General features: G+C 37.7%; 1 protein-coding gene, 1 non-coding gene and 1 pseudogene across 5 annotated transcripts; 2 read left to right on the top strand and 1 right to left on the bottom strand.

Moving 5' to 3' along the window:
* The first annotated feature begins 21,394 nt into the window (after positions 1-21,394).
* Positions 21,395-121,412, top strand: TLK2 (tousled like kinase 2). 4 transcript variants are annotated; one of them, XM_074343444.1, is made up of 22 exons: positions 21,395-21,750; positions 23,579-23,664; positions 56,787-56,858; positions 57,712-57,781; positions 58,783-58,826; positions 59,550-59,645; positions 68,817-68,984; positions 80,616-80,711; positions 82,135-82,227; positions 86,351-86,461; positions 87,594-87,730; positions 93,421-93,573; positions 97,464-97,530; positions 98,585-98,682; positions 100,308-100,389; positions 103,962-104,053; positions 108,798-108,887; positions 111,353-111,522; positions 112,715-112,853; positions 116,403-116,514; positions 117,983-118,090; positions 120,316-121,412. In XM_074343444.1, the coding sequence occupies exons 2-22, from the start codon at positions 23,584-23,586 to the stop codon at positions 120,487-120,489; spliced, it is 2,253 nt and encodes a 750-aa protein (XP_074199545.1). In that variant the 5' UTR covers positions 21,395-21,750; positions 23,579-23,583; the 3' UTR covers positions 120,490-121,412. The 4 variants fall into 4 exon arrangements, with proteins under 4 accessions (XP_074199545.1, XP_074199546.1, XP_074199544.1 ...); XM_074343445.1 differs by having other exon boundaries at positions 23,582-23,664; XM_074343443.1 differs by lacking the exons at positions 21,395-21,750; positions 59,550-59,645.
* On the bottom strand, positions 38,528-38,634 carry LOC123617157 (U6 spliceosomal RNA). The gene has a single exon (XR_006725262.1). It is a non-coding gene; the product is annotated as a U6 spliceosomal RNA (small nuclear RNA).
* LOC123617155 (U1 spliceosomal RNA) lies at positions 81,081-81,235 on the top strand (annotated as a pseudogene).
* Positions 121,413-121,896: the final 484 nt, after the last annotated feature.

Below are 121,896 nucleotides of genomic sequence, written 5' to 3' on the forward strand. Positions count from 1 at the left end.
CATCTCTGAAGCATTTCAAAGCAACAGAAACAGTCTATTCCATCTTCCTAGCATCTGCCTTGGGCTTTGGGCTTAGGTATGAAAGTTGAGCCTTTTCCTGCCCCCTGCTAAGCCCTGTGACTTTTTATCTGTCAAGTCAACTTGAACTCCGTTAAGGACTTGGATAATTTTTTCAGCCTTGAAATCAGTAATTATGGGCAATTAAACATGGTCCAGGTAGATTAAAGTATGACCTCGGCGCTGCTCATAAAACAAAGATTACCTGGACTATCAGTCTGACTCCAAATGGTATCTTTATACTCTTAATGCAAGAAGAGTGCTGTGCTGGCTGGGAAGGTAGTTCCACATGTGAAACTGCTCAGGAAGTTGTGTGGTTTAGATTGGAGTCTAATAGAGAACTGTTTCTGAAACTGACTGATCTTCCTAAGTGGTGTTAATTTGGCTGAGGAGATAAATTCAATGTTGTTTGAAAAATAAGAGGCAGTTTAATTTGAGACAGGTGCACTGGAGCTATTGGAGAGGAGCTGTGTTCCTGAAGGCGGTGGCCAGGGTCACAGTATAACTCTGTCACCTGGAAAGCATAGGTTCTTACACCTCGGAAGTGATTCACCTCTGGATTTTGTGTGCTTCATCTTGAGCCTGGCCTCTGTGAATGCTTCAAACTTATGCTTTGCAATGGGTCTGCTACCTGCCTTCACGTGAGTTCATACTCTCTTGGGCTCTGGCTGGGAAATTAGGGCCTTGGAAACTTAGTAGGAAAAGGAAAATCTAATGTACTAAGACATCCTGCTTTTCTCTAACTGATTTCCTCTCTTTGCTTAAAGACACTACTTTAGTAGTAGTGGGGACTTCTATCTGTGGCTTGAAAGATGAGCTCAGGACAAACAGCTTCTTTCACTCTATTCACAAAAGGCCTGTTCTTTGGTTTGTGGCTGCAGCTGCTATTTTCAGAGCTGGGCTGCATCGATGCGTTGCACATTTTTATGTGCTTCTTAATTTCATATGCAGGGTGATTTGGGAACCTGGGTTGAGAGGTGGAAGGAGTGCTGGTGAATTTTGCAAGTAAAAACACTGAAATGGTACATCACTGCCACCTCAGTTTATTCCAATGAATTTCTGTGTTCAAGATTGGACATCGTCTCTTTTTTTTAACTTTTTTTTTAATTGAAGTCAGTTTACAACGTTGTATTGATTTCTGGTATACAGCATAATGTTTTAGTCATACATATACATATATTCTTTTTCATTATAGGTTACTACAAGATTTTGAAAATAGTTCCCTGTGCTATACAGAAGAAATTTTTTTAATCTATTTTATATATAGTAGTTAATATCTGCAAATCCCAAACTCTTAATTTATCCCTTTCCACCCTCTTCCCCACCACCCCCATCTCCACCCTCCTGGTAACCATAAGTTTGTTTTCTATGTCTTTGAGTCTGTTTCTGTTTCATAAATAAGTTCATTTATGTCTTTTTTCAGATTCCACATGTAAGTAATATGGTATTTTTCTTTCTCTTTCTGGCTTACTTCACTTGGAATGACAATTTCCAGGTCCATCCATGTTGCTGTAAATGGTATTATTTTATTTTTTTGTGTGGCTGAGTAGTATTCCATTGTAGAAACATACCACAATTTCTTCATCCAGTCATCTGTCGATGGACATTTAGGTTGTTTCCATGTCTTGGCTATTGTAAATAGTGCTGCTATGAACATTGGGGTGTGTTTATCTTTTCGAGTTATAATTCCCTCTAGATGTATGCCCAGGAGTAGGATTGTTGGGTTATATGGTAACTCATTTTTAGTTTTTTGAGGAATCTCTATACTGTTTTCCATAGTAGCTGCACCAAACTATATTCCCACCAACAGCGTAGGAGGGTTCCCTTTTCTCCACACCCTTTCCAGCATTTAACCAGTTGTCTCTTGACTGTAGTCAGTGAAGTGCACTTCATGACCAAGTTACAGGACACATAGCCACAGTTAGATTCCATGCTCCACTGGGGGGACCCCAAGACATAGGAGCCAGGAGACTTGACCAGGGGTTCAACTTGTCATCTTCACCTTGAGGTAAGCCCCAAGTTGCATTCAATCATTGGTTCCCTGCCTTCCTGTATCTGAGTTTGAATTTCTCCATTAAAACTTAAAATATCCTTAGAAGGAGCCATACTGTAAAGCTTTATCAGCAATAGCATGTTAGAGAAACACCTCCGGGGGAGGAGAGGACTGGAGAAAGCCCTCCCATACCGTGCTGCCACGGAGCCCCCCTCGCCCTCCTTGGCCTTGCTTCCCATTACTCAACGTTTATTACATGATTAAGGCTGACGCTCAGTGGAGCTCACTAAATGATGAATTCCTTGGAGGAACTTTGTATTCTCAACATTTAGCAGAGTAGCAAGCACCTGGCCCATGGTTGTGCAAAGTACATGAGGACTGAATGGCTAAAGAGCTGCTTCCTGCTCTTCCCCTACCTCCAACAGGCACACACTGACACACAGTTTTATTTAACACCTGAAGGCTGTGACGTACAGGGCAAGTAGCAGCAGCTCAACCTGGCTTCAAGAAGAAAACTAATCGTGGAAGGACACAGAGTGTCTCATGGACCCCCAGGCAGCAATGTAGAGGGAAGGGGCCTCAGGGGAGGAGAGGGAAGTGTGTACTCACCAGCACTCCCCAGTCTGTCCAGGGACCTTCCCTGCTCCTTGGTCCACTTGTCTCTGTAATATGCGTGTGTGTGTGTGTACACATGCACGCACATTTAGGAGTGAACGGTGCCAGAATGGGTTTACAAACCAAGCAGAATTCCCAAAAGGCATCCACAGAGCACCATTAGAGGGGAGCAGGGAGGGGCCCTCTGAGATTCTGAGATTGGGTTAGGGGGCAGCAGAGAAGACCTGGAGGAAGTGAATCCTGTCATGGGTTGTCTAGAGGCAGAGCCTTCAAGGCAGAAGGAGCAGCCACTGCAAAGCCCTAGGACCACGGTAGACTCCCGTGCTCTCCACCCCAAAGCCTGGGCAACACTGCATCACAAACAGAAGCTTATGGGACCATTCGCTGCTCATTCATGTAATAAATGTATCTGCCTTTAGCACATTTTAATAAGAGTTATTACCCAAATGCACTCAAATTCATGAGTTAAGGATGATTACTTTCTCCTTCAGACCCTCAGGTTCAGGATTCAGATTCTTCTCGGTTCCTTTAGCAACTATCAAAATTATGAAGTCAGCCCAAAACACAAGAGTCTGGTACACAAACCAGTTATTGATCTGTGATCTGAGACATAACGGACAAGCCAAGGGGATCTCCCCAGGAAAGGAAGCTGCTTGAGAAACTGAAGATCAGAAGTTCTTAAGAATACACCAGAGCCTAGGAGTTGGGGGCACCAAGAGAGGCTTCTGTCAAGCCCTGTCTGCCTTGAGTCCCCCACCAGCACCAATGAAGCACCTGCTGAGCAGACCTGTAGTAACGCTACGTGGCATTTGTTTAGACCTTAATAAGGTATTTTAAAAAGCTTTTCATATGTTTAATCCTCACAGCACCCCTTTGAAGTATAATTATCTCCTTTTTACAGATGAGGAAATCTAAAGTTCAGGGTTTACCAAGGTCACACGTCTAGTGTTAATCGTAAGGTAATTAGCCTAAGATTAAGGAGGGGTGGTTTGATATAAATGATATTTGACATAATATAGGGGTTTAAACATGCTTGGCTCCAACTGTGCCTGCCCAGGGACACATCACACCTGCTCAGAGGTTAACCCTGAGGAAGACTGAGGGAGGCTCTGGTCCCACCCCAACCCCAAGCCTCCCAAGGGAAAAGAGAACACTGCAACTCTCAGAAGTGTATTATAGCTGTCAAAAGCCCATGAAATCAGCTACATAAATTCTGTTGGTTTTGCAACATTGTACAATTTGCAACATTTTTTATCAAAATATAAAATTTTAATCTACCACCTTTACCCTGTGTGTGGGTGTCCTGCCTGTGAGGCTCAGCTCAGCCTGGGGTGAAGAAAGGATCCAGATTCTACACCTCATCTTCCCAGAGTCTCTGCCAGGCTGGGGCCAGTGTCGTGGGCTGTGTCATGTTGAGTGGCACTGGGCCTGGCCCTCAGAAGGGCCCATGCCAGCTTCAATGTTCTGCTGTCCCCATCTTGAAATTCTTAACAATTTTTTAGCAAGGGGCCCCACAAATTGTGCAGCCAGTCCTGCTGCTGGCTTTTTCTCTCCTTCCTCCCTCTTTCTCCTTCCTTAGAAAAGCACTCTCTCTTGACTTACTTATCTCTTCCCATCTCAGCTGATCCTTGACTGCCCAGGCTTGGGCCTTCTCACCCAGGGCAGGACCCACTACCAGCCTGGGCTCTTCCTGTCTTTCCAAGCCCCTCTCCCTCTCCTGTCTGGAAGATGGGCCTTCCCGATGTGCCAAGACTGGACCCCTGATGACTCATGGCTCTTGCTGGAAGGGCCCTTCACATACCCAATTTCCTCGTGGCTTGCCTTGTCCTCATTCAAGGCTCCCCACTCTGAGACCCCTTTCCTGCTGATGCCCTTGACCAGTGTCACCACCGCCCCTCAGAGCCCTCCTACGCCCCCACTGACTCTTTATTATGCGGCTTTATCTTCTTTATGACATACGGAACTATTCTCACTTGTTTTTTGTCTGCCTTCTGCCTCTAGACTATAAGCTTCTTGGGTTCAAAAGACTCTGTCTACTTTGTTCACAGTTGTATACTCAGTATCTAAAATGGTGTCTGGCTATTATTTGGTGCTCAATAAATACACACTGGGTGGGCGAGTACATAGAATGCCACCCAGGTGCTGGGTCCATGTAGAGATAAAGCATCAAAGTGAGGAAAAGTCAAGTTCTGGCATCTTATCAAGCAAGAAGTGGGGCTAGAAGTGGAAGCCCAAGCCAATAGCCCAGGGCCTGTGGAAGTTGCCCCCTAAGGGTTTCTCAGGAGCCATGCACAAGTGGGGAAGAGTAGGGAGTGAGAGCCCATAAGGGAGCAAAGCTGCCCAGCTCCCTGAAGGAGGAGGCCCCCTCAGGGCGGTTTCAAGGTGCAGAATGAGTTTGAGGGAAGCCAGAGCCTCACAGTATGAAGAGTTTGCAACAGAGGGAAAGAGCTGATTCACTTTGAATGTTTAAGTGCCACCCACACTTGGATAATTTCCAAATCCATGTCACGAGCTAAGGATCTCACTTAAGCCTTGAACTAGTTTATCTAAATACTTCCCAATGTCTCTCTCCCCTAGAAGGCCTGCAGGCACCTAAAACTCAGTCTGTGCAAACTAACTCCTGAGAGCAAAGACAGGGGTTAAAATCCTGGAGTCACCATTTCGTTTGTTCTTTGCATCATCTTGACCCCTACCAGAGTCCTCTGATTCTCAGTTTCCTTGACTATCCATTGTGTATAAACAAAATAATCCTGCAGCCCTAACAGCACCCATAAGTCAATCCTGACTCCTCGCACAGAACAGCTTTGAATGGCAATCTCTGGGGGCTACTCTGTATTTACAAGACTCATTTGTGTAAGACACACTTCATCATATGTTTGTTGCGTATTTAGCAGCTATATAGATGGCATGTCTCTTGGCAACTTCTTGCCTGGAGAGAGTAACCATGTGTTATTGAGTGAATCTTGATAAGACTGTAGTAGGAAGCACTAATTTGCATTTCTTCTCTAAGGTCTCAAAGAGCAGTGAAGGAAGATAAAACCTTTGGGCTTTCAGTGAGTTTCAGGTTGTTGCCTTTGGTCAAGGTCAGCTTCTCAATGAGGCACAGGGCACATTCTCCTTTGTGGTGCAGTGACTTGAGCCCTCAACACTTGAGGGACCCTTGAAAATGTTTTAATTTTGATTTATTTTAAAAGCAGGATAAAAAAGTGATCATGAAGGCAGCCTAGATTATATTTGTTTTCACACCAATGTTTGTTTAAAAAAAAATTTTTTTTTTCTTTAATGGAGGAAAAAGCCCATGACCATGAAATCAAAAGTGGCCAGGGCCCATGCAAGTCACAGTGTGACCAGGCCTTTAGGAGGCAACAGCCTCCCAGATGGAGGGGCAGAGTTGATGGAGGTAGATGTGGGTGAACCCCTCACTCTATCTTCCCCCTCTGCCCAACTCACTCTGTCTCAGGGAAACATATTTGTGGAGACAATTGTGTCAAGTCTCTAGCATTTCTATATGCATCTAACTGGGACAAGTAGAAGTGGGTGAGGAGTTTGGAATGGTGGCATCTATAGCATTGAGAAACAAAACAGCATTTTTACATTTATCCTTATGGATATGATTTCTATACATTGCATTTTCCTGGAGCACAGAAAGGCAGGACTTGTCGGGAGGATGGCACAGAGTAGGTGACCCTCGGGCAGGGTCTTGGAAGGTGAAGAGTTTTACAAGCTGGATAGGGATGGGAATGATGGTGTCTGGCCAAAGGAATGAATTTCACAGACTCATTTACGGGGGAAGAGCAGCAAACGGACAGGATCCTGGTTGTTCTGGAAGAATGGTGCAAGGGACAGTTCTGAGTGTCTCGGGAGAATCAGAAATGTCTTCGTCAATTCCTCCCAGACAGCTTGGAGACCAGACCACAAATGCCATGCTGAGGAGTTGGGGCTTTATCTTGCGGGTAGCAGACGGCCAGTGCAGAAACTGAAAAGAGAAAAACAGAATAATTACATGGACATTTAAGAAAGTTTCCCCAGCAGATTATTCGGAGAGATAATCACAGAGCATAGAAGTGTGTAACTGGTCCGCCTTCCCAAGCCTCCAATTAGAAAGGGAACCAGTGCGGTGCCTGGCAGCCATGTTTCTGCTCATGTTCTCTGGCCACAGATGATTGGACGAGAGTGTGCACGTGACATCGGCTAAGCCAATCAGAGCCCCTCCCGGGAGGTTGCCTGGAGAGGGCGGTAGGAGCCCGGGGCGGTCTGCCGCCATGCCGGCGGAGGAGAGGGCAGCCATTGAGACCCAGGCAGAGGCGAGAGCCAGGACGAACAAAAGCCCTCAGGTGGGAAAGCCCCCGCTTCGAGGAGCTAAAGGGAAGCCAGGGTCTGGTCACTAGAAAGAATGGTGAGGAGCCTGGAGAGAGCCAGGGCTAGACCTCCAAGGCCTCATAAACCCTGCTGAGTTGGAATGTTTTCTCATTACAATGAGAAGCTGTTGGAGAGTTTTAAGAGAGGGAGTGGCCCGACCTGAATGACAATTTTAAAACATGAGCTCTGCTGGAAAATGGGCTGTAGGGGTGGGGCAAGGGTAATGAACAGTTTGGAGGCTCCGCGCTATGCAGGCCGCCCATTATGGACCAGAAGTCCGAGGAGGCAGGGAGGATGGAGGGAGCGGGAATCCAGACGGGACCCAGTGGTTGGGGGGGCTGGTGAGAGAAGGGTGGACTTAGGACAGATGGTAAGTGAGGGTAATACTGTTACTGAGACGGGAGAGAAGGGAAGACGTCAAGACCTTCTTTTGGACATAAGTTTGGGGTTGTTGAGGGCACGTCGCAGGGGAGATACTGAGAAGAACGCAGTGGGTACATCAGTCTGGAGTTGGGGGGACAGTCTGGGATAGACAGCCTCGGGTGCTGGAAATGTGGGTAGCAGCGGCATGAAGATGGTGTTAAAGCCAGGGCCCCCGGTGAGACCACCTCCTGGGAGCTGGAGAGGAGGGGCCCAGCACAAAGGCCTGGGGTCCCTCAACATTCAGAGGACTTGTAGAGGGGAAGGAGGGAGGACACTGGACGTGTGGTGACCCAGAAGCCCAGAGGAGACTGCCCAGTGTGAGTCCCTGCTGAGGCCAGAGAAGGACCCCTTAGATTTGGTAATGAAGTCACCCTGCACTTGGACACACTGGGTAGACTGCTGGATCTGGAAGTTAAATTGGAGTGGGTATCTTCCTTGACTGAAACCTGGATTAAAAAGTATCTATGCAGGACCTTTGAGGGGCAAATGAGAAAATCTGAAAATGGACTTCAGATTATTGTATCAGCATTTAACTTCTTGGTGTGATGGTGCTCTGTGTTTATGGAAGAGAGAAGCCTGGTTCTTAGGTATTTAGGGGTGAAGGAGCAGGACGCCTGAAACTTTCCAGGGTTTCAACAACAGACTAAACATATGTACGTGCATATATTGATATATATAAAACATAAATATATCTATTTTGTATATATAAATTATATTGCTGTTGTATATAGGTGTGTATTAGAGATAGAGCATATGTAGCAAAATGCTAACTGGAAAATCTAGGTGGAGGGTATTTTAATACTTCTTCAACTTTTCTGCAGGCTCAAATTTTTCTCCCCAAAATGGGGAAAAAATTAGAATGAAGGGCAGGTGATGAGGAAATGGTAACAGCAAAGTTTTCAAGGAGGGAAATGGTAAAGTAGCTGGAGGGAAACATGAGGTCGAGGAAGGGTCGTATACAAAAAATTTTTTAAAGAGAGCAAGTGTATATGTTCACAGGAATGTTCCCATGGAAAGGGAGAGGTTGATGAAGTAAGAAAGGGGTGAGAGGTGCGGGACGGAGTCCTTGGGAAGGCCTGTGGGTGGCCCTGGGCTTGGAGGGGACACTGCGCTGCGGTGCTGCACTGGGCCGTGGAGTCATGGGTTGGGGCATCCACGTCTGATGGCTTCCTTTTTCTTCACGAGGTAGCATCTGAGGCTCTTGGCTGACAAGAGTCAGGAGGGCAAGTAGTTGTTTCAAGCAGATTGGGGCACAGAGCCAAGAAAAAACTGGCAAATTTGTTGTTTTGTGTTTAAGATCTGAATGGAGATTATTCATCGGCTTAGGGAAGGAGCCAGCAGAGGAGAGCTTTAAGTCCTTACACCTCTGCTACTTGGTTTTTCCATCTGTAACATGAGGCTGTTGAACTGGGGGCTCTCAAAGGACCCTGCAAACTCCTGTTAACTCAGGGTCCTCATGACACTTGATGGGGAGCTTTTACTGAATAGCATGTGTTTGGTGGTTTAAGGATTAAAGATGGCTAGTAAAAGTTGGACTCTTGCCCAAGAGGTTTCTAATTGAGGGTAAAAACCAAAAGATACAGAGAGATACTTGAAAGGAAGACTGTTTAAGGCTTGAGGGCACCCCTGGGGGAGCAAGAGGGTGGCCCAGAGGTCACTGGGGCTCTGAGATGCCTTGACGATGACTGGGTAAACGCAGTACGAGATCCCTTTGAGAGAAAATTCTGCTGTCTCCCGGCTCTCACTGAAGCTGGCATCGCACAGCGTGAAATGAAACAGCACATTAATGTGATTAACACTGAATAAACCTCCATGTGTGAGCAAATATAGCATGAAGTGGGTTCAGGAATTTTAAAATATCTATTATTAAAGACAGCCTGCAGGGCTGCAGTGGCATCTGATGACAAGCCAGAGGCTGCTACCGGCATCTTACATCCCCGCAGTCCTTTCCTTGGGCAAAGTGCGTTTGCAGGCTTCTATGCTACTGCTCTCTCCTGATCCTTCCAGGGGGATTATCACCACTACCCGTTTCATAGATGAAGAAACTTAAGAGCTTTGTCACCAGTAGGTTTCTTAGATGGTTGAAGGAAGAGACCACGGGTATCACCATCAGCTCCCCAGCGGCTGGCAGAGCATCAGGGAAAGGGAACGAGCCTCTCAGCCCCTGAGAACCAGCCCGGCGAGCCACGTGTGCTGTGCTGGGACGTCCACGTCTGGCGTGCTTTTCAGCCAGGCACTGTGCTGAAAGCTTTACGCAGATGGTCTCACTTAGTCTTGATGACAACCCTTGGCTGTTGGTATTATTAACCCCAAGAGGAAACTGAGGGCAGACAGGTTAAATAACTTGCCAGAGGTCACCCAGCAGAATCAGGACGCAAGCTCAAATTTGTCTGAACTGAAGCATGTGCTCCTGACTGCTGAGCTGGACGTTGTCTTCCAGGAGAGCACGTGTGCTCTTTTGGAATTGTTGCAGCCACTGTGCCTGAAAGTGGTTAGCACAGTGCTGAGCACAGGTAATAGGCCATCACCAATGTCGTGACTGTTGACTGAGGGGCTGACAGTCTGAACGGATGAATGAGTAGAGCTGTGAATTCCTGTCTTGTGGGGTCTTTCTCTTCAAATTGAAGATTTCCCCAAAGCTTATGAATGCTCAATCTAATTAAGGCAAAAAGGCATCAGAGAATTGCTGGGCCTTTCCTTTATTAACTGTCAAGTCCAATCTGTAGGCTGTTTACGTGCCAAGGTCAGAGATCAGTCTTTAGCTGCTCTCCTTTCATTCATCTGGCAAAGCCCAGAACATAAAGTTTATTGATGCAAAACTGATTGGCAGGCAGGGGTAATGAGGTGGCAGGGACAGGGAATATCAGAAGGAGTTCTAAGCCACTCGGGTCAGTCCTGCTCCTTTGCCGTGCTAACTTCCTGTGCTCCAGGTTGCTGGATCATAGCTCATAGCTTTCCACACCATGGTCAGGATGAGCAGCAAATGCCTGGACCTTGAGAAGTGTTCACAGAGCTCATCAAGATGGGGAGGAGAAGGAGTCCTTTCTCCTCGTTTTGTCTGTTAGTTTGGAAAGGAGAGAGAGAGAGAGACACACACAGGAGGTTAGGTATGGATGGTCTTGAAACTTCACAGATCAAAGGAATTCCGGTGTAAGCCTCCATCAGACAGGCCTGGGAATTAGGAAGAGGGAGGTCATTGTTACACCTGCAGCCTTCGGCCAGCCCAGGACTAAGTGTCTTACTGTCTTTGGCAAGCTCCTGCCGGGGCCTCCTCAGTGCCCACCCGGGTAGAGAGGTGGGGAAGCACGCATGGGTCCACACCTGGCTCTACTTGGCAGCGTGCTCAGGATCAAACCAGGATGTAGGCAGTAAGTTCCAAAAGAGGGAGGTGGACCCAGGAGTTGTGGCTCATGTCATGTAAAATGGGGGAAGGTCCCAAATGTTACTCCTTTTTATCAGGACCAAACTGAATTCTGTCCAATGTGAGAAGCCCTGATGGCAGGTCATTTTAAATGCCTACTTAGCCTCTATAACTCAGAAATAGTGGTTTTCCACTGTAGTTAGCTATCTGGATGTAAACCCTGCCCCCCCACTCACACATCACAAAGTTAAATAGTCCATTTAGAAGCAAAAAAATAACAAAGTTAAACAAACCAAACCCCCAACCCTGATTTTATTTCCTTAGAAAACAGTCCAGGTTCAAGGTCTAGTCTGAGCAGAGAATGACGACTCTGCTGGTCTGTTTCTGGACAGGCAGCAGGGCAAAGTCCTTTTCCCTCTTTTCCGTGGCAGGGCTGGGCCCGGGTTGCACAGAACTCCAGAGAGAAATATCTACTGAGGAGCAGGACCAGACCCAGGGCTCCCGTGGCCGTGGCCCCCTTGAGTTCAGTGATGATTAATGAGCACTCGCTGCTGTCAGGCCCTGGGATAGGAGGGTGATGAGGAAAGGATCCCAGAGACCCACACACAAACCACTAACTGTAATAGAACATCACAAATACTGTCTTTGCAGTAGGAATAAGTGTTTTAGGTGTACAGAGAAGGGAGAGGGAAAGGCTTCAGTGGTTCTCAAAGTGGTCCCCAGACCTGCAGCAGCAGTGTCACCTGTCACCTGCGAAGTTGTTAGAAATGTAATGTAGGCCCCAGCCAAGACACACAGATTCAGAAACACTGGGGCTGGGGCCCAGCAATCTGGGTTGAAAGACGCCTCCCCAGATGATTCTGCTGTGACCTAAAATTTGAGAATCTTGCAGGGGCTGGCAAACTACTCTGCCTATTTAAATAAAGTTTAACTGGAACATGGCCAACATCTTTACTTACATATCAGCCGTGGCTACTCTCTGGCCATGCTGGCGGAGCTGAGTCCTCATAACAGAGACAGTATGGCCTGCAAAACCTAAAATATTTACTATCTGGCCTTTATGGGGAACAAGGAGTGGGGTTGGAGTGACCCCGAATCCCCCTTCTGTGGCCAGTGCTGCTAGGGCCTCTGGTAGCCATGCTTCGGTCAGCTTGGGGTGGACTCAGCTCTAGTTTGAGGACTTCCTGAAAACGCTAAAAAGTCAATTTTAAGCGTGATAAATCCAAATTAGTCAGCACGATTAGAAAGGTACATTTTTAAAAAGTCAAATGAGCAAAAGAAGTCATAATTCCAGGAAACCCTAGTTACTAGCTGCCTGTGCGGCTAAGGATTGTGCTTGATGCCTTAGGGAGCTAACTCTACCCTCTAAGATGGGCATGTATCCCCGTTTTACAGATGAGGAAGGTGAGGGTTGGAAGATGAAGTAATTAGCTCAATTCACAGAGTCCAGCAGAGTAGAGCTTGGACTGGACCCAGGATCAGCTTTGCTCTTAGGTCAGGCTCTCTGCCTCATACCCCACCTCTGTTTTCCCAGTTATAAGATGGAAACTCCTCCCGTGGACAACAGGGGCACCTCCAAGAATCTGTTAACATAACATGCACAATTTTCGTACTTTTACAGTGGAGAAGACGAGTCACCAGGGGCTGGAGCATCCAACCCAGGCCTATATCCTGGGTGTCCAATCCTGTGGGGAGCAGGGCGAGGGGAGGGCAGGAGATGTAGGGCCCACAAGGGTGCAGGACCAGCTCTCACCTGTTCTAGCTGAATGGGGCAGGTGAGACCATGCAAAGGCTGAATCAGTGCCAGTTGTGATACCAGCCTCTGGGCAGTGTGACCACCAAAGGCCTCCCAGTGCAGCCCCACAGCCCACAGGTCGTTCTGTCCAGCTCCTAGGTTGTCATTGTGGGGTATGTATAAGGGGCGCCCCAGGGCAGAAGGACTTGGTGACTTAGGTGAGTCTTGTGTTCCTGTGAGAGGAGAAAAGAGCCTATCAGGATACCTCCTGCTCTGATACAGGAGTGGAACCATCAGCTGATCAATAAGATGCTAATTATGTAATCAGGCTGGGGAACCTGTTACTGTGTGCTTGCACCATCAATGCTGGTGATTCAAAGAGCAAAACTAAAATCTTGTCCTGCTACCATTTAAGAAAACTGGGGCTGAAACTGTCTGGGTGGCTAAAACAGTGACCAGCAAAGTCCGTTCCCCACCCCTACACACAGTATCTATTTTGGCTTCCAGATATTTTGTTACAATAGGAAGACAAAAAAACATTCTTAACAAACAAAAGAACTTGGTATGCCAAACTAAAGTTAAAACCTCTGAAGAAAGCAAGCCTTTTGAGAAGACTAATGATAAATTGCTTTCTCTCATCATCAGTGCCCATTTAATTATTTTAAACAAGCATCATTGGAGTGTCTTCATGCCAGACACCACATGAATCCTGAATCTCGGTCACCTCATACCGTCCTCGCATCAGCTCTGAGGGGCAAGCCATATGAGCAGCCCCATTTTACAGGCGCAGCAGCTGGGGCTCTGGCGGGGGAAGGACACTTGGCTGAGCCTCACCAAGCATGCCTGGCGGAGCTGAGTTCTGAAGCCAGGACTTGTGACTCTGTGTCTTGTATTCCTTTCACAGAATCACATTTACTCTGCAACTAAATCTGGACTTAGGAGAGAGCACAGGGAGACCAGGGAAACAACAGCCAGAGTCTGTGGATAGCTTCACATTGAGATAGTATTTTTTGGGGCAGTGGTTCTTGGATCAAATGGACCCACCCTCCCAATGATAACGGATGCTGCATAGATAGGCAGTCGAGGCTGTAGATCATGTGCAGGGCCAGCTGTACTGTCCTCTCGTTCCCTGTTGCAACTGTTTTAAGGAAAACTTGCCTAAAACTTGTTTTAGGGAAAACAGGCTCAGTCTCAAACCTGAGCCCCTGCCAGGATACCTGCAAAAATGGAGATCAAAACTTGGAAGGCTCCACAGTGATGGAGGAGAGCAGCCACCTGCAAAGCAGCAGCACTGACTAAAAATGGGGGGGTCCAGATTTCTAAGAAAATGTCATCCTATACCATGTGGTTTCAGAAGAGGTGAGTCCGAGAGAGGGGAGCTTTTTAAAGCAGGGCTTTGGTGTCTTTCCATGAGAGAGACAGACCCAATGTCCTGTTCCTGTCCTTTTGGAAGATAGTGCCCTATTTCGAGGAATTGGGAACAGCAGCTGAGTACAGCTGCACACAGTGGAGCCATTAAGATTATCCCCTTTCTCCTTGCTCACTGAGGAGTCTTCCAGTTGTGATTCGCCTCCCTGAGTAGCTTTCCTGTGAGGAGAGTCTGCTGACCAGTGTTGCTACTTGGCAGTCACATTCCCCTTTTAAAATGGACAAATTGGCATCCAGGGTTGAATTCCGTTCTTGGTATTTTGATGATGTTCTTCCTGAATTGGATTAACTAGGGTAAGGGGAGCCTGAAGAACTGAGAACCAGATTCTGGGTGGTGATGAGTTTGGTAAGAGTCTGACCTAAATTACTAACCAACTGCCCATGTCTAAGCCTTCAGAGGAAGCAGAAGCTAACTGCCAGGTAGGAAAGTTTTGGAACACAATAAATATGGGGTAATGAAGCAAGAAACCAGAACGAGATGACAGAATGTTAGAGTTAATTGACCAAACTAAAGGAGCAGGTGGAACTGGAGAGGACCAGGAGGGGCAGAATTGAGTCCTCGGTGCCCCTGACCCAGCCCAGCAGGGCAAAGGGCAGTGGCCCTGGAGCCGGACCACCTCTCAGAGAATTCCCCCAGCGGCCCACGAGCTGTGACACCACTGTGCTCCCTCCTCCTCTTCATCTGCCTGGTCGGCTGCCCTCCAGGTTGAAGGGATTAAATGTGATAATGAACATGCTCTTATTCCAGTGCCTGCCCCATAAATGCTCAATAAGTGCTTTTTGTTATAATCCTTACCCTTTGGGATTAGGCATTAAACACAGGCTCAAGACATTGAAACTCACTACAGCACAAAGCACCTTGTTATGCCGAAGCCCTGGTGAAACTCTGGTCTGCCTGTGTGCTCAGCTCTGCTCAGTGGCAGGCACTTTTCTCACCCTATCGTGCAAACCCCGCAGGCCCAGAAAGACCCTGCAGCTGTGCCTGGCAAGCCGGCCTCCTGCAAACACGTCAGTTCTGGCCCCAGGCCGTTTTCACTCACTGTTCTCTGCCTGGTAGGCTCTTCCCCACAACAGTGACAAGGTTTGCACCTTCATTTCATTTAGGTACTTGCTCAGATGCCACATAATCAGAGAGCAGCTACCCTCCCTTTATAAAGTAGCATCCCTGCCACCACTGGGGTCTAGCACTATGTGTATGCCCGGCTTCCTATTTCTCCATAGTACCCGTCACCTCTGATGTATAATTATGTGTTTATTGTTCATTTTTCTCACCAGCATACACATGAGAGCAAGGATTTGCTTTGGGGCTCTGCCCTTTCTTTTTATCTATTTTTATTTTGTTTTTTCCTTCCAGTTTTATTGAGATATGATTGATACACAGCACTGTATAAATTTAAGGTGTACACCATCCTAATCTGACTTACATCATGAAATGATTATCACAATAAGTTTACTGAACAGCCATCATCTCATATAGATACAAAATGAAAGAAACAGAAAAAAATGGGCTTTTCTTGTGATGAGATGCTCTCTTTTCGCACTGTCCTTCTCACTTTCTTCTGCTCAAAAGCCTAGCATGGTTCTCTTGAAAGAGCCTGGAGGTTCTTCTCACTCTATCACAGAAAGGCAGCTACTTGCCAGCTCTATACAGTTATCACACATATGCAGAAGATAGGACATACTTCATGCAATGTAATAACATGTGTCTGCACCTGCTAGGTATCTGGTGGCAAGTGTTCCTGGTAGAGAGATAGTAAGTGCAAAGGCCCTGAGTTTGGAGCAGGCCAGTGAGCCTGGAGTGGAGGCACTGGGGGTAGTAGTGTAAGAGAGGATAATTGCAGGGTTTTAATCTATGGAATGAAAGAATGGAATTGATATTTGTTAAAATCAGTCAGCTGCAAGGAGCAGGTTTTGGATGTAAGTTTTATGATGCTTTCAGGTTAGAAACACCTGCCATGAATCCAGCCAAGTGCTTTACATACATTACACGGATGAGGAAACTGAGGCTCCAGAATCATATATCCTTGGGTCTCAGAATGTTTATATAGAAGGGCTGGGATTTGAATCCAGGCCGCTTCTCCAGGCGTTTATCACCCTGAGAAGCACTGGTCGCTGAAGAAAGAGCTGAGAGAGGACTTCCCTGAAGTTGGAAAAATCAAGACCATTTTGGATAAATCAGTGAACTCAGACCTTTCCAAATTCTGGGATACCAGGACACTGAAGCCCTTCTGTAGTTGGACTGACAAGTTTAAGGCAAATATAAGGAAGCACCACATCATAAGAGCGTTGGGGCGACAATCTCTGTGGCCTTTGTGAGGTTGCTGGCAAATCCATTTCCACGTCTATTCAGGCTATCACATGATGCAACAATGGAGTGAAATGTGGAAAATTCGATTGAGGTTATTATCACGGGTTACACTCCAATTTTTTATATTTTTAGAAATTTGCTCACTGTACTTAGAAAGCATTCACAAAGAGCATTCGCTACTAATGTAACAGACAAGCCCTTCAGAGCCTCAATACCCTGTGTGGTGCGCAGACCAGCAGCAACAGCATCACCCGGGGGCCCACAGAAATGCAGACTCTCAGGCCCCCCCATTCCCCCAAGATGCTCAAGGGATCTGTATGCTCAGTCCAATGAGAAGCCCTGGCCTAGAGCAGGGGTTGACAAACTTTTTCTATAAAGGGCCAGATAGTAAACATTTTAGGCATTGCTGGCCTGTCACAACTACTCAGTCCTGATAATGTAGTGAAAAATCAGCCTCAGATAATCAGTAAAGGAATCAGTATGGCTGTGTTCTAAAGAAACTGTATTTATGGACACCAAAATTAGAATTTTGTATGATTTTCATGTGTCATGCAATACTATCTTCTTTTGATTTTCTTTCAACCATGTACAAATAAAATTCATTGTTAACTCAGGCTATACAAAACCATGCCCATCTTCTGACTTGCCTTTCTGGGCCAACCATCCCCAACCTCCTACCACTAGCCCAGTGATCCCCTTTTTCTCCTCTGGGCACGGGGCCTGGGCCCCCTTTCTCTCAAGGTTGATTACTTAAGCCTAATATGACAGGTCAATGGAAGAACAAAGATCTACGGAATATACTTTGCCAGTTTCCACAGATGCAATGTGTTTACTGTTGTTTTCTATCCTGACGTTTTCGGAGGAAGATCAATATGGAGGATTCGATAGTCAGGGGAGGGGGCTTGTTCCATTTAAGTGGCATTTATTCTCTTTGCCCATCTATTTGTCTATTTTACATTTCAGCTGCTGAGAAGAAGGAACATAATGCAAGGAAAAGACAACTGTTAAAAAAATAACACTTGGGGAGGGAATTGAAAGAGGAAATTAGAGAAGGGAGGTGCTCTCCAGGAGAATAAGAAGATTGTTCTCGCATAAGTGGGCTGTGGGGAAGAATGCATGACTTGATACTGTGTCAAGGAGACTTTCCCAGGAAGAGTTTCTGAAGCAAGTTGGGCAGAAAGAGTGTATGAAAAACCAGAGATAGGAGGGTGATTGGCAGAGAATCTTATGAACACTGAGATCTGAAATTTTTTAGTCTATACTGTACTTTCATGGCAACCAGGTGCTTTCCCATTTTGTTAGGAATGGGGAAGAAGGGAGGAAACAACATTGACTAGATACCTACTGTACATCAGGCACAGTTGCAAGGCATTTCCCATCACGTTTGCAATTTAATTAAAGTCATTCATGGAATGAGGTATGCTGGCCACAGTTTTCAGATGAGGAGCCTGAGAGGTGAAGAGACAGGATTAAAACCTGGTTCTGTCCAACCACCAGTGCCTGGACGTTCTACATTGCCTTACCTAGCAGAACTTATAGTGGAAATGTTGCCTTCACAAAATTCCTTATTTCTTCGCACCATTAGAAACCCTCAGTTCTCAAGGGTGTGGGAAGAACATAAACAGACCAGATGACTTACATCTTCTCTACTCTCCCCCTAACAAATGTAAAGAGACATCAAGTCCTTTTTCTGTTACAAGGCAAATAGCCCCATAAACAACTCAGTACATTGACATCCTGGTTTCCGAGGTTAAACTGTGTGGTGCCAAATCAATCTAATGACAAATGCATACATCCTTGGCAGAAATTTGAAGTCTGGGGACCATTTATTGAGGGATTACTCTGTCAGGCACGATGTTACCTCTTTTTTTCTTCAACAGTCCTGTGAGGTTTTAACACCACTTTATGGATAAAGAAACTGAGGCTTAGAGAAGTTAAATATCTTGCTTAAGGCTACACAGCTGGCAGAGGCAGGGCCAAGATGACAACCAAAGCCCTTGACGAGGAAGTTTGTCCTCTTAGCCACCACACTGCAGGCTCCTTTTAGAAAAGCTATGAGTTAAGGTCCCCAACCACTGTCAACCTACTCAGTAGTAAATGCCACCATTTTTTACTGAAGACAGGGGATATTATGAAACATTCAAGAAGATGTGGACAATCATTAGTGTGGTACAGGTGAAAGGGCAAAAGGGAGCTAAACTACTTTACATCTCCCCAGTGTCTTTCTCAGAACACCTCTCCCTGAAGTACCTGAAACCACTGACCAGCCAACCAACAAAAAAACCAGAGTGTTGGTTCCCAAACCAAATAGGAAAATACTGAATACCCCTCCTGGAGACTGTCACCTGCATATTATATACTTTAGGCTTTAGGTATTACTGAAATAAAGGATTTCACTTAACTTTAACCCAGAGTTTCCCAAGGACCAATTACACCCACTCCCTTTAAAGCATGTTTTTTATGCTTTAAACCTGCAGAGCACACATTGGGGAACACCAGAACTAGCCTGAGGTATGTCCAACCAAGCTCCATGGTCCTCTCTGTGACTATGAACATGAACCTGGAGGACTTGTCTTACACTACTCTGAAGGCAGGAAGGACCACACAATCAACATGCACATCTAGATAAATCCACGTTTGAGCCTTCGGAAGCTGACAGTAATTGGGACTTTGCATGGGGAATGTCACCATTTGCCAGCCCATGACAAGTTGAGCCTCACAAAGTTGCCCTGTGATCAAATACACTTTAAACAAGTTGGTTCATGAACCCAAGGTTAAATCACATTGTAAGAAGAACCATCAGACAACAACAGAATTTATTTTGAAATTATCCAGCTACTGTTCTTTTCCCTGTTGATATTTGATATTTTTACTTATATGATGCTTATAATAAATAGAAGCACCCCATCTTTGTGGTAAGCAAATTTATTAAATTCCTAGGAGCAATTCCTATTGGGATGAGTGTTAAATCTGGAGTAGGGCTGTGAACAGACCTATGACAATGTAAGTTCTTTGACAGAGAGAAATGCACTAGGCAAAGAGAAACTAAAAATCTCATCTTTTTCTGAATTTCAAGATTACTTTTATTTTTTAAAAAATGACTTCAAAAACAGGAATCATAGTCTTTTAGAACTGGAAAATTCTTAGGAAATCCTCTAGTACAAACTCCTTTACAGATTAGGATGGTGAAGCTTGAGTTCAGGTAACTGGTCCATGCAGCTTGTCTGTGGAAGGGCTGGACTGGAACTCAGCTCTAAGTCTGCCCAGTGTTCTCTCTCTTAATCTCTTTTCCCCTCATTTGAGACATTCCACTGTTATTTTAAAGAACTACTTTCTTGATCATACACTGTGACAGAGCTTGCCTCATTTGCTTTTTTTGTGTGTCATAGTGAAAGGCAAGTCGTATGTACACTATCTACCTCTTGGTTCTCCTGCTCTCTTGATAGTCTTCCATCCTGCCCTTTTTTCCTACCTTTTGCCTGGAACTTGCTCTCCCTTCCCCTTCAAACACTATTATGTTTGGAAATTTGTGTGTGCACGTCCCAACCTGGCAGGGATCTAAAGCAAGGGGACTCTAGGTTGAATGGAGTTTTTCCACAGTGCTTGAATTTGCCCAAGGGTATGGAAGGCCGGACAACTAACAGAAAGTAAATTGTCATCCTTTGCCTTTTCAGCAGGCCTGTGTTCCATTAACAAAGTAAGAATTAAGAATAAGGAAGAAAAAAAAAAAGAAACTCCACTCGAAGTCTATCCCCTGGAAAAGTTCAAGGCTGTTGTTCAATGTCTGAATGTTTCCCTTGTGATTCGCTTGTAGTCCTTAAGTCATCTTCAGACATCTGATCGAGGAAGCATCAGAGGAAAATTTAAAAGTTGGGTATTTGCGTTGAAGTCAGTGTCTTGGCTCATGGCTCACAGAAGTTGGTGGGGAATGTGATTTTTCTCTCTGGTGCTGGGTGTTCAGAATGGGAGCTTTTTCCAGTGCAAGAAGTCTTCCTAGCTGCAGGGGCTACTGCACGGGCTACTGTACTCTTTTATATTTCCCATTCCTCAGTAGACACTGTGAGGGACAGGCCTTTCTCCATTCTAGCACCTATCCTTAAGAGCCCCCTAAGTACCCAAGAGGGCCTTGTTTTTAATCAGAGGTTGAAATGGAACCTCCCTCTGGGTGCACCGGAGAGTTCCTCTGGGGCAGTGCCCCCCCTTCCGGAGGGCAGCATCCCGGTGGGGGTGGGGGCTCAGCCTTGATCTCAGGGCATCTCTTGTCTCTGGAGACGCCCTGCCAACCAGGTATGTAGAGGTGAAGCGCTGTCCGCTTTCCATGGCGGCAAGTGTTGATTTTGGGAGCGGGACGTGGGTTTGGAGAGTGGCGTGGCGTGAGAGCCAGTCAACACGGGTGGGCACCGCGAACTCACTAACTGGGCGTCTCCGGCGAAGTTCGGGCGGGGTCCTCCGGCTCACGGGCTTTCTTCCTCTAAAATCCATCCTGGGCAGAGCAACCCCACTTCTCACCCAAACTCGTGGAGACGAGGGATTAGGCGGGTGCAGGGTTCGGCGAGACGGATCAGGGAAGCGATCAGCCCAGGCGGTGAGGCCCCGGTCCGCGACCCAGGGCGCCGGCCCAATCTCCTCGGCTGGGGCCGGTCCTGCGGGGCGGGGGCTGGTTTTACGAAAACGGCAGCGGGGGCACCGGGAGTCTGGCCCGGGCCGGTCTCGGGGCGGCCGGTCCGCAGGCGCCGCCCGTCCGCCCGCCCTCGCCCGCCCGGCGAGGCGGCGGCCTCCTCCGCCGGCGCGGGGTCCCCTGGTTAACCCCTGCCCGCCAGCCCGGCCGCTGATTGGAGGAGGCGGGGCGCCGGGGCAGCGGGGACCCCCCCACCTTCCTCGTCCCCTCCCCCTCCTCCCCCACTGTCGGCGCTTCCCCCACCCCCCCAGGACCCCCCCTGCCTCCCAGCCGTGCAAATCTCGCGAGGAAACACGCGGTTTCACTAGTGTGTTTACACCGATCACTACTAATCCGGACCGAACCGATCCGGATTAAGGGGCCGGAGGCGGGTCCTGGGCACCAGCGGTTCCGATCCCCCCGCCCTCCACGCCGCACCCGAGTGGCCCCTAGCCGAGCAGGCCCCCACCTCCTGGCCCGGCCTGGGCCCTTCTGCGCCTCCCTTGGCCTTTGTCCGGCGCCAGGAGGCCGGTCCCGCGCCCCCCGCGGCAGCCCGGGCCCGGGCCCGCGTCGGGCGCCTGGCTCTGTACGCGAGCCCGGGGATCTGCGGCCTCCGAGGTCCCCCTCCCCCGCCCGCCCTCTCGTGGAGCCCGGCGCCGGCGGCGGCTGCCCGGGCGGGGGGTTGCGGCGCTCAGGAGAGGCCCCGGCTCCGCCCCGGGCCTGCCCAGGGGGAGAGCAGAGCGTTCCGCAGCCGGGTCGGGTCGGGGCCCCTCCCGGGAGGAGCGTGGAGCGGCAGCGGCAGCGGCAGCGGCAGGTGAGAGGCTGAGCCCCGGGCGGGGGAGGGCGCCGGGCCTGAGGCATTAACCGTCCGGGCGACCCTCTCGGCTGAGGAGGCTGCAGCCCGGGCCCACTCGGGGGCCGGCGCCGGGACGCAGCTTTTCGGCACTGAGGCGGGAGGGGCTTCCCGAGGGCTGCGGGTCGCCGAGGGGCCGGGCCGAAGATGGGGGAGGCCCAGGCGGCCCCGGCCTGGGAGTGGGGCCGGCGGCCGGCGGAGAGAGGGGGGCGGCTCGGCAGCTGGAGGCCCCGGCAGCCTCCCGGGCGCCCCGGAGAGCTGGCCCGCCCTCCCTCCGTGACAGGTGGGCCTGGAGTTGGGGAAAGTTTGGAGCCGGCGGGAGGCGAGGGGCGCCGGGACCAGGCCCCATCGGTCCTGCTTCCCGGCTGTGGGCTACAGGGAGGATCCCAGTCCAAGGCCCCGCTGGAATGAGACAGAGTGGATCTTTCCTTAACATGAGTTGACATTAAATGGAATAACCGCTGGGGCGTCATTTTCCGGGCCAGGCCTGGGGATGGAGGTTTAGGAAATGTGCTGAGAGACCCTGGGGCTTGAGGGAGGCTGCAACCTCTGCCATTCCGGCCTCGATTAGGGCAGGGCGAGACGCTAGGAAGGCCACTGAGGAGAAACACTCCCTCAATCTCTCCTCCTCCTTAAAAAAATTTTTTTTTCTTTTTTAAGATGCCTTTCCACCTTTCTGAGAATTTCCTAATTCCCTCTCTAACCTGCACTTGTATGTGTGGGTGAAACTTTAATTTGCCACCCTTTCATTCCCCTTTGCCCCAGGCTCTCAGTCCAGGAAGGGAAATGAAACTGGAGGACTTAGTAGGGGTTGTTTCTGGAAATTGTGGAGTTGTTAGATTGCAGAGGAGAATGTTTAATTCACGTTTTCAGCGAACTTTTAAATCTTGCCAATCATTCCAATAACTATTTAATAATGTGTTCAAAGGGGTTCTAATATATAATATATGTTCCTTTTACACTTGATATTAGAGAGGTTTCCAATGGGTTTTGCAAGAGTTGATTTCTTGCAAACGATGGACGTATTTGCTGAGAGTAGCCTGTGCATTAATTGGTCATGGAAGGAGTTTAAAAATGGTGTCCTTCTGCCCCTCCCTGCTTGGAAGGAGTGCTAAAAGCAGATGTCTGGAGAAACCTACTGCTCCAGGGAGTGGCAGGAAAAGATTTTGTACAGGGATGGTTATGGAGCTATACTAATTTCCTGAGTGAATGCAGGTTGATGGTTTTACCATGGGTTCTCTATTAAGTTTGAAATAATTAATTCCTTTTTTCATAAGCTACTGTGTGCTCTCCAGAGAAAGAAGGTATATAATAGCGTTATTTGAAGTTATTTGTAGCTTCTGATTCATGCTGTTTTATTTTGAAGTTATTATTAATGATTCATATTTTAAATTTAAGGACTAGTTCCTGTCTGTTTGGGAAAGAAATATCTGAAAGTACTTACCTAGATTTAAACGTTTATAGAAGAAATTTTCCTTTTTGTAAGCTAGTCCTTGCTTATCTTCTACAGAGATTATATGAAAGGTTTGAGGTTTTTTTTTGCTGTTAAATCAGAACTAGAGAAGAATAAGTGACCCTTAGAAGAGGACTTTTGAGCCACTTTATAACTTTAAATATATTACTTTTTGATGCAATTCATTGTAGCGTATTACTTGTATGCTATATTTACTTGAGGTTTACCTGTATGTGACCACTTAATGAAATAATTACTGCGAGTTTTGTTATATCTAAAAATCAGTTCCTCTTGTTCTAACTTTTATGGTCTCACAGCCTGCTTTTTCTTTTTCAGTAGAAATGATGGAAGAATTGCATAGCCTGGACCCGCGACGGCAGGAATTATTAGAGGCCAGGTTTACTGGAGTTGGTGTTAGTAAGGTGAGTAAAATGATAATAATGAACACTGCTCATAGTCTAATTTAAACACATTTAAAAACGCAAGAGCAATAAGAGACCGTACTGGTACCATCAGTGTAGATATCAGTGGGGAGAAGATTTGGTTCATGGTACCAGTGAACTTTTAAATACTACCAGTCATTCCAGTCATTTAGCAGTACATTTGAAGATGTTCTGTATGAGAGTATATACTTCTTTTTCTCTTCTGATACGAGAGAGGTTAAACCCATGGGCCTATTGAAAGGACACTAACAGGCTGTGTATCTAGGGTCTATGCCACTTTTTGTCAGAACTCCTCAGTCATACAGATAAAAACTGTTAGTGAAAAGGTATTGGCTTAGCTTCATTACATTGGACTTTTTGGATAGTTACATGTAGAGTTTTGAAAAATCAGCCTCTGTGAAGTCTGTCAGTTCTTCAAATCTGCAATTCAGCAGATTCCTCCTGGTTGCACCCCCAGACTGCTTTCTCTCTCCTCCTATTTTTCCTTTTTATTCACTCTTTATTTTTGTTCCAGAAGCATAAAATAAGATCAAGCCCCCATTAATGGGCAAGCGTTAAGCAGTGTTATGGCTTCCTATGCATCCTTGTGTACCTGTTACCTCACCCCTCTGCTCTGACAGGATGGTTTTAGTATAATACACATATTTATGATTTTAGTACAATACGTAAAATATATTTATGATATTTTATCTGAAAGCTTCAAGATGTTGCCTTACTTGGGCTTGAGACTCGAGAATTTTTGATCTTTGACGTCATGTGATATATTTCTTCCTGCGCTTTTCAAGAAATCTTATTTCTCATGGTGCCGTAGATCTTACTAGCATGCTTTGGTCAGTAGCTTTTTAAAAGAGGTATTTGTCAAGGTTTAGTTGAGAGAACTGGCTACTTTGATGACTCTCGTAATTTTGGTGGGCTAGAGTAACTTGATAGCTTTTGTTCATTCAACAAACATTGAGTTCCTACTGCATACTAGGCATTATGCAGGGTGTTGGGGATGACACCTCAATACAGTGCTTCCAACCCCTCACTGTGGAGAGAGTGAGTGTGGCAGACAGAGACGATACTGTGATGAGAATATGTTAGAACTGGGATAAGGTACTGTGGGAACAGGATTTCATGGTTCTTGGTTTCTTCAGTCTCTTTGATTCAGTAATGGACTTCAGTGGCACTTTGGAGTGGCCATTACTCCTGACTGTTGTTGTATATTGAGTTACATGTATAAATGTAAATTTTCTGATCTAGGTGAAGTAGCTTCAACTGTAAATGAGCAGTTTATTTGAGTATTAAATTGATTTCTGTTTCAGTTGATTATCTAACAGTGACCTTTGTTGTGTCTTTTAACTTGGGAATTCAGCAAAAGGCTCTATCCAAATTTGTGTTCAAATGGTCACCTACTGAGTAAAAGTAAGTTTGTATTCAAATTGTATGTGATTTAACCTCATTGGGCTTCGTTGTTAGGATGCTTCTCTTTCCTTCTGTTTCTAGGTTCATGATAGCTATATCCAAGTATACTTTTGATGGAGTAGAGCATAAGTTATGGAAATGAGTGACATTGTGAATTTTGCTGCCCAGGCCCAACTGAAAATCACATAACTAAGGTGTCAGAAAACACAATCTATCTGTCTAATAGGCAGTTCTACCTTTATATGTATAGAAAGAAGTTCATTTACATCCAAATGTTTTTATGCCATTAATTTTATGTTATTTTGATATTTCCAGTCATGGTAGGTATAATGATTACAATAAATACGTTATTCAAGGATTAGCAGGACAGTATTTTTTTCCCATAGCAAAGAAACTTAAAAGAGAAAAAAAGCAAGTAAATTATCCTGTAGCTTTCTTCCTGTAGTTAGGAAGAAGAAAACAAAATCTCCATTTTGTAGGACTTCTTTTGCCCTCAAGACATGGTATCTCTCAGATACACTGTTTTGAAAGAAGAGTAGGGAGGAGGCCATGGTACTGGGAGAAAAGGTGCGTTTGGATAAATTCCTTCCAGCTTTGAATTCCTCATTATGAACCATAATATTGCAGTGACGATGTCACTGTGTTGATGACAGCTTTCAGTTTTGCAAAGATCAAGAGCACTTTCAGCTCTTGCTCCAGGTGGGAGAGCAGAGTGACTTTCCTGTGATAGTGCCATCTAGTGGGACTGCTGCAGCCTCATGGGCTGTCTCTTGAGTTTCTCCTAGCTATTCATAACACTTTCAGTACTTTTTGATGTCCATAGAAGGAAGAAAGTCAGTGCCACTGTGGATTCTTTCCTAGTGGACAAAAGTGTTTCATGTTTTAAGTAGCTGCAGTCTCTGAACTTTGTGGTTATTATAGATCTTCTGTCATGTCGCCTCAAGTATTTTGCACCTGCAAACTAGATATGCATCACAAAACTTATGCTAAAAGAAAATGACCAAGCCACTAAATTTATACTTACAATATTTAAGTTGCTCTTTACTTATATTTAGGTTATTTGTAAATTTAAAAGTTTTTGTATATTGCATTTATATACATTGATTTTCTTTCTAGCATATATAACTTATAATAACTGGTAAGCCAGAAACACTTGTTTTGCACTTTGGGATACACCATGTGGTTTTTGTTTAAGAGGTTGATGTTTTCTGTCATTAGTGAGTTGATAATAGAGGAAAGTAGCCTAATGTGCTACTGAGAAGCTACAGAAGGAGGACTTTCCTCTTCTAGTCTAACTGGTACTTTTCAGGAGGACCTGTGACTATCCTCTTAGCATTTTTTTGAGGTGATAGGTTAATTAGATTTTGAATCTCCTTCATTTCTTGTTGACCTAATATGTGAGCTATCCTTTTTTTAAGATCTCTTCCTTTAAGTACTAGTACTCCAGTAGTGTGAAACTAACTGTACCTTATATTCATATGTTTTCAATGAGGACTTAATGCAGTTTATATTTCATGTTCTACTCCCTTTTGGTAATTTAAATATAGGTAGTTTGTGATTCTAGAGACTGTGTAAAGTAGGTGGAATTCCACCCTTGGGTGCACAGTTATCTACCTAGTTGAATTTTAATGCTAATATAGTAGCAAATACTTATATAGTACTTTCTGTGCCAGGTACTGTCCCAAGTACAATGAAAGAAATAAGTGAATAATTCAGATCTTTCATAACAGGGTACTAGTCTTAATAAACATTCTTTGTCTTTTTATAAGACATACTGACTAATGCCTACTGCATTGTTCCCACCAGTTGATTTGTAGACTTAGAAAGGATCACTTCATGACAACTTGCACTTGTATTATAATTACATAATTTTTTATAATTTAATACAGAATTTTGTTAACCAGTGACGTATGATTGATTGTAAAATGAAAGAATTATTGATTCTGTGAAAACTAAGTAAACTGTGTTGGAAAGACTGCATATGAAGTGAGTCAATAAGGAGTATCTATAGAAATTTATTAAATTTTTTTTTGATTTGGAAGAATTCTTCATTTAGGTCTTTGGCAAGGATCTTTAAAGTTCTTGCTTCACTTTTAAAGAAATCGAAACTGGAAATTGTAGATGATGCATTGTGGGTGTGGTTTGTGTAAGACAGTGTGAAACTACAGTCAGTGCATCTGTAACTCAAAAGGCCTGTATCAAAATGTTGGCAACAGAATAAATGTTTATATGTTTTAAGTTTAAGGAAAATGTTTAAGGTGTTATTTTTTTAAGATTCCTTATTATAACTTACTTTTTTGATTAACATTATGGGTTTCAGTTGTATTGAAGAAAAAGGATTATGCAGTATGTTGATGGTATTGAAAGGCATAGCAAAATGAGAAGGCATGAAAAGTGGGAGTGTCTGTTTTGGTACAGTAAGAACCTTCACTTTATAAGAGCCTGAAGCAAGACCATGTAGTTCAAAGTATTACTACTTAGTAAATTTTTGATGTCTTCTTTTTAAAAAGAGATCTCTTTTCTGACCTTTTATGAATTTGTGAGCCTGGCACATGATCATTTTAAATGATCACATTTGACTTCTGAAAGGATCTTTAACCAACTAATACTTTTCTCTTGGTCATTTAGTGAATTGTATCAGTGAGAAGCTGTGAGTTATGGATGTCTAGTGTTAGCTATTGCACATATCAATGCAAGTAATTTTAAAAAATGTGTTTAGGTGTTTATATTTAGAACATAGATGCTCAGTAAGCATAAATGCTGAAAAATAGTCTATGATTATATTGGTGGATTTTAAGGAACTGTTGCTAAATTTATTATTATGTTTGCTTTTCTGTTGTTTACCTGTTTCATTTACAGTTCTTTCTTGACTTAGAATGGGGTTATGTCCTGATAAACCATTGTAAGTTGAGATATTGGAAGTTGAAAATGCATTTAACATATCTAACCTATGAAGCATCATAGCTTAGTTTAGCCTACTTAAACGTGCTCAGGACACTTACATTAACCTACTGTTGGACAGAATCATCTAACACAAAGCCTATTTTAAAATAAAGTATTGAGTATCTCATGTCATTTATTGAACACTATACTGAGCGTGAAAAGCAGAATGATTGTATAGGGACAGAATGGTTCTAAGTATATTGGTTGTTTACTCTTGTGATAAGGAGGCTGACTGCTGCCCCAGCATCACGAGAGAGGATTGTACCACATATTAATTACTAGCCCTGGAAAAGATCAAAATTTGAAGTGTAGTTTCCACTGAACGTATCACTTTCGCACCATCATAAAGTTGAAAAATCGTGAGTGAAACCATTATAAGTTGGGAACCATCTGTACTTTAGTGTTTATTTAAGTCTACCCTCATTTCACATGTAGTCAGGTATTAACTCATTTCTCTTCTTTCTCTAGAATTTGTCTGTCCCACTGCTGCTGCCTTAATCCAGACCTTCCTCATTTGTAACTGTAATAGCCAGTCTCTTCTACCCCATTCATCTTTTTGTAAACTGCCACCAGTTACAGTTCTAAAAATACCAATATTGTTGTATTACTTTGTTGCTTTAAAGGCTCCACATTGTCTCCTGGGTAAAGTTAAAACTCCCTATCCTAACTTTTCAGCTTCACGGCCAGTTGTCTGCTTCCCCTCCCCACTGCTGTGCTCTGCTACCTCAAACCATGACTGCTCTCCTAACCTGTCATGTTAGTACTCAGGCTTATGCTGTCTCCTCTACCATTCCTTTTTATTTGTCAAATGAACTTTCAGCTTACTCTTCGAAGCACAATCCAGATACCTCTTCTGTATAGCTTTTCCACATAGCCTCACCAATCTGGTTGCATTATTAGCACCTGATAACCTACTTTTATTATAACACATTTGTTTCCCCTTTTTGTCTCCTTGAGAACATGGATGATGCCTTTATTTCTGACTATTCAAATGCTCAACACATTGTATACACTGAATAAATCTCTGTTGAATTGGAAAGGAGTATTAAGAAGATGAAAGTAGAGTTGTTGCTCATATGGGCATGGTCTGTTCTAGTTTCTTGTTTTAATCTAGTCTGAAAACTCTTGTCTTTTAATTGGAAGATTGCATTTAATGCAGGGATGTATATTTGGGCTTAAATCTTCCTTGTGTTTCTTATATCATTCTGATGCTTTTACCTTCTTTTGAAATAATTTTTTTCATTTATTAATTCTCTGCTATGAAAGATAAATAAATATTCTAATAACTTTTATCCCCTACCTTCAAATTTTTGTCAGTTATATTATTATTAACATTGCATTTCCCCCCTTCTAGTTTGTAAGTTACACACTTTTTATTGGTTACTACAGAAATTACAACATGTATTTTTAACTTATCAAAGATTAGTGTTAATCAGTACCTTTGCCCTCCTTTTTGTCAATATAAGGGCCTTGAAGATTTAACTCCATTACTCTTCTCCCACCTCACATGCTATTGTTTTATCTTTAATTATATATGTATGTATATTTAATCAATAGAATTAATTTTTTACAGCAGTTTTAGATTTACAGAAGATTGAGCGTTAGTACAGAGAGTTCTCATTTACTCCCACCCCATCTCCCCAGTTTCTCCTATTATTAACATCTTGCATTAGTGTGGTGTATACAATTACAATTGATGAACCAGTATTGATACATTATTATTAACTAAAGTCCATAGTTTAACAATAGGGTTTATTCTTTCTGTTGTATAGTTCTGTGGGTTTTTTTTTCTTTTTTCTTAAATTTTTATTTTTTATTGAAGTGTAGTTGATTTATGAACAAGTGTACAGCAAAGCGATTCAGTTATACATATACATACATATTTTTTCAGATTCTTTTCCATTACAGCTCATTACAAGAAATTGAATATAGTCCCCTGTGCTATATAGTAGGTCCTTGTTATCTATTTTATTTATAGTAATGTGTATCTGTTAATCCTAAACTCCTAATCTGTCCCTCCCCCATTCCTTCCCTCCTGGTAAGCACAGTTTGTTTTCTGTGTCCTTGAGTCTGATTCTGGTTTGTAAATAAAATTTGCATTTTTTTTAAGATTCCACATAAAAGTGACATCATACGATAATTTGTCTTTCTCTGACTTACTTCATTTAATATGGTAATCTGCGGGTCCATCCATGTTGCTGCAAATGGCATTATTTCATTCTTTTTTTTATGGCTGAGTAATAGTCCATTGTATATATATACTACATCTTCTTTGTCCATTCATCCATCAGTGGACATTTAGGTTGTTTCCATGTCTTGGCTATTGTAATCAGTGCTGTCTGTGGGTTTTGATAAATGAAAAAAATGTCATGTATCTACTGTTTGTATGTATATTTAATTTTAAGAGTCCACAGACTATTATTGAATCTGTTTTATATAGTTATGTTCATTTAGCCTAACCTACATGTTTACCACTTTTTTTGTTCTTCATTCCTTTTCACATCTTTGACTTTCTATCTGGAATACTTTTTTTTTTCACCTGAAATACATCCTTTGAAATTCCTCTATTGTGGGTCTACCAGTGATTGTCTCCCCATTTTATCTGCTTTAAAATGTCTTTTTGGTTTTATTCTTGAATGGTGGTGTTTTTGCTAGGTTTAAAATTCTAGGTTGGCTGTTATTTTTTTTCAGTACATTGTCTACTGTTGTCCACTGACTTCCATTATACCTTTTTATTTTTAGTCTCATTGCCATTCTGTTGAAGGTAATCTACATTTTCTTTGCCCATTTTTGAGATTTTCTCTTTGTCTTTGATCTTCTGAACTATGATGTGGGGATGAGAGCTATGTCTAGGTTGGATTACTTTATTATTTTCCTGAGCTTTGTTTACATCTGAATATTCTGGGGGGGACCTATATACATTTAGCAAAAATTTTAGTTTTTAGAGCAGTTTAAGGCTCACAGCAAAATTGACTAGAAGGTACAGAGATTTTTCATATACCTCTTGCGCCCCCCCCCCCCCATGCATAGCTTCTTTCATTATCAACATACCCCAACAGAGTGGTGTATTTATTATAATTGATGAACCTACATTGACATAATCACCCAAGCCCATAGTTTACATTAGGGTTCACTCTTGGTGTTATACATTTTATGGGTCTGGTCAAATGTATAGTGATATATATATCTATTATATTATCACACAGAATAGTTTTACTGCCATAAAATCCTCTTTGCTCCAGCTATTCATCCCTCCTTCCCCTAAGCCTAGGAAACTACTAAATTTTTTACTGTCTCCATAGTTTTGTCTTTCCTGGAATGTCATATAGTTGGAATCATACAGTATATAGCCTTTTCAGATTGACTTCTTTTACTTAGTAATATTCATTTAAGTTTTCTCCATGTCTTTTTCGTGGCTTATTAGCTCTCCTTTTTTTAAAAGCACTGAATAATATTCCATTGTCTGGACGTACCACAGTGTATTTGTCCACTCACTGCTAACGAACGTCTTGGTAACTTCTAAGTTTTAGTAGTTAGGAATAAAACTGCTAGAAACATCTATATGCAGATATTTGTGAATGGTTGAATTACTTTTACTCTGCTTGGAATTTATTGGACTTCTTGAATCTGTGGCTTGCTAATTTTTTTTATCAGTTCTGGAATATTTTCAGCCATTGTCTCCTCGTATACTGCATCTGCCTTTTACTCTCTGTCTTCTCCTCCTTGCACTTCATTTAAACACATGTTAGACCTTCTTGCTGTATTTTCTCTGCTCTTACCCTGTTTTCTGTATTGCTGGTCTTTATTTCCCAGGGCTGAATATGGGATAGTTTGCTCTGAAATTTCCTTCCACTTCTTTATTTCTTCTGATACCTTCCACTTCTTTATTTTCTCGTTAAATTTGTCTGATCTGCATAATCCTATCCTTTGAGTTTTCATGAGGGCTGGTTTATTTCTAGGTGGCTGTTATCTTGAGAGGCTATCCCTGTGCTTGTTTAAAGTATAGGATGGGTTTCCCAGAATCCCCTCACTGGGCAGGTCTTGGGCTTTGACTTTCTTCTCTCTCCACACACTTAGGCCTCTTCAAGTATAGCTAGCTCAGTTTAAAAGCCTCTTCAGAATTTTTAGAATCAGCAAATGCCCTCAAATAGAAACCATATTTTTTTGAGTGATCTTACCTTCCTGAATTCTTGTCTTCTCATGGATTTTGGTGTGGTAATACCTTATTTTTCTTTATCACAGTCAGTAATGTAAAATTATTTAACACTTATAAAGTGTGGATGAACTCTTGTGTCAGAGTGGGTAAAGAATACATATCTAGTTTTTCCTCTTGTGAGTTTTCACTTTTCATCTGATTTCTTCCTTCTTACATGTGATCAGTGTTGTCATTGTCATTATGCCTATTAGTCATTTATGTTATTTTTTAATTTTCTGTTTACTTTTAGTTAAATAAAGATTAAATTGAAGTGTTTCTTAAAACTTTATTTTTAAAAAAGGAAAGAAAACAAATATGGTTATATTATCAGTGATTTCGTATTTCACACTGGAGTCTAGGGATGATTTGGCTTGGTCTGTCTTGTTCTTCCTCTCTACTTTGGGTGTCAAATTGCTAGGTGCCTCTTGATGGTAGGTTTCACGTGATTCTAACTACTACTGTATGTAGTGTGTAATGAGATGGATTAGCTTAGAATCTGCTTCCTAGTGTATTAGCCATGTTTAAGCACTTCTTAGACTGTTCTCTTTGACTTTTTACAGTCCAGTTGCCCTGTTTCCCTAATCTAGAAAGAGACTGTTCTTTTCTAGCTCCAATTATCCCTTTATTAGATTTTAGGCACATTAAAAAAAAATGATTCCTGGAGTATTTGGTAACTTTGGCCTGGCATGTAGAAGGTTTACCTTCCCATCTTTTTGTTATTTTTGGTTCATTTGAGGGTAGCTTTTGGCTTAGTGTGGGGCCACAGAGCTTCTGTTGTAGAGTCATTTGTCCTAGCACTTGCCCACTGGTCAGCTCCCCCCCACCCCGACTTTCCTGGGAAATCTTGTTTCATAATTTAGACTGTTCTTGCTTTCTACCAAGGAACACTCCTTTGCAGATTAGAGCAGTCTGAGGAATCTGGAGTTTTAGTAAAAGCTCTTCTTATTTGGTTGATTAGTTTTGCCTATTTTCTAAGGTTCTCATGATGAATCAGGCTCTTTGCTTCTTCCCACTCCTCCTACACTAGTTTTGTAGAATCTTATTATCTTTACTGTTTAACAATAGAACATAGTTATATTACATTAACCATCAGATATAAGAGGTGCCATTCCCTTCACAGATGAACCTTGTGCTGAATAATGTTCACGGTCAACTGCTCACAGTAAGAGAGAGTTTTAATTGTTTTTAATAGTTTTAGAAACTCAGTTGGTAATTTCCTGGGCAATTTGGGATATAGAGCTAAGAAAAGAATTTCATTATAGTTACATCTTAGTCTTTTAACTTACCCCCCCCCCCCTTTTTTTTTAACTCATATGCTGCAAAGTGTACTTAAATAGGAAGAATGTAGCTTTGGCCCTAGTACCTCCTAAGAAGTTGAATAACTAACTGTATGACTTGGAAGTCAGTTCAGTTCTGGGTGCTTCTAGTTTAAGAAAATTATTTTTATTGTGCTGTATACTAGAATTTGACACAACATTGTAAAATGACTGTAACTCAATAAAAAAAAGTTAAAAAAAAGAAAATTATTTTTGATGATCTGTACCAAAAGAGGGAGCCATATTTGAGATAGGGGAAAACAAAACTAAAAAATTCCATTTAGGCATGAATACTATCAAGGAACGAATTGTGGTTAAAATACAAAACCGTAAGGCACAAAGGCTAGAACAAAATCTTGCCAAAATTCTTTCTTTACAAATTTCTTCTTTATGCATATATAGACTTCTGGAAATTTGGGTGGCAATACCAAAGGAACAAGAAAAGCACCTTGTTCTGCCCATTAAATATACTCTAAAGACAGAAGCCAGAAAAATAGAGGTGGGGTATTTTTCTTAAAATATTCTTTAAAAAAGAATGATGTCTGTTTCCTAATCCCAACTCAATGAGGGAGATAAAGGAAGAGGTTGGTTATCAAACTTTACTCTTTTTTTAATTGTGGTAAGTATACACAACATAAAATTTATCATTCTAACCATTTTTGAGTGTATAGTACATTCACTTTTTTTGTACAACCATCCCCACCATCCCCCTCAAGAACTTTTTCATCTTGCAAAAATGAAACTATACTCATTAAACAATAACTTCTCAATTACACCTCCTCTCAGTCCCTGGCAACCACCACTCTACTCTTCTGTTTCCATGAATTTGACACTTTAGAAAACTCATATTAGTGGACTCATACAGTATTTGTCTTTTTGCAACTGGCTAATTCACTTAGCATAATATTCTCAAGGTTCATCCGTGTTGTAGTATGCGTCAGAATTTCCTTCTTTTTAAAGGCCAAATACTTTTCCAATATATGTACCACATTTTATTTATCCATGTATCTGTCACTGGACACTTGGGTTGCTTCTGCGTTTTGGCTTCTGTGAGTAATGCTGCTATGAACTTGGGTGTACATATAGCTGTTTGAGCCCCTGCTTTCAGTTCTTTTTGTGTATACATAGAAGTGGATCGTATTAAAATTGACTCTTTTGTTGGAGCTTGACCCCTCCTCATCCTTATCATTGACAAAGTGCAGCCAGAAAACGATGATTCTTTTTCTTTTAGTCCATATTCAGCAAAAGCCTTAGAAGTCTTACGAATTTTGTTAGTATCTGCAGAAGAACTAGTAACAAAACTCAAATTGCAGTTATTTTTACAAATAGTATTATTGGTCTAGGAAGTTGAAGAACTAAGCCATTATGTAGTTTGGTGAGTTACATAGGATGGCCTTTTTTTTTTTTTTTTTAACCAAAGCGTAGTTTAACTGTAGCATGATAACAGCAAGTGGCTTTCCAAATTTGCTGTTTTAGAATTTTATTTTAACCAGTATTGCCTCAAATATTAAGTCCTATGAAGATTGTTAATAAAGATAACATGGTGATGGTATCTGTTGTAATGGATGTGACCGTATGACTGATAAATTTGCTTCTTTCTATAAAGAGTAAATATGTGACTTTATAACAAACTGTGCCAGAGTTGGTGTTAATTTAATTCCTATTTTGCCTGACTCCAGAGGAATATTTAGGATTAATTGTGGAATTAAAATGTAATCTGAAGGGCCAGCTAATATCAGGAGATGGTACCTCTGTCTAGTTAAGGATATATTGTTATGTTAATTAACTTTAGTAGCCAGATTTAAAATTCAGATTTGGCAGAAGCTACTAGCATCAAACCGAAACTAACTTATCCAGTTTCCATTATATTAACAATTAACTAGTTGGAATCAAGGCACAAAATATTCCATCAACTTCTTACGAAAAGGTGTTTGATTTGCCTGTGTGATAATCTGGATAAGTTGAAGAAAAAGAGACATAATAGCTATATTGAAATTTAAGTTCCCAGATTTTTCAGCAGTTGAGTTCAGCTAACTTCTATTGATTCTATACTGTGTATAGGTGTTCCAGAAGATTAAAAAAAAAATCAACTGAGTGCACTGTATACTCTTGAGGCACTTATAATCAGGGAGGCATGGACCTGTGTGACTGTGGCATGCAACTGAGAGTAGTTATGGAGATGTGAAAGTCTTATGAACTTAAAAGAAGGATGCACAGATATATATGTATATTCACTCCCTGCATTTAAAAAAAATGGAGATGTGAAGGAATTATAAGCCTAAAAGAAGAGAGTGTAATTAATTTGCTCTGATGTCAGATTGTGCGTGGAAAGATGAGACCTTTTCTTAGTTAAACAATGTAAGAAGAATTCTGATAAAATATTACTATGAACAAGTCACAGAATGATAGTATAGAAAAGCTGGGTTTTGAAGCTTAGCAAAAGTGCTTAGGGTCGAAGACAGAGTTTTATTTTGTTTGTTTGTTTGTTTTTAAGAATTTTGATTCGGTGATATAGTCACATAGTACAAAATTCAAAAGATTTCAAAGATACACGGTGAGACATTTCTTCTATACCTTCCGTGTATCCATCTGGTTTCCTTCCCTGGTGACAGCTATTAAAAGTTTCTTGTATTTAATATGTGTGTGTGTGTGTATGTGTTGTGTGTATCTCATATGTATATATCATATGACTATATATTGTGTGTGCCTGTGCAAATACATATGTATATTCACTCAATCCATTTTTAAAAAATAGAGACAAGTATATTATGTGCATTATTGTGTTTTGCTTTTTGTGTTTAAAATACTTTAGAAATTGTTACATATAGAGCTAATTAAATTAGTACATATAGAGCTTCCTTATCCTTTCTTTTTTCAAGGCTGCCTAATATTCCATCATACAGCTTAATCATAATTTAACCAATTTCCTATCTGTGGACACTTAGATGGACAACAGTCCATCTTTATTGACATAAGCAATGCTATAGTGAATATCCTTGTACATAATGTCATTTCACACATGTTTATGTATGTTTACTTGGTAAATCCCTAGAAGTGGAATTGCTGGGTCAAAGAATATGAGCATTTGTAATTTTGGTACTTATATCCACATTCCTCTTCATAGAGAAGAGGAATATAACTATATTCCTTCATCAGTGAAAGAGAACATCTGTTTCCCCATAGTTAAGGGAGTCACTTAAGGGAGTCCACAAACAGATGTCAGGGTTCTTGAGCCTTGTAAAATGATAGGTAAAAATTTGTATATACGTGTTTATGGATGTGTCTTTTTCAGAGGGACAGGCCCATGGTTTTCATTGCATTCTTAAGAAGTTCTATGATTGAGAATAGGGTTAAAAACTGTTGTCTGGCAGTTGTTTCAAATTAGAACACATTGCTTTGTATGGTATTTCTCTTTTACAGGAAGTACTTGAGCAGGAGCATGTAAGTAATTATTAGAGATGTATAGAAAGTTATTGTATAGGAGAATGGACTAAATCTTATCCCAGTCTTTTATTTCTCCCTTCACTCCCTGGGAGGCCATGTTTTACAAGCCCTGTTTTCTATTAAACTGAATTTATTTTAAGCAATACCTTATCTCTCCAATTTTATAATTAGAGCTTTAGAGAGGTATGAGGTGAGTTTTACTACGTAGAGTTGAAATCCTTTCATTTATAGTGAGTTGGTAAAATTTTACCAAAAGTGAAGTCAATTTGGCATTTTATTTTATTTTTTAAAAGTACATTTCAATTTTATTTATTTATTTTTTATGGAGGTTCTGGGGATTGAGCCTAGGACTTTGTGCATGTTAGGTACACACTCTACCACTCAGCTGTACACCCCTTCCTTCCACAATTTGGCATTTTAAATGGGCTGTGTGGTGAAAAATAGTTCAGGACTCCCATTATGATCTTTAGGACTTATTGGGGAATCTAAGAACAAATCTCTATACCAGATAACTTCCAAGGCCCTTTTGAATTTTGTGTCAATAGTATATATTTTGAGGTTTAGACGAAGACATTTATTAAGCTCTGCTACAAGTACTATTACAGATAAACTCTCAACCATAATAGACTTTCATATTTTGAGATAATGGAATTAATTTGTAATTATACATATTATTGAAAGTCACAACTCTGTAGGTCCTGGAGAAAAAAACAGGAGCTCTCCATAGTGAATTAGAAAGTTAAAAGATTTAATTTATTTAGAGATAATTGATGGCATATAATGCCTTTTATTTTTTAATACTATATTATAATTTGGTGACTTGTTTTGAAGGATTTCTCTAGAGGTGATTTTAAAATGTTTCATGTGGGGAAAGGTCAGGTGAACCTGTATGTCATGCTAGACACTGGAGCAAAGCTAAAAGGTCTTACCTAATAGCACTCAATAAGGAAAATTTTTTAAAGAATTGTTACATATTCTGGAGTAGAGCCTGAGGATCTGTTTGTTGAACAGAATTATTTGTTGTAGGTAACTCATTTTAACTAGTTTTCCAAATTCTTATTTATTTCTGAAATAGAAATTTAAAAGAAAATTTTTGTTGTAGGCTACCTGTATAGAACTTTTTATAGTGATACTTGCTATAATGAGATCCTGCTTTTACTAACAAACCTTTGATCACAATGAAATTCTAAGATCTGGTCTATGTTATTGATTTCAGATAATATTCAGATTACTTGGAGGTAAACTATGGCAAGTTAAATATGCATACCATTAAGAAAATAACAAAAATAATAGCTAATGCTCCCTTACTGAAGATGAAATGAAATACTTAAAAAAATACACCTCAGTCCTAAAGAAGGAAGAAGAGGAAAGGAAACAAAAGCTAGGGGAAAAAAATAGCAACATAGTAGATTTAAGCCCAAGTATATGATAAATAAATTGTAAGTGGTCTCACTGTTACATGATCCAACTATGTGGTATCTACAAGAAGCCCACTTTATTTTTAACTTGTATCTTTGTATTTTATTTTTATTTTTATCTTTTAAATATGGGACGCCTCACAAATTTGTGTGTCATCCTTGCACAGGGGCCATGCTGAGTTTCTCTGTATTGTTCCAATTTTAGTATATGTGCTGCTGAAGCAAGCACTGTATCTGTGTTTTAAAGGATGGGAAAAGATACTGTATAAACACTAGGTATATAAAAAGGTTGTAGTTACTATATTTGTGTTAAACAAAGGAGACTTAGGAACAAGGAAACTATGACAAGGGATAATGAAGGGCATTTTATAATGAAAAAAGAATCGATTCATTGAGAAGACTCTGTAGTCCTAAGTGTTTATGCATCAAATAACAGTGAAACAAAAACTGACAGTTGGAAGGAGCAATAGATGAATCCACAGTTACAGTTGGAAATTGCAATATTTTCTCTCAATAACTGATGGAACAGGTAGGCAAAAAAATCAGCAAGGGTATATAAAAGACTTGAACAATACTATAAATGGACTGTATCTAATTGACATTTATAGAACACTATGCCCAAATTCTTTGCAAGTGCACATGGAACATTTACCAAAATAGACTATAGACTATATCCTGGACTATGAAACACATTTCAACAAATTTAAAAGGATTGAAATCATATAGAGAGTACTCTGACTACAACAGAATTAAATAAGAAATCAAAAAGATACCTGGAAAATCTCCAAATATTTGCTAGTTAAATAACATACTTCTAAGTAAACTTTAGATCAAAGAGGAATTCAGAAGGGAAATTGGAAAATATTTTGAACTGAGTGAAAATGAAACACAGTCTGTCAAAATTTGTGGTAGGCAGCTAAAGCAGTGCTTTAGAAGGAAACTTATCACTTCAAAAGAAAGGTCTAAAATCAATGACCCAAGCTTCTGTCTTAAGAAGTTAGAAGAAGACCAAACTAAATAGCAGAGAAATAAGGAGTTGAAATAAATGAAATAGAAACCAAATTTGAATAACCCTGTATTTATTAAAGAAATTGGGTTTGTAATTAAAAGTGTTTCCATGAAGAAAAGTTCAGGCCCACATGGCTTTATTGGTGAAGTCTATCAAACATTTAAGGAAGAAATAATAACAAAATTTTCACAATCTTCAGAAAACACTTATGAGCCCAGCATTACCTTGATACCAAACCAGGCAAAGATATTATGAAAAAAGAAAACTATGGCTTAATATCCCTCATGGATATATGTGCAAAAACTATTAACAGAATATTAGCAAATTGAATCTAGCTCTCTCTATATAAATATAATAATACATCACGACCAATTAGGCTTAATCCCAATTAATTGCAAGGTAGATTTAACATTAAAAGTCAATGTAATTCACCGAATTAAAATAAAGGAGAAAAGCTAAATGATCTTGTAATAGATACATAAAAGGCATTTGAACATAGTTCAGCACTAATTTGTGATAAAAGCTCTCAGCTAACTAGGAATAGAAGGAAACTTCCTCAAGCTGATAAAAGGCGTCTGTTAAACCTACGTTGAACCTCATACTTAAATGGTGAAATACTGACTGCTTAAACCTAATGTTCAGAACAAGTCAAGGATATTTGTTCTCATAACTTCTGTTCAGCATGTTCTGAAGGTCCTAGCCAGGTGCATTAAGGCAAATAAAAGGAATAAGCTTATATTTTGCAAAGGAGAAGTAAAACTATGTTTATTTTTTTAAATGTCTTATAGGTGACATGATTATGCATATAGGACGTTCTAAGTAATCTATAAAAAACTTCTAGAGCTTCAGTTTATCTAGGATACAAGTTCAATCTAAGAAAATTAATTGTATTTCTGTATGTTTGCAGTGTATAATTGGCAGTTGAGATTTAAAAAGTAATAAAATTTGTAACAGCGTCAAAATAGTATAAATATAAAAACATTTCCCAAGAACAGACAAATGAGAATATTTCTTAGAGTTCCTTGTAGCAGAAGTTGCCTTGTATTCCCATTTCATTAATGAGGACACTGAGGTACAAAAGATTAAAGAACATTCATTTGTTTATGAGCACACCTTCATTAAACGCCTATTATGTAGTAGATACGGTGCTAGGGTTATAATATAATATATAGTAGTGAATAAAAAGATTATACCTTCCCTCATGGAGTTTATCATCTAGTGGAGATTGAAGGGAGATATAGATTTAGGGTGCTGAGTTCTCAGCTTTGGTTTAGCATTTTTGATTTAGATGAACAATTTAAAGCCTTTATGTTTTAGTTAGATCTTTAAGTAAATACTGTAACTTGTTGAATAATCTGGCCTCTATGTGGGGCAAACAGTTTAATTGTAGTATGCTTGGAAATTTAGAAAGTGTTAAAACTGGTTGGCTTGATTGGTTAAAGTTTCATGTTAAGGATGGTTCATGCATATCCTCCCATACTCCCATTGAGCACCACCTTTATTTCAGGCACTATTTTACCCACATCCCCAATATATAGTATTACTTTATTTAATCCTTGTAATACCTCTAAGGTGGGTGGTTTTCCTTTTTTTTTTTTTTTTTAATCACAGATGGAGAAGACCAGAGCTAATAGAGCTTAAGTGATTTGCCTAGTTTCATACAGTGGTTCAGTGATTCAGTCCCATACCGATTTGACTTTAAACTGTTGGTACCAGCTGTTTTCAGTCATTTTTCTATTGGTCACCTGGACCACATCCCGTTTTTCCCCATTCAGGAAATGCAAGTAAGTGAGATTAATTTTTATAGTGCTAAGTTTGAATCTATTCTTTATTTCAAAAGTAAATCACTCAGAAGGAAAAAGTTAGCAATATAATTTGATACTTTCACAGCTGATAATGTGGAGACACCAGTTTTAAAGTGGCTTTAGTACACTTTAATCCATGTCACTGTCTAGTTAAATTTCAGTGTTTACGTCTGAGCCATGAGCCGTGTGCCTTGGAAAACAATGACCTAAAGGGACATAAGTAACGGTAACCTAGCTAAGAGTATTTACATGGTTTGAACCAAATGTACTACCATCCTTGATAGGTTAGTAGTGTGAGTTTTGGAATTGAAAGGTGAGAAGAAGAGGTTGCCATGCCCTGGTAGAAAATCTCCCAACTGTCTTTCCCCCAGCCAGATTGGTGGAAACTGGAAGCAGCTAAAATGTGTGTGGGAGGGAGAGTGAATGATTATATAAATTTAAAACTACTATCTTAATTTCTAGCCCTTGAGGGTGCATAAAAGGCATTAGTGATGTCTGCTTGGCTTTTTACAGATGAGTAAATTGAGGCTTAGAGAGAGCAGTTGATTGGTTAACAGTTATGCCACAATTAGTAAGTGGCAGAACTGGAATTTAGACCCCTGCCTCCTATCATTATACCAATATATTGTGCTCTGCAGTAGGAATTTTGTTACATTATTTGCTTTAGGGGGGAAGTGGGTTTGTTTTACAGATTAATGATCTCCTCAAAACAGTAAAAGCCAAGAACCTAAACTTAATGGTCATCACACTTTTTTGAGGGTTATGTATCTCTTGGATATTTTAATTCTGGATTATTTTATGACCATTTCTTCCACGTTATCTTTTTTTTTTTTTAACATTTTTTATTGATTTATAATCATTTTACAATGTGTCAAATTCCAGTGTTCAGCACAATTTTTCAGTCATTCATGGACATATACACACTCATTGTCACATTTTTTTCTCTCTAAGTTATCATAACATTTTGTGTATATTTCCCTGTGCTATACCGTGTAATCTTGTTTAACTTCCACGTTATCTTTACTATAAATGTGCTCCAGGATTTTGTATCTGTATTTTATATTTTGTACTTGATTTTGTTCCTTTTCTATCTGTAAATATTGAATTTGTAGTTTTTAACCAATAAAGGAGAGAGTTTTTTTTTTAGCAAGAGGAATAAGGCTAAAGGCTAAATTGTAAGCTTTCTAGTAAGATATGTAATCCACATGACAGTTGCTTCTGTGTTTATTGAAGTCATACTCCTTTCCCTTACAGTTAGTTTTTTAAATGGTTAATTTTCAGTTATGTAAGGAATGCATGCTTACTTTTATAATAATAAGAACTGTAATTGCTCTAAGAAGTTTGGTATGTATCCATTTAGATTTTTTAAATACTGTACTTGTCCACTTGCATACATATTTATCCATGTACTGATTTTTATGTGTGATTTTGTTAAAAAAAATCGAATTATACTATCACTGTTCTGAACTTATTTTACACTCAGCATATGATTTTGAGATCTACCATAGAGATGTTATATGGACCTCGTTTGGATCGCTATTCTTCAAACAATCATCCTGTAAACACATTTGTAGAATGGTGTTTTGTCACTTATTTAAAGAAATATTATATGAGATAAAGGATTTGAAAATTAGAAGGAGAAAACGGTAACCTAATCCTTTCCGTAGATGATGAGGAAGCTTTGGAGGGCAGGATTATGTTTGATGCTCTTCTGTATCCATGGTTATAAGTACTTCCCTGTAGTGAGCAAAATGGCAATGGATTATTTTTTAAACAGTTTTATTGAGATATAATTTTCACAACATACAATTTACTCTATTAAAGCACACAGTTCATTGACTCCAAGTGTATTTATAGAATTGTGAAACCATTACCCCAGTCAATTTTAGAACATTCTCACCTCAAAAACAAACGAATCCCTTATCTCTTAGCTGTCACCCTCAAAAGCCTCACCTCTTTCAGCTCTAGGAAACCATTAATCTACTTTTTATCTGTACAGATTTTGCCTATTCTGAACATTTCATATAAATGGAATCATACAATATGTGGTCCTTTGTGACTTGCTTCTTTCACTTAACATCATGTTTTCAAGGTTCATTCATGTCTCAGAACTTCATTTCTCTTTATTGCCACATAATATTCCCTTGTATGGATATACCACATTTTGTTTATTCATTCTTTCTGTTGATGGACATTTATGTTGTTTCCATTTTTTGGCTATTATGAATAATGTGCCATGAACATTCATCTGCATGTATTTGTTTGCACATGTTTTCATTTCTTTTGAGTGTATTCCTGTGAGTGGAATTGCTGGGTCTTATGGTTAAGAGATAGTCCATGAAAGACTGGACCTAATGTAAAACTAAGGATCTCTCTATGGTTTTTTTTTTTTTTTCTGTCATTAGTTTAACTATTTGAGGAATTACCAGACTATTTTCTAAAGTGCACCTTTTAACATGTCTACCAGCAGTGTATGAGGGTTAAACTTTCTCCATATCCTTGCCAACATGTTATTATGTGTCTTTTTGGTTGTATGTGCCAGATCTTGAATGAATACATAGACTTCCATACACAAGTTTTCCAGAAGACAGTTGAAGAATTTCTTGTTCTAACTTTTGGGCTTGCTCGTCTGGAAATGGATGTTATTAAATTATATGGTTAGGATTTTGCATGACTGAAATATTACTAAAAATCATTAATATTAGTTAAAGATTTTCTTGGCAGTGTACAATAATATTTTGTTTCCTTGCTAAAATGCAAAGTCGTTTGTTAAGGGAGGTGGTATAGCTTAGTGGTAGAGCATCTGCTTAGCATGCACGAGGCCCTGGATTCAATCCCCAGTACCTCCATTAAAAAAAAAAGTAAGTAAACCTAATTACCTCTCCCCAAAATAAAAAAAAAGTCATCCATTTGAAATCACCCCACTGATTTGACTCTGCTATTGTGCAAAAGGTAGTGATACTAATGACTAAAAAAAAGTATGGAGACCCTTAGTTTTCATTCTTCACTAGGTCTTGTCTTTAATGGAATATCTTTTGACTACATCAGGTAGTTTGACCCTACTGTCAGATGTCCTCCTTTATACTTAATCAAGGTTAACTTTTGTCTGCTGTTCTGAATGCCTTTCAAGATGCCAATTTAGTTCAAGGAGGAAATTAAGACTAGAAACTCAACAAATGTTGACATTTAAACTTTTAGAGGAGTGAAAGATTAACCTTTGGCTGCTACTTCTACAAATTTTTCTTCGCTTATATAGGTTTCATTCATGTGCTAAAGGCTAGTTGTCAACATTGGTAACTTAACCTCAGTTTTCATGGGTTTATAACTTATCTGCAAGGTTTTCTTTAGGCTTGTAACTGAAGTATTTTTTAAATGTCCCCAAAAGTGCATTTAAATATATTAAATATGTGTCTTGTTTTGGGGAACCCTTCTTTTTTTTTAAACAAGAAACTTGACTCTTTTCTATTTTTTAAATAGTCCATTTGGTGTTTTACTTTAAAAAATCATTATTAGCAGGAGACAGGGTAAACAGCTTAAATGTTAGTATAAAAAATGGGACTTTTACTGTGGAGTCTTAACTTATTTTTACACTTTGTTTAAAAATTCTTTTTTTCTCTTATTCTTATTAAAACAAAACATGACAAAACAAATCATATGTCGAGGGCTGACTTTCAATAGAGTGAAGAATAGGAATTAATCCAGAGTTGGAAAATTAGGAAACAAAGAAGAAATTGGGGGAAGTAAATGGGATATAACAAAAGACACTGAGGACCTACAAAGAGAAGAAACTGGAAATGGATGCTGTTAGTAATATATTACTATGAAAATCTCACTGAAGTAGATAAATTTCACTCAAAGATAGTAGAAATTAATGTTGACAAAAGTAAGATGTAAAAATCAGAATAGACTCCTATAACCAAGGGAAAATCGAGGAAGATTATAAAATTATTTTCTCTTCCTTCTCTTCCTCCTACTCCTTGAATCAGGGCAAAAAATTGCACTCCCAAGTTATTGGTGGTCTCCTAACCTTTCAAGAAATAGGTAATTCTCATGTTAAATAATAACATAGGAATAATAAACTCTGATAGCAAAACCTGACACATATGAAGGAATAAACCTAATCTCATTTTATGAATATATTAGATGTTTAAATTCAAATAAAAATAGTAGCAAATGGCTCCCAGAGATAATTCCTTTATTTTGTTTCAGGGAGTTTATCCTGAGTCAGACAAGTTCAATATTTTAAAATTTTATTAATACATGTAATAGATGACTATGTACTAATGTACCTAGAGTATAGCTGGCTGGTTAGTAGCACTTATTTTGAAGCCAGGTCACTTTGGTCCAGATCTTGGCTCTGCTTCTTCCCAGTTGTGTAACTTTGGGGAGTTGACTAAACTTTTCTTACAGTTTCTTCATCTGTAAATGAGACTACTAATAGCTATCATATGAAGTTTGTCATTAGTTTGCTAGGGCTTCCATAACACAGACTGGGTGGCTTAAACAATAGAAATTTATTTTCTCACTATTCTGGAGTCTAGACGTTCAAGATCAAGGTGTCAGCAGGAATGATTTCTTTTGAGGCTTTCTCTTCTTGATTTGATAGCCATCTTCTCACTGTGTCCTCATAAGATCTTTTCTCTATGCCTGTGCATGTCTGGTGTCTCTGTGTCCTGATTTCCACTTTGTATAAGGACATCAGTCATATTGGATTAGGGTCTACTCTAATGACCCATTTTAGCTTAATACGTCTTCAAAGGCCCTGTCTCTAAATATATTCTGAGGTATTGGGGGTTAGGGCTTCAGTGTATAAATTTGAGGACACAGTTGAGCCCATAATAGTTTGTTAGGAGGATTGACTGTGCTAATATAAAATACCTGGCCTGTGTAGCAAGGGCTACCTGAGTATTGTTTACTATTTTTATTTCTTAACTACAGCAAATAAATAATACATAAAAAACTTTTTGTTTCAAAATATTTTTAGATTCAAAAGAAATTGAAAGAAAAAAAAAAAAGAGCAGGGAGGTTCCATGCACCCATCCTCTCCCAATGTGAGCATCTTGTGTAGTTAGAGTACAATATTAAAACCAGGAAATTGACCTTCGTAAAATTAACAGAACTCATTCAGATTTCATATTATACTTGTATCATTGTGTGTGTGTGTACACATGTACTACTTTGCAATTTTTTTTATCACTTGTGTAGCTTTTTGTATCCATCACCACAATCAAGATGCAGAACTGCTCCATCACCACCAGACTCTCTCCTGCTACTCCTTTGTGTCCTTCCCCACCCCTCTCCTTGAAACCCTAACTCTGACAACCACTAATCTGTTTTTCATCCCTGTAAATTCATCATTTCAAGAAGTGTATATATTTTTCATATATATACACATAAGATCATACAATATATAACCATTTAAGATTAGCTTTTTTCACTTAGCCTAATTTCCTTGAAGTTCATCCAAGTTGTTGCATATGTAAGTATTCATTCCTCTTTTTGCTGAGTAGTATTCTATTCCATGGATATACCACAGTTTGTTTAACCATTCACTCACTGAAGGATATTTGGTTTGTTTCCAGTTTTTGGCTGTTACGAATAAAGCCACTATGAACATTTGTGTGCAGGTTTTTGCATGAACATTATTTCTCTGGAACAAATGTCCAGTAGCATAATTGCTAGATCATATGATAAATGTTAAGTACACTTTTAGTTTTAAAAGAAATTGTCAAACAATTTTCCCAATTGGCTGTAGCTTTTTATATAAATTCTCACAGCAATGTATGAATGATTCAGTTTTCTTTTAATACTTGCCAACATTTAGTGTTGTTGCTGTTGTTAGGTGTAATGAACTCTTACTGTGGTTTGAATTTGTGTTTCCCTAATGGCTAATGATGTTGAACATCCTTTCTCATGCTTATTAACCATCCTTATATCCTCTTCAGTGAAATATCTGTTCATGTCTTTTGCCAGTTTTCTAATTGGATTAAAAAAAAAGAAAAACTTGAGTTTTTAGTTCTAAGTTGAGGTTCGTAATTTTGTGTCCTTTGTCAGATATGTGGTTTGCAACTATTTTCTTCCAGTTCATGATTTGTCTTTTCATCCTACTTATAGAGTCTTTTGCTGAGTGAAAGTAATTTTGATGAGGTTCCATTTATTAATTTGTCCTTTTATAGATCAAGCTTTTGTGTCATATTGAAGATCTCTTCACCTGATCCTGGGTTTTGAAGATTTTCTCCCCCTGTGCCCCCTCCTTTTTTTTTTCCTAAAAGGTTTCTGGTTTTCTGTTTTGTATTTAAGTTAATGATCTAATTTGAGTTACTTTTAAAAATAAGGTATGAGGTTTAACTTGAGGTTCATATTTTTGCCTATGGATGCCTAATTGCTTCAGTACCATTTGTTGAAAAGGCTTTTGAATTGCTTTTGTACTTTTATAAAAAAATCAGTTTGGTTTTTATCATTTGTGAGAATCAAATGTGCCAGTATAGAATGCCCAGCCCATAGAAGTGCTGCAGAAGTGCTGGCTATTATTATTATTAGAGCAAATAAATAGTAACTTTTTTAAAAAAGCATTTGGTTAAACTCAATAGCCATCTCAACTTTCTAATTTAGAAAACAACAATTAATGTAGTTTTATTTTTTAAAAAAGTTTTAATTGTGGTAAAATAAACATTACATAAAATGTGTTGTCTTAACCATTTTTAAGTGTAGAGTTCAATATTGTTAAGTACATTCACATTGTGCAGTCAGTCTCCAGAACTCTGTTCATCTTCCAAAACTGAACCTCTGTACTCGTTAAACACGAACTCCCCATTCCTCCTCTCTCCAGTTCCTTAAACCACCATTCTACTTTCTGTCTCAATGAATTTGACCATTTTAGATGCCTCCTGGGGAGGGTATAGCTCAGTGGTAGAGTACATGCCTAGCATACACAAGGTCCTGGGTTCAATCCCCAGAATCTCTTTTAAAAATAAACAAATAAGTAAATAAACCTAATTACATCCCTCTCCAAGTGATTTTTAAAAAGTAATAATAGATACCTCCTTTAAGTGAAATCACGCAGTATCTACCTTTTTGTCACTAGCTTATTTCACTTAGCATAATGTCCTCAAGGTTTATTTGTAGCATGTGTCAGAATTATCTTCCTTTTGAAGGTTGAATAATACTCCATTATATGGATATATATCACATTTTGTTTCCATTTATATTAATGGACACTTGTGTTGCTTCTACCTTTTAGGTGTTGTGAATAATGCTGCCATGAACATAAGTGTGCAAATAATTCTTTGAGACCCTGCTTTCCATTCTTTTGGATATATACCCAGAAGTGGAATTGCTATATCATATGATTATTCTATTCTTAATTTTTTGAAGAACTGCCATACTATTTTCCATAGTGGCTGCACCATTTAAAGTCCCAGCTAACAGCACACAAAGGTTTCAGTTTCTCCACATCCTTAGCAGTGCTTATTATTTTCTGTTTTCTGATAGTAGCCATCCTAATGGGTGTGAAGTGGTATGGTATCTCATTGTGATTTTGCCATTAACTCTCTTTTTTATCCTATTTATTTTTATTTGGGGAGGAGGTAATTAGGTTTATTTGGTTATTATTTTTAGTGGAGGTACTGAGGATTGAACCCAGGACCTTGTGCATGCCAAGCACACACTCTGCCACTGAGCTATACCCTCCTCCCCCATTTCATTGTGATTTTGATTTACATTTCACATGATTACTGATGTTGCATCTTCTCATGTACTTGTTGGCTATTTGTATACCTTCTTTGGGGAAATGTCTATTCCAATCCTTTGCCCATTTTTAATTGGGTTGTTTGTTTAACTTTTGTTGATTTACAGGAATTTTAAAAATATATTCTGGATGTTAACCCTTTATCAAAAGATACATGGTTTGCAAATGTTTTCTCCCATTTTGTGGGTTGTCTTTTTACTCTTATTGATTGTGTCCTTTGATGCACAGAGGTTTTAAATTTTGATGTAGTCTGTTTTTTTTTGTTTGTTTTATTTATTGTTCTTTTGGTGTCATTCATTTTGAATTCATTTTTGTAAGATAAGGGTCCAGCTTCATTCTTCTGCATGTGAATATCCATTTTCCCACCAGTTTGTTGAAAAGACTATTGTTCATTTTGAGGGGTCTTGGCACCCTTGTCAAATCATTTTATGTGAAGTCATTATGTGCCTGTTAAACTTATACAGAGTTGTAATTATATCTCAGTAAAACTGAAAAAGAAGATCAGCAAAAAAAAGAAAATCATTTGACCATATATGTGAGGGATTATTTCTGGGATCTGAATTCTGTTCCATTTGTCTATATGTTCAACTTAATGCCAGTGCCATATGTTTTGATTATTGTAGCTTTGTAATAAGTTTTGAAATCAGGAAGTGAGAGACCCCCAACTTTGTTCTTTTACAAGATTGTTTTGGCTCTTTGCAGTCTTCTTATAGTTTTTAATAGTAAAGCACAAGAAAGTTACCTTGAAAAAGAAGAACAAAACAGTGTTCTTTCTTTATGATGATTATGTTGTTTTATTCAAAGCAGTAAAATGTGAAACAAATAAGAGATATAAATTGTGGAAATGAGGATATAAACTTACTTTAAAATGCTGTAATTTATATGTAAATAATGAAATCAAAAGGAACAAATTGAGAGATGATTATGAAGAATAACAATTCAGTAAAGTGGCTAAATGAAACACATGAAAATTATATAATTCCTGAATGTCAGCAGTATCAAAAAAATAGGAAAAATTGAATCCCAGTTATTCTAGTTTCTATATGAAGATGTCACAGTGGTGAATGGGAGTTAGACTTTGGTAACCCATAAGCTTTTAGGCCTTGCGATTTAATTTACTCCTGGGAATAGTAATTGAGGCTAAAGACTAGAACTGGCTCTGTATAATGCTGGGAATTGGAAAGGGGCAAAGTTGTCTATTAATTAGGATTAGTAAAACTGCCCACCATTCCAAGACATAGGACAGAAGTGAGCCACTAAACTGTATTTTATTTTTTATAGATTTATAATTTTTTTATTGAAGCATAGTCAGTCTACAGTGTTGTCTATTTCTGGTGTACAGCATAATGTTTCAGTCATACATATACATACATATATTCGTTTTTATATTCTTTTTCATTATAGGTTACTACAAGAAAGCCACTTAACTTTGGATTGTGGCTGTTAAAATTCACCCACAAGAAATGGAAGCTCCAACCTTGTGTGGAAATCCTGGGCAGAAAAATAATGTATAAATATGTTGGAACTAATATATAAATGTGTGGAAATCCTGGGCAGGGAAAGTAATATATAAATATGATGAATGTTGTAGGGCACTGGCATAGGTGACCATTAAAATTCCCTTGGGACTGACTGCTCCTTGACCCCTGAAATGTGGAGGACACTCCCAAAACTGAATATGAACTCATACAAAACTTACAAAAGCACCTTAGTAAAAAAGATGCAGCAAATGGGAAAATTTACAACTGAGGAACTGACCATAATAGACTGAAACTTGATTATCTAATATATAGTCCATATTCAGTTTCTGCCTTTGTCCCAGTAATGTCTTTTGTTTTTGCTTTGTTTTGATATCCAGGGTCAAATCAAGGATCATACATTGAATTTAGTTACGCTTTTTTATCTATTGAATTTAGTCATGCCTTTTTATCCTTTAATTTAGTTCATTTTTTTCTCCCTTATTTGTTTTTTAACGATAGTAATACTTTTGAAAGATAAGACTGTTTGCCTAAAATCATTTGGTTAGCTACTTTATTAGACAGCTGTTTTAGAACAGGGAAGGTATATCATTATCCCTGTTAATTAAATTTAGTCTAATGATGTTATAATAATTTGAGATGCTGTGCATCAGAAAAGGACAGGGAAAGGGAGAATTCGGTAATTCTTAATACTTTTTTTCTTTTAGTTAGACACACATACTCAAGGAACCACAAGGATCTTTGTGCCTCTTGCAAATTTCTTTCAACTACTAGAATGTACACCACTGTTAAACACTTTACAGTTTATGTTATTATCAGTAATTGCTAATAAAAATAGATTCTTCAGTTCTCTCTTGTCTCTATTCATCACACTTGTCATTTCCTTTTTTTTTTTTTTTTTAAATTTCTTTTTCGTTTTTTAAATTTCTTTTTTGATGTTCAGTGGAGGTACTGGGGATTAAACCCAGGACCTTGTGAATGCTAAGCATGTGCTCTACCACTGAGCTATAACCTACTCCTACCATTTCCTTTTGAAAGTGAGGAGTAGTTGGCAGGTAAAGCAAATAATTAAAATGTAGTATATGGTATTATTACTATCCAGGGAGGAAAATGCTTCATAACAGTTACAAAAAACATTTTATGAACAGAATATTTTAAAAATTTGAACATAGAAAGATTCAGTTTCAATAATTATAGAATTCTTAATGTAAATAAAGCTTCCCACTCCCCACCCCCCAGTTAAAACATCATGAAACTCTATCATTATAGGAACAGATCATTTGTTGATTTATGTCGCTGGGAATACATGATTTGATTTTATTCTCCCTAGTTTCACTTTATTATTTTTCTTTGTAGTTTCACAAGCATCTCACTGTGAAGCTCTCTGGTATATTGTGTTGATTACAGTTTAAAAATAGTGCTTTAAGGATACAGTGAAAGGAATACTTAATGCACCCTATTGGAATATAAATTATTTTTGACTCTAAGCCTGGTAACTTGTTTTTTAAACAGTTTTATTGAGATACAATTCATATACAATTCACCCATTTAAATTACACTGTTCATTGGTTTTTGGTATATTCACACATACATACAACCACCAACACAGTCAATTTTAGAATATTTTTATCACCTCAAGAAGAAACCCCATACTCTTTAGCTGTTCCCTCCATGTACCCCCACTCCTACCCTAAGGAACTACTAACTTTCTGTTTGTCTTAGATTTTCCTCTTCTGGATTTTCATATGAATGGAATCATTTGATATGTGATCTGTTGTGACTGGCTTCTTGTACTTAGCAAAATGTTTTCAATGTTTGTTTATATTGTAGCATGTATCAATACTTGATTCCTTTTTATGGCCAAATAACATTTCATTGTATGGGTACACCAGATTTTGTTTATCCATTTGTCAGTTGATGGACTTTTGGATTATTTCCACCTTTTGGCTTTTGTGAATAATGCTGTTATAAAAATCTGTGTCCAGGTTTTTGTGTGTCCATGTTTTTTATTGCTTTTCAGTATGTGCCTAGGAGTAGTATTCTGGGTCATATGTAACTTTGTGTTTAATTGTTTGAGGAACTCCCTGACTGTTTTTGAAAGCAGCTACACCATTTTGTGTTACCTCCAGCAGTGTACAAGGGTTCCAGTTTCTCCATATTCTTGCCAGTACTTCTTGCTGTCATTTTGATTCTGACCATCTTAGTAGGTATGAAGTTGTATCCCACTTTGGTTTTGATTTGTATTTCCCCATTGGCTAATAATGTTGAAATTCTTTTCATGTGCTCTTTGGTCATTTGTATCTCATCTTTGGAGAAGTGACTGTTTAGACCTTTTTGCCCACTTTTAAATTGAGTTAACTGTCTTTTTATTTCTGAATTGCAAGAGTTCTTTATACAGCATACAAGTACCTTATCAGATATGTGATGTGCAAATATTTTCTCCTGTTTTGTGGGTTGTCTTTGTTGATAGTGTTCTTTCAACGACAAAAGTTTTTAAATTTGAATAAGTCTAGTTTATCTATTTTTCTCTTTTGTTTGCACTTTTGGTGCCTAGTTTGAGGTCATGAAAATTTACCTCTATGTTTCCATCTAAGAGTTTTATAATTTTAACTTACATTTAAGTCCTTGAACCATTTTGAGTTAATTTTTTTGTATGGTGTGAGGTAGGGGTTCATCTTCATTGCTTTGCCTGTGGCTGTCCAGTTGTCCCAGTACCATTTGTTAAGACTATTCTTTCTCTTATTGAATAGTCTTGGCACCTTTATCAATAATCATTTGACCATAGACTATGGATTTATCTGTGGACTCTAAATTCTATTCCATTGACTTGTCTTTATGCCAGTATTATACTGTCTTTATTACTGTTGCTTTGTAGTAAGTCTTGAAGTCAGGGAATGTGAGTTCACCTACTTCCTTCCTTGTCAGGATTGTTTTGTGTATTTGGGTCCCTTATAGTTCCCTATGAATTTTAGAATAAGCTTGTCAGTTTATATAAAGAAGTCAGCTGGAATTCTGATAAGGATTCTGTTAAATCTATAGATCAGCCAGGAGAGAACTGCCATCCTAACAATGTCAAGTCTTCTAATCTGTGAACATGGGTGTTTTTCCATTTACTTAGATCTTTAATTTCTTGCAATAATTTTTTGGGTAGTTTTCACAGTGTAAGTTTTACACTTCTTTTGTTTATTACTAAGTATTTTGTTCTTTTTGTTGCTAATGTGACTGGAATTATTTTATTTATTTCATTTTCAGATTTTACATTGCAAATTTATAGAAATAAAATTGATCTTTGTATATTGGTCTTATATCCTGTAATCTTATTAAATTTATTAGTTCAAGTAGTATTTTAGTGGATCCTTTGGGGTTTTACATATATAAGAGTATGTCATCTATGAATTGGCATAGTTTTACTTCTTCCTTTCCAATCTGAATGCCTTGCAAAATTGCCTGGCTAGAACCTCTAGTATAATGTTTAATAGATGTGGGAGAGAAAAAACATTCTAGTCTTGTTCCACATCTTAGAGGAAAGCATCCAGTCTTTAACCATTAAGTATAATGTTAGTTGTAGGGTTTTGGGGTTTTTTGTTTGTTTGTTTGTTTTGTTGTTGTCAGGGTTTTTTTTTTTTTTTTTTTTTTTTTTTTTTTTTGTAGATGCCCTTTTATCAGGTTGAGGAAGTTCCTTGCTGTTTTTCTGAGAAATCTCTCTTTTGCCTTATTTTTAAAAGAACAATTTGCTCAGTATAGGATTCTTGGTTGACCCTTTCCCCCTGTACTTTGAATATTCTATCCTGCTGCCTTCTGGCCCTGCATTGTTTTTGCTCAGAAATCTGCTGTTAATCCTATTGGAATTCCCTTGTAAGTGATTCCTTGTAAGTTATAGTTCTGTTTTCAAGATTTTCTCCTTTGCTTTTGAGCATTTTTCCTACAGTATATCTGTTTATGGGCCTCTTTGTGTTTATCCTACTGGAAGTTCATTAAGCTTCTTGTATTGGTAAGTTTATTTTTTTTAATGAATTTGATAAGTTTTCAGCCATTATTTCTTTAAATATTTTTTCTGCTCCTTTCTTGTTCTCCTCTCCTGATGTCCGTTATGTGCTTCGTGATGTACTTAACCATTTTCCACATTTCCCTGAAGCTCGAGTTTCCTCTCCCAGCTTGCATAATCTCTGTTGATATATCTTCAAATACGCTAATTATTTCTTTTGCCAGTTTAATTCTACTCTTGAACCTCTCTAGTGCATCTTTTATTTTGGTTATTGTAGTTTGCAACTCCAGAATTACCATTTGTTTTATGTATATATACACATACATACATACGTTATGTGTATGTATGTGTATACACACACACACACACACACACACACACATACACACACAAACTTTCTGTATCTGTATTGATGTTCTCTTTTTGATGCAACATTGTCATTCATACCTTCCATTACTTCTTTATTATTTCCTTTGGTTCTGTGAACATATTTATAGTGGCTATTTTGAAATACTTTTCTGTTAAATTCAACATCTGATCATTCCCACAGGCAGTTTCTTTCGCCTACTTTATTCCCGTGGTGTATGGCTCATACTTATTTCTTTGCGTGCCTCATGATTTTTCTTTGGAAATTGGTCATTTTAGATGATACATTGTAGTAACTCTGGGTACTGATTTCTCATCCTGTTCTTTGGGGACTTGTCCATGTTATTTGCTTGTTTATTTGTTTAATGATTTGCTGGATTTTAGTGAAGTCTGTTCTATCACCCTGTGCCCCCAGAGCTAATCCTCTGATGGTGTTCTTCAGGGAGGCATGGCTTTAGGGTTGCCTGCAGGCACCTTGGGAAGACTGGTACTTGGTAGAACTCTCTTTTCCTGACCAACCCAGCTGTTAAACTCCACTAGTTACCCAGATTGCTCTCTTGTTTTCAATGATGCTCTGAGGCATAAATTCCTCTACAAACTAATCCAAATTGGGGCTCCTTGTAAGGAAAAGTTTCTGAGGTCAATGTTTGCTATTTGTTCTGACCGAAGGGCGGCTCTTGAGTGTCTTATTCCCTGGTTCTCTCTTGGAAAGTAACTGACCCACAGTCTAGACTGTATGTTCAGTACATGAATTGCTTTTCATTTGCCTTTTACCACAACCTCCAGTTGAATACTCTTAGACTTAAATTTGTCCACACGTTGTTAAGAATGAAGTCAGGTCCTTTGGGAAGATTTGGTACTGTGTGTTCCTGCTTTTTCCCCTTTGGCAAAATATCTAAGCCAGGGTTCTGGAGCTGGGGATGAGGACAGTGGTGAGCTTCTCTGTGACTGACATTCAGGCTGTAGGAGCTGAGTGCTGGGGAGGTTAGGGTGGGGATGGGGCACGCAAAGCAACTTGTCTCTCCTGGTGTGGAAGCACTATTTCATGAGCTGGGCAAAAGAGCTGTTGGGGTCCTAGCATTCTCAGTGTACCATGCCTAAGGCAGGGCCTCTGTTCCACAGGTATGCGGGGGCAGAAGGGAGATGCCTGTCTTTGATGTACTTGCTTGGGACTTATTCTCAGCAATAGAAGGCTGGGGATAGGATGAGAAACTTCAAGTCCTGCTGCTCCCAGGAAGAAAGCCTGTGGACTGAGCTAGGGAAAGAGGGAGCCTTGTGTTCTTGGCTGCAGCAGTCTGGAGCCTTGATGAGATGGGAGGGGAAGGGAGGGCATGGTGTTGATTCAATACCACTTTTTACCTTTCAGACTGAATTTTTATAGATTTTATTGTATAGTTGTTTCTTCATTTGCTGTTTGCCCTTAGGGACCATAGTCAGAGGCTTTGAATGGTAGTTTTTAAAAATAATTTTCATCAGTTTCACTGAGGAGCAAATGAGCAGAGATCTTCATGCTGTCAACCTCTTTAACTGTTTTTTGAGCCAGCAGTCATGCCTTTTTAATGCATGATTCAGAAAAGTGTTTCCTTCATTAAGGTCTCTGACCAACCTTCATAAGGAACATCCTTAACATCTCAACTTTCAGATATTGCCTACATGATACAAGAGGCCAAGAGAATTGATTTCCCCTGCTTGTTTTCCTTAAAGAATGAATTTGTGACATGTGGAAGTACTCTAGAAGGTTTGCACAAGTACAGAGTTTGTGAAGGAAATGAAAATAATAGTAGCTAGAGAATTTTAACATGAGCGCCCTGTACCATGTGGTTGATTGGATTCTTTTCAAGTTGGCTCAGAGGTGTTACAGTTAATTCTTGGCTTCTTTGACTTGACTTAGATATCAAAATCAACAGATTTCTTCCCCAGTTTTGCTGTCATTTTAAATTAGTTTCTTTTTATTTATTTATTTATTTATTTATTTTGTTTTTCCTTTCTAGGGGCCACTCAATAGTGAGTCTTCCAACCAGAGCTTGTGCAGCGTGGGGTCCTTGAGTGATAAAGAGGTAGAGGTAAGAAACCACATCCATTGCAAGACTTTTCATATTTCCATGCTTTCCATCTCAGTTAAACAATAGCACTGCATAACTCTGGGACACTTTTAGGGTCTCTGTGAATGACTCCCCTTTGAGTTGCATGCTGTTTGTGTAGTTGTGATGTGGCCCTAATAGGTTTTTATTATGATAATCATGTACGGGCATTATCTTTTAAAGTTTTGGCTTAGTTGCCATCAATAAAGGGTAGAAATTTGTAGTTGTAGCTGAATTGGCTTAGGCGCATTTGAATTTTAGCACTTGTCAGTACTTCAACACAGTGGGTCAGTGTGGCCTGGCAGACTTTGGTAACAAAATTTGAAGATTTATTTATTTGTTTTTTAAGGCAAATAGCCTGGCTGCGTGGATATGTAACTACCTACTTTGCACTTAGATGCAAAAACTTTCAAAAAATTAGAGCTAGTTGATTATACAGATTTTTTTCCTTTTTGGAAAAAAGTGATTGAATTTAAGCTCTTTTAAATTAGAAATATTTTAATAGCTACTGTCTGAGAGCCTATCGTATGCTAGATGGTTGTACTACATTTGTGCTTTATAAAATATCTTATTTAAGCTTTGCAGCAACCCTGATTTACAGATGAGTAAATTGAAGTTCTGACATTTTGAATAGTTTGTCAACAATGGTGTAGATGGTTTGACTCCAGATCCTGTACACTTTGCATGACCCTGCCCTAGAGCAGGACACTAGTTTAGGGCTTGTCCGTGCCAGTTAAGTCTTCTTATAGATTTGATATTTTGTACATACTGTCTGATTTTCATAATGTGAAAAATTTAACAAAATGCTAATTGTGATGTATATGGTATTTAACAGACTCCTGAGAAAAAACAGAATGACCAGCGAAACCGGAAAAGAAAAGCTGAACCATATGAAACTAGCCAAGGTAGTAGTAATTTCACACCAATAAAAATACTAAATTCTTACGTACTTAGAAAATTTCCAATCCATACTAAGTAATTAGTTTGTGTACAGGGATTCCTAACAAAGGAGATTTATATTCCTTAAGGGAATATCAGGCTGTTTATTATGGACTTGCCATTAGATACACACTTGACAAAACAGTGATAGTTCTTTGTGGACTCTGCTTTTCCATGCTGTAAGTTAACAGTCTTCTTGACACAGGTTTTAATTTAGATTAAGCATTTATTGTACAGAAAAGAGGTTACATTGCAGTTTTAACTGTCTTGCATTAGATCAGTGATTTGTTAATAATAGGCAAGCAGAAATGCTTTCATTTACATGGTTGTCCTTTTATCTCGTCTTCTTCAATGTCAATTATTTAGTTGAACATCAGTGCCCAGTGGAATAAATCTGTAAATATGATGGTCATAATGCCAGATTTCTTTTAATAATTAAAGAGACAATAAATGAAATGGAAGGACTTCGAAGAAAGTCCTAGCCTTTTTTTTTTTTTTTCATTTTTAAAATTTTTAATCTTCAAATCATTTTTTACTTTTTTGGGGAAAATCCTCCCAAAGTGAGAAGGCCTAAAGTTTTTTTTTTGTGAAATAGAATTAACCCTTTAGTTCTGATGAGTTTGTTTTGAATTCTTTGTTCTTAGTTGTGGGTGTGGATTATAGTTTAGTTTTATTTTGATTCAGAGTTGTAGCGTAAGTTTTGTTAGTGTACTTATAAAAGATTAGTGAATCTTAAATGAAAGCAGGCTCTCAAAAAATGTTTCATTGCTTACTTAGTCTTATTTTCTGGAGGAAATGGTCTCTGTTCTTAGGATACAGGTATTTTGACTAATATGTTAAAAGTAAAGTTGACACTTGAATTGATAACAGTATGTGCAGTTATTGAATACATAGTACATTTTAGTGAATGATGGTTTACTTGTGTGTGTTATTCGAAAAACTATACTTACTTTGGTTTCATTTTCAGGGAAAGGCACTCCTAGGGGACATAAAATTAGTGATTATTTTGAGGTAAGTTAAGTTTTTTGAAAAAAAAAAACACAACTAGTGATTTTATAAAACCTAAATCCTTTCATTTAAGGCTTTAGAAAGCAGTATTTTGCCTTTGTGCTCTCCTCCCCTTCCTCCCCATCTTCATCAATCTAATGGTGCCCCATCTCTCTCTATAAGAGGAAATGGCTGCTGGCTTCCTAAATTTAAATTTGTTGATGATGTGTCTTGTCTGTGATGATATAAAAATTCACAAATGAGGTGATTTTTCTCTTGGTCAGACTAGGTTTCGTGTCTTACAAAGATTGAAGTGGAGTGGCTTGGACTCTTCTTTTGTCCTCTTCCCTTTAGTCCAGTGGAACCTGTAGTGAGCTCACTGACCCATCGTTAGTGGTTACTAAAGAAGACACTAACATCCACTGTACCACTGTATTCTTGCTTCGTGTATTTTGAGACAAGAAGGGAAAACATTCTTCTCTTATGTCCTTTCAAAACCATGTGTACTTTCAGCTTCCTAGCCATGTTTTCTTTATACCTTGGTACATTTCTGCTGGAGCTCCTCTTTAAATTCTCATTGAAAATTTAGTAGAATTTGGCTTACATGGCATTTTCTCTCTAGAATAAGATTTGTTGACTTAAAGGGGCCATATGTAATTAAGACCTGTTGTGTTAATCTTTTACTCTCCTTATCTGAAGCATAGTACTGTTGTGAATTATTCATATCCATTTTTCCCTGTTGGCCAGTTTGCTGGGGGAAGCGGGCCAGGAACCAGCCCTGGCAGAAGTGTTCCACCAGTTGCACGATCCTCACCGCAACATTCCTTATCCAATCCCTTACCGGTAAGCATTCACCTGGAGAAATTTGACACCTGTTCTAGGAGACAAGAAGCCCAGGAACACTCAAGCAAAGTTTCTCTTCCATTAATTACCCAAGGGGAATGAGGCATTAAGGAGAAACATTCATAGGACTGTCTATGAATCATTTAACTTAGATTCAAATCTGTATCAGTAAATTTACATTTTAAAAGAGCTAACCCTATTCTCCCAGTATAATAAATTACCTCTAGGCCTGCAGCTCAGTGTTCTGTCAAGGAAGTGATTTCCAGCTCAGACACTAGGTTTTTATCCTTGTCAGATTTATATGTTCCTGTAACTAAATTCCTTTAAAAAAAAAATTGGTCAGCTCCTGGCTTTTGAATTATTTTTAAGGCTCTCTCAGTGATGTAGCAGAGAAACTAATGCTACACAAATTTGGGATAGGTTTGTTTCCTGTGTATAAGTGAGGTCTGAAGCTCTTAACAATATTACGGTGTTAATAGTGGTTCTCAGCCAGGAATAGTTTGTCCCCTCAGAAGACATTTGGCAATGCTGAAATAATTTTTGGTTACTACTAGGGGGTGGGTGGAAGGCATTTAGTGGGGAGAGGCCAGGGATGCTGGTAAACATCTTACAGTGCGCAGGATAGAGCCCACAACAAAGAATTATCCAGTCCAAAATGTCATTAGTGCCGAGGTTGAGAATCCCTGAGCGAGCTAATGCAAGATTTTGTGTTAATTTGCTTGAGTGCCTTTAGATAATTTGTGGATACCACATAAGAACTCTGTACTTAAGAGTGTTCAAGGGCAGCAGGGGGTCGAGGGATATAGCTCAGTGGTAGAGTACAGCTTGGCATGCATGAGGTCCTGGGTTCAATCCCCAGTACCTCCATAAAAAATAAAGAAATAAATAAAATAAACAAATAAATGAATAAACCTAATTACCTCCCCCACACAAAAAAAAATTTTTTTTTAATTTAAAAAAAAAAGAAGAATGTTCTGTCCACTGATGCCTCAGGTATTGCTGTGGGATCTTAAAGAAAAGGGAGAACAGGAGTTTTCATCCTAAGTGTCTGTTTAGGAAAGTTGCTTTTCTCTGCCTTGGCAGAGTTGGTTAATATTGCTCTTTTCCTAAGTGATTTAATGTTCTATATGGTTACAGTATTTTCAAATACACTTCTTGCCCTTCTCTGTTTCATAAAAACATGCATTCATTGGGTGGTTATAATTATTAAAGGACTTAGGAAAATGTATTCAACTTCAAGATTTTTGCTATTATTTTGTCGTCCTTGCTATGCTTAAAAATGTTAGAAATGTTTGATGTATAGATGTGTTTAGTTAGGTTGAGGTTTGTTAGATAACTTTTGAGGAGGCCCATGTCTTTATTTTTATTAACTTTTAAGCCAATTAAAGTTTTTTACATGTTAAATGAGATTGTAGAATTACCTATTTGGGACACATATGATTTGTAGAATTTTGTTGTCTGTTACTGTTTTCTTCCTGAAAAATATATTTTTTTCATTTGGTTTTTAGTAGTATGACTCCCCCCCTCCCCCCATCTATCATGTGTCCAATTTAAGTCATGTCTTATCTGAAGACAAAAGAGATGTATTCCATGGTCTCTAGATAGTTTTACCAGCTCTGTGAATGGTGGCTGGGCCTCATCAGTATTATGCAAATAAGTATATCTTAGGTGTTAAAATAGGAACCAAACCTTGTTTTCTTTTTCCATTGCACTTAGAACTCTGTGTCCTCCCTAATTAGATTCTGTCCTTCATGGTTATAATCACTGATTTATGTACACCCTTCAGTTCCCTTTCCCCACTCTCTGTCATACTTGCCTGAAAAAAAACCTGGCCCTGGTTAAATCTAATTTTTCACCTTTTCCTTGCCTGTGTCTAAGCAGCTCAGCATGGTTAGAGGAAAATACATATACCCTTGCTGACTGATCACTTTAAGTTCATGACCACTAACCCCATGAACCCTCTAGTTGTCTGCCAGTCCTATTATATTTCCATAGTTTGGTCCCTTTCCTAGGTGAGTATTACATATTTTTATCATTTCTTGCAAGCCTCCAGCAACACTTCCTTTCCGTTTACTATCTCAACTGATGATGGCTTTACTTTTTTATTTTACTGAGAAGATAGGAGCAATCAGAAGAGAACTTTTCACATGCTCCTACCCCATATCTACCAAGCTACTTGCATCATTATCCATATCTGCCTTTTAGGATGAATGAACTTGCCAGGCCTTTACTTGTGCTCTGGTCTCCCTGAAAATTACTTACCCAACTCTACTTGACAGTTCCACTTGTATAACTAAATGGACAGCATAAAAACATCCACAAAGGAACTCTTGCTCCCCTTTCACCAGCAGAACAACAGCAACAACAAACTGCTCTTTCTGCAGTCTGCTCTGTCCTGGTGAATGACAGTTTACTCTGTCCATTTTTTTCAGATCATAACCTCATACGCCATATCTAATCCATGGGTAAATTCTATTTTTTTTTTAATACCCAAATCTAACAACTTTTCTATTCTTTTAGTTCTCTGCATTAATCTCCAGAGTAGTCTCCCTATTTCTCCCTGTGTCTCACCTATTCAAATATAGTAGCCAAAGTGATTCTGTGAAAACATTAAGACAGATCATGGCACCCCTCTGCTCAGAATTGTCCAGTGGCTAGTCCAAACCGTTCTAGGCTTACATGGCCTAGATGCTCCTACATTATCCTTGCCTCCTCATCCACCTGACTCCATCTGCTCTCCCTCCCCCTCGTGCTGTTCCAGCCACAGTGGCCTCCTTGAAGTACCCCGAACACTGTGAAGCACTCTTTTGCTTCAGGGCCTTTGTACTCCCTATTCCCTCTTCCAGGGACAGCATGATTAGCAATCTCTTCATCAGGCTGTTACTCAAAAGTGACCTTATCAGAGAGATCTGTTCTGTCTAATTTCTTTAAATAACAGTCCCTCACACCTTGTAACTCTGTTCCTAATCCTGCTTTAATTCTTAGTTATTACCACCTGACGTAATATATTTAAATTTTGATATGTATTTAAATTTTTTCATTGATTCATATTTATAAATATGGAAGAGTATACATATAAGTCTACAGCTTAATGAATTTTCACAAACTATACCAGAAATCCTCCAGAAACCCCCTTATGCCCCACTACAGTAATAGCCTCCTTCCTGCCATTAGGAATAGCCACCATCTTGACTTCTAACAGCATAGATGAGTTTTTTCTGTTTTTGTACTTTGTATAAAAGGAATTATATAGTATATACTCTTGTGTCTGGCTTCTTTTATTCAACATTACTTTTGTGAGATTCATCCATATTGTGTGTTGTTGTAGATCATCATTGTTACTGGTGTGTGGTATAATTATAATATTTTTATTTAATAACTTACATATTTTAGTTTTTTTAGTTTTTGACTATACAGTTAATCTGTTGCCCATTTTCTCCTACCAGAGTGATAACCCCATGAGAGCAGGAATTTTGTTTTTGTTTATTGCTGGTTCCATCTCTCACAGTACTTAATTACCTAAGGTGTAATTGTTTTAACTACTTCCCCCAGTTGATATGGAAGAGATAATATCTTGTTCAGTTTTCAGGTGGGCACACAGTGGGTGCCCAAGACTGTTCACTGAAAGAGAAGAATGGATAAAGAATTACTTAAGCTTTTTTCCCCCAAGTGATTCTTTTATATTTTTTTGATAAATAGAAAATAGTAGGTAAAACATGAGCCTTTTGATGCAGGAGTTGGTGAACTACAGCCCACAGCTGGCAAGTTAAGAATGATTTTCAGATTTTTTTAAAGAGTTATAGAGAGAAAGGGGAATATGCCACAGAGACGACATATTGCCTAAAAAGCCTAAAATATTTCTGTCTGGCTCATCACAAAAAATGTTTCTGGGAAGTCATTATGCAGTTAACTCCATGTAATCACTGCTTAGCTCAGAAAGTAACATATTTCCAGCACCCTGGAAATCTGTGTGCTCTTCCCTGATCACAGCTACCTCCCTCCACCCTAGAAACAACCACAGTTCTAATTTTTGTGATTATTATTTGCTTTTCCTTATAGTGTGACCATGTATGTATCTCTAGACAAAATAATTTCGTCATTAAGTCAATTTTGTTAATCCTAGTGTTTAAATCTTCTGTATTCTGACTTTTGTCTGTTTGTTCTGTCACTTACTAAGAGTAGGTATATTCATGACTCTCATGATTGTGGGAGTCGTTTGTTTCTTCCTATATTTATATTTTTGCTTTATGTGTTATTAAGTGATTCTCTTCATTTTTTGTGACTTTTTGCTCTAAATGCAGTTTATCTGATACTTAGCATATCTGCACCATTGTATGGTATAAATATTTCCATTTTTATACTATCAACTTTTCATTATTATGTTTTCAGTTATTATATTTTCACTATATGTTTCTGATAAATATATAGTTGAAATTTTTTTCTTTATTCAAAGATCTTTTTTTTAAACTTCCCTGTTTACATTTAATGTACTTATCATTGTATTGAGTTTAAATACACCATCTTTTAGTGTATTTTCTATTTATTCTGCCTGTTACTATTTTTTTAATTTCTTGCTTTCATGGATTGAAAAAAAAACTTACTTCATATTTTACTCCTCCACTAGTAGGTAGGTCCTGTGTGGTATTTCTCTTAGAAATTACCACAGGTATCTTTAATGTGCTGAAGTTTGATGTTAATAGTATCTTTACCCTCCTCCCAGATAAATGATAACCTCAGAATGTTGATTTCGTCTGCTACTGATTAGGTAGTGGTGGTGTATGTTTTTATTTTGCCCTTTTTAACCTCATAAAAAGTTGTTATTATTTTATACTGTCAGTGTTCATTTGGATCTGTTTATATACATACCCCTTCTCTTTGTACTTATTTCCTTTTTGCATATTACACCTTCTACTCTAGGGTCACGTTCTGCTCTCACTAGTCCTTTAGTATGCTTTAGTACAGTATGTATCTGCTGGGGGTTAACTCTCTAGGTTTTTATTTGCTGAAGTAACTATTTTGCTCTTGAAAGAGGTTTTTGCTGTGTATTTTATTTCTAGATTGGCTTTTTTTTTCTTTTAACACAAATGAATATATTATTACCATCTTTTGGTTCCTATTATTACTACTAAGAAAACAGCTTTCATTTACTTGTTACTTCTTTTGAAAGCATCTCCTCCCCTCCTCTCCCACCCCTGCTGCTTTTAACATTTTTGTCTGTGGTGTGCTGCAGTTTTACTATCATGCATCTTTTTATTTCTCTTGCTTGTGATTTGCTGGGCTTTTGGTATCTGAGGGTTGGTGTCTTATACCATTTCTAAATAATTATTTGCCGTTGTCTCTTCAGATACTATCTCAGCCCTGTTCTCTTTTTCTTCCTCCTGTAAAATTTAAATTGTCTCCCTTTATCGCTCTGCCTCTTCTTTTTTTTCTGTTTTCTTTCGGTCTCTGTATGCTCCATTCTGGATAGTTTCTTACCTTTCAGTTCCAAAATTTTCTGTTTTGTTATATCTAATTTGCCCCATCGAATTCTTAATTTTGTTATTTTATGTTCCCTACAGATATTTTCAAGCCTGCTTTTATTTTTTTTAATCTAGCAGACATAGTTGTTTTATAATTTGTATCTGTTAATTCCGGTATTTCAAGTTTTTTGGTTTTTTTTTTTGAATCTTTTCTGCTATTTCTTCTTTTTCCTAGTTATTGCTCAGGGCTCTATTTCTTTTTTGCTTCATTATTTCGACCGCATGCTGCTCATTGTTCTTGAAAAATTATTTGTGAAATTTCTTTGAGATCTAGGATGAAGATATGTTCCTCCAGGGAGAATGTTTGTCTGTTTCTTTCAAGTGCCTAGAGATTCTACCAGTGCAATATTATATTACTACAAACTCCTGAGTTCATGGCTTGTATTTCTTTTGTTTGGTTTGCTTATTTTGTTTGTTTGAACCACCCAGGCAATATTGATACGGATTGTGTTAACATTTCTCAAGAAAAGTGTCCCGTCCCCCCTCCCCCCCCCCCCCCCCCCCCGGGCGCAGAGCTAAGGCATCTCTGTTGCAGTTCCTTGAAGTGGGAGAAATTTTTCTTCTGGATTACATTTTCTGTGAGATTGTAGCCCTTTGGAAGTGCAGCATAAAGTGGGAAGGGTTTCTTACTGAACCCCCTACTCTGGATGGGTTTGCCCTGTGACTGTTCTCTTGACAACATGGTGCCCTGAAAGTGGAAATTCAAAATCTGTAGGTACTCTTAGGGCAAATGTGACTTTGGTGCTTCTTTTACCTTTCTTGTGTTCCTAATTTCCCTTAGATTTTACTGTGACAGATCTCTACTATTTTACCAGCTTTTCTATACTTTTTTCCCGCAACTTTTCTATACTTTTAATATCTTTTTTTGGTCCTGTTTTTATGGTTGTTTTCTAGGGGAGGTTGGTACAAACATTCTAGCCTGCTGTATTAGATATATTTTAAAATCTTTAAGCCCTTGACAAATATTTATTGAATATATAACAATGATTTATTTTACTGTTGCAGCTTCAATGATACATTCTCCCAAGTAGTGAGAATAGTGTGAGTGGGTATCACAGGTGTTCTGGAGCCTGAATTAAACCATTTTATTCAGTGGGGTAGGAGTATTGGTCTTAAGGAGGTAGATTTAAAAAAATATATTCTTTTGTTAGGATCATTTTTATTTTATTTTCTAAAATGAGAATGTTCATTTTCCCTAATAAAAGGGTACATGCTGATTATGAAAGTCTTAATTCAGAAGTGGTAAGATACAAAGTCCTCTCCAGAAGAACTGTTATTAGAGGGTTTAGTGGGCATATATGTTTATATGTATGTTCATACAGTACAGTTCCTCACTTCCATTGTATTAGTTTATTTAACCAATAGCCTCTAAGCATTTTGTATTCTATAAATAATGCTGTAATGAATGTCCTTGTATATACATCTGTGCTGTATGCATTTTTTCCCTTTGGAAAATTTCCAAAGTATAGCTCTTACGTCAAAAAATATGCTCAGTTTAAAATGTCATCACATAATTGTTAGCAGGTTATCAGCAGTTTGAGAGTCCCAGGTTTTACATAACCTTCTAATACTGAATTTTATCATTATAATCTTTGCCAATGAGAAGAATAACCTTGTTTTAACTTGCATTTCTTCATTAGTGATATTAGACATCTTTTCATATGTTTAATTGGCCTTTTGAATGTCTCTTAATGCTTGTTCAGTTCCTTTGCCTATTTATTTAATATAGTATTTGTTTTTTCTTACTGATGAGTAGGAGCACATTATTTATTAAGATTGTTAACTCATTGTCATTTACACTGTAAATACTTTTTGCCTGTTTGTAATTTGTCATTTAACTTTCACCATTCAAAAGTAAAAAAAAAAAAAACTGAAGTCAAATTTATTAATGTTTTTCTTTCATGACTTGCTGGTTTTGTCTTATTCTTAGATGTTCCTATATGGTTTGTATTTTTAATGTCATGTTTAAAAAGTCTTTTCCCACTAGAAAATCATAAAAAGATTTGTTTATATTTTCTTGTAATTTTTATGTATGATATAAGAAGGCAATCTGCTTTTCCTTTTTTTCTAATACAGCAAATATCCTATTATCTTTGTAACAAGTTCCCACTAATTTGAAATGCACTTTAATAAATTATATATCCATATTGTATGGGTCTGTTTCTGAATTTTCTGTGCCACTGCTCAATCTGTCTGCTCTTGTACCAGTATTATACTGATTTAATTAATACTGCTTTGTAGTAAGTTTTAATAGCTAGTCAGGTTTCTCTGATATTCTTTATCAAAAATTATGTGACTAATTTTGATTATTTTTCCAAGTGAACCTCAGAATTAACTTGTGAAAATCCAGAAAAACAATCCCCCAAAAGAGAGCAAGAGAGAACCTAGATGATCACTGCACCACCACAACACTCTCTCTTGCAAAAAACAAAAACAAAAACAACCAGAAAGCCCTAAACATTGGCTTTTTGAGAAATTTGACATGTATAAAATTTGAATTCAGGATCATAGTACTGCTATTTAATTTGGGTAATATTTTATATTCATCAGTGAAGCTATGGTTTTTCTTTGTGTGTAATCTGCATGGTTCTTAAGTTTTCTTCTAAGTATTTTTATGGATATTTTGAATCTGCTTTTTCTTCTGTTACTACATGCTCTGATTATAATCAATTGTTGCTGATACATGGGGAAGTTAATGATTTTTGTATATTTATTTTATATTTGGCTGTCTTACTGAACTCTTATTTGTTATTTTCCAGTTGATTTGTTTGGTTTCCTTTGTGAATAGTTATATCATCCAAAAGTGACACTTTTTAAAATTTTCCAGTGTTTATATTCCTCTTATTTTTTCCTTATGATATTGGCTAAAACTTGTATGATACTGTTGAATGATTGTGATTTTAATGTGTTAATCCCTGTCTAGTTCCTAATTTTAGTGAAAATGTCTCTAGTATTATATATTTTTTTCTGAAAAAATACTAACAAAGTATTAAAAATGGATACTTCCAGTATTTTTTTTTTTAATGTTACCCAACAAGTGCAAATCTTTTTTGGCATCTAAAGGGAAGAATCTTGATTCCTCCCTCCCCCCACGTTAATGAATTACACTAGGAGACAGAATAATGAACCATCCTTACATTTTTATAATAAATCTACATAATTGCAGTGTGTTATTCTTTAGTGTACAATTGAACTTGTTTTACTTGTATTTACTTTAGATTTTCACATGTAGGTATATAGTATGGTAAGAGTAGAATTGAGAGCGAAATAAGCTCTACCTATAAAGTACGGGAGAGATGTCTTAATCTTCATTTACCTGGAGGATAGCAATAACATTTCCTTTGCAGAAATGAGGATATTATGAAGTTGTTTGTTGAACTCTACAAAGTAATTTGCAAATTCAGTGTTATGTAAATATAGAACCATTAAAATGTAATTTTATGGAATTTAAGATATTAACTCAGTTTTATAGATAGGTTACAATCCAGTGATAATGTTATTATGCTTTCCATATTTGCTTTCAGATATATGTGTATATATATTTTTAAATCTTTCTCATATCTAATGCTGTATTTTAATCTGTCACATGTTTTGGCAGCATCAGATTTTCTTTCTCCTGTAATTTCTGTGGTTTTTTTTTAATGTTTTCCAGCGGCGAGTAGAACAGCCCCTCTATGGTTTAGATGGCAGTGCTGCAAAGGAAGTATCGGAGGAGCAGTCTGGTCTGCCAACTCTGATGTCAGTGATGCTAGCAAAACCTCGGCTCGACACAGAGCAGCTGGCACAGAGGGGAGCTGGCCTCTGCTTCACTTTTGTTTCAGTGAGTACTAAGGCTAAGTTCTTGCAGATACTTGTTGCCCTGGGGCTCTGTGGTGAAGTTTGAGTAACTATTTTGGTAGAGAGATGATGATTTCTAACTCTGTGTTACTTCTAAAGGTATGTGCTTTAACTCTCAGACCCTTGGTTCAAGGGGAGAGAGACTGTTCCGTCAGTCTGAGCGTACCATGGGAAGGAAAACACAATCTTAGGTTGCCAAAAAGAAAAAAAATACTGGTCAAATTCCATTACAAGTAAAAATAAAATCTCTGAACTCCAGCCATCACTTATTTAAAGCAGTATTCAGGTCAATAAAATTTTAGTGTGGGGGCAGGCATTCTGTAGCATGCTTACCAGTCATTTCCCCCAGGTGGTATTTGGGCAACCTACACGCTTGCCTTCTTTCACCTCTTCAGAGTGTTGGTACAGTTACTTTTTCCAGGAATTTTTGGCTGCCTGTTGGCTCCTTTCAGCTCATGTCTGTCTTCTTCCTTGAAGAACAAGAATTTGATCATTATAAAAATTTGACCTAATTTTTTATTTTCAAGACTAATGCAGTTTGGCTTAAAAGTTGTTGCATTTCTTGGTTTCTGTGCCCTACCAAGTACCTATTTGTTGCCAAGGATGGTATAAAGCAAGAGAAGTCCCCATTTTTGGGGGCATCATTCAGAGCTAAAAGTCACCATTGATTCAGATTTCTTTCCCTCTTAGTGGTTCATTTTATCCAGTAATAATCTGTTTCTTTTTTATTTGCTTTGTGGGTTCTGAGTCATTAACCCACATGCAATTGTATTTTTAAAAAGGGCTGTAAAATAGTGGTGTCTAAAGGAAAGGAAATAAAAATAACAAAATAATTAGGTAGAGACCATTGTCCATTACTTGGACTCCCTTCGTTCCTTCCTCCCTCCTTCCCTCCTTCCCTCCTTCCCTTCCTCCCTTCCTCCCTTCCTCCCTTCCGTCCCTCGTCCCTCTCTCCCTGCCTCCTTCCCTTCCTTAAAATAACACCCATTCCTCACAGTTCTCTAAGTTTGGGGGTCATCTGAGCAATAGAGGAATAGAGAACTAATATGCATGGCTTTATCCTCTTTTTTTTTTCCCTCACATTCTACAACTAATCTATCAGAAGATCTTACTGTCTCTACTTACATATCCAGAATCTGATCATCTCTCACCATCTCCACTGCCACCATGCTGGCCCATTATCTCTCTGCTTTGCTTATCTATTATTGCTTTCCCTCAAGAAAGGGTAACACAGCTTTTAAAAAATGTACAGATTTTTTTTTAAACATCAAAGGAATGGATAAACTTCTTGTATGAAGACAGTATAAATTTATGCTTGGGTGGCAAAGGAAATAGAACATAAAATGGGAGAATTGACCAGTACAGTATTTTGGGTGGGCCTGATAGCAGTATGGAATAGTTTGTATGAAAATACAGTAGTATTGTTTTAGAGACTTTGTGTAACTATGTATGCGTGTATTTCATTGTGTGACAGGCATACAGTCAAGTACACAGGATTTTAATTAGCAAGAACTCGTTCCCCTAATGCAAGCCTTCCGTAAAAGGTATGGGCGCATGCAGGCTGGTGGCAGGGTGCACGTGAAGGACAGCCACCTGCTCAGTCCTGTCAGCTAGTCCTCAGGCTGTCAGAGGAGTTGCAGGTGCTATGGTCAGATTGTTCTCATGTGAAAGAGTGATGGCAAAGGAGTGAAAGAATGATCATGTCTGAAGAGGAAACATGGAAAAAACCAAAGGCCTCAAAGCTTTGGTGTAGTTCTGTTTCTCTTTGCTTCTCTGCAGTTCCAACCAGGATGTAAACATAGTAATATAAAGAAAGAAAAAAGCAAAAGAGTTAACATTAATATACAACAAATGTTGTTAATTAATAGATAAAGACAAGCAATTTCCTTTAAAAAAATAAAAGGCAAAGACTATGAACAGGCAAAGTTTACTGGTGGAAAAAAAGACAAATGACTAATAACATGAAAAAATGGTTAACTTCAGCCGTAGAGAAATGCAGAATAAAACAAGACAACTTTTTTGACTTATCAAATTGGCAAAGGATTAATAAATTTGTAATTCTCAGTGCAGGTAATAGTTTAGATATACACACAGTTTTATACTGACTAAAACTTGGTACAGTGTATCTCAGTGTTACGTTTATATATCCTTGGGTCCAAAAATTCCATTCCCATAAAACTACACAGATGTTAATTATACTGTTTATAAATTGCAAAAATCTGGAAGCAGTGTCTCTCCACCACTGTTTCAAAGGAACTTAGAAAAGGAAATCTGTGATGACCTGCATGTTGCTAAATCCAATCATCAGTTCTTAGAACTTACTCAGCGTAATTCAGTTGAGTGCTCCCTTCTCCAAGCACTCCCTTCTCCAAGGCTTCTATTCTTTGGTTCTTACTCATTTCCCAGATCTCTAAACATTGCAGTGCCCCAGGGCTCAGTCTTCAGATCTCTTGTCTATCTTCATTCTCTCATTTAGTTTCTTTGTTTCAGTTGTCACCCATATGCAGAGGACTTCCAAATTTGTATCTCCAGCCCAGAGCCCTGCCCTGAATTCTGGACCTAAGTAGTCAGTTGCCTCTAGGAATGGTCTCTATCATATCAATTTTAACATGTCCAAAACTAAATTCTTCATTTTGTTCCCCAACTCCAAATCTCCATTTCTTCCACATCTCACTTATTGTGAACTCTCTCCTAATTGTTTAAAAACCTTGGAGTCGTTCTTGTCTTTAGTCTGTACTCCAATCCCAAATCCCATTAGCAAGCCTTACTAATTTTACTTCCAGAATATGTTCAGAATCCTGTCATTTCCAACCCTCTTTACTACTACCACTAAATCTGGACTATTGTCTCCTATTGAGATAATGGGGGTAGCTGCCTAGCTGGACTCTGCTTTTGCCTCTGTTTTCTTTTAATCTATTCTCAATAGATCAGAGTGATCCCATTTAAACATAAGTCTAGTTTTGCCACTCCCCTACTCAGAAGTTTTTAAAATGGCACATAAGGCCCTGCATGGTCTGTTTCTCACCACGTTGACATCTTTTACTACTATCTGCCTTCCTCACCAGGTTGCATCCACATTGGCTACCTTTCTTCCTCAATACTATACTGTCACCTTTGGGCCTTTGCACTTGCTGTTGTCTTTACCTTAACATTCTTCCTCCAGATTTCAGCATGCCTTGGTCTCTCAATTCTCTTCTCGTCTCTGCTTAAATTTACCCTATTTAGAGCAGCCTACCCTGACTACACTGTATAAAATATCACTCCTTCCTCCCTCTTCCACCATATACACCTTATGTAGCTCCTGTGCCCTACTTTGTTCTTCATCTTAGTCTTACCACCAGCTGGCCTGCTACAATTGACTTCTTTGTCAGACTCCCCAGCCCCACCCTGCCCACCCTCCATTGGAATGTAATCTCCATCAGGTCAAGGACTTTGTTTTGTTCACTTCTTTATCTTCAGTGTCTGAACAGGATCTGCTCTCATAGACACTCAGTGTAATTATATGTCGTATGAATTAATAAAAGCATCTTTCACATAAGGACTAGTTAAATTAAAAAAATATATATATACAATGGAATGCTCTACAGTAGATCAAGTAAGTGAGACAGATATATATATGCTAACAGTGAAAAATCTATGGATAAGTATTGACAAATAAAAACAAGTGGCAGAATATGAGTTTGATCCTTTATATGTTTAGAATCATATTGTTATATAATTTTACATAGTTTAACATAGGAAATTTGATTTTTAAAATTATGGATATGTAATTTTCTAAATTTTAAGAATAATGCATGTACATGGCCCATAAAAAATTGAAGTGATGAAGAGTAAAATTCTTTCCTTTGCATCATTCAGACAGATAACCACTGTTAAGTTTCAGATTTTCTACTGATAACCATTTTAACTTTAAATAATTTATCCCTTATGTAGTCAACTTTTAACTTCAATTTATTTACTCCCCATTGTAAGAGTTGAGTTTAACATACTCATAACGATCACCCAGCTTCCTTTTTCATCTTTCAGTTTTTAATTATTATTACACTGTAAGTGTGTGATATTTATTTTGTTATTTTAACTATAATAGAGTTGTTTCTGCTTAATAAATTATTCTAAAACTTGAAAACACTCCGTGAACATTTACAATATTATGATTGTTTCATTATTAGACATTGTAAAACCAAGTGATTTTATTGGATTCATTGAGAGGAGAAAAAATAGTCCTAGTCACTGAATTAGTTTTAATTGAATGAGGCAGTTCTTCTTGTCAGGATCTACCAGATTTTTTAAAAAAATACGTGATCTGTTATTTCCTTGAAAGCTACATCCTTTTTTTAATTTAAATATAGTTGATTTACAATGTTGTGTTAGTTTCTGATGTAGAGCACAGTGATTCATTCGTACACATACATATTCTTTTTCATAGTCTTCTTCATTGTAGGTTATTACAAGCTATTGAATATAGTTCCTTGTGCTGTACAGTAGAACTGTTTTTTTTATCTATTTTGTGTGTATATTAGTTTGTATCTGCTAATCCCAAACTCCTAATTTGTTCCTCCCCCTCATTGTTTCCCTTTGGTAACCATAAATTTGTTTTCTATGCCTGTGAGTCTGTTTCTGTTTTGTAAATAAGTTAATTTGTGTCACTTTTTAAGATTCCACATATAAGTGATATCATATGATATTTGTCTTTCTCTGTCTGACTTACTTCATGTAGTATGATAATCTATAGTTCCAGCCATGTTGCTGCAAATGGCATTGTTTCATTCTTTTCTACCGCTGAGTAGTATTCCATTGTGTGTGTGTGTGTGTGTGTGTGTGTGTGTGTGTGTGTGTGTGTGTGTGTGTTTGTATACACCTAGACTTCTTTATCCAGTCATCTTTCAGTGGACATTTAGGTTGTTTCCATGTCTTGGCTGTTGTAAATAGTGCTGCTGTGAACATTGGGGTGTGTGTATCTTTTCAAATTAGAGTTTTCTCCGGATATATACCCTGGAGTAGGATTGCTGGATTATGTGGCAATAAAAAAAAAAAAAAAAAAAAAGCAGAACACCTAATTACCTCCTCCACAACAAAATAAATAAATTAAAAAAATTTTTTTAAAGTAGGGAGTAATAGCTATATCAAATAGTGACAAATAGCTTTCTCTTTTTTGATTATCACTATGGCCTCATGAATTTTCATGGATATATACCAGTAAATATAGTCATTCATTTTGGTGCTCAGTTGGTCACAGCTTTATTTATCCCTTTCATCAGTGATGGACATTGGGGTTGTTTCCACTTTCTGGTTATTATGAATAGTATTGCTATGAGTATTCATGTACTGGTTTTAGTATAGGCGTACAATTTTATTTCTTTGGGATATGTACTGAAGAGTGGAATCGCTGGGTTATATGGGAGCTGTTTTTGAGAAACTGCCAAACTGTTTTCCAAAACAGGTGCACCATTTTATGAACCCAGCAGCAGTATGTGAGGGTTTTCCACATCCTTGTCAACACTTACTTGTTTATAGCCATCCTAGTGAATGTGAAATGATACCTCACTGTGATTTTGATTTGCATTTCCTTATACTAATTATACTGAGCATTTTTTTTTGTTTGATTATGTCCATTTGTTTATATTCTTTGGAGAAATAGCTATATAAGTCTTTTGACCATTTTTTAATTGGGCATTTGTCTTTTTATTGTTGAGTTGTAGGAGTTGTATTGTGGATATCAGACCCTTATCAAATATATGATTTACAAATAATTTTCTTCTGTGGGTTGTTGTTTTACTTTCCTGAAGGTGTCTTTTGAAGTATAACAGTTTCGAATTTTGAGTAAGTCCAATTTATCTAGTTTTTCTTTTGTTGCTTTTGCTTTTAGTGTTACACTAAGAAGGCTTTATCTTACATAAGGTCATGAAAATCTACTATTGTACTTTGTTCTAAGTGTCCTTTTAGCTTTTATATTTAGGTCTGTGATCTACTTTGTGTTAATTTTTGTGTATAGTGTGAGGAAGGGGTCCAACTTTATTCTTTTGCATTTGAATATCTAGTTGTCCCAGCACCATATGTTTGAAAAATTGTTCTTTCTCCGTTAAGTTGTCCTGGCACCCTTGTCAAAAATCAGTTGACTGTAAATGTAAGGAGTTTATTTCTGGACCCAGTTCTTCTCCATTGATCTATATACTTGTCCTTATGCCAGTACCACAATTGTCTTAATTACTGCAGCTTTGTAGTAATTAAGTTTTCAAATCAGAAAGTGTGATTCCTCCAACTTTGTTCTTTTTCAAGATTGTTTTGACTGTGGGATCCCTTCCATTTCCATGTAAGTTTTAGGATCAGCTCTTCAGTTTCTGTAAACAGACCAGATAGAATTTATAGCAATTGTGCTGACTCCGTAGATTAATTTGGGGAGTATTGCCCTCTTAAAAATACTGTCTTCTAGTCCATGAATGTATCTTTCCGTTTATTTTAGGTGTCTTTAGTTTCTTTTACTAAGGTTTATAATTTTCAATGTGCAGATTTTGCCCTTGTTTTGTTCAAATTATTTCTAAGAATTTATTTTTTGATGCTATTACAAATAGGTTTCTTAATTTTATTTTCATTGCTCATTGCTAGAGTATAGAAATACAATTAATTTTTATTTATTGATATTGTATCTTGCAGTTTTATTAAGCTTGTGTTTTACTTCTGAAGCTTTTTTATAGGACTTCCTGTATAAAAAATTATGTCATTGATGAATAGAGACAGTTTTACTTTTTTTTCCAATTCGGATGCCTTTTGTTTTATTTTCTTCTAATTCCCCTGCTAGACCCTCTACTACAGTGTTGAATAAAAGTGGTTCAAGTGGACACTCTTGTCTTGTTCCTGATCTCAGGGGGAAAGCATGTGATCTTTTATAGTAAGTATTATGTTAGCTGTATGTTTTTTAGAGATGGCCTTTTTGGGGATTGAGAAAGCTCCTTTCTATTCTGAGTTTGTTGAGTGTATTTATGAAAGGATATTGGATGCTTTTTCTTCATCTGTTGAGATGATCATATGGTATTGTTGTGCTTGAAGTTTATATACTATTTATCTTCTTATGTTGTCATATCATAGGCCCTTTCACTTTTAAAACTTATATTTTTATCTCGGAGAAACTTTTTTTATTGTTCTTTGATTATTTCTTTCCTTTTGTTCTTTTCCTCTGGAAAGCCTTTTGGATAGTTTTGGAACCTCTTGCTGTTCGTGTTTCTTAATTTTTGTGTTTCATTTGACTTTTTAAAATCTTTTCTGGGAGATTTTCTTGACATTGTCTTCCAGATTTTCTGTATTCAGTAACTATTATGTCCATTTTGTTATTTAGCTTATCCGGTTTTTAAAACTTTGATAATCTTATTTTGTCATTTATTTTTCATGTTCTTTGGTGCTTTTTCATTTTCATTTTGACCTTCTCTGAACATTATTTTTAAAGTTGTTTTTATATGAATTGTCTGTTTTCTCTTAGATCAGGTTTCGCTTTCTCATGTTGGATCTTTTCCTTTTGTGCTGTTGGTTTTCCTGAAAATGTGTATTTAGCTTTAGTTGAATGCAGTACTGTTAGGTTGATTTAACATGGTTTGTTGGCATGGATTTTTCCCTGCAGTAGCATAGTATTGCTTCCCAAATAACTCACCATTCGAGGAGTGAGGGGCAGCTTTTATCTCTCTATAAGTATCTGGAAAATTCTAGGCAGAAAGACCAACCCCTCTACAGATGTGGAAATAAAGAGGGCTTAGTTTTGATAGGTAAACAGTTTCACTCTTTGTGGCATATTCCATTTCTTCCTCCATTATGTCAGTTGTGGAAGGCAGGGGTACTGTACTTTGCTTTTTTTCCTCGAGACATAGTATTCACAGCAGGAGCCCTCTCCCTGGACCCACTTACTTTTCATTTTTAAATATTTACATTAAAAAAATTATTCTTATTTAAGAGGTCAGTTAATGTGCATTACCCTTGGGTCAGAAGCAGTCGTATTCAGGACCCTCATTATGCAAAGGGGGAGATCAAGAGGGACCCTATTGGGTTGTATAGATTTTGAATGTCTGATAATTGTCCCATGGGTCCCTCCTGGTTTTTCTGTACACATAAATCTGAGTGTGGAGCTTTGTAGGAGCTCCCTTGAAAAGACCCAGCCTGTTTTACCGCTAATGTTTTCAGCTGTGAATTTCTTTATTTTGCTTTCTCTATCAATCTGATCCCAACTGCTTTTGAATGTTTCTTAAAATTCTCAACTTTTAGAAATTTCTGATTCTTGACTCTTTCTCCTTCGTTTCCTGGTGTTATTTCATTTTAAAACATCTCTGGGAGATCCAGCCTATAATCATGAATTAGAAGCCAGTGTTACTTTTATAATAGGAACAAAGAATACAAACAAAGAAGTCTAGGGAGAATGTTTTATGAAGTAGGGATTGGACTAAATTTACAACTACAGTGGCCTTCTTGACAAGGCCGTCGACTTCTGTTCTCATCTCCCGAGGACATGATTCTATAATCATGGACGTGTTGGGAGACTCTATGCTCTTTTTGTTTTCCAGTGTTGCGTTCCTAGTGTTTAGCACAGTACCAGGCACAGAGGTTCACAATTAATATCAAATGAATAATCAGAATTAGAGCATTTTTTTCTACCATAAATTCACTTATCACAGTAAGTCCTTATATTTTTGTAGTTCTTTTACCTTGTAAAAGTGGTGTTTTCATTTTCACAATGTTTTGCTACCTCCTTACCTGTGTCCCACTTGCTCAGTTAACTTTCTGCATTTTTACTTGTTATTATAGGGCTATTTATATATACATTTTTACAGAAGGCTTTAATTTCAAAACATCCCCCTGAATCACCTTCTAGCACCCTTGGTTTGCTAGGGGAAAACTTAGAAGTGAGCACATGTTTAAAAAAAAAGCATTTAAATAAAGCCCATATACTGAAATCTAGACGTTCATGGAAGAAACTTTTAGTCTGTCATGCGATTCATACTGTCTCTTATTACAAAGGCAGCTCAAACAGTCGTATTTGTTTGGAGACAGGTTTTAGAAGGAGAAGATTGTAAGAGCAATCTGTTGTTAACTGAAGGAGGTAATGCTTGTATCATAGTGCAGTATAATATGTGAGGCTTATAATGATGACCCTTAATCAGTAAGAAAAGTTTAGTCTTGCCACATTGTACAAAGGGTAGAGAACATTTTCAATTTCATTCTCTCCCAGACCTGGCTCTGATCACAGCTCTGCCACTTATAGCCTGTGCGCGTTGTTCAACCTCTTGGAGACTGCTTCCTCATGTCTTACTTCCTTGATCCCCACCTCGGTCTTCTCTCTTCCCCTAGGGTTCTTGTATGGAATGTGAGAACCTGGAATGACCTATCATCTCCCCTTTTTGACTGCTTATTTCCTTCACATCTTAACTCTGATATTACTTTCTCAACAGATTCATCGCCGACTCTCTATAGGTTAGGTTATGTACCCTGTTGTATATGTTCCTGTACCATGTATCCTAATTATAAGTTTGCATGTATTATATGATTGTTTATTTAAGTTTCTTTCAACAGGTATTTATTGAGTGCTTAATATGTCTTCTCTTGGACTGTAAGCTTTATTAAGGCAGAGAAATGACTGGGTCTGGGTTTTGCTTCTGTTTTTCTTGGCCACTGTGTTCCCAGCAACTAATGTAATGCTTAGGCTTAGGGAGTTATCAGTGAGTACTTGTTGAATGAATAAATGAAAATGAAGATGATAATACTGTACCTTACAAAGCTCTTGGGAGCCTTCAGTGTATGAAGTGCTTAGCTTGCTTGTGTCCTGGCCATGACAGCACCTGTAATGTTTGCTGATGTGGGGCAGTCAGTCTGCTGTGGTCATTGAGAACAGTTATTGTGGACACCGATGACCCTTGATTCTTGTTCCCCCACCTCCAGGACCTCACATAGATGCTTAATATTTCTGATTTGCATTTTCTTTATCTATAAATGGAAATAGTAACAACTACCTTGTAGAGTCCTACTTTGTAAGGATTACATGGGATTTTGACAGTTAGCATTTTGACAGTAATTGCCTGATAGGTAGTGGTAATACATTGTTTTAATGTTAATAAACAAGAAAATAATTAAAGGAATATATAGAAAATATCAGAAAAAAATTACATGTGTGGAAACACTGCAATTTCTGATGAGATAATAGTTCTGTATTTACATTACCCCTTAATCCCCAGAATATTCAATATTTTCTAATTATGTCTGTGATGGGTTATATTGTGTTAGGTGCAATTTTGTTTTTAAAAGAATTTTCTGGAGTACAGATCTTCTTCGACTTACAATGGGGGTAGGTCCTGATAAACCCATCATAAGTTGAGAATACCACTCATAAGTCAAAATGCATTTAATACACCTAATCTGCCAAACATCATAGCTTACCTTAGCCTACCTTAAATGTGCTCAGAACACTTAACACTAGCGTACAGTTTGGCAAAATCACCTAATGCAAATCCTGTTTTATAATACAGTGTTGGATCTCATGTGATTTACTGAATACTGTACTGAAAGTAAAAACCAACATGATTGGGTACAGAATGGTTGTCTGGCTACAAAATGGCTGTAGGTGTATTGATTGTTACCCTCAATGTTGTATGGCTGACTGGGAGCTGTGGATTGCTGCTGCTGCCTAGCATCACTAGAGAGTACTGTACTGCCTGTTGCTAACCCAGGAAAAGATCAAAATTCAAAATCTGAAAGACCATTTCTACTGAATATGTATTGCTTTCACACCATTGTAAAGTTGAAAAATCAAGTGGAACCATTGTTAAGTCAGAGACCATCTGTATAATGATTGCATGTTCTTGAATAGTTGAATTATATTAAATCCTAAACTTTATACATCTAAAAATGCCTTGGAATGCCCCATCATTTATGTGTAAAAGTCACTGTCAGCAAGTGACAGTATTGGAAATCAGCCTGGATTTTTGGACCACTGTGTATTCATGATAATATTTGCAGATTTAAGACACTATTCTGAATAGTAGTTCATAGTCCTTACCTGGAGTCACAAGCATCCCCTGTGCTCTAGATGCTTCACCAGCCTTTCCAGACGAAAGCATATTAAAATACAGTTGACCCTTGAACAACGTGGGTTTGGACTAACTGCTCAGGTCCACTTATATGTGAATTTTTTTTCAATAAATACATACTACAGTATCATAGCATCCAAGATTGGCTGAATCCTTGGATGCAGAACCATGGATATGGAGGGCCACTTGTAAAGTTATGTGTGGATTTTCTACTGCATTGCGAGGGGTGATAGGCACTCCAAACCCATAGTTGGTTCAAGTGTCAAATGTATAAGTGAAAAGGACATTTACATATTTAATAATTTATACATTTTAAAAACTCATTTATAAGCATTTGGTAGTTTAAACTAGTTATAGAAACATGGTCCAAGCCTCCATGTCTAGCCCTTACTTCTCATTTGAATTGTTTCTACTTTCACTTTGGCTATTTGACCCTGACTTCTGACTTTTATCCGTAAGTGTTTGTTTTATATAGAGTTCATTGTTTGCATGCATACAAATGTTTGTGGAGAAAGATGCAAAATTTTCTTGTGATTGGTGGTACACCTTTATTACAGGCTCAGCAAAACAGTCCCTCATCTACGGGATCTGGCAACACAGAGCATTCCTGCAGCTCCCAAAAACAGATCTCCATCCAGCACAGACAGACCCAGGTAGGTCAGTGATTGATAAACAGAGGAGGAAGAGAACTGCTTAGGAATAATTGCTAATAACTACATATAAAATCTTTGAGTCCCCTCTTTGTCTTCCATTAATTTCTCTGACTTCACCTCATTATTTGTGTGTATCATATCCAGAACGTGCATTATGAATATTTAAAGTCTTTTTAAAGGTGCCCTTAACTTAGCTTTTTGAGGTGTTTCTTTACCTTTCTGGTGTATTGCAGCAGCAGTGCTTATATTATGCTGCAGCATGGTGTTCAGGAAAGAACATTTGCTTTGGAGACCTCTAGGCCTAGATTCAAATTCTAGCTTTGCAACGTACACTTTATCTTTTTTGAGCCTCAGTTTTCTTCAAGCTCTATAAAACATGGTTGACGTGGTCACAGAGGTGGTTTTCCCAGGGCAAGCCTTATCCATTGTACTCTGGATGTGCTGACCCCTGTGATTTCCCCAAATGTGGGAAACTTGACTGCATAATTTGTGGTGGTGAGGGACTGTGTTTGCGCTCTCCCCTGTAAAAACAAACAAACAAACAAACAGAAAACCATGGTTGATTCTTACTATCTCAGACAGTGTGTACAAAATGCTTGTAGGGACAGTGCTTATGATGGGCTTCAGTGAATTTTATGAAATAAAGAAGTACTTAATTTATTCCTTGTACCTACTCATTTGACAGGACCTAGCTAAACTTTTTTAATGTCTGACACACCAATATAATTCCTCCTTAAACAGTCTTCAGAAACTTTAATTTAGGGGATGTTGTGAACATTGAAAGATAATATCTGAAAAGGATAGTGGGTGTGTCTTCTATTTTGTAGTATTGGGCTAGCCAAATAATATACTGGGTTTTCTTGAAGCCTGTTGATATTGTGTTGCCTTGAAGACAGGATGCTTGGCAATCTAGGATAACTTCTTAAGTCTAAAACTAAACTTAGAGCTCAACTTCTTAAGTCTCAAATCCTCAGGAGTAGATTTTAATTTTATTTGAATTAAATTGCTTTTGAACAGTTAAACAGACTTAAGATAGTTGAGCATTCATCTCTCCCCTTCTGATTGTTCTTTGTTTCCACTAGGTGGCGTGTTTGTTCTTTAGAGATTTGGATCATGTCTCCTCTGATGGCCTTCTATTCAGAGTTAGTTTCATTTCTGGAGTAGTATGTTTCTGTATTGTTCAGTGCACTGTAGTTTGAGAATCCATATTTTTGATTCCTCAGTTAACATAGTTCTGAAGCACAGGTGTAGCAGAACATAATGCTTAAAGAATGGGATGATGAAAGCAGGTTTAATTTCTTGAGCCATGTGATTCCAGGCTATTTGTGCTATTAAGTGCTTTTTTTTTACAGAAAAGTAATGAGAAAAATGTGATGACATGTAATATTTTGAGACTAATCCTAAATTTGTTTTCTCTTTATAGTCTGACCTCACAATAGAAAAAATATCTGCACTAGAAAACAATAAGAATTCTGACTTAGAGAAGAAGGAAGGAAGAATAGATGATTTGTTAAGAGTAAGTATTAAAATGTGGTAAGAGAAGGGGAGGGTATAGCTCAAATGGTAGAGCGCATGCTTAGCATACACGATGTCCTGAGTTCAATTCCCAGTACCTCCATCAAAAACAAACAAAAAAACTAATAATAAATAAATAAATAAATAAATAGACCTAATGACTCCCCCAAAATGTGGTAAGAGACTTTATAATAAACACTGATTGATTTTATATATATCTGAATTATGTGCATACCATAGAGATAATTACTATAGCCAAATAACAAAGTTAAATAATACACATTTGGATATCTTCCTTTAGTCTGAAGGAATCTGAGTAAGAACCAGGATCACACCTATATTCTAAGCACTATCTTTAACTTGAAATTTTTTTTTGGTAATTTAATTTTATTTAAAATTAAAAAAAAATTTTTACAATTTTTAAGGGTAACTTTCCATTTATAGATAGTACAGAATATTGGCTATATTCTCCGTGTTGTATAAATTGGATATCTTAATGAGGAAATTTTAATATTTAAATGTATACTGGAGAAATATATCTGTGGAATATTGTATCTCATTTGGAACTGTGAGAATAGGTATAAAATGTTGTTTTCCCATTTCAGAGAAACTTTTTTTTAATATTCTTGAGTTTTAAAAACTATTTCACAAGTACTTTTTAGCTCTGATTTTGCATTTTGTATGTTTTATAACCTATTCATCTGAAGTTTTTTGTGCTTATAAGAGATATGTTAAAAATAGCTAATCTGGAATTAAAAATATACCCCTAGAAAATATACCATGATATTTTAAAATTAATTTTTTAATATACAATTTGCCATATTGACTGACCTATTATTTTTAAATGTTTTAAAATTTTTATTTATTTATTTTTGGGGAAAGGTAATTAGGTTTATTTATTTATTTTAATAGAAGTACTGGGATTTGAACCCAGGACATCATGCTTGCTAAGTGTACATTCTACCACTGAGCTATACCCTCCCCCTTAACTGACCTATTTAAAAAATGTTTTAAAATGTTTATTGTTTTCTTATTGTAACAGCAACGTATGCTGTTTGTAATTCATTTAGAGAATACTAGAAAATATGACACCCATAATTCCATTTAACTGAATAAAGAATTCTGTTCAATAATAAAGAATATCACTGTATTTTTTATTATCTCCTCTGTAAAAATTTTTACCTATATTCTTTAAATTATCAAAATATAGTATTAAATAGTATACTTGACTCACTCCTATGTAAAACTTGGAGTTTAGCATTGATCTAACCGTAAGCCTGGTCTTTATGAGTAAAATATGATGTTTTAAAATACCTTATAAAGAATAATTCTTACATTTACAGGCAGCTTTAAGACCAAATTTGCAATAATTAGTTACACAGCTTTGTTGAATGGTTTCACAGCTCATTGTTAGTGCTGTTCTTTTAATCACAGTTTTTGTATTCTTTATCTCTTGATTGACTGGAATATATTTTTAAGTAATTATTTTTCAAGGATATATCATTGTTACATTTTTTGTGACCTTGTAGAGCTGAATTTTCTTTCTCTTGCCTTCCTGTATAAAAGATAGCACTGTGTGTGAGAGTTTTATGTGATAACCTCTTGGCCATCTCTTCTCACCTTCTTAATATAACATGCACTCACTCCTTTAAAATTTTTCTAGCATTTAATCTTTCAGAGAAGGCCATGGTCATCTGTTTTCTGTGATAACTATTAACCACCCTTACCCCCCAACCTCCACCCCCATCTTTATTCCTGTTTTTCAAAAAGATTTGCAGGGTACATCTACATAGCTCTATTTTTATTCTTGAAATGCATAGTTATGCTTAATTTTTGCCTTTTTCTGTCTTATGTTGGCCTCTTCCTTGGTTTCTAGCTTGGATCTCTGATCTCTCTTATTCCTGTCATTTTATGTCTCGTTTAATATGATTACCCTTCTCTTCTGAGTCTCATTAAGTTTTAATTTTGTCTTCCATGTATTTCCTGCAGCTCCTGTGAATTTTATTATTTACATTTTTATTTACCTGTTTTTTTCCCCTTACCTAATGCACTTTCTTATCTCATTCTGTACATTCTTTATGGGTTTTGGCTTCTATTTCATGGATACCATGTCTTTGCATTTTATGGAATTGTTCTTTCTTATGGAAAATGTTCTTTTGAATTCTGTAGGGAGATCATTTTCACTGTTCTCAAGCTGATGTTCCTTTTCCTATTCAGATATATTTTTCCTTAGGCCTGTTTTTTAAATTTGTTTGTTTGTTTGCATTTTCCATCTTTCAATAAGGAGATCCATGTTTAGACTCAGTACCTACTTCCATCTTTCATTGTTAGCACATATACTTGCTTGGGATTGCTCTTACTCCTGCTTTTGTTCATTTGGGTGCTGGTTGACTTGCCAAGATTTATAATTAGATACTGTGGGTTTAAAAAGCTCCTAACCCAACTCCAGTATTGGCATATTTTTGTCCAGAGTAGTCTGCTAGACTGAAAAGGGATCATGGACTTGTCTTCTTCCTTCATCACCTCACTTTCATAAGATTGAGAAGCTGGAGTATATGAAAAACTAATCCTAACTTAGTACTCTTCTTCTGGGTTAAAAAAAAAAGTCTGCTTTCATCTTCCAGGAAGCAAGTGTGTTCCCTTTACTCACCACTACTCCCTTGTTTCTGAAGATTGTAGTCTTTCTTTGGAAAGCAGTGCCAGTGGAGTGGATATGTCAAAAAAGAAGACACAAAAGGACATCTGCCATTTTTTCAAGTTGAACTAGAGCTTGTGTTTCTGATCTGGAGGGACAGGGGGAATGACCTCTGCTGTTCATAGCTTTTTTCAGGCAGGCATGGACCATTCATTGAGTTTTTCCATGTTAGTGAGATGTTGGGTAATGCTGCATCAGAAGCTGCTAGCCAGGTGCTGTTTTAAACCTGAACACAAAATTGTTAGTGTTAGTAACCAAATTTAGAGTTCCTAAGATTTTAAATGAGCTGCCAGAGATTGATTATAGATTTCAAGGGAATGCTAATCTTCCAAAGGTAGATTGAATTTCACAGAAACATTACTAATTTTTGGCTTGCAGAGTTTTAAGTATGAATTAGTCACATTTATCCAAATATGCTTGTACTTTGCCTTTGGTAACGTCCATAGAACTCTCGGACTCTATTAGAAGAACTAATAGAAATTGTGTTTATGAGGAGAGTAGAAATGTGGGGGTGGAAGCTGTTGTACGCTGGTCACTTTGAAATGAAAGCTGAAAAGTCTCAAAAATTGAGTGTGCTGTAATATCTTCCATTTGTGCTTTTTACTGTTTCAGGAATACATGTATCATGTAATTGGGAAATACTAGCTTTTTTCCATAATTCAAGCAAGTTATTATAAAATATTATTTATTTGCTAAAAGAGTAGATATCTTTTGTTTAATGCAAGAACAAATTCAGGAGTTGCAAGTCAAAATTGACCTTGGGTTAGTGGTTCTTTCCTTCTCTGTTATTGTAGGAGGCTTGAATTTTTCAAAGTATTTAGCCCATCCTTCTGACCACAGCTAAATTAACTGTGTATTTACATTCTGGTGTTCTTGAACCAAGACCTTGTATTCAACTTGTTTGTTAGTTCTGTCTTATGTGGGCATGGGTGTGCCTAGCTTCTCTGGTAAGAAATATTTATGTAAATCCATGTCTCTTTTTCTTTGGAAACAAGAACAGAAAAACAAAGACCAGTTTTAAAATAAAGAACATTTTTTTTTAAATTCTGTAATTTTTTGGTAAGTTCTTAATCACCCTTTGTATGAATTTTAAACATCTCATTCATTATGTTTTTTATTTCATGACAGTTTAAGCATATGTGATATACTAAATTCACCTGTAACTGGCTTTTGGGAGGAGTAAAATATGATCAGTAGGAAAACATGCCACTTCTAGTAACAGAATTCATCTTTAATAAATGATAAGTTTATTAAAAATCAAGGAGTGAAGTATTTACCTTCTTTTTTAAAAAGACAGTTACTCTTACCTCTTGGCACCTTAGTTTTTCTTTTAATTGAACAACAGAAATGATTTTCCGACTTTGTAAACTGCTTTTGTATTAATCTGGCTTCCTTGGAGCTAATTAAAAAGTTTTTTTTTCCATTGAAGGCCAACTGTGATTTGAGACGGCAGATTGATGAACAGCAAAAGATGCTAGAGAAATACAAAGAACGATTAAATCGATGTGTGACAATGAGCAAGAAACTCCTTATAGAAAAAGTAAGTGACTAATGGTGGCCTGAACTGTATCCCAGGATGCTTAGTGTGTGTCATTGTTGTGGCTTCTTACTCTTTACCTTAGATGAACATACTTCAGAGTAGTACTTTTGCTTCTTAAGAAAAGACATCTTGGGGGAGGGTATAGCTCAAGTGGTAGAATGCGTGCTTAGCATGCATGAGGTCCTGGGTTCAAGCCCTAGTACCTCCTCTAAAAAATCAATAAACTTAGTTATCCCCCCCCAAATAACTAATTCAATAATAAATAAAAAATAAAAAATAAAAAAAAAAGAAAAGACGTCTAATGATATGACAATTAGAATTCTTTCTTACATGGACATTGAACCAAGCATTCAGAGTGATAATTTTGGGTTTGTTTTCTGATTGTGCGTCGCTTTGAGTGTGATGTTGCTTGGACAAGCGCAGCTTGTCTTAGTTGAGAATGTTCAGGGTATTGCTCTCCTAAATTCTTACATTCATCCTATTAATTAAAGTGCATATCTTGTTACTATTACAAACATTTTATTTCCATTTCTGAGATGGTGTTTGGAGTAACATATATATAATAATGTGATAGTTAAGTTGGCATATACTTTCATATGAATACTTTAATTGGATGATGTTTCCTTTATTATAGTTAATGATTAGTTGCAACTTAGTAACTGTTTCTTGGAAGTTTTTTTAAAAAATGACATTCCCCAGTACTTATTTATCTCTTAGTGAAGGTTTTAAGATGGCAGTACTTTTTAATGAAATCATTACAAGCTAGAAGTTTGAGACAGACTAGTGGTTTCTTTTGCTGAAATATTTGAAATGCTGTTAAAAAGACAGGCAACAGTGATAAAAGTGAAGTAAGTTATTTTATTGCTGTCAAAGATACTGAGGAGAATTTTGCTTCATCTCTTAATCTTAATTTTATAGAAAGGAAACCACTTTTTTCCATTTTTATGACAGAAGTAATAAAGTATGTGTTAATACAGAATATTCATTTAAAATTTTAGGTTACTTCCTAAAGTCGATGTAGATTTAGCCAGTTGTACTAAACTTTGAATAGTGTAGTAGAAAAAAAATAAACATAATGCTGTATCTGAGTTCTCATAGAACAATAAAATTATTTTCTATTTGTCCCTCTAAGTCAAAACAAGAGAAGATGGCATGTAGAGATAAAAGCATGCAAGATCGCTTGAGGTTGGGCCACTTTACCACTGTCCGACACGGGGCCTCGTTCACTGAACAGTGGACAGACGGTTATGCTTTCCAGAACCTTATAAAGTAAGTGAAATGTAATGATTAAATTGAGAATTGAAAAGTTGGTTTGGATTTTTACAAAAGTTTTTGTAATTGTAATCATTAATAATCTTAGTACTGGTAGTCATCTTTTCATTCAGTTTTTGTCACCATGTGTGTAAAGAAATACAGGGAATGAGTTGAAGTCCTAGGAAAAAATGACACAAGTAACAGAGGATAGAAAACAAGTTGCACCTTGAAGCTTAAAAGGTTCAAAATTGGCAAAACTAAGGAAGAAAAATCTGGAGCTTGACTCAGTATCCTTTTCATTATGTAATGGATTTTCATGAAGAATCAGCTGAGCATTTATTCTGGGCCCAAAGGAAAATGAAACAAGCAAAGACCCAAGGAAGAATTTCCTGAGTTAGGTATAAAACAAAATAAAGCACTGGAAGAACCTTATAGGACATGTCCCTGATGCTCTTGAAGGGGACAGTATCCAGTCATCAGAGATGGTCACCTCTTTGAAGGCAAGGACTGAGCCAGCGGTCAGGCTGTAGACTAGCTCCACTGTCTGTGCCTGTCAGCAACTTGGAATCTTGAGCACTTTTTCACTTTATTATAACTTTGGTTTGAAACATTCAAATATTTACTCCAAGGAGGGAATTGACATTTAAAATCCTAAAATTTCAACTATGTAAATAGCTAATATTAGCTTAGGAGTTGAAGTATCTTCAGGTTGTAGTACCCTTTGGTCTGTCTTTCTTTCTTTCTTTCTTTCTTTCTTTCTTTCTTTCTTTCTTTCTTTCTTTCTTTCTTTCTTTCTTCTCTTCCTTCCTTCCTTCCTTCCTTCCTTCCTTCCTTCCTTCCTTCCTTCCTTCCTTCCTTCCTTTCTTCCTTCTTTTCTTTTCTTTTCTTTTTTCTTTTCTTTTCTTTTCTCTCAAATTTTTATTGAAGTATAGTTGATTTACAATGTGTTATATTTATTTTGATTGTTAGATCATTTCCATCTGAGACTGGGTTGGGGGGGTGACACATTGTATTTTTAATCATGGGCTCTCAAACTGATCTGTAGATCACTGTGACTTGAAGGGTTCCGTAGACTGCCTTTCCTACCTTTTTTTTCTTGCCGAAATAACTTACTGAGCATTGATTTGAAAGGGTGGAACTACTTTTGAATAGTAGTGAAACATAAATAATAACAGATTTATGCCTGAAAGAAAAGTACATATACTGATGTTATTAATAATGCTTTGTTAAAACTAACCTCTGGTCAGTGCTTTATATGTGATCCTTTAACCTCCAACTTGGTTTAGGTGTATTTTTGCCTCATAGATATACCTCACGTATGCATATTTTGGTGTGATAAGAGGCTATCAGTTAGAGATACGGTACCCTGGAAGAAAAAAGTCTTTTGAATTAGGTCACATACCAGAGGCTCAGAGCTGCGTCCATTCTGAGCTCTAAGCATAGGTGGCTGGGTACTTAGCAGAATTGCACCAGGGCAGTGTAAATGGCTGCTGCACGGGGAGCATGATGCCTATTGCATAACACCCTGACCAAGATGTGCAAATTGCCCTGGAAGTGACACACCACCCAGTTTTGCTGGAATGGGACAGAAAGTGAAACTTGTATCCCTGGTTGCTGGTCAGAGCTTCCTAAGCTCAGACTGGGTCCCACATGTGATTGTGTCAACCAGCCCTTGACAACGGTTACTCCTCAGATGGCAGTTTTTAAAATGTCTGCAGACTTAGTTAGGCATAAAAGGTTAGTGGATTTGTATAGAGATATAAAATGTAATTACTTTTAAGAAGTGATTACAGTTTTTGCTGATAGTAGCAGTGTTTTTTTCTTTTTTTCTGTAAGTAGCCTGATGCCCAGAAGGTTCTAGAAGTCTTATGTAGTAAAAGTACAAAATGATGACTTTGCTGTAGAGCCATCAGACCAGAGAAATTGGGACTATCTAAATGAGACCCATAACCAGGATTCTTTCTTCTAAGTGGATAGCATGTTTTCATGGTTTTAAGTCATGTAAATTGAAGAATATCCATCCCGTCTCTTGAGAAGCTGTTTCTGGCTGATATCTATTAATTATAGGTATAATATTTTATAAAGTTTTACTTTAATAAATTAATTCCCTTTCTTAATTGTAATGCAGAAATTGAAGTTCTTTAGTTGTAAAAGACTGTATCTGATATCCTCACAGATAATAGTAACCTGTGTATAAGAAACTCCACAACATAATTTGGTGTGTAAGGTAGCTGAAGCAGTACTAGGTTTTATAGGAAGAGACAAACCTCAAGACATTAAAAAAATTAATCAGATGATCAAAAATATAGTCTCAGCAGGAGCTTCAACACAGTTCTTTTATTCTCACTTTGTTCCTTGCTTTTTTTTGAGTGATCTTTTTAAGCCCCTAAAACAGAAGATTTGTATCTAATAGGGAGATCATATCAGATTTGTAATATTTTTTTTTTAGCCAGGTTAGTCATTTTTCCTGGTAATTTTGAACCTGTTGAAAAAGTAGCTTATTTTACAGTTCTGAGAAAGTAGTGACGTTAAATTCCGTTGTTATTCAGTATACAGTTTTTTATTTAAATAAGTCTCAAAGCCTCAGATAGTCAATGATAAGGCAATAAAAAAATTCTTTATGAAGATTTTCTTTCTATTGCAATAGGCAACATTAAAGTAATGGGATTTGACCTGTATACAAAACTGTGGTCGTTTAAGATGTGGATGATCAGAGGGAATAAATTAAACTTTATAGCTTGTAATGCTAGTCCATGTATTTAGTCTGATGTGTAAGGAATTATAGAATCCCATTTTAACGTGATTTCTTGTGAACCATCTGATTCTTGGTCACATGATCCATAAAATGAGTGACAACTCTTTTTGTTGATTCAATAAATGTCAGATCTCCCTTGAGTAGTACATACCATTTCACAGTTCCCAGTAGACACAGAACATATGAATCTTTAAAAATTCTTATCTGAGGTATTCGGACACTATCTGTAGATCACCACTAAAATTTTTTTGGCTAAAATAATGTCTGAAAATATGTATATTTCAATACCTCTCCATTCTTTGGTGTTCTCTGGCTTGTGGCAGCATCTTCACAGTGTGTTCCCCCGTATGTCTTTGTGTCTTCTTTTCTTATGAGGACACTTTCTTATGAGGACACCCACCCTACTCCAGTATGATCTTATTTTAACAAATTATGTCTTCAATGACCCCATTTGCAAAGGTCATAATCTGAGATACTGGGGGTTAGGACTTTTAATGTATCTTTTTGGGTGATGCAGTTCAACTGATAATGGTACCTACAGCTGATTGTCTTGTTTTCTTTTACAGGTAATGGCTTTTTAAATAGAGTTACTTAGATTTGAGTGAAGTAAATGTATCAGATCATTAATACTATTGTAAAAGATGGTAGAAAAAGTCTTTCCATGGGTGATGAAGGGTGAGCATTCTCTAAAATTGATGCAGTGCAAGAAATATTTAAGAGTCAGCTGTTTAAAAGACACTGTCATATGTGTTGGAGATATGAGAGTTGATAAGACATTGTTCTTGTTCCAAGAGAAGTTAAAGTATGATTAAGTCAATAAACTGTGTTTTCCCAAAATAAACCTAAATGAAGTATCACTGATAGACTATTTTTAGATGACTTTTATTTATAAGTATAAATAGCTAAATAGTTTCAAGAACATCCAGGATTAATGTAGGAATCCTTATCATATGTAACGTTGATCTCTGGTGCATCAGTTTTCAGGTCCAAGCAAGCGCTCTCATTTTCAGAATATACAGTTTAAAGATGTCTCCAGAGGCATTTTGGCACAAGAGCACCCTGTGTTTATGGTTTATATATGATGGTTGTGGGGCTCCTTTCTTTGTGAATTTGGGAATTAAATGAATGGATTCTCCCTGAAAACTATAAGAAATCAGTTTTATTTTATATTTAATAAGGATAGTTGCTAAAATTTCAATCTTCCAAAGCAGTTAGTCTTCAAAGACAAAATGTTGTGGCACACCACTAGCATACTGTAGTTTATAGTTAAACTGTATATTGTATGGTTATCTTCAGAGAATTCAGAGTGCGTTGACATCATGGCCCTGAAAGAGTAGAAACAAACTAAAGATATTTTATCAATTTTTTGATTGGGAAACTCATATTTAGAGAAGATAAATGTTTTCCTCGAGAACACTCATTGAGTGAGAAGGAAGATTGTGATTTTACCTAAGAATTCTGTACCTCAATCCAGAATTCTTTCAAGCTATGAATTATTTATATACATATATTTTGGAGGAAAAGGCATGTCTCTAATGATAGTTAAAAGATTTTTTTCAGACAAGCAGACAACTCTTGAATTAAAATGTCCACTTTGCTCTTAAACTGACATCTAATCAGTGAGTCAGCTCCTCTTAAAGCCAAGAGAATTGTATTAGATGAATAGATATTTATTTGCAGTGTTTTGATTAGGTTAACCTTGCTAACACTTAATTGCCCTTATAGATAATGGCAGCATAAATTGTATGATGGGCATCTTGTTTTTTCTGGTTGCCATTCTTCTGAGAAAGATATACTGAATCTGGAAAAAGTCTAGAGACTGTTGACTATAGTGTTCAGGGAAGAGGGTGGAATAGATTTCATTTGAGAATATAGATTTGAAAAATTAGATTCTATCATTCTAAAAAAGTAAAAGTTGGATCAAGAAAAGGAGATGGGGGAAAAGACATGGTAGACAGAGAAGGAGAAGGGAGCTAGCATTTGACTGTCAAGTCAACTGTGATACATGATTTAAAGATTGTAGTCTATTAAGTGGTTAATCTCCAATCTTGGTATATTTTTATGTACCAAGTCTATAAACCTTAGTGTCTGTCAGGTATCAGTATATATGAGAGAAAGTGGATTACTTATATGGGTATTTTTATTGACTCCTAGTTTGTAAACTAGTTTATTATAGAAAAATGCAGCATCATATTTGAAAATACTCTATATCTTATTCAGAAATACATTCCCAATGACAATGGTATTAGATGTTGCAAGTCTTTATATATGTTTTTTATTAATTCATTTTAAGTACTGTTTCTTAAGGAGTTTTTTACTAGTTGAAGGGCTTCATTTTACTTTCTCTAAATGTACATAATTGTTCTTAAAAAACTTAGTGTAGGTTTCACCATATCAGTGACTGGTTGGTAACAGTTCACTTAGACTAAAATAAATGAAGACCTTTTTCCACTTTGTTTAGCATCATTCAAATTTTGGTATCTTTCTAGGTAGAATTTGAGGAAATGTTACTCCAAATAAAAAGACACTTGGGATCTTTTATACCTTTTTTCTTATGTAAATACAGTTCTTTACTTTAATGGGTTAATTACCAGAGAGTTGTTTTCTAACTGTTAAAAAGGAATCAGCAATTTTTTTCCTTTTGAGTTAGAAAATAAGGTCACAGTAGAAATTTGAGATTTTTCCTTCCTGCCCACATTCCTATTCTGAGAATAATCATAACTGGTGTCTTAAAGCACGAACTCATTCCAAAAAATCGTTCTTTCACCATATATTTGGCCCTTCCAACCTGAAGTTAAAATCAAATCTCTCCTTACTTAAAGGGGCTTATTTTTTCTGAAGTCTATCAGATATACAGTCTATCAAATATAAAGATATTTGTGTTTATTCTATACCCATCTTAAAGAACTTTTGACCTTCTTCCTCTATGCAACATCTTTTGTATCTCTAGGCAACAGGAAAGGATAAATTCACAGAGAGAAGAGATAGAAAGACAACGAAAAATGTTAGCAAAGCGGAAACCTCCTGCCATGGGACAGGCCCCTCCAGCAACCAATGAGCAGAAACAGAGGAAAAGCAAGACCAATGGAGCTGAGAATGAAACGTATGTTCTGTACTGATGTGAACTGTGAGATTCTACATTCTCCTCTGAAATACAAATGTCTTTTTGAGTGCACTGGAAAAAAACGATAAATTATGGAGATTTCTGGAGCTTAAGCTTTCTTTTTAGTTACATTAATGGATTTGCTTAACTCATATAAAAACCCTATAAAATTAACTCATTTTCTTAGTCCTGATCTTCTTCAGGGAGTTTCAGATAAGAGGTAGAAATAATGACATTTAAGTTGATATCATGGTCTTTGGTCACTCTTAAAACAAAAGTAATGTCATTAGGTATTCAAATAATATAATTGCTGATGTGCAGTTTTAGGTTATGATACATTGGTATCATCTTATGGGGATTACCTGGCTACCGTTTCAGACTCAAGAATGCAACTGAAGAGTGCTCTTCAGTGGTCTAAAGAGCACTTAGTTAACAGCCACAAGTTTAGGCGTAACCTCAGGTAAGTTAGACACTACTTTAGGAAAAGGATGTTTTCCCAGTAAGCCAGTTCTTAACATTCCCAGTATTTTTTCCTGGTCTGGGGACCTAAGGAAAACACCAGTATCTTAAATTGCAGTGTAGCCATCTTTTTCACTGCCAGTCAGCAGTTACTCCATAGCTACCATGCATAGGAGGAATAGAATGCTTAGAGCACAGGTGCCTTCCTTTTTCACCCCAACCCCGTGTCAAATTTCTCTAATTGATTTTTGAATCCTTGACCACTAAGAAAATCTTCCACTGGGAAAGGAGTTGGTAAGCTTTTTTTCTAATGGGCCGAATAATAAATACTTTAGGCTTTGCACTCTTGAGGTTCTCTGTTGCAACTACTCAGCTCTACTGTTGTAGCTTGAAAGCAGCCATAGACAGTACATCAATGAATGAGCGTAGCTGTGTTCCAGTAAAACTTTATTTACGGAAACAGACTGTGAGCTCAATGGCCCACAGGTTATAGTTTGCCAACGAGGCACGACTGCTAAACAGGATTGGCATGAAACCTGTATGTTACTCACCTATTTAAAATATCTCTTATGCATACCCTGAAGATATTTAAGCCATCACCTCTATCTTCAAGAGGCTTTCAAATTAAAAAGGGAAAAAAGACCTACAGATAATAGTGTAAAAAATCTCTATAAAGAATTGATGGTAGCTGCGAAGTCAGGTTCCGAATTGGATGTTTGAAATCTAAAATATTTTTTTCATAGAAATAGTCATTGGTATTGTAATCAGTATATTTATAGTGGCTACACTGGTTTTTTTTCAAGGGAAAAAGAAATATTGTAAAGCTGTGATTGTGGGATTTATTAGTACCACGCTCTAACCATCTGAGCTAACTGGTCACCCCTGTGTGATTGTGGGATTTAAAGAGAGCCACAAATAAGGGATAATGATACTGTGTAATTTATTGACTAATATGTCTTTTGCCTTTAATGTTTTCATATTAGTTCACAAAAACAAATTAACCCTTAATCCACCTCAAGTATAATAATACTTACATTACACCATTATTAAAAGTTCATGACATCCCAGAAATGTATCTTTCTTCATTCCAGTGAGAAAGATGGCTTAACACCAGTCCTCACCCCATACATACCTGTTGTGTTGGGGAGCCTTTTCCTTGACATTCATTTAGTAAGTCTCTGTTAAATGCTTATTATGTATTTGGCCCTGTTCTGGACACTAGGGATGCAGAGCTGAAGGATACAACCCAGCCTTAGGAGCTCACAGTTTCTCTAGGGAAAATGAGCAGATGAATAAACTAATAATTACTTTAAGTATAGTGATAAAAGTATGCACAGTGAGTAAATTTGGAAAACATCTTCACTCTGAGTATTTTAAAACTAGATTCTAAGAAAAAATATTTCCTTTCAAAAAGTCCAAGTAGGAGCCCATATTTGAAGAATTCTTTAGGCAAATGCTGTACACATTAATCTGATTATTTTCTCTTTCCTGGCTCCTGTATTTAGTTTGTGAAGGGACTCTCCTTCCAGTATTACTTGACAATTATTTAATGCTACTGCATAAGACCGTTGGCTTAGGAGTGATAAAGCAGGCACAGGTTGTTTTTTTGCTGTAGAATAATAATTAGAATTCAGTCTAGGCCAGTAGTGTGTCAGTAAGCAGTTGCCATCTGGAGTCCTGTGTAAAATCCAAGCTGGAAGGCTGTGAGTCCAGTCTTTAATTACAGTATGTGACTTGGCTCATTCCTTTGGCTAGAAGGCAGAAGCAGTCCTCTGGAGTCTTGGAGTGAGTTACATTATCCTTTCCTGGTACTGAACCTATTTCAGGCAGAGAGAATTCTTAGCTGTGATTTTTCATTTCTTCCTTTTTTACTTGTGTGATGTGGAGTAATGGATGTAAATATTTCTGCAACTATGAAAAGATAGGTGAAACAGCCCTAGTGGGTGTATTTTTCTTGTTATTTTAATTTTCTTTTAGTCAGACCTCAAAAGGCTCTATTTTGTGGCCCTTCCTGGTTGATAGGATAGCTGTTCCTTCTTTCTCTTGCTATTTAGAAAAAACTTTGAAATACATGTGTGTGCTTCTAGAATGTGAAGAGGTTTAAGATGGAGGAGTAAGATAAATCACTTCTTACATGTTCATTTTTGAGATAAGAGGATGCAGTTGAGGTTAGGTGGAACATGAAGTGAGTGATGACCCATCAAGTCAGTCCTGTGAGAACTGAGAACTGTTATATAGAATTTTACATATTATTTCTCTTCACATTCTCGTTTTAATAGTCACAACAGCTTTTTAAGATAAGTGTCATTACTTGCTGCATTTTTAGGAAACTGAGATTAAAGTTGCTTGCCCAAGGTCACATGGCCTGAGTTGTACTTTGAACCCTGGTCCTCAGACTCCAAATCCTGGACTCTTTCTTTTCTTTAATTTTATTTTTTATTGAAGTGATTTACAATGTTAGCTTCAGATATACAGCAAAGCAATTCAGTTATACGTGTACATACTTAGATACATATATATTTTTTTCAGATTGTTTTCCATTATAGCTTATTACAAGAAATTGAATATAGTTCCCTGTACTGTACAGTAGATCCTTGTTTATCTGTTTTATATATAGCAATGTGTATCTGTTAATCCCAAACTCCTAATTTATTTCCATCCCCCCTTTCCCCTTTGGTAACCATAGTTTGTTTTCTATATCTGTGAGTCTATTTCTGGTTTGTAAATAAAATTCAGACATATATAATATATATACACACAGACACACATTTTTAGATTCCACATATAAATGATACATGATATTTGTCTTTGTCTGGCATACTTCATTTAATGTGATAATCTCTAGGTCCACCCATGTTGTTGCAAATGGCATTATTTCATTCTTTTTTTATGGCTGAGTAATAGTCCATTGTATATATACATCACATCTTCTTTATCCATTCATCTGTCAATGGACATTTAGGTTGTTTCCATGTCTTGGCTATTGTAAACAGTGCTGCTATGAAGCTGGACTCTTCCTGCTATGTTGTTCTTCTCTTAATATCAAGATCAGAGAGTTATCAAAAATAATAAAATACATTGGCTTACTATTTTCCCCTTTAAAAAAACCTTAAGACATATAATTTTTGGTTGTCTCTTCTAATGGATTTTCATCTGAGTAAGGTATGAGATAAAACTCGTTTCATAAGGAGTGTAAAAATATAGCTCATTAATTTTTCTCATTTTTTACAAATTCGACTTCTGGCTTTGAATTCCTTCCTTCACATCACATCTGATAAATCATAGAAGTTTTTCTCTCGTCAAAAGACTGCAGGATAATCTGTCTTTTGGTCATTTTAACTACGAGATTCAGTGTACTGTATAACATGCTTTGGCATTAAGCACACTATGATTTCAAATAATTTACTGAAATTTCTGTCATTATTTTCCAGGTTAACTTTAGCAGAATACCATGAACAAGAAGAAATCTTCAAACTCAGATTAGGTCATCTTAAAAAGGTAAGTATGATGAGAAAATCTGTCTGGAGAAAAACAATTTTTAGTCTACATTTGTTGTTGAAGCTATTTGGTCATTTGGGCAAATTAATAGCTTCATATATCTGCAAGAATCTTCAATAGGTACTTTCACTATTACACCTAGTCTTCTAATTGTGGAGCTCTGATCTTTCAATTTTCAAGTCAACTGCAGCCACGCAGTGAGAGTGCTTTTCCCACTAATGACGTAACCAGTAGATAATTCTGTATACCTCATAAGGCTTCACAAGTGATTATCTTTTTGGCAAAAATTAAATGTAAAAATAAGAGCAGATGGTGCTGAAATTGATATTTAACTTATTATGATATTTTAAATCACATAGCAGCTCTTACCTCTTGCCTGAACTAAGAAGAGCCATATTGTAACACAAAGGCACCTACAGAATTTGTTATTGACAGTGTTCACAAGGGTATCTTAGATATAGATGGCTCATGTCTTTAATTCAGCAGCCTATACATTTTTGGTGTTTATTGCTTATCTTGAAGATGGTCAGTAAGCATTCAATAAACTGCTATTTATGTGTGTGTGTGTGTGTGTGTGTGTCTCCCTCCCGCCTCCCCCAGTGGGTTCTCAGATCTTGTTAAGTCAGTAGAACTTAAGGCACCAAGTGTAATCCACACTTAGAGAACAGAACCCAATAGAGAACCTGGTTTTTGTTTAAAAAAGAAAAAAGTGCATGCCTATACGTATAAACGCAAAACAAACGTTTCTGGAAACTAACGCAAGAAACTTAAGTGTATATATCTGGGGAATGGGCATGGAGAAGAGAAAGGGGGGGGCAGAGGACTTTCATTTTTCCTGCTATACTTCTCTGTGTGGTTTGAATTTTATTTATTATTTTGCTTTGGGGTTTTTTTATGATTAGAATTCTGGTTCTTAAAAAAAAAATCTTTTTCAGTGCAAAACATCTTCCTTTAGCTTTTCATAAGAGAAGTGTCTGCTTTTGTTTTTGAAATGAGATTCTGAAAACGTAAAATTTCCTGTGTTCTGAGTTGGTTTTTTGTCTTTTCATTTTAGGAAGAAGCAGAGATCCAGGCAGAGCTGGAAAGGCTAGAAAGGGTTAGAAATCTACATATCAGGGAACTAAAAAGGATACATAATGAAGATAATTCACAGTAAGCAAGTTGGGGGTATGTTGGGTTGGAGATTGCTGAGCACTTTCTAGCATGAATCGAATGGTCTAGAATGATATTTTTGCTTAATGTAAATTTGGTATATGATTCCATAGTGTGCTTAGCGCTATTATAGTATGTAATACAGTTTTAGGAACAGAATTATGATTTGTGTTAGTTTAAATATATGTAAATATATTAGGTTTATATATTAAATATATATCTATGCATACAGTATAGCAGTTTTACACAAGTAGAGGTTACTAAAGCAATATGCTTTGTAGTCACAAATGGTTTGGTTGTAGTGTATGTTCAGATTTACCTACAGAGCCTTATTAGGGTGAAGCGAAGGGTGACAGTATGGTGTTGTGGAAAGATCACTGGGTTGAGATGACAGTTTCTCAGTGACCTTTACGGGCCATTCAAATGTTGAGATGTTTAAGAAAAACTTTTAAGTTCAGCACAGTAAATAATGATAAATGTTCACCTTTGTTTATAACTCATTTAAGGGGTTGAAACTATGAAAAGTAGATTGCAAGTGGGAAATGGCTTCTATCCATAATCTGTTCTTTCCCACATTTTTCTGACTCTGAAACATGATTTTATTTTTGACATAGCTACAGCTTGTGTATTTTTGGCCAGTATGAGCCCTGGACTTTCCTTTCTGTAAAGTGGCAGGCAACAACAGTTCCCATTACTGAGCACTATGTGTCAGGCAGGGTGCTAAATGTCCTTATGTTGTGTCACTTAATCATCACAATAATCAAATGAGATAGGTCATCTTCAATAAATAGATCTGGAAACTGGCTTAGACAAATTAACTTGACCAGGGACCAGGGACTAGTGTGACCAAACAAAGAGTTGATATGTGGATCTGACTCCCAAGCTAACCACAATGCAGAAATGTCACCTCTCTCCACAGGCATGCCATTCTCTCTCCACAGGCATGCCATTCTCTCAAAATCAAAATAAAGTAATTTCAGGATTATTAGTGGGGCTGTTTAAGATCAGGAACTAGGCAGAAATATTTTTCAAGTTATTTTTGCCAGAAACTCTAATTTCTTTGTCTTATTGTTAGAAAATGATACAAGGTGGACTCCTATATGGGGAAAACATTTATATCACGAAGACTTAACATCTTAAAGAGAAAACACGTAGAACATGTGACTCATAATGAAATCTTTTTAAAGGCCAAAAATCTTAGAATTTTAGTTTATGTAGTTCTGTAATGGCAGAAGCATGTGGTTCTTGAATGGTTTGGAGGAACCAAGTAGCGCAGTTTGAAAATCTCTGTTCTAGTGTATAGTTTGCCCCCCACAGTTTATAGCAGAGCAGAAAGGGAGGGAGGTCAACAAATGTCACTAGTCTAATTGTGGCTATGCTGAGGCTGGCACCCATGGTGCATGACTCTACAGCTAATGCTGTTCATTGTACTTATGCTGTCTCGAAACTATAGAACTTAACTATAGAACATAAAATGCTCAGAATTTGCTGTATTGGTGATCATTGCCAAGCTGTTGGCAGTAGCTGTAATCATGTGTATAACATGTTAGATTTTCTGGGAAACATGGAAAATTGTGTAGTCCTTGACCTCTGGGTGTTATTGTTATATATTCCTGTTTCCACAGATTTAAAGATCATCCAACGCTAAATGACAGATATTTGTTGTTACATCTTTTGGGTAGAGGAGGTTTCAGTGAAGTTTACAAGGTAAGTATGAGGAACTAGGTACAGAGACTGAGGGTTAAATTATTGATTATTATCAACTTGGAGAACATTAAGAATAGTGATAACTGTGGGTTGATAGCTATTGGTTGAAATTCAAAAACTTTAAGAACCTGTACCTTTGGGAGAACTTCTTCCAATAAACTTAAGTAACTAAGCAAAATACAATACTTTACCCTGTTTTCAAGTTTGAAAAGTAAATAATTATAGATTTAAAAAAAAACAGGAAGAGAAAATAACATTCATGTCTGGGTAATGGAATTATGGCGATTTTTATTCTAGTTTTGTACTTTCTGCCCATCTTCATTTGTTAGAAATGAATGTTACATTTAAACAAAATAGATTTGTTAAAATTAATTCTTTGAAAACGTGGTTTTTATTTTTAAAATGTTCTCATTTTCTAAGTCAGCATTTAGTAGCGCTGGCATTCTGAAGGAGTGTCCTGGCTTAGAGTACTTCAGTTGGGCCAGCAAAGTACAGGCTGCTATGCCTCCAGTTGATTTTTCCTAAATGAGGAATTCGGTCTGTTTTAAATGTAACTGCAGATATATCACACATTAACCAGTCATGGCCTCCTTAAACTTCTGTAGATGTTTCTAGCACCTAGCTTTTAAATGCTGAATTGGTTTGTTAAGTGTTCTTTACTGCGTGGCCCTGGTAATTCCCTCTTTCCTAAGGTGTAGCCTTTGCTGTTGTGATTTATGTTATGCCCATATGAATTTTTATATGGGAGATCTTTTGAGTAAAATAATTTTTCATTTCAGATAACAATAAAAACTAGTTGTACTATTTTCCCTTTTTATAATATTTTTCATTGTGGTTATATATATATATATACACAAATATATATATAAAACATTGGCCATTTTAATTAACCATTTTTTAAGTGTACAATTCAGTGGCATTAAGTACATTCACAGTGTTGTGAAACTGTCATCACTATACATTTCCAGAACTGTAATAATTAGTTTTAGTGTACTGCTGGGTTTGATTTTCTAATATTTTGCTCATATTTTTAGTCTGTGTACATAGTAGGACTGACTCATAGTTGTCTTCTGTGTGCAAGCAGCATTGTCTAGCTCTTGTGTCTTAGTTATCCTAGAACGAGTTGTGAAATTCTCTTCTGTGTTCTGGAATGCTCTGCATTACATAGGAATTGTTGGCTTCCTAAAAGTTTGTTAGAACTGAATCATAAAATCACCTAGGTAGATGTCATTTTAGAGGAAAGCTATTTGACAACCTTTTCGGTTCCTTCTATAAATACTGATCTATTCAGATTTTCTTTCCCTTCTTAATTTGGTTTTGGTAATTCAGTTTTTCTGGAAAATCACTCTGTTTCATCTTGATTTAAAAATATCCATACCTTAGTTATTTCTCTTTTCTTTTGAAATGTTTATTTTTGTTGATAAAATCTACTGTTTTATGTTTTCTATTAACTTTTGCTTTCAGTCTTTCCTTCTGCTTTCTTCTTTGTTTTCATTTTTGAACCATATGCTTAATTTATTTTTTATTTTTGGTAATTTTTAAAAATTGTGGTTAAAAAACATGTAACAAATTTATCATTCACTCTTTTAATGTGTACAGTTCAATAGTGTTAGGTATATTCATGTTGTTTTGAAACAGCTCTCTAGAACTTTCTCATCTTGCAAAACCCACTAGCTCTACTCACTAATCAGTAACTCTTTTTCCTCTCTCCCCAGCCACTGGTAGCCACTGTTCTAGTTTCTGGTTTTATGAATTTGATTACTTTTAGATACCTCATATGAGTGGAATCACACAGTGTTTGTCCTTTTGTGATTAATTTGTTTCACTCAGATTAATATTCTCAAAGCATCCACGTTGAAGCATGTGACAGAGTTTCCTTCTTTTTAAGGCTGAATAACCTTCCATTGTATGTATATACTTCATTTTCTTTATCCGTTCATCTGCCAGTGGACATTTGGGTTGCTTCCTCCTCTTGTCTGTTGTAAACAATGCTGCTTTGAACATGCATGTGCAAATATCTCTGAGACTCTGCTTTCAGTTCTTTTGGCTTTATACCCAGAGGTGGGACTGTTCCTTTTTAAAAACCATTAAAATTGGTTCTTGGTGCTTTCCAGTTACCTGTTAGCGATTTCTTCATCCTGTTTTTTTCCTAGTATATTCTTCAAACATTTTAACATTTCTGAGATCTAGATGCTTCTTAGAGTGATGTGTACATTTAATGTAGTTATTGTTTTGCTGTTTTCCACTCCCCAGAAGCCCTTCTTAATTGAGTGATGGATCATAGTGTCTTGGATTCAAAAATATGGTGTGGTAATTGGAATAAATGACACTTACAGTTCATTAGTGCTCTTACAAATTAGGTGATATTTAATCTGGTTTTTAATAGTTTGAAATGGTTCTCTACTATAAAGCCATGATGCATGCATGCAGGTGGACTTCAGAATTTGAAACAAAAATACAGTTCAAAAGTTTCCATTTCCATGAAATAAGATGTTTGTTCTGTTTGAATTGTTTGGTTTTTATATTTTAAAAAACACTGGTTTAAATTTAATATAAATTAGAAGTTTCTTTTATAAGCAACCCTCTTTTGTATCCTGTGCTTTCCTAGAGGTAGCTTACATTTTAAAAGATCTGTGGAACTGTAATTACCACTGTTCACGGACTGTTTATTCTGTGCCTGTTGCCTTCATCTGTTTGTACATCTGTGGAAGCTGGCAGATAGTTGATAATAATGTTGGAACTGAAGTAGTAAGTTTTTAATCCGAACTTTTAAAGCCCAAGAAAATCTATTCATTCTGAAGGAGTTCCCTAATAAATTCTTTTGAACAGGGGAAATCTGTTGTATTAAAGTGCTACTTACTTTGTCAAATTGTGATTTACACCAGGCATCCTCAAAAACCTGTTACCTTTTTTCATTGCATAAGATAGCACTGTGTAGCCAGCAGTGGTGGGGATCAAAAACTGCTTTTTATTTACTAGCATTTAGGGGTGGGACTAAAGGTAGAGCTGTATTTTTATTGTTGTTTTTGTTTCTGTTTTTATTTCAATAAATAGTATAACAAATTAAAAGATTATTTTCTAGACAAACAGCAAAGAGAGGTGTATCTTGGGGGATTGTTTCTCAAGGAGGCAGACAGTCTGTGTCCCTAGCGTTTCAAAAGTGGCAGGACTTACTGCTGAAGCTTGTCAAGTCCTGGTGTCAGCCGAGGGGCGAGAATCAACCTAGGGGAGAAAAGTCCCAGCTAGGGTATAGGATGTCTGGGAAGAGAATTGTTTGGGAGTGACTGTTAAGGCATGGGCTGTCTTTCTGTTTGTGGTGTATGCTTGGTTTTATTTTCTAAACCCCTTGGTGCCAGTGCGTCTGGAGACTTCTAAATTATCTGATCACAAGTTTCAAGAAGATGATTGCAGCTCTGAGACAAGTGTGTGCTGTGTTGTCCACCACTATTGTTACTTAATAATGCACTTTGGACTTTGAATATGTTAGTCTTTTAAATAGAAGTTTCAAGTCAGTTGCCTGTAATTCTTGTTTAGCATTTATCCAGAATGTAATTTATTCCTTTTCTTTACAGGCATTTGATCTAACAGAACAAAGATATGTAGCTGTGAAAATTCACCAGTTAAATAAAAACTGGAGAGATGAGAAAAAGGAGAATTACCACAAGTAAGTGATACTAGAGTGCTCATTTTTTGAAATTTAGTAATAATAGATGTAGTTTGAGCATTGTGTTAAGAGCTTTACATGCTTTATTGTTGTTTCATTTAGTCCTCATAACTGTCCTAGGAGTGAATACATTTTCTGTTTTACTGATGAGGAAACTGATACTTAACAGAATTTGAGTAACAGTTAAGAAATGGCTAAGCTGGTATTTAAATCTAGACTTCTCTTAACCCAAAGCCGATGCTTTTAACCCTCCCCTTCCATTGTGTCTAAAATTAGCTATAATAAACAAGTAAAGCCTTAGAAATTATTGTTGCTTGTTTGTAGAAACCAGATGAGAGTGTTCTTTAGTGGTCTGGGAAGCTTGGGAAGCTTCGGGTGGGTTTTTTTTTTGCTGCTTCAGTCATTTCACTTTGGAGGAGATAGTTGGGGGGGGCATCTGCTGTGCCTCAGTGGTGCCTGTTTGACTTGTTCAGTTCCTCAGTGCTGTGCTCACTGACCCCATTTCAAAGTTCTTGGTCTTCAGTGTCCCAGTTAGTGTGCTTTCCTGTGTTTAGAATGTGCTTGTGGCAGCCCTTATCTGTACTTGGGGTTGGAGGTGGGAGGGTGACTTCTTTAGAATGAATAGTTATTACATGTGCAGGTGTGAATTTCTTTGTTCCACTAATGTCAGGCTTTGCCTGTCCTGACACTACCCACCCCCACCTCCTCCCTGCCAGCATCAGAACATCGGTGTTCATGGTTCATTTGCTTGGGAGGCCACGCAGACTTAATTTGCTATTAGGATCCCCACCGGGCTTAATATTGTTTCTTTGTTGTACTACCTTAGTCATGTCCTACCCCTGAAAGGAGGAGATAGCCCCTTTTGATATAAAGCAGTCTGCCTCCTTTCTATAAAAGCAGTTTTGTTTTTTTCTTATAAACAGTACTTTGAGGGGAAAGAAGCAGTGGACTTTGAAGTAGCGTTTTAGTAAGCGTCTAAATCTCCTGGGGAAAATAAAACATTTCTACATCATCAACCTGTTCTTGGGGCGTGGAGCAAGGCAACGCTTGCTTTATACCTCCAGTTCACTGGGGACCCGAGAACTCTTCCTCTTCCATGCAGACTGGTAGTGGTTCTCAGCACTGGGCAAGAGAAGGTTCCTGTGGCATTAAGAGACATAGGGCTTAGCAGAGGTAGGAAAAGGGATGGTGTGTGCTCTATGCATGACACCCCACATGTGTCCCTTATGTGACAGGCAGCTGTAGTCCAGATGCTTCTGAGGAGCAGTTACATTATTGTAAGTGTATTCCAGGCACTTGACATGCAGGGACGAATGGCACGCCGCAGTGAATGCCAGGGAGCCCGTCAGAGAAGGAAACCACATGTTGTTCTGACTAGTTAGAAATATGGTGAGAAATGTCCCCATTATACTGAGAGTCTCAGAGTACCTGAGGGTGTAGGAACAGTACATGCATCTCTCTGAAAATGCCCTCCAGCAATCCTTGGAGCCTGTTCTGCATCTTCCCTGTATGCTGACCACTAACCCAGTTGACTACCAGAGGTCAACGGTGGTCAAACTTGAGAAAATAATTCCTGTGCAGAGTTTTTGCAAATCTATATGTGCTTTGCATATTTATGCATATTTTGCTAGTCTCAGTATACAGCTTTTAGGCTGATCTTAAAATGAACTCTTGAGGGTTCTGCTCACCCTAGCCTTTTTGTTTGTTTGTTTTGGGGGGAGGTAATTAGGTTTATTTATGTATTTACAGAGGAGGAACTAGGGATTAAACCCAGGACTTCATGCATGCTAAGCATGCACTCTACTACTTGAGCTATACCTGCTCCCCCCACACCCTAGCCTTTTGAAGCAGTGAGGGATTGAAGCCAGGACCATGTGCCTCCTTGACACACTTGGCAAGCTGTTTGTGTCCTGGTGGGTGTGGATTGGGTGTCGTTCCACATTTGTCTACCAGATGGAGTCATAGAGCAAGTGAAGGGAATTGTCTCATTTTTCTGATCTGTTTACCAGTTCAGCTTAGGTTTGCAGTGTTGCTTCCTAGTCTTTGTATCCTCACCAGAGGTGGGAATTATGGCACTGGAGCACCTTCTGTGGAGTTGTCTGGGCAGGGGCCATCTCTGAGCTGATAGACACACTTGGGGAGGGAGTATGCAAAGTTTTTGTGACCTCCATTCATCCTTGGGGGAAAATTCTTAAAACGCTTCCACCTTTCTTTGAAAGGTTTTGCTTGCTAAGTGATACGAAACCATACTGATGAATTTCAGGCTACAGATAATAGTCAATTAGCAAAATGTTATTAATTCCTTTAAACTTACTTAAATTAAGGAGGCTTATATTAAGAACCTAACAGATTTCAGACAATGCTTCAAAAATTCAGTATTAAACTGAAAAGTAGTATACTTCACTGTTGTGGTAACATAAAATAAGAAAATGCTACTGCTATTACCCTACATAGTAAGGTCTTTTGATTGCTTTTCCTTTTGAGGGGATGACTTCCCAGCCCCATCTGGAATCAAGATATTTATTTGGGTAAAAAAAAAAAAAAGGAAGAATTCAAAGAAAATAAAAAGTTGTTGTAGTGTTTATTTTTGAGTTCTGTTCTTTACCCCCTCTCCTCTCCTTCCCCCACAAACAAGTAACACTGATTGTTCTACTTTGGCATTATTAACGCATTAATAGGTATTACTCGATTACTCCCCAAAATAACATATTAAGAACTTTACAGTAGAGAAAATTTCATATAAAGCTATCCAAGGATGTAACTGTGTCTGAAGTAGTTAGTATACACTTGTATAATACTCTTCTAATTTTCTAGGGTAAAATCATTGAAAGTCTAAATATATATCCACGTATAAGAGAGCAAAAGACTAACACTTTTAGTGAAGAAGTTTTTCCTGTTTCTATTAAAGTTCTGTATAGTGCATTAATCCTTTGAATGCTAAGTTGAAAGTTGAACATATGAAGGACATGGCAGAGCCTCTGCTTTAACTAGTAAAGTGAAAGAAATGGCCTTAGAGCCTGACGTGACGTTGAGGAAGTGCTTTGACACAGAAAAGTTTTCTAAGTTGGTGAGGACTTTGAATGACACTTCCTTTGATTCATAATTCTTGCCTCCTTTATTTTCCTCTATTTTTTGTACCTTGATGGAGAAATTGTTCTCTACTCTGAAATGCACAAAATCAAAAAGTTAAAAAAGGTGGGGAGCTATAGATTTATAGTGTGTTTGAGTAAGAAATGACTTAACAGTGATCTATTTAGTCCATAGGTTTCTAAACTTGTGTTTTTAGAAACAGCATCACCTTTATTTTAGCAAATGAAGTGCTACAAGGAATCTTGTTATATGAAAAAGGACGGTGTGGAGTTGCTTTCGTGAAATGAGGGGTTTGGTAGAAGTTACATTTGATTAGCTTCTCTCCGGATGCATTTGTATCCAAGGAGCTCCTTTTAAAACTTCCAGTCTGCTGCAGAGATGGGGCAGGCCAGAGAGGTGCTGTCACAGAGCTCAAACTTGAAGCCAAGGTTTCTTGGTCCCAGTGTGACGTGTGTTCCAACAGTGCTCTGCCTCACTGCTGGCCAGTCTTTTCTTTTCAGAAGGAAATATGGATGCTGATTAAATAAAGCATCAGAAGAAGCAAAAACGGCCAAAAAGTCGCAACTTGAAAAATAAACCTAATCAAACAAAGTTTCCATTGGGGAAAAACAATTACTTTTAGATTCCTTTTCTTTCCTGTAATTGTTCATCAGCTTTTCATTGGTTGAGTACTTTCTGTGTATTTTTGACATGCTGGAATACACCAGTTTCAGAAAATGTCGTGTGTGTGTGTGTGTGTGTGTGTGTGTGTGTGTGTGTGTGTGTGGTTTTATTTTACCATACTGTGGAAAGTTTCTCTTTTCTGTCTTTCCTTATAGCTAAATGCCCCAAACTAAATGGTGCTATATTACTTATAGTAATATGTAATAATATATATGATATTTATAATATGTATAATATATAATATCCTATTGCTTTCTTTGTAAATAAGAACTAAATACTTTTAAAATTGGTAATTCCATTATATTAACACATTCTACTATTCTTTTAAAATTCAGTATATGAATATGTCAGATTATATAATGCTTTCTTGTTCCTAATCTTCCTAAATAATTTTACATTGGAAAAGTACCAAAATAAGATGTTAATACATATTTATAAATTCTTGTTTTAAGAAAACTAGGGTTTCCATAATTTCAAATTTGTAATCAGATTTGCATTTTCTTAGAAGGAAGTAAATCTGATAATTCTTTAAATTATTTTTTGTAAGGAGTAAGGTTTAAAAACAAATTTAAAGTATCATTAATTGCCTTATCTAACTGGTAGTCCTTTTACCCAATGAGTTTACATGCTAAAATCGGTCCCCTTGATGTAACCCCAGAATATAAACTTTTATACATAGGAAATATCAGCTTTAGAGGAGAGAAAAATTGCTGTCTGTATGCATTTTAAAGCTCTGATATTCAGATATAAATATAAAAGAGGTGAGATTGTCATAGAACGAACTTGAAAGGGTAAAAGGTGAGCACCTACTATTTTCTGAACAGCTTGGTAGATACTGGTAGAGAAAACAGGGTGAAGAAAGGACGAGGTGGACCTGAATGGAATGAATATGCAAGAATAGTGGAGAAGTCAGAGAATATTTAGGGTATCCTGGAAGAGTACTAAGAGACCGGCCAAAATACACCATGTTGATTTTCTGTTTTATTTACAGGCATGCATGTAGGGAATACCGGATTCACAAAGAACTGGATCATCCCAGAATAGTTAAGCTGTATGATTACTTTTCACTGGACACTGACTCGTAAGTGCTTTCTTTACCGTTTTAGCTTAGCAGTTAATGTTATTTTCTTGCAGTGTATTGATGACTCAAGGAACAGAGTTTTAACTATCAGCTCTCGGAAGCTGGCACAAATTGGTGCCAGCATACCACTGACAAGCACCAATCAAGAGAGTCTTACCTCACCCTGGAGACTCTGATGAGCACTGACTGGCCTTTTAAAGAAGTACCAGCAATGTGACTTTATCGTACAATGAGAATGACTGTGGCATAGCCCAGTGCTGCATCTTAAAATGTAGGTTCGTAGGCTTAGGGGGATCTCAGTTTAGCCTTCTTGTGTTGTAGGTGGAGATTTGAGGACCAGAGAAGCCCAGTGACTTATCTGAGATCTTTAATAATCTTAGACATTGTTTTGTTTTATTACTTGGTGTACATAAGCTCTAGCACCTCTGGGTTTATCCAGGGAGTTTAGAAATATTTCAGCATTTGGAAACATTTTCTCTATAGGAGCCTGAACTAAGACGGGAGAACATACCTAGATCTGGCCCACAGGTGTTTCTGCCTCCCAGGGTAATTTGGCCTGTTCCATACAGCACGTGTCTCAGAGATTGCTGCTCAGAGAACCGGCCCACATTTAGAAACGGCCCCAAAAGGAGACCATAATTCCCTTTGGAAACATCCACTTAGGGATTTCCCCTTTCAAGTCGGAGGCACCCGGCCTTTGTATCCAGCCCAGTTGTGTGTAGCATGGAGTCAGGTTCAGAAAATTGTCTAGTTAGAGAGCAGGTTTCCACAGGGTGGCTTTATTGCTTTGCTTTGAGAAAGTTCCTTGAATACTAGGAAGAATACCCCCTACCCCCAATGTAAATACAAGTCATTTCAAAGATGATGACTTAAGATTATCTGCTGTTTTGAATTTTATACACACTTTTAATTAATGTGAGAAATTGAGTTGATTCTGTGCTCTTCTTGAGTTGTTTACTTTGTTCTTCCTATTGTGTATGTGGTGAGTTTTCACCAAAAATAAGTCAGACCATGTTTCAGAAAGTCTTCTGAGAGTTGTTCAGGTATTAAAAGTGAGATTTTATTTTCAACTTGCATTTGGGTCAAAAATTAATTCACTAAGCTTGAGAGTCTCAGATTTCAGCATCTCAGATCAGAGAAGCTATAAATTTTAGACTGTTTTCTCAAATAGGGTGCTAGCGTGTTAGGACATGCTGTGTTTCATAAGAAGCATAAGCTGTTACTCAGTTTGGGGATCCCACAGGACTGTGTCCACATTTCATTGCTGTACTTTTTGTAGGCCTCAAATTGCCCAGAGCCCTGTAGTGCTGGTCCTGAGTCTGTTTGCTCTCAGGTCTGCTTTTCACCCTTCCCCTGTGCTACATTTTAAGTGTGTTGGCCCTTGTGCTTACCTGTGTCAGTTCTTGTTCATCGGGGTTCAGCCAGTGGGGAGGCAGGTGGTGGTGGTGGGTGGGGTCCCCTCCCCCCAACTGTGGTTCCAGTTTCCTCTGGTGACCCTGGTTCTGTTTGTGCCATCTCCTCCCTCTGGCCCCTAGGGTGCTAATGACTTCCTGCTCTAGATGATTTCTGGGGTGCTCACTGGCTGCTTTGTCTTCTCAGCTCCTCCGTCATCTGTGTGATCAGTTCTCTGAATTAAAGCCTCTCTGTTTTAAATTCTCAAGTGGTTTTTATTTCCCAGCTTGACCCTGAGTGATTTACCCACTTTGTCACAACTTAGACTAGTTTAAAAGGTATCCATCTCTCAGGAAGCCTTACTTCAGCTTATAACTGCCTTAGAAGATAGACACATGACCCTTAATGCCACAAATGGTATGTAGTTCTTAATTTGGGTCTATATGATTTATTGATGTAAGTGAAAGAAACAACTAATTCTATGTAATAATACATTTATTAGAATCACAAATACTGTACTTTAAAAAGCTCTTTTATGCCTCGTATGTTTAGCAAAGAGAAATTATAGAACAGTATGTGCTAAACTGCCAGGAGAGGTAGTTGCAGTCAGCCCTTGGGACCTGGGCAGACCCTACATTTTCTTCCTCACTGGCCACACTCAGGATCGTATAAAATGTTTGCAGTGAGAATCGTGACTTGGTCATAATGTAGTTGTTTAGAAATGAAGCATCACGTGGATAGTAAAGGAGACCCCTCTGAAAAGATACCTCGCTTAAATATGTGACAGTTCTTGTTGGTATTCTTAGTCTGGATTCAAGAAGGGGTGTGCCCTGGGTGAACTTGAGCACAGCAGGTTCCAACATGAAAGGTGTGGAGACTTTTCACCAAGAGAGTAAGCAGTTTTCTTCCTGGAAACCACTCAGGTAACTGATACTGAATGAAGAATAGAAGAGTAGTTTAAGGAGCAAAAGAAAGAAGTGAGAAGCTAATTAACCTGATGTTTTCACTGGGCTGATTTAGTTAGACTTAATCTACTTGTTCTTATTGGTCAATGTTGGTTTATTTGTCTTTAGGTTTTGTACAGTATTAGAATACTGTGAGGGAAATGATCTGGACTTCTACCTGAAACAGCACAAATTAATGTCGGAGAAAGAGGCCCGATCCATTATCATGCAGATTGTGAATGCTTTAAAGTACTTAAATGAAATAAAACCTCCCATCATACACTATGACCTCAAACCAGGTATGTCTGACTTTTAGGAGACAGTATCGGTAGCTTTTCTTTGGTCTTATAAGTGACTTTTAATTTTATAAAGTTAGGGGATTTGGCGGGAGCCAAGAAGGCCTAATAACATCTGACTAAATTCCCTGGGTAGGTGTGGGAATACGAGAGTTCTGGCCACACAGCACTGGGTTTAAGAGGGTGGGTCATATTAAATGCTCTGGAGAAACAATGCTCTTGTCTTTAGAGCCAGGGCAGTTCATGATGTAAGTCCGATTAAGAAAGAACTGCTCTGGCAAGCTCGGTTTTGTTCTTTCCCATTACTCACACTACATAGCAGTTCCTCTACTCCAAGTCTCTTTGATAAGTGACCCAAAGTTAACAGCTTACTTTGCACATATGTCTCCCATTTCATTTAATTCCAAGCAGAGTTTTCCATCTTTTCCATCACTTTGATAGTTATCAGCTAAGTAGAGAGCAGTTAGACTTCTTACTTCCGTTTGTGATTGTCATCCTCGGCTGTTTTTTAGAAGTCTGCACGTAGACAGCTTTAACCAGCTGAGCTTGTTAAAGGAAGATGCCCATTTACCTCCTGGTGGGCACGGTTGTTAACTTTTCTTTCCTCTTCTGATAGCTGCATATTAAATCTCACTTTTCACTATTCTTTAATGTTCTAGTATAATTCAAATGACTAAAAAATTCATTAAAGAGATGGCCATTGTGTGATTATGGGTTTTCTGTCACTGAATCCAATACATTTTCCTTTCCTGCTGCAGGAGCTGTAGGTGGCACTGTGGTACTAGCTTAGAATCCTTTGTATGTTTTCTTTGACTTTTTTCCCCCTGAAACTACTGTTCTAAACAGGGTGGTTTAGAGATTCTTACTGAAAGTTCAGATGAAACTTTCCAACTATTTCTGACCAACCATACAAGTGATATTTTACTTTGGCGAGTTAATTATTTTTTTCCACTGCTCATAGTGGTGGTTTTGGCACATTAAGCAGGTGATTCTTGGAAAATGGAAGTTTTCAGCCAGACACTTAGGACTCTCCCCTCGCATCCAGAGTCCAGATCATTTTATTCCAGAGGTTGAGGTGTTTGCTACTGCGAGCAAGAGTTTGAGTTCAGTTCTCCCCTTCTTATCTATCATTACCTTGGATTTTTCTCTTAATTTATAAGTCTCTTTTTATTCATGAAGATTTTTATCTTTCTAGGTAATATTCTTTTAGTAAATGGTACAGCGTGTGGAGAGATAAAAATCACAGATTTTGGTCTTTCCAAGATCATGGATGATGATAGCTACAATTCAGTGGATGGCATGGAGCTAACGTCACAAGGTGCTGGTACTTATTGGTAGGTATCTGGGAGATCTGTCAGGTTGACTGGTGGAGATGTGGCTCTGCTATACTGATGTGCTGGTAATTATTAATTAAATTACATCCTGTCTGCTTAGGCAAAAATGCTGTAACCCGTAGTAGACTTTCCTCTCCAAATAGTTACTGCCTTTTCAGCAGTTTGACTCTTTGGATTTACATTAATTTGTCTCAATTTTTCTTTCTATTGTAAGAGATTATGTGTGGTCAGGGGTTTGAGTTGTGGATTTCCTCCATAAACCTGGCCCTACCAATTAGGTAGAGAATGAAGTTGTTCATATGTATGTAAAGAATGGCCCTAAATTCTTCTCAGTACAAATGCAGGTCTCTCTTTATGAGTTAATGGGGTCTGGGATTGCCTGAGGATGATGGACTCTCACGAACTAGGTTGTGAAGCTCAGGTTGTAAAATAACCACAGCATCCCTTGAAATCTAAACAGGAAAAAGTGAGCGCCATTTGCCAAGAAATTTACCCATTTCTGGCAGCCATGTTCTAAAAGGTTTTGAGCCACATTTCCTCCCATCTGTTGTCACTCATCTACCCCCAGCCACCCTGCCCACCTAGCTCTACCTGCCTGTGCTATGCCTGTCCTGCTTCTACCTAGTACTACTTCTGATAGTGAGAACCATAAAGGATACCTGCAGCTCAGGCATTTGACTTTGTGATTATACGGGGGTGGTAACACAGAGCCACACGTTGGAATGTATGATTCTGAACATGGAGAAGCCTCTAGTAGCACTAAGGGAGGGGGACACATGCTTTAAACCCCAGGGTCAGTTGGTCAGATCATTTATGTTTGAGAGTGGAAGGCCCTGCCCTGCCAGACTCTTAGCAGAATAGTGACTGCCTGGGAATGAGGTTGTTGATGTGAAGGAGTCAGAGAAGAGGGGGATGTCACAACACGCAGGAGCAGCCCTGCTCTCATCAGCCCGCTCATGTTTATGTTATGTATATTAAAGAATCGATCCGGCCCTGCTAAAAACACCACGTACACAAAATGTCTACTTTCTGTTGCTTCTTATTGTTTGTGGAGATGGTACCTATAGTGAAAATCAGTCGCTAAATTAAAACTTTGAGATTCTCAGCTTAAAATAGAAGCTACATTTACAGTGTTTATTCACTGGGGTGGTTATTGTGGGTTTAGTGTTCCTGTCACTAAATGATACAAAAATATCTGCTGTTGGAAATTCTGGAAACAGGTCTATACCTCTGCTGTATAAATTCACTGGAACTTGGATTTGAGCTTTTCATTTGATAGCTTGTTCTTTTTTAAAGGTAAAGATTTTTCATGTTTAAATTAGTTCTCATTGCTGCCTATTGCTATATTTGCTAAGCTGTAGAAATTCAGTGGTTATAATTTAAATAAAAATTGTAATGTTTGGGTGTTGCTTCAGAGTAATCTGGGGAAGGTGGAGAGGGATGTCTATGAACAAAAATTAGCCACGTATTGGTAATTACTGATGATAGGTAATGTTTATTTGCAGATTCATTTTACTACTCTTTCTACTTTATATTTGAAGATTTTTTTCATAATAGAAGGGTAAGGTAGAGAGGGAGCTGCTGAGAAAATTAAATTTTATGGATTTCTGTGTTTAAAAAGTCTCCAGATTGGTGTTTATAATCAACACCCTCAGTATGTCATCATCTTCTTATGTCTGAGAGAGGTACAGATAGGATGGAAAGACATTAACAGATCTTAGGTGACTATTTGCAGTATTTGGTTGTTCCAGACTTCTTCTACTTTGAATACTACTTTTCAGTAAGTAACCCATAGACTAGGCCTTGAGAATAATTTTTCTCCATGAGGACTTTATCATGATGGAATATGCAAATTATGTTTTGTTTTTTAAACACAATTTACTATATAGTATCTTAGAACTGTCTTCTACTCTCCCTCCCAAAGTCCTTGATAGGGAATTAGAATGTTTATTATTTTCAGTATTATATGGGTGAAGACTTAGTGTGTTTTGTCATTTACAGATGGGGAATCTGAGACCTAGAAAGTAATATGCCAGGCTGGTACTGTTAAGGGACGATGTCTTTTGTATTCTAAATATTTGTCCAGATTATTGCTCTGCATTTGGACAAGTTCAACAATTTCTGTTCTGCCTCACCACAAACAAGAACTTCTTCCCTACCACCTCCACAAAAGTCATAAATACAGTAAAATTACCATTTTAGCATCAAGGTTCTATTTGTTATTTATCCAAGATCATATTTAAATTATTTATACTAAAGAATCAAGGACCATGAAAACTTAGGGTTCAGGGAGGTTTTAATGGCATTTGGAAGAGCTGTATTTTTATAAATTCTTTTCCTATATTTTTACTGCCACCGCCCTCCCTCCCTCACTTCATGAGTTCTCTATATTTTCATTCTTCGATGTGTGTTTTGGCTGAAAGCTTTCATTGTGAAATAATAATCTAGGTCTGTGGTCTTAATCATCTAAAAATGACTGTTAAAAATAATAAATAAGAAACAAGAATGTGAAACTAAACTTCTATTTAAAAAAAAATCATCTGAACCTGAACATTTGCCTCTTAACTCTTGTGATCCCGTTCCAGCTATACATTTAGATTTTTATATCAGAAGCACAGCAGGGTTTAAAATAAAGAGTTTTCGCAGAATTGATTTTGCCAGCATGAAATCTGCAGAAATTGATCTGTTATCTTCAGAATTCTGCCTTCCAGCTATGCCATGGCTAAGACTCCAGGCAATGCGTAGAAGCATATTTCTTTGGTTTTCTAAATGCCAAGAGGCACTTACCTTCCACACCATACAATTTGGTGTGGTTGGCTGTCCAGCTAGTCTCTTTAGAGGCCAGGGGTGGGTAGGGAGGGGAGGAATTCAGATGAGGAATGAGTTGGGCTAACAACTAGTAGTTTGTTTGACTTTTTATGCACTATTTGTTATTCTTCCAGTAAGCCCCTGATCACCCTTAAAGTAGGAAATGTTGAGATATCCTTCGATAATTTGAACTTTAATGTCACCATTGATTATATATTGCGGTTATTTCCACTCTCGATTTCCAAAAGAGGCTACCTTAAGAAGGCAGAACAGCCACTTCCCTCAGAGATTTGTACTGGGTCTTGAGTTCATTTGGACTTTTAAAATAGTTGTTTATTATATATATGTGGGTGGGGAGGGCCATGTGTGAACGCTGTATTTTCTGCTCAGTTCTGCTGTGAACTTGAAACTGCTCTAAAAGAATAAAGTGTATTAAAAAATAGTTGTTTATTTTAGCGATATCTTCAACCAGCATGAAAGGAAATCACATCACTTCTAGTTACATTTTAATGTTTGTTGCTGCAGCTGTCATAAAAGAATACACTTCTTTTGTGCTCCTCCCTCCTTGCTAAAACTTGTTGAATGACACTTATATTAGGCACAGCCCTGGGAAAGAAGGCGGAGGTGGGTGAAGCAGGAGATAGGGAGAATATTTACCTCTTTCAGTAAATTGAAAAGTATATTTTAAGGCTTAATAATAGGGCATTACTCTTAAGAATTTTTATTTCCCTTTTGTCCCAGGTATTTACCACCAGAGTGTTTTGTGGTTGGGAAAGAACCACCAAAGATCTCAAATAAAGTTGACGTCTGGTCAGTGGGTGTGATCTTCTACCAGTGTCTTTATGGAAGGAAGGTAATGAAGAAGGTTGGATATGGTGGCTTCCGTCGTGGGTGGTGCATGTACACGGTGGTGGTGTGTGGATTATTCTTTTAGAATTAATTATTAGGTTATACAAAAGGGAATCCTGAACTGACTATATACTTCAGTAAAAATTTTTTTTAAAAAATGGGGGGAAATTCTGAAAGTTGTGGTTGGAAGAAAGTAGAGTTAATTATAAAGGCTGTATGCATAAACAGAAATTCTCAATCTTAAGGGAACCTAATGAATTCTGCTGGGCTGTTGAAAACATTCATTTTTTACCTTTGTCAACTAGATCCAGTCTATGTTTTGATTCTGATAATATGTATAGGGAATTATATGAAATAGTTTATTAAAGTATACGTCTTCCAGGAGCCATTCCTAAGGGTCCCAAGAACTGAAACTTGAAGTATTTGCAGCTCTTTATTCCCAACCACTATATTAGTTAGAGCTTTTATTAATAAAAGCATGCTTTATATTTCTGTACTGGGAGGTGATGTCAAAATATTTGTTGTTAGTTCTGATAAAGGCAGTATATTACTTGAACAAGTAAAACCCTAGGTTGTAAACTACACCTAGTGAATTTTCATATTTGCATCTTCCTTGTGAACATGATATCTTATAAATGTATATATTAGAATCCAGTTGGATATTTATATTCCTGTTCCTGCTGTCAGTGTGTTTGTATGTTTTAGTGTTCCCCTTTAGACTTCTCTAATATTTTTTATTACAATTTCCAGACCAAAATGTTAATTCAGATTTCAGCTTCCTCTTTAACTTTCCCTTGGTGTTTGTTTATCTTACCTACCTAGCATGGGGAAACTGTTCAGAACTAGTTGGGGTTAATTGTTATTTATACTCTCATATTGTGGAAGTGTTGCTGGTAATGGCGGTAGAGGTTAGCTAGAAAGAATTGTGATCTCAGTGGAAACACTGTAGAGATGAGCATGAACTTACTTTTTTAACAATTTATAGAAAATGGCAGTTTGTGGCACAGATGAAGCCATTGAGTAGCCCTGACTCGGTTTTTTTCCCACTTTGTCCTTATCCTTTTTCTTCTTGTACTTCCTTTCCATCTCTTTATCTGTGTCTTGGGTCTGCCAGTGGCACACATATGTATTGTTTAGGCTCACAGGTATCACTCAGAGCAAAGGAAATTGCCGGTTCCTGCTCTGAATCTTTAACTTTGCTGTAAGCAAAGCTTAGCAGAGGTACCAGGATATAACAGATGCTGCTTCTGGTCCCAGCTCTGCCTTAACCTGATGTAGGACTATGAGCAAGTTACTTAAAGTCTGAGCCTTTCTGTCCTTTGTAAAATAAGAGAATTAGAGGAGATCATCTCCAAAGTTCCTTCTAGCAGTTCTTGTTGAGATGTTTTCTTCCTCTTCCCTGTGGTTTTTGAATTGTGTTTTCTTTAATTTTAAGTAGAGACCTACATTTGATTTTTGTTTTTATATGATAGCCTTTTGGCCATAACCAGTCCCAGCAAGACATTCTACAAGAAAATACTATTCTCAAAGCTACTGAAGTGCAGTTCCCGCCAAAGCCAGTAGTAACACCTGAAGCAAAGGTAAGTTTTAACCCATTGCCCAGCAGAAATGACCGCTTTGCTTTTTCTATTATTTCTCTGAGTAATTTCTCCAACCCCTGACCTTCTCCTCCTCTCTCCTGACACAAAACAAGTATTTATTGAGTGCCTCTTAAGTACTAGACACTGTTCTGGGAGTGGAGCATGAGCTGTGAACATGTAGCAGTGACCTACACAGACAGGGTCCCTGCCCTTAAGATTACATTCTATTAGGTGAGATAAACGATAGCGGAAAAGGAATACATTTCAGATGGTGATAAATGTTATGAAGGAAATAAATCAGACTAAGGAGTGGACAGATGGGAAGTCCTTTTTTGATAGCATGGTCAGCTTCGGCCTCAATGATGAAGTGACTTTTTGAACACTCTTGACTGATGAGAAGGGGGGAGCCATGTATAGATTCAGAATAACAACATTCTGATTAGAGAGAAGCGAATAAAGCTCAGGTGTGGGTGTGAGCTTAGCAGGTCCACAGAGCAGGCAGAGCAGGGGGAGAGTGGTAGGCGAGGCAGTAGGACAGACTGAACCGTGATGGAAAGCACTTGAAGGTTTTACTCAGGGCAACTGTGTGATTTGATTGCTGTTTTAAAAGCCTACTCTGGCAGCTCTGTAGAGAGAAAACTCAAGGCAAAAGGAGTTTGATTGGTATCCTACCCAAGAACACCTATTTCCCACCAGCTGCAGGTGTCTCACTAAGATAACTTCATTTTTAAAGGCCAAGGATCATTGTATTCATTTCTGTGAATTTGTTTTTATCTTCCAGATGCTTTAATGAAGCAGCTACCTATAGGTGTCTTTGCTTTTGAGAAACCAGAATTGGTGTTATACTTTTGTGTTTTGTTAATTAAACATGTTAAAAATAGAAGATCAGTAGTTCATTTTATGTTTTAGGGTTTTTTTTTTTTTTTAGTGTACCTTTATTTTTATTTTTTTAACAAAGAAAGGTTTATTTTTTGGCCAAACAAGGAGAACTGGTGGCTCATGCTCAAAAAACCCACACTCTAGACTTTCAGAGCAGTTTCAGATTCACAGCAAAATTGAGTGGAAAGTAAGCATTTCCATATACTCCCTACCCTCCCGACTCTCTCTCTCACACACACACACACACACCCCTTCCCCACTATCAATACTCCCTGCCCTCCCTCCGCCGACACACACACACACACACACACACACACACACACACACACACACACACACACACACACACACACACACACACACACACACACACACACACACACACACACACACACACACACACACACACACACACACACACACACACACCAGAGTGGTATTTTCGCTACAATTGACACACCTGCATCGAGGCATCATCATCACCCTAATGTAAAGTATGGACTTTGGATGATACTTATGTTTTAGATTTTTTAAAATAAATTCAGTTATTCAAGGTAATTATGTTGTAAGACTTTGACTTAATAGAACTGTCTGGATAAAAAATAGAAAAAGACAGATCTATGTAAGGGCCTTTGTGATAAGAATTGTAGAAACTGAGGCTACATAACTCTTCATACCTAGCACAGAGGAAACCTCTGTGTTGGTAGTAATTTAGGATTCTGAATCAAACTCCACTCACAGTATGTTTTTATGTCTGCAGTGCTCTTGGGGAGACAAGTTCTGTTCGTGTTTTCCTTTACTACTTAGGTGTGTGCCTGATCATTTGCTTCATGATCTTTCAGGGAAGAATGAGATACACAGAGAAAGCACTTGCCAATCTGTGACACGCTGTAGTGTTGGTCAGTGTTGGTCACCTTCCCCTGCATGTGCTGACAGTCTGTCACTGTAATTCCCACTTCCTCAGGAAGGTCACATGAGACTGTGGTTGTAGATGCAGGACTGTGAAGTTAGACTGTGCCCATGCACACCAGCCAGGCAGAGAGATTTTTGTGCTGGTCTTTGTACTTTGGGGCAGAGATATTAGAGGTCATGCCCTGTTCTCCTTGGGGATGGCTCAGCCACTTTCGCTGGGGAAGGAGTCAGTGGCCACAGAGAAAGGCCGTTGACAGCATGTCTCCTCCCTTACTCGTCTCTGGTCTGCCTGGAGGTTTCTGGGAAAGGCCCTGAGCCCCTTCTCTTTAGGAGACATTGCTCTGGGCCCTGGCAGCCGCTCCAGAACTTCTGGGTTCCCTCTTGGGGTGCCAGGATTATCTGCTCCATGCTTCTTCAAGAAACTTTCCTTTCAGGCGTTTATTCGGCGATGCTTAGCCTACCGAAAGGAGGACCGCATCGACGTCCAGCAGCTGGCCTGTGACCCCTACTTGCTTCCTCACATCCGGAAGTCGGTCTCCACGAGTAGCCCTGCTGGAGCTGCTATTGCATCAACCTCTGGGGCATCCAATAACAGCTCTTCGAATTGAGACCCACTTCTAGGCCACGGACTGTTTGACACGCACAGAGTGGACACATGGCATTTAGCAGCGGGTTTGGAACATAGCGAATCCGAATGGATCTCATGAAACCTGTACCAGGTGCTTTTATTTTCTTGCTTTTTTCCCATCCATAGAGCATGACAGCATCGATTCTCATTGAGGAGAAACCTCGGGCAGCTCTGGCCAGGCCTCGTAGGAAAAGGCCCCGCCCAAGGTTCCGGCATCAACGGCCACTGCGTGTGGCTGCTCTGAGTGAGGAAAAAATAAAAAGAAAAACTGGTTCCATGTACTGTGAACTTGAAAACATGCAGACTCAGGGGGGTCCCTGATGCAGTGCTTCAGATGAAGAATGTGGACTTGAAAATACAGACTGGGCTAGTCCAGTGTCTATATTTAAACTTGTTCTTTTCTTTTAATAAAGTTTAGGTAACATCTCCTGAAAAGCTCGTAGCACAAAGGCTCAGCTGGGGATGGTGTTTGACTTTGGAGGAAAAAAGTTGCTATTGCCCGTTAAAGGCACTAGAGTTAGTGTTTTATCCCTAAATAATTTCAATTTTTAAAAACATGCAGCTTCCCTCCCCACTTTTTTATTTTTGAAAGGATACATTTGGTCATAAAGTGAAACCCGTATTAGCAAGTACGTGGCAATGTTCATTCCAATCAGATGCAGCTTTCTCCTCCGTCTGGTCTCCTGTTTGCAATTGCTTCCCTCATCTCAGTAGGGAAAAAAATTGAGTGGGAGTACTGAGATGTGTGGGTTTTTGCCGTTGGACAAAGAATGAGGTTAGAACTGCAGCTTGGAGTCTCTCTAGGTTTTCGACTATTTCTTCACAATTTGAACACTTGACGGTTGTCCCTTTTAATTTATTTGAAGTGCTATTTTTTTAAATAAAGGTTCATCTGTCCATGCAGTCCTCTTGGATTCTCTGAATGTAGTAACTATTGAAACTGTTCCAAAGGTAGGCAGAAAATGGGCTGGGGAGCCAAATGCTCCAGGGATCAGGAATTCCTACCCACAGTCTCTGTGTGCTTGCTAAATGGTGTACATTTCTTGTTAACATGATATTAAAACTTGATCAGCACATAAGCTTTCCTCTGTTAGATCTTTTGGCAGGAAACAACCTTCAAGCCCCTAAATTTTGTGGGTGTGTGCTGCTGTGTTTGTGTGTGCAATTATGCACACACGCACTTTGTCTAACTCACTTTAATAGATTCATTAATGAAGTTAAAAAATAATGTCAAAGGAAATAGGTATTTCAAATATGAACATGCTTTTGGATCTAATTTTTTTTTAAATGTAGTTGTTTCTGAGATGTACGATCAACTGAAGACAGAGCTGAAGTGGGAGCTGGGTGGCCCCATCGTGCCCTTGAAACAACAGAGCGCTCGACAGTC

The sequence above is a fragment of the Camelus bactrianus genome, chromosome 16, assembly GCF_048773025.1.
Source record: "Camelus bactrianus isolate YW-2024 breed Bactrian camel chromosome 16, ASM4877302v1, whole genome shotgun sequence".
Taxonomy (NCBI): Eukaryota; Metazoa; Chordata; class Mammalia; order Artiodactyla; family Camelidae; genus Camelus; species Camelus bactrianus.

What these genes read in the sequence shown, in the direction of transcription:
- TLK2 (XM_074343444.1), top strand. Translation starts at nt 23,584, where the DNA reads ATGATGGAAGAATTGCATAGCCTGGACCCGCGACGGCAGGAATTATTA. An exon ending in TCCAGCACAGACAGACCCAG is followed by an intron (nt 80,712 to 82,134) that starts GTAGGTCAGTGA and finishes TTCTCTTTATAG; the next exon opens with TCTGACCTCACAATAGAAAA. An exon ending in AAAAAGGAGAATTACCACAA is followed by an intron (nt 104,054 to 108,797) that starts GTAAGTGATACT and finishes TTTTATTTACAG; the next exon opens with GCATGCATGTAGGGAATACC.